Below are 121,896 nucleotides of genomic sequence, written 5' to 3'. Positions count from 1 at the left end.
ATAATATTGCAAAAGAAGAAGATAGTGTGTATTTTTTTTAAGTTTATCTACTTATTTTGAGAGAGGAAGAGAGAGTGAGTGCGGCAGGGGTTGGGGGACAGAGAGAGAGGGAGAATCCCAAGCAGAGAGAGAATCCCAAGCAGGCTCCGGCACAGTCAGTGCAGGGCCCGACGCAGGGCTCAATCTCATGTACCATGAGATCATGACTTGAGCCAAAATCAAGAGTCAGATGCTCAACTGACTGAGCCACCCAGGCACCCCGACAATGTGTACTTTTAAAAACTCCAAGTTCAGCACACAAGATCAGCTATGTTCACTGTCTGGCCCATAGAAAGGCACCCTCAGTTTAGCTTGTGTGTTTCCCCTGAGTCCTCCTTTGGAAGTAGGCAGTGCCTGCTTCTCTGCCCCCAGGTCCACCCACAAGGGCGCTGGTGCACAAGGGCAGACCCCCCACAGGCAACAGCAGGGGTGCCCTCAGGTTAAGCAAGCCAACCACCACAAAGCCTTGCTAAACAGTGAGAAATCCTGTGACAGGGCCTCCAGTTTTGCTGTGAGCCAGCTCCTGTGTGAGGTGGCCCATCTCCTTGGTTTCCCGCTGAAGCTGAAGGAGACAACCCAGGGGAAGGTCCCTATTCAGGCAGCCCCTCTGCTGGGGCAGGCAGCAGGGTGCATGGTGCCCTCACATGGGACATTCAGCTACAGCCCTCTTGTGGGGGAACAAGCTGTCCCAGCCACACACTCTGCCTTTCACCAATGCCCACCAAAGCCAGTAGCAGCCCCCAGTCATGATGATCACCAAAATACCCCCCATTTCCAGTATGCTCCACACTGCACTGTCAAATACAGCAGCCACTGGCCACGTGTGGCTACTATAAACATGACTGGATTTATATAATTATATATGAATTGAAATACATTATGAAGTAATATATTTTACATATTACTTAGGTCCTATGTGTAAATCATAATATCATAAATAATGAATTAAAATTAAAAAGTTCAGTTCTTCAGTCTCATGAGCAACCTTCCAGGCACTCAGAGCTACATGTGCTTAGTGGCTACGAACCTGGACAGCACAGGTCCAGAGCATTTCTGCAATGACAGCAAAAGGTCTACAGGACAGCAGGTGTCTACAGGCTCTGCTGCCCCCCCCCCCCCTGCCAGCCATCAGGATGCACAGGAGTCATCTGATCGGTAAGTCCTTTGCCGCCCCTCCTGGGGAAGGTGAGCAGGGTCAGGCGATCTGGAGGTGATGGTGCAGCCCGGTGACCCTGTGGAGCCCTCTATGCAATGCAGTCTTCTGTGTCGCAAAGCGTGATGCTTACCCAACTCAAGATTAACAAGAAAATCCAACAAAACCAGGGCAGAGTGTTGGGGGCCAAGAAGGAGGGATGCAAAGAAATAAGACTTGAGAAGATCACAAGTATGTAAGCAGTTAGGTATTGCTTTTAGTAAATGAAAAAGGAAACTCCTCAAGGCCTTGGAGGTGTCACAGGCAGCGCACAGGAGACCACTGTGCTGTGTGGATCATGAAGGGGTGACCCAGAGGCAAGGGGCCTCAGGAAGGGAGAGGGTCAGCCCAGGGGCAGGGCCTGCATTAGCAAAGCCAGAGGAGTCACCCAGCTGCTGGGGCCCAATGGCCCCAGAAAGAGCCCCTCAGAGCAGGGTGAGAGCTGCTGGGGTCTAAAGGGGCAGGCCTAGAATGCCAGATAGGGAATCTGAAATTCAATTTTTAGAAGCAGAGGGGCTATTGAAGAATGTTAGGCACAAGAAGAAATGAGTAGAAGGGCCTCTGGGTGGCTCAGTCGGTTAACTGTTGGACGTTGGCTCAGGTCATGATCTCAGAGTTAGTGAGTTCGAGCCCCACATCAGGCCCTGTGTTCACAGCTCAGAGCCTGGAGCCTGCTTCGGATTCTGTGTCTCCCTCTCTTTCCCTTCCCTTGCTCATGCTCTGCCTCTCTCTCTCTCTCTCTCTCTCTCTCAAAAATAAACATAAAAAAATTTAAAAAGATGGGAAGCCTGGATGGCTCAGTTAGTTAAGCATCCGACTTCGGCTCAGGTCATGATCTCGCGATTCGTGGGTTTGAGCCCCATGTCAGGCTCTGTGCTGATAGTTCAGAGCCTGGAGCCTGCTTTAGATTCTGTGTCTCCCTCTCTCTCTGTCCCTCCCCTGCTTACACTCTGTCTCTTTCTCAAAATTAAAGTAAAAACATAAAAAAAATTAAAAAGAAAAGAAATGAGTAGACTTCAGTTTTGCACAGAGAAGGTGGGTGCCAGCACATCGCTGTGCTGAAGGAAGAGTGAACTGGGCATTTCAGGGGGAGGCCTGGGCGGGTGCAGGAGGACATTACTGAGCAGGAATGGGCCACTGCAGACAGGGAAGGAAGGGAGATGCCACTCTGGAAACACCGCAAAGGAGCGTGGGTAACACCTGGAACTGCCTGGCTCTAGGGATGTCTCCCTTGAGGTAGAGATTGGATCTGGGGAGTGGGTTCTGCTTCCTTAGGTCAAGTTGAAAATCCTCAGTAAAATAAAAGGCTTGCTTCAGCCCCCTCTCCCCTCTGGGTCATGGGAGCTGGGATCCAACTACAGTGGGAAGGGAAGAGCAGCCATCAAAAGAGACTGCTGGACACCCCCATCTCCAATGCTGTGAATTTTACTGTACTTGGCAACAGAAATGTCTGGTGACCTTGTTATGAACGATTTTGCTGACATAGTGGGATGAAGAGGGTTCAAGGAAGAACAGGGCTAAGTGGAGATGTGGGGTTGACAGATTCTTTAAATAAATTTTGCTGCAGTAGCTGGAGGGCAGGTGGTATCCAGGGATGGTTTCATTATGTCCTTCTATCAGTGCAGGAACCAAACCTGAACATATTGTCAGCTTTCATGCAATTCGATCCTAAGGAAGATCGCCTTGTGCATTAGGAAACCAGAACTTACAGCCCTGCTCTACCACCAACTTTTGGCTGGGGGGGGGGGGGGGGGTTGGGGGGGTAGGCAGGTTATTTAACTTCCTGGTATTCCAGTTTCCCCTAATCTGAGTAAACTGTCTTCTGCATCTCATAGCTGCATAAATGATTAGGAAGAAGTCATTTGTGGACCACTATTCTTTCTGTCTCTATCAATCTGACCACTTCATAGAAGTGGAATATTACAGTACTGGCCACTTTGTGACTGGCCTATTTCACCTAGCACAATTTTCTCAAGGTTCATCCATGTAATAGTATGTGTTAGAATTTCTTTCCTTTTAAACATTGAATAGTATTTCATTGTCTGTATACACTACATTTTGCTTATCCACTCATCTTGGATGGACACTAGGTTGCTATTGTTAATAATGCTACTATTAACACGGATGTACAAGTATCTCAAGACCCTGCTTTCAATTCTTTTGGGTATATACCCAGAAGTAGAATATTGGATCACATAGTAAGTCTATTTTTAATTTTTTGAGGAAGCACCATACTGTTTTCCATAGCAGCCATACCACCTTCTATTCCTACCAACAGTGCATGTTACAATTGCTCACATCCTGGCCAACATTTGTTATTTTCGGTGTGTTTTTTAAATGTTTATTTATTTATTTTGAGAGAGTGTGTGTGCATCCACAAGTGGGAGAAGGGCAGAGAGAGAATGTCAAGCAGGCTCCTCCACACTCATCTAGACCTGACATGGGGCTCTATCTTATAACCATGAGATCATGACCTGAGACGATCTTATAATCATGAGATCATGACCTGAGCTGAAATCAAGAGTTGAACACTCAACTGACTGAGCCACTCAGGTGCCCCAGTGTTTTGTTTTTATTTCATAGTAGCCATCCTAATGGTTTTGCTCATGGTTAGTGATCCAAGATGATCACCATTATTACCAAGTGCAGAAGAATTTCAATCTAAAATGAAACCAGAGGACAGGAAATGGACGTGCTCTCAGGAAAACAAAACTTAAGAACTGAAAAGCTGATTTCCTCTAAATCCTCAGTTTACAGAAGACAGAAATTTATCTCCTGACCAAGGAACATCCATCAAGGCTCTCTCCCCATCTGGGAACCAATGAAATTACCATCTGGACTCTGGCTGGATTCCCCCATCTTTGCACTCCTTGCCCATAAATACAGCCCACCACACCCCAAATACTTAGTGGGAGTCACCTGTAGCTTGCTAAAGTCTGCATTCCCCAAACTGTAATTCCTCTGCTTTTCCCAAATAAATTCAATTCTGATAATTCAAGCTTGCCTCAGTTTACCGCTTTAGGTTGAGGTAACAAATCATAATGTATGTTGAGAAAGAATAATGTATATCAGGATGCAATCAGACAGAAAATATTAAAGAGAATTTAATGGGGACAATGGTTACACAAGTAACAGAAAGGCTGAGAAGCCAGAGATGACACAAGCAGAAAGCCATGAACACCTGCCTCTTCCTAGGGTAGAGGAGGAAAGAGCATTACCTGTCCATTAGCTAGCGTCATGTTCTGTCACCGTGGGGAAGCTAGTACCAAGGTGATGAGGGGAGCTGTAGTGCAGCCAAAAGAAAATACCCCGGCTTCTCTGCATCAGTGCCTCTGAAGCCAGGTGACAGAGGATTACTGGAAACAGCTATAGAGGTAGGCACTGCCTCTCATCCCCGGTACAAAGCAGTGTAGGTACGAATGGTCTTCTGGGACAAGCAAGCCAAAGACCTACCTGCCCAACAACAGACTGCTGTACAACTTACCGGTACTGTCCTTTACATTACAAAAGGACTTCCATATCATCATATTTAAGTTTGCAGGAGCTATTTATGAAGTCTAGCAAAATAGGTGTTTCAGTCGATGGCTTCAGGCCAGATCCCTCTCAAGCACCTTTACTACACCAGAATTGACAGCTTTGTGCATTTGCAGCAGCCTTTCAAGTCCTAGAAAAAGGGAGACAAAAGAGACCCTGTGCTTGAGTTGCTGGCACAGTCTTAAACAAATAAACTTTCACAACTGGGAAAGGTGAGAATGTCAGCCAGCCGTAGGCAGTTGCAGGTGTGGCTAGATCTGAACGTCCAGGGGCAGGAATTAGCCAGGTGGAAACAAGAGAGCACAGAAACCATGGAGGAGACCTGCTGGGTGTGACCTTTGTGAGTAACCCCAGACAGGCTCTGAGGAAGAGCAGGATCCCTGGGAGCCACCTCAGAACAGATCTAGGAATTGACTGAAGTATGGGCAAGCTTATCACTGATCTGCCCATAAATCAGGAGACCGGGACCCAAAGACGCCAGGAGCACAAAAAGGTGAACCAAAAATATAAGGCAGGGGCACCAACAAGTCTTGCACATAGGTCTTGAAGGAGTCAAGAAGCCTCTGATGAAATGGGGAACAGAAGATAAGCAAGTAGGTGGGGGGGGGGGGGGGGGGGGGGGTAACTCTTCATTTATCAATTCCGGAAGCCTTTCCAAAGAAACCACCTAAGTCTTGAGCTCTAAGCTTTCTTAAAAATTAATTTATGAAGAACTGCAGATTAGCATACAGTGTTAAGTAATACGGAGATTCTCCCAATGGCAACATCTTGCAAAACTACAGCACGCTACTGATACCCATAAGCTCAAGATACAGAACTGTTCCATCGCCACCCCAAGGGTCCCTCGTGTATCCTTTTATAGCCACAACCCACCCCGCCCCACAACTAACTTTTAATGACAGTACATAATCCAGACAGTAACAGCTCCCACCTGGAACAGTTAGCCTGGGCCGCTGCTAACCCAGACAGAAGTCTGCAGAGGGGCGACCCCGCCCCTTTCACGCAAGCTGCAGGCCCCGCCCCCCCGCCGGGGCCGACCAACAGCCATCTGGAGACGAGCCGCTTCCGTCAGCGACCGAGAAAAACCGGAAGTCGGCGCCAGTCTTCCCCTCTCGCGGCCGCTCCGGCCAAAATGGCGGACCTCCACCGCCAGCTGCAGGAGTACTTGGCACAGGGGAAAGCCGGCGGGCTGGCGGCCGCGGAGCCGCTGCTCGCTGCGGAAAAGGCGGAGGAGCCCGCGGCGGGGGGCGGGCCGGCGGGGGCGTGGCTGGGCCGCGCGGGTCTACGCTGGACGTGGGCGCGGAGCCCCGCGGAGCCAACGGCGGCAGTGACCTCAGCGTGCTTTCCCAGCGTGACGCGCGCGCAGCGGCTGGTGGCGAGCGGCGTGTGCCTGCTGCTGGCCGCGCTCTGCTTCGGCCTGGCCGCGCTCTACGCGCCCGTGCTGCTGCTGCGCGCCCGCAAGTTCGCACTGCTCTGGTCCCTGGGCTCTGCGCTGGCGCTAGCTGGCGGCACGCTATTGCGGGGCGGCGCGGCGTGCGGGCGCCTGCTGCGCGGCGAGGAGACGCCGTCGCGGCCAGCGCTGCTCTATGTGGCCGCACTGGGCGCCACGCTGTACGCGGCGCTCGGGCTGCGCAGTACGTTGTTCACGGCGCTAGGCGCCTGCGTGCAGGTGGCCGCTCTGCTGTCCGTGCTATTCGGTCTCTTGCCCCGGGGTGCGGTCACCGCGCTGCGGCTAGCGCTCGGGCGCCTGGGCCCGGGAGCCGGCCTCGCCAAGGCGCTGCCGGTGTGAGAAGCCCCGGGGCCCGTGCTGTCGAGCAAGGACGGACGGAGGTCCTGTACGGAGGCGACGCGGAGCCCGGCCCCGCGACGCGCCGTCGGAAGACCACCGGGAGCCGGTCCCTGGCGCGGCGCGGACGGAGCCAAGGACTGCGCCCGCCGTCTTCCAGATCGCGCTGGGTAGAGGCTGCTCCGTTGTTGTGCCACCGAACCTGTCACCTTTGAGCAGCTGTTCTAAAACTGAGACTTGAGCCGCCTCGGAAGCTCTTCGGTTTCAGCGTCTTCCGCCTTACTGTTGCATGTGCTATGAAATCGGGATGTTGTGGTTGACTTGGTGAGAGTACTGCTGTGAAACACTCACGGTAAATTGCTTTTGCGTTAACCGTGGTCTTAGATTGAGCGCAGTAAAAAATGAATGGCTCTTCAGTTTTAATTAGCTGCCCTTGTGACTTTTCTCAGACTTCTACCTTTTGTCGTTTCAGAAATCCAGTGGTAGATTGTAGTAGCTTAGCTACAATACCCTTTTCTTTGGCTCTCGAAAATTTATTCTTCCTCATTCAATGAGTGGATTCTTAAGGGTATCAAATTAAACACTAAATTTAGCCACCAGGTTTTTATTTAAGTACTTTAGTTAAGACCGTTTACCTCGGTTTTTCTTTCTTTTTTTTTTAGTGAAATTGTAAATATGGTGCCTTATAAAATTGAAGGAAAATTGGTTTTGTATTAGACATGAAAGCGATGGACCAAAAAGTAAATGCCCCAAGCATGACCTGTCGATGATGCTATGAGAGGTCCCTGGGCAGAACTGGGTTGGGGACTCCTGCCAGACAAGAGACTTCTACATGCAAAGTTCTGTATTTGACGGAAATCGTGGATTTCTACAAGTCCTAATTTATCATTCCTAGTTTTACTACCTGCTTTTTAAAGTGCAATTTATATTTTGTAGGCTGATTCTAATGCAGTGTAAGATGCTTTTCATATCTGACACGTTGCCTCTTAGGTTCAGCATTTACTCTTGTCTTTGACTTCATTGCATACCCTAATGTATTGCCAAAAAGTTCGGACTCAGTATTCTGATGAGTCCAGAAAACATGTTTTGTTAGTAGCTCTATATTAACTAGAAAGTAAATGTACTTAGGATTTTCAAATTCTTTATCAGTGGGTCTCAGTTCACATCAAAATTACTTGAAGAACCAGATCAATTCAGCCAGAATCTGGAGAGGGGCGGCGGGGAACCCAGGCCTCAGTAATTTTTTTAGAGCTCTCCAGATGATTCCCTGTTCAGCTAAGGTGGAGAACTACTTTTCTGTGCACTGGATTGCACAGTTTGAAAATAATTATTTTCTGGGGCTGGATTCCACTTTGCCTAAACAGGTGTGTCAGGCAGCAATAGAGCATTGCCTCCTTTTGCTCAATATTTATATTCCTAGATCCTGATCAGTGTCCTAATCCCTGCCCCAACTTCATGGGGGCTCCGCACCCCAGTATTCTCTAAGAATTACTGCCTTGTTCCCCTTTCAGTAAACAGGGCTACTTACCTACCTCAAGAGGAACAAACAAGAGGGTGTTTGTAGTAAAAGCACGTTTTTAGAGGGACTTTTTTTTGTAATTGGAAAAAACTTGTGCCATTGGCTGCTCCTTCTATCCCCTAGTTAAATCTCTGTCCTAGTTCTCAATTTCTCTAGAATTTGCACAGCTGAAGATCTGACAATGTTTAGCCCATTTTTATGTTGATGCTGTTATGGTTTTTTTTAATTGTTTTCCCAGCATTTTCTCAAGAATTCAAACACCGAAAATGTAGCGTTTATAAAATTCAAAGCACAATACCTTGTATGTACTTGGTGGTAATGTTCTAAAAGTTCCTAAGTATTCAGTAAATTACAGTGTAAAGATTGCAGTTTTTTTTAAAGGAATTCTTTCTCAAAATGTGATGTGGTTATGTTTGCTGAGGTACTGTATTGTTTAAAGCTGAAGCCTAAAATGTTATGATGGTAAAGATCTTAGCACATGAATCTCAGAAAAAGCCTCTCAATATGGGTTTGGTCCCTGGATCCCATTTTAGCTTATCAGAATTTGATTACAACTTCTTAAGCTGTGCCAGTGGAGGACAAATAAAGAACGTCCCACGAACTTGAAGCATTCTGGAGCCTCCTAATCGTGTGTTCACACTGACATGCTGGTAAACGTCCTTATTTTACACAACAAAGTGAAAATTATTCACTTGTAGTCTCTAGGTTCTAGCACCCTGAAGAGCAGTGTGTGTGCAGAAATAACTTACCTTTTGCCATGTTTTACATTGACAGGGAACCAATTAAGAGGGTTTTGTTATATGTCCACCTGTGCCAGCATCCCTGTCTAGGCAAACGCTGAGACTCCCAGCACCAATGAACTGGCCAGGTCAGCTGGTCTCCAGTACCAAATTGAAGCTGGCAAAGTAATAAGATGTTAGGGCGGCCACGGGAATATCCTTTGAGTAATAGTTTTCTTATAAAAACAAAGTGTGTGTAGAGAAAATATGGGGTTATCAAAACTGAACTTTTGCTTCCAATCCAAACCGGGCCAAATGTTAACATTTTTTTAAAACTAAAGGAGTTTGTTGGGGATGAGAACTTCCTGGCTTTAAGCTAGAACTATTCCCTGCCTTAAATACTGGTAGGAGAGAAAGTTTTGCAAAATTGTTTAGGAGATATTTGGTCTATTCCTTAAACAATTTGTGACATGATGTACAGTAATCAGAAGGGTACATGTAGTTAATTTCTGGCTTACATCAGGTTCCTCTCATCAGGAACAAGAGAATTCAAGTCTAAGTGTGATTACCAGGAGATGCACCCAAGGGCAAACCCCTACTTGCACCGCCAGAAGATTTTTTTTTCTTTGGAGTAGAATTTTCCACCTGCCAGAGCTGGTGGGTAGCTAAGGCTTTGGATCCACATCAGACTGTGTTATAGTTTCAAAGTATTTCTCACTCTTACAAAAATAAGTGTGACAGAATAGGTAGAGGAGGATTTAAGACAAAGTTCACAGATAAAGTTAACTTCGACGGCTTAGAGGTACCCATCAAGTGTGCTCACAGATACAAGCTGTAACTATACACCCCTCAGCAGCCTGGGTGCGGTGGGAACGAAGGGTTCCTTAAGGCAAGCATTTCACAACTAGTTTTCTGTTATTTCTTGCATAAATCACATTCTGTATTCATACAAAAACAACTTAATGTTTTTCTCTGACAAACTGTACATATAGAAACATTTCCAATTGGACATGAACTTAAATTTGTGGAGGCTCCATGTCGCGTGACACCTAAAAAAAAAAAAAAAAAAAAAAAAGATTCCAGCTTTTCTCTTCACAAAACAGTGGGAGTCAGGGCAGTGAGGGTGGACAGGACAGAACGAGGCCGGCCACTCTGGGTCGCCAGCAGCAGTCTTCATCTCAACCTCATTAGGGGCTCCTGGGCTTCAGCTGCCCCAGAAAAAGTTCAGGGCTACATGGTGCAGGCTTCCTTTTGTTTCTCTTGGTAAGTCCACAAGAAGTTCTTAAATACTGTCCAGAGAGGCCTTGGGATACTCAGCCCCAACTTCTACCGACCCCTTCCACCACCCCTTGAAGCTCCTCGCCGTGGCGGGCCAGAGTTCATGTTACTCCCTCTACCCCAGTTACTGCTGCTACGGCCCCCTCTGGAAGGAGTACCGCTGCCCGGAGGGCCCCCAAAAGGTTCATCTCTGTGGTAGCCGTCGTGGTGATCCCCATCCAAGGAGCTGGAGCGCCCAGATTTTGGCACTCTCTGGGAAGGTCCTGGGCCCCCTCGGCCTGAAACAAAACAAATTGATTTCACATGTTACTTTTTTATATCAGAGACTGTTAATCTAAGTCCTGGTGCAAACCCTTAATGGTGATAGTGGAAGGAACACTCTGGGTCTTTAAAACAGAGTTCTGAGGACATGAGCAGTGGCACTTGGAGGGTTATAAGTCGTGCCTCCACCCTCTGGTCACCACTGTCGCAATCCCACCCAACTTGGGGCTGTGTTCCTCAGCAACCACGCATGCTCCCCGAGGCTGTGTGATGGACAGGACAGGAAACCCAAGGTAAACACGGAGCACCTCTGGGAGCCACAGACCACGCTGGGCCACGTCTCTAGCAAGTGTATCTTCACTCTCTTGTGCCACCAGGGGTTATTCTGTTCTGGGGAGACTTGAAAGGCAACTAAGAACTTTGGAAGCAACTAAGAAATACAAACTGTTGATGTTAATTACAATGTGTTATCATTATCCCACAGCTGTGGCATTTTTGCTTTCTTTTAAATAGTAAAAGTATTTCTTTAAAAATAAGCAATTTAAAAAAGGAAAAAAAAACTCAGCTTTCGGAATTATTTCTCCCAGGGATAGGTTTTTTTTGTTTAAATTTTTTTCAATGTTTATTTTTGAGAGACAGAGCATGAGTGGGGGAGGGGCAGAGAGAGGGAGACACAAAATCCCAAGCAGGCTCCAGGCTCTGAGCTGTCAGCACAGAGCCTGACACAAGGCTTGAACCACAAACCCTGAGATCATGACCTGAGCCAAAGTAAGACACTTAACCAACTGAGCCACTCAGGCGCCCCCTCTCCCAGGGATAGTTTTATCTGTTCCAGACTTGGACACAAAAACCTTTTAGGTATATTAAAATTCTGACTTAAAAAATTTTTTTTCTCATGAGCTGAATTTGGTCATATATCCCATAATGTACTATCGGAAAACAACTGCCAACTTTATTTTGTCTTAATGTTTTTTTAATTTTTAATGTTTTTTTTGTTTTGTTTTTGAGAGAGAGAGAGAGAGAGAGTACAAGCAGGAGAGAGGCAGAAAGGGAGACAGAAACCAAAGCAGACTCCAGGCTCTGATCTGTCAGCACAGAGCCCAATGTGGGGCTTAACCATGAACTGTGAGATCATGATCTGAGCTGAAGTCAGACGCTTAACCAACCAAGCCACCCAGGCAACTCTTTTTTGTCTCAAAATTTTGAATGGAATGTGAACAAGGAGGTTAGGAAAGCTAGCCAAAGGGGAAATGTTGGCTTCTTTTCCTACAAAGTGTAGCCCAGACCCACCTGAAGGTGACTGGGCAGAGAAGATGTCGTTAGGAAGTCATTTCCACACTAGCCCTGTGGCCTTGGCTCGGGACCCACAGGTGTCCTAAGTGCCCGTACTGACCAGCAAAAAAATGTGTGCTTAGGTAGGGAGACCTACCAGTGACATGAAGTAGCTTCTGAGGGTTTTGCTTTGAGAAGAACCACCAAAAACAAAAAGCACAACTTTGTAATGAAGAAACTGTAAATATGAGGCAGGTTAACTGGGCTTACTTTCTAGCAGCCTCCAAACTACCACATATGCAGTGGCCCAGCCTAATCTGAGACCACATGGTGGCTACTGTTCCTGGCTAAAAGTGCTACGTCCAAAATAAAGTTCCCAAGTTTCACGCTGTAGAAGCAATCTACTGCCCCTGAAAACACCTTTCTGGACCATATTCCTCAAAGTCTTTGTGACTCTGAGCATCAGCAGTTCCTTCCAGACCCGGAAAACACAGAAGCTGGGAGAAGACCATTGTTCCTGCCACCAAGGAAAGCCTGGAGGGCCGGGAGCAGCCAGAAGCAGACAACACATGTGCCAACGAGAGCACGAGACACCCTGCTCTGGGGTACCCTAATGAACAGCAGGAGTGGAAGCCTGAAGGAACCAGGGAGGGGACTCTCAGAAGCAAGTGAAGGAGGCTAATGCAGAGGATGAGCCTGCCATCACAGAGTGAGGGCTCAGACTGCCCAGTCACCTTCAGGTGGCCCCAACAAGCTATATCTGTAGCATATTTGGGGACATTTGCCTTTACACAGCCCAAGAATTCAAGGGGAGAATGGAGGAAGGACCCTGGGTATCCTGCCCAGAACGGATAGAACAGGAACACGGGGATGGGGCTGGCCTGTGGCCCCGCAGCCTTCTTGACAGAGCTCCCACCACTGTTGATCACTGGCCTCCACTGACCTTTGCCTCCTCGATCCTCAGATGGACCCCCCGGGGCTTCCATTTCTCTGTGCTCCGAGGTCCCCGGCCCGTCGTGCCAGGGGCGCTTTCGGGGTGGCAGGGATGCCATGTCCATGCCCTGCAGAGAAGAGGAACGTTCTCTGCTAGCTGGGGAATGACCGTCGTGAGGGGGATGATCAGGGCGCGGAGCATCACGGAAATGTTCATGACCTGGCCCTGAAACGGGAGACACAAGGCTAAGCATCTGACAATCTTCTAGTGTGACCGAAAGCAGGTGGAAATCATACTATTTAGTACCAACTTGAGAACCAATGTTCATTCATGCAAGAAAGGTATGCTGAACACCCACCTAGGCCACATCACGAGTACATAAAAAAAGGTCAAGATCAGAAATCAACGTACCTCTTAAAATAAGAGACAGGCAGCGTCCAGAAAAGTGGTTCTCAGACTTTTTAGTCTCAGGATGTCTTTACACTCTTAAAAATTACTGAGATTTAATTTATGAGACTTATATTTCATAAAATTTGCCATACTAGCAATTAAAGCTGAGAAAACTTTAATGCATTTAACTATATTTTCTGAAAACAAAGCCACTTCGTGGAAAGAATGGTAATGTTTTCTATTTAGACAAACCCCTCTGACATCAGGCTCAGAAGAAGAAAGGTGGATTCTCCCAGCCGTTTCTGCACTCAATCTACTGCAATAAAATGCTGCTGCCTCAAGGATCTGAAGACAATCCATCTTCCCATGGAGATGTGAGTTAGAAAAGAGAGGACCTGGGGGCACCTGGTGGACTCAGTTGGTTAAGCGTCCGACTCTTGGTTTTGGCTCGGGTCATGATCTCATGGTTTGTGAGTCTGAGCCCCGCATCTGGCTCTGTACTGACAGTGAGGAGCCTGCTTGGGATCCTCTGTCTCCCTCTCTCTCTGCCCCTCCCCCCACTTGGTCTCTATCTCTCTCTCTCTCTCTCAAAATAAATAAACAGTAAAGAAAATGGACCTGGTGGGCCCCCAGAAGTCCCCAGACCGCACTCTATGAGCGGCTGGGCTCGGATCACCAGAACCCACAGCAGCTCTCCTTCCTTACCTGGCTCTCTATTTCCATCCCAGGAGTCTGGTTTCCGTCCTCCTTCAAAGCGAGGGAACTCATCAGGAGTGGGGAGCAAACCCTTCCTTCCTCCTACACATGGGAACAACACAACACCACACTCACAGACCATTTCAGGTGTGTCCCTAGCAGCAAACTCTCCAGCCCATCCTTGCCAAGCCCAGCATCCTCAGCACACACTCACCTCGCGGGGTACCCCGACCTCGACCTCGGAGATCTCTTCCTCGGGCCGATTCATCAGAAGGATCAAAATTCTCCTCTGGACCAAAGTCTTCAGGACCAGGAAAGCCATCCCTACCTCGGGGCGGGGCACGGCCTTCATGTCTTGGGGGTGCTCCTCTTCTAAAGCTGTCAGGGAAAAGCAGCAAAATATCCGCCTGATGAAACCCCTCACAGCTCTTGAGTTCACGTTTCAAAGAAACATAATGGTGTAAGAAAGTATGATATTAACGTTAAATGGGAGGAAAACAAAATAAAATTATGTATTTTTTTTTTAAGTACAGATTTTATAGTCCCAATATTAAAGGCAAAAACAGGAAGGAAAATGTAGGGTTATGTTCATTTTCTCCGAAAGCTTTTAGGAGTAACGAAAGCAGTGAATACGTTTTAAGTGCTAATAATCATGCTTTCACTTTCAGATTTCATTTCATCCTCAGCACCCCATTATTAATTCCATTCTACCCATGAGTACACTGAGGCACAGAGAGGTAATGTCATTTATTTATGACACACAGTAAGTGTTGGGATTTGAACTCAGCCAGTCTTGACTCCAGCCCATGCTCTTTTACCACTGCCTTCCCAGTATTTTTCATGATCATTTACAATCAGAAAAGGGAGGGTACAGATTTATGACTGCCAACTGTACCAGACTCATTTGGGAACATCTGCTCTCCCGTCTGCCCTAGCCCACCGCTTCTATGCAGGGCTGGCCATGAACTTCACCCACAGCTCCACTCCACAGCTGACTGCTGTACAGGCAGGCACTTGGCAGCCCCCACACTGGCTAGCTGGCAGCCTAGAGCCCTGGCTGGCGGACAGGTTCAGTGTCCCTCAGGATTCTGGACCGGAGGCCAAGTTGGCCAAGAGTACTGCCAAAGCACAGCCATTACAAGAAGAGTGTCTGAGCCAGAGAAGGCCTGTGGGGAAGCAGAAAAGGGGCCTACAAGCAGAAATGGGGCATGAGCACGTGGAGAGAGGCCTTGGGGTTGGAGAATGGGTCAGGAGGAGTGAGGGCACAGGGCCAGTCTGCGCGAGCAGCCAGGCCTTTCACTTTTCTTGAGTCTCCATTCAGTTATCTTTTACTCCAAGGTTTCACTTTGCAAAATTCCAAACCAAGAACACAGTTAAAAGAACAGAACAAATACCCAAGTGTCCTTCACCTAGACTGATCAGTTCTCTTCATTTTGTTTTTTTAGATTCATCAGTTCTTAGGACACTGCCATGTGTACTTTATCTTCTCTCTCCATCTACTTACAAATCCACTTTCTAAGCCATTTCAAAATCAGTTGCCAACAACATGACCCTCATCCCTAACACCTCAGTATGTTTCTTCTAAGTACAAGGACTTTCTCCTACAGAACAATACCATTATCACTTGAATAACATGGAATATTCTTTAATACAGTCCAATTCAAATTTCTCCCATTGTCCTCAAAATGTCCTTTATAGTTGTTTTAAAATATAGATTTCAATCCTGATCACATACTGTTATTTAGTGGCCCTGTCTCTGGTCTACTTTATCTAGGATCTTCCTATATTTGATCTTTCATGATCCCAGCATTTTTTAAGATTACATCCAGATAAAACGAGGCATGTGGGTGGCTCAACTGGTTGAGCATCCGACTCTTGATTTCACCTCAAGTCATGATCTCACCGTTCATGAGATCCAGCCCCATGTCAGGCTCTGCACTGAGCATGGAGCTTGCTTAGGATTCTCTCTCTGTCTCTCTCTCAAAAATTAATAAATATTTTTAAGAAAAGATTCTCTCTCTTTCCCTCTGCCTCTCTTGACTCACACACATGCACTCTCTAAATTAAATTTTAAAATTAAAAAAAAAATCCATCTAGGTATTTTATAGAATGTACCACAATTTAAATTTATCTATTTCCTCATGACTAGACTCAAGTTAAACCTTTTTGGCAAAACTGCTTATACCGTCTCAGTGATGCCGGGTTGTCTGCCTGTTTTTGAGGTAAAAGTGGTGTGCTGAACCAAATTTCACTGTTGCAAATGTACACTTTCTTTCCTTCACAATTAAAGAATCTGTGGAGTGATCTATACAGGGTTTTAGTGTAAAAAGAACTTTCCCTTTTCCACTCCAGCTATCTTTTTTAAGAACTGTCTTGGTCCTGTGGACCTTGACGACTCATGCTCCTGTAAGCAAAGAGGGTGTGCCCGGGACACTGGCTGAAATAACAACTAAACGTAAAGGTGGAATTGGCCAAAAGGAGATGAGTGGAGCAGGAAAAGTACAGCAGAGGGCGCTGTCTCCCTGGGACAGAGTCAGGGAGAATCCCCACGCCCCCAAACACCACAGGACTGGCCAGGCAACCATTACAAGGCTGCCCTAGTTACGACAAGAGAATCTAATGTGCCCTCATTAGAAAGTAGCTCCTATCAAGGACTTAACGTGTCCTCCGTAAAACTTGTACGTTGAAGCCCAAATCCCCAATGGGATGATATTAGGAAACAGGCCTATGAGGGGTAATTAAGATTAGGGGAGGTCATGGGCATGGGGGCTTTGTGATGGATCAGTGCCCTGGTAAGAAGGACACCAGCAAGGGCTTGCTCACTGTCTCTCTACTGTGCAAGGACACAGGGAGAAGGTGGCTGGCTGCCTGCAAGCCAGGGAGATAAGTCTCACCAAAAACCCACCCTGCTGGACCTGGACCTGTGACTTCAAGCCTCCAGAACTGTGAGAAAATAGACTCATGTTATTTAAACTTCCCCAGTCCTTGGTATCTTGTTATGGCAGTATGAGCTGATGAGTACATCCCCGAATGAACTGACCCTTCTCAAATACCTCTCCCCATTTGACAGATTCACTAATTCAACAGTTACTGAGCACCCATGCTGTGTCACCATTACTGCTCTGGGTCCTGAGGCCACAGAGGTACAGAAACAAAGCCCCTGCCCTGGGGAAGCGGTCATGTTCCTGGGAGATACACATAATAAGAAATAAACACATTGCTTAATGTCAAGCAGTGCTAAGTGCTATGAAGAAACAGGAAGCAGGGTGAAAGAACTGGGGTGAGAGGAGGAGGGCTCTGACTGCAGTGAGCCACAAACATCTGCAGGACTGTGCTCCAGGCAGAGAAAACAGCACACACAACAGGAGCAGGAGCACCTCTGGCGTATTTGAAGAGTGATGTTAAGAGCACTAGGCTGTGGGTCTGTCGTTAACAGATGAAATACAATACAAACTGAGGCACAGTAAAATCTGAAACTGAACAAGGTGCAGAGATTCAGGAAATTGGTGAAGGTTATGCTGATGCCAAAGCCACTGGAGATGCGGCTCCTGCAGACACACAGAGCCATTTCAAAGATCCTTGAACACCACTGGTATACCTCGGATACCATTAAGACAGGCCCTCAAGAAAACTAGGAGCCCTTACGTCTTTTTAAAGAACTCCCCTCTGATGGCTGCTCCCTCACACCCCTTGGCCATCTTATCAACCATTCTTGTCTAACACATCCCGTGAGGAGGAGGGAATGCCAACCCTTGACTCTATCCTCTACTAGCAATGGTCCAAATGTGACAGGAAACACTGCGGCAGGGATGGACGGCAGGAGTGGCACACAGCACCAGCACCGCAGTCTGCCAGCCTGGCCTGAAGCCGCTGGGACACTTCCGCCTGTCCGACGCGTCCACCTGTCCTAAAGTCAAACTGCTGATTCTCAGCATGGCCCCTCATCTGGACACTGCTGACAAGAACACCGATCTCACAATTCAGTGGCACACAGAAATGCTCAATTATCATCACCCCTGATTATTCTCTGTCTCATCTGCGATTCACTAATTCTTGTTTTTGCTCCTTATTTCTTTATACCTTTTTTACCCCAGGCAAGCGGAGTGCTCAAGCCTGACCTTGCCCTAAGTCAACAGCAGAATAATTTTTCAGCTTGATTCCATGGTGTTAAGCTCTTTAGGCAATTACACAAAAACAATCTCATAATTCCTTTACTCTCCACCTGGATTATCTGTATCATACTGCATCATTCTAAGAGAAGCTGGTGCCTTCTAATCAGGCCCCAGAAACTTGATACTATCCTGATGCTCACATCTCTTTAAAAGAACCAAAAAGTAAGCAAAAACAAAAAGATTCCTAAATTGCAAAGGTAAAAAAGAAGCACAAAAAGGTTAAAAAGCATAATTACTTGCTTCAAGTCTAAACGCAAAACCTAAAGAGGGTAGAACTAGCAATCAGTCCAGTGCCCCCTGCCCAGTGAAAGAGGAAAGAGACTTCTGGGGAGAGAACAGGGCCACAGCTCCAGGGAAGAGCTAGCAGACAAAGCGTCCGTCCCACCTTTCTTCTCTGCGCCCTCGAAAACGTGGGTCCTCAGGATCCCGGGGGAATCGTTCATCTCCAGGTCTGCGGCCTTCCCAAGCCCCCGGAAGGCCCCGAGCTGCGCCCCGGCCATCCCCCTCGCTGAATTCCCTGTGATCAGGCGGAAACGGAGGCCCGGGGCCCCCACGCCTCCACTTCTCTTCTTGTGGTAAAGGTCCTCCTCGCCCCTCAAATTCACGTAATCGGTGGCCAAAGCGTTTGTCCGGGTGGAAGTCATCTGGTCTGCTGAAGTCGTCAGGGAAGTCGGGGTGAGGGCCACGCCTATCAGGGGGACCCCTGCAGTCCTGGCCGCCCCGGAAAGGCCCCCTCTCAGGCCCGTGCTCAGGGCCGCTGCTCTGCTCATGCCGCCTCTCTGACATGGGGCCCATGTGGTGGTTTGGAGGGCCGCGTGAGTCACCTAAAGGAAACAAAGCTGATTTTTACCTTGTCTTCCAGGAATCCTGCCAACACAGGTCTGATTTTCAGCATCTTAAACTCTCAGAAAGCATTCTGGCATTTAGAATGTTTTCCCTCCTTAGCTCTCAGCACACTCAGGAGACAAATCCCTCAGGCATCATCTAATGGAAGAATGCAGGTTTTGGGGTGCAGATTTCAACCTCATCACTCACTAGCTAAGCAACTCCACCTAGGGCAAATTATTAATCTCAAATGAGATTAGCAACTACTTGGCTGCTGTGAGGATTAATTCAAAAAACATGAGTCTCCCAGGCATAAGGACGAGCACACCTTCCTGTCCCCATTCCTTCAGTGACTTCCTTAGGCCTCCTTCCTCCAGGGAGGAGACGGCAGAGAACACCCATGCAGCAGGCCAGAAAGCCAAGCACAGGGAGGCCACCTCTGCACCTGAAAAGGCCCTCAAAGCCCAGGGTGCTGTACCTCCACTTCCTCCACCCCTGAGGTCGCCCTTTTATCCTCCACTTCATTTAATTGATTCGTTAACTCACACTTTGATTCTTTTTTTTTTTTTTTTTTTGACAGGGAATACTTTATTCAAGCCCATCAGAGAAATGGACAGCTTGGGTCAGTAACAAAGCACACTTTGACTCTTAACAAAATCCTCTGAAAAGCACATGGAACCACAGGCCTCCCTAATAACTGCCTGGTGACCAAACAGCCTTGCTATGCTTCAGTTTGGGGGTTTATACAAACACATTTTCCTGCCCCTTCGCATGAATGATATATATCCCTCATCTGTAAGAATTATCACCATTCTTTGCAGACAGCGTTTGGAAACCCACTAGAGATTTTTTGAAAATACTTTAATGTATGTAATATATTCAACATCCTGAATAAAAATGGAAACAGGCCAATTAAACTTGTGATGGTTACCTTAGCTCACTTCTTAACCTTGGAGGGATTTGTTCTCCTGGCTACTGAACTACTGCAGCCATCGTAAATGGGTACCTATTTTCTGTCAGGGTACAATTCAAACCAAGCATTTTTAAAGGTAGGTAGCAAAGGGTCCCTCTTGTTCCAAAACAACTAGGTTTTTAGGATGGACTTCCTCCGAATGCCTCCTCCTGCCCCGCTCGCGCCTTTCCCCGCTTCTCCCTGGCAATAAAGATGAACACCCTCTCCTCGAGCCACAGCCAGCCAGCTTTTTCCCCTCCCATGCCCTTCCTCATCCCTTTTGTTCCTTTCTCTTGGCCATTTCAATCCCGCCTCACCATTCAACATGAATAAAAAACTTGTAAATATCAATATAAAAAAACACCACTAGAAGGGTTCTCTCTGCTCCTAAGCTCTTCCTGCCTCCCGCTCTTTACTTCAGTAAACCAGTCCTCTCCATGCTGAGGAAAGCACCTTCTAAGTTGCCTCTTTGTTCAGTCAGTTTGCAAATCCCAGGGCCCTTTCCTTCTATAAAGTGGCCCCCCCACTTCTCAGTGGGTTCCTACAGCTAATGGCTTCTTCTCTGACTTTAAGTTGCTTGAACTTGGTGTGATCTCAGACACAGCAGACTTTGACCTGAGGAAGCTGAACACATTCCATTTGGACTTACCTATGAATAATAATCCTCCCATTACCTCTATCTGTTTAAAAGTACCCTGGCTCCTCCAAGGAAAGAAACCCACCACTACAAATTAGAAGGGGTGTGGCCACCGGTGGTGGGGCGGCGGCGTTGGTTAATCCAGTAGGGGATGGCAGGGCCACTTTCTCGGCTCTCCCTTCTCCCTTTGGTCCCTGGGAGGAGAAAGAGAGGAGGAAGAGAGAGAGAGAGAGAGAGGTAAAGAGAAAAGGGGAAGAGCAAGGAGGAGAGGGAAATAGGTGGAGACAGACACAAGGTAGGGGAGAGGAAGAGAGGCAGGCTCTCAGTTCGTTGATAGCTGTACCTTGTGGGTAACAGACTCTTCTTTTCTCAGGGTCCCCAAATTCCAAAGATGGGTTCCTGCTTTCTCTGTTTCCCTGTCGGCCACCACTTCCATGCAATGAGACTACCATAAAGATTCTCCTAATCTCTTTACTGCTACCTTTCCTAGGACGTGCTGCTTCTCCCAAAGTCCTAGTGCTGCAAAATGCTGATGGTAATTTGATAAAGTGAGGGCAAGAAATGTAACATGTCCCACAGAATGCTGTGGGCTCCGCTCATTAAAAATTACAGGGACTGAAGTTCATTGAAGTGCAGCCTCCACAGTGCTCCTAGGTTTCGGGCCTGTGTCCTCCCTGTGAGAAGCACACTGACTCCAACACCTGCACCTCCAACCTGCCCTCCATCCACACCCCTCATAGTCCTGCCCTTGCCCTCTGCAGCCAGCAGCCTGCGGCCCCCTCGGTCCCGCTCCAGCCCTTCTCGTGTGACAGTACAACATGTGAACAAGACTAGGGGCTGCCTCTGTGCTCTCCTTCAACTCCTGCAATGAACTCAACTTCCAAACAGCCTTACATCTTGATACTGACAGTTCTCATCTCTGTGCTTTCCATAAGATCAAGAACCCGATGCATCAGTACATTGCTTTCTTCTTTTTCTTAGTGAATCATGCAGAACAATATAAGCAGCTAAAGCATTCAATATGTGGCACAACTCGGGGGCAGAAGAGGGTGATATGAAAAACACTACTAAAACCTCTGCATTCATGATCTCATCAAAACCTGTAAGTGGAAGCAGCTGAGCTCTCCAGGATGCTAAAGACATGCATGTGCACTCAGTGAGCACAGGAGTCGCTCCCGCTCCCAAGACAGGCACGCAGCCGACTGTCCGAGGCACAGGCCCTTCTCCCAGGGGTCATCCCAGCAGTCTCACTGCCAGCTGCCACCTCCTCAGGGCGGCATTTCCAGCTAACCAAAGCAAGTCTAAGAAAACACCGTTAACAAAGCCTTTACCTGAAATGACTGTGGTCCTAGTTTTCCTATAGGTTCAAGTGCCCATTCTATCAGTTACTTACCAATAAACTATTTACTGTGAGATTTACCCAGAGGTAGTAGAATGCAATCCCTTATTCAGCCAAGCAGATATTTACCTTTGTTAGGGCCAGGTCCTTGTCCAGGGTTAAGAGGGGGGATGCGACCTTGTGCTCCCTGCTGCCCTAGGCCTGGTATCAGGGGTGGGGGGCCTGCGTTCTGTCCTTCCTGAAAAGATGTTTTTAAAGCGGGGGTGTGAAATCATAGGCTTGTGCTTCATGAATAGCAATTTCATCATAATGTGACAAGATTAAAACACTAGGTTGCCCCAAAGCCTCCAGCAGTAAATATACAGCTAGTGACATTATAGTAAAATGGTCCTTAGATTGGGAGAAGGAGACACTTCTCTTACCATAATAAAATGAAACACTTACATTTTAAACCTGATGACAGGTTTCATGTAAAGCTAGATCTTTACCTGTAATGCCAAGTAAGAACCACAATGGAAAGTCAGAAATCATACATAACACTCTGCATAAAGGAGGAACTTCCAGCCAAAGTGAAGATCTGGAAATCTGCCGGGACAGGTAAACTCTGCTCTCACACTCAAGACTCCCTTCCAGCTACAGAGAATAATCAGTCCTCTCAAGAGGCTAGGGCTGGGTTTGAAGAGGCAGAAGAAAGGAGTTCGTCCACACCAGCTTTCTCCCACCACCTCCTTCCCTCCCTCTTTCTTGACCTCCTCATTTCCCATCCTCAGCACCTACTTCTCATTCCCAGCTGAGTCACCTGGGACCCTACCAGACTCCTTAGGTTCTTGCAGACACAAACCTGCTGCTCTGATCCTCTGTCCCTGCGCTCGGGAACCCCAGAGTTCACTCCAGCGTGTCCCCAAGACTCTGTATTTTTACCCAGCCACGCCTAAATTCTGAGTCTCCACACTGTCCAATGACCTTGGATCAGGTCTCTTAACAAATTCCTTTATATAAAAAATGCATTTGGTGGCTGGACCTACTATGAAAACAGTAGTTGCACATTCCAAACCAGCTCCATGAAAGAGCAGCCATGACAGGACATGCGGCATGCGGCTACAAGGCCACCATTAACTCAACACCAGTAATTTCCATCCTTTGTTTCCTCTCCCCCTGACCCAAGGACTGCTCTTATCAACATCTCTCAAGCTGTTACTTTAGCACCAGAAAGCAATTTCACTAAATTAAACCAACTGACACAATGGGTTTAAATAGTTGGCTTCATCAAAGTGAAGAAAGTCAAATTTCAGCATATAAAAAATATGAGCAAAGATGTTCATCAGGCAACTCTTGAGATTTGAAATGTCCTATAATGTATCAAACCTTCACACTCATTCTGTAGGTCAACTAATGAGTCTTTAGAACCATTACGCCTTTCATGTATAAAATCTGTCACTACTTGATACAATAAAAACTCTTACTGAACTGTCCCAGAAACTCAGGCCTATCCTCTTGAATCTGACATGTTTATAATTTCAGTCATAATGTGGTAGCTAAAGTTCATCACTGTTTTTGTCCTTCAAATGAAAGCAGTTAATTCATTACCATAAGGTTAGGTAACTGATACTGTAAACACACACAAATGCTCTGTGTGTTAATAAAATCTATAAGACTTCCAGTTTTAGGGCAGTTAAGGACGATCAACCTAGATTTATTCCACTCATCTAAAAGATGCCCAACAGATTCTGGAAAGAAACTCAACTACCATCGGGTTCTTTGCTGCTGTGACACCTCTAAATCCTGGGAGATCTACAGAAGGGTAACGTGTAACCTTATTTAGCTAACTATTTTAATTCAGTAGACCCTACGGTCATCTTCATGTGACAGATTCTCAGGTGTCTGAAAAAGCAAAACGGGCCGTGTTCTGCACATGCAGCATCAGCAGCACATCCTCTCCAAGTGGATCGAGTGCCTCTCAGTGAAGACCCAGGGGGTCAACATTAGCTCACTCACTCACTCACTTTTGGTCCAAAACTGACTTCAGGGACACAAACCCAGTTGTTCACACCCAAACAATGCTTCCACACTATGAAACGGAGAAAAATATAAAAACCACAGAGCCACACTGTCAAATCCATTCATGCTCATGCAGTCTTTCTCGAAGTCCCCCATGAACCCTGAGCCCTCCTCTCAAAGCACAAGCCCAGCCAAGGGGTAATAAAACTTGGCAAACAAAACAGAATCATCAAAAAAAGGGCCCAGAAAATGTCTACAGAAATATTCCCTCCAGTAAATTGACATGTGAGCTAAAACCCTGAACAGAATTTTGTCCAAAGGGTCATCATTTGAGAATGCACAATTCTGGGCTCAGAGGTCTCTAAAAGCATTCATTGAAATGAAAATAGTGAGATCAGAGTCTGCTGTAAACTTGTGAGTTACATACTCCATCCTATCTTCAAGAGTAGAGCCGGCAGGCAAACCAGCCTGTGAAACACCAGGCTACAACATGAAGAGCCCAGAAAGGGGAGGCCTGACAGGCTCAAAGCCATCCATGCCTCTTCCTCAGGGTCACAGCTCTTTTAGCCCCGGGGACAATTAGGAACTGTACTAAACTAAGAGTTGATCTTTTCTGGAATAACTGCTATTGAAAAGATTCATATTACATTATGTATAATGGTCCATTTAATTATTCTCATTTGCTTCTTCAGCCATGATGCTACTCTCAAGCCACCATCACTACTTGAGAGTCCCTGATACGAGCTGTGATGGCTTCCCATAGCATCTGGAAGGGCCACTTCTGTGCAGGGCATATTTTCCCAATGTGTAATGCCTAGAAGTTAGAAATAAATAATACCTGATTGAAGGGGGCCCGAGGCCCATCACCTAGCAGAGCTGTTTTCTGCTGCTGGAATGGTATTGGCCCTTGAGACGGATGTGGCCCTCTTGCCGGGTTCTGCTGTCCCTGAGGTCCAGGGGGCCCTTGCATGCCACCCTGGGGTGGAGGCCCCAAAGAGCCCTGGGGCGGCCCCTGCTGACCTTGTGAGCCTGGAGGCCCCCGCAATTCCTGGGGAGGGCCTAGCATGGACCCTTGGGCTGGAGGCCCCTGCATGCCTCGTATCTCCTGAGGGCCGTGTCCCAGCAGTCCACTTGGAGGGTGAGGTCCTCTCATCTCTTGAGGTGGGTGGCCCATCATCATCCCTTGGGGAGCAGGACCCTGGTTCTCTCGGGGGCCTGGAGGACCCTGCATTCCTCTTGGATTCAATCCCATCAGAGGTCCCTGAGACACAGGACCTTGGATCCCTTGAGACCCTGGCCCACCTTGGATCCCATGAGGGTGAGGAGGTCCTTGCATTCCTCTGGGACCAGGTGGTCCCTGCATACCTTGAGTACCAGGAGGCCCCTGAGGGCCCAAGTGACCCTGGGGACCAGGTGGGCCTTGGGGGCCTATGTGACCTTGTGGGCCAGGTGGACCCTGAGGTCCCATATGACCTTGAGGACCAGAATTACCCTGTGGTCCAGGTGGTCCTTGAGGTCCCAAAGGGCCATGAGGTCCAGGATGCCTTTGCATTCCTTGGGGCCCATGCATGTCCTGAGGCCTCGGCAACCCCTGGGGTGGGCCCTGGGGCCCTTGTGGTCCCATGAATCCTTGTGGCCCCCCACCTCCCTGATGCAGTGGAGGACCTTGTGGTCCCATTTGTCCCTGGGGTCCAGGGGGTCTAAACTGTCCCTGTGGCCCCGGAGGCCCCATTTGAGCCATGTTCATTGGCATCTGCTGAGATGGATGGGGTTGTTGAAAACCTTGAGGAATCTGAGACATTGGACCTTGTCCTGGAAAGGGCTGGGGTCCGAGGAGAGGAGTGCCAGATGAAGGAGGCGGCTGAATTTGCTCAGCCTGTTTCTGTGCAAGTCTTTCAATTTTAAGTTGCTGGAAAGAAAAAAAGAAAAAACACACTGATAAATATGACGCAGCCCTCAACGATGACAATATTGCTATCACTTACTTCACTGGGAGAGCCTCAATACAAACATAAGGCATCAACCTCCCAACACTCCACAATAACTACAATCCATACAACATTCAGGTATTCTGGGAGCATGTAAGCACCTTCTTTTGAAATACTGGGAAACAACAGTCAGAATAATTTACTAGTTCTTTATCATTCTTGCTAACTTTCAAAGGTTAAAAAAAAAAAAGGAGCAAATCACCTGCTCTAGAGCTGACAGAGAAAGAAAAATTATTTTATCTGTGGGTAAATAAATGAATTCAAGTTAAAACTATGCTGGCTTTATCTTTTCTATTAAAAAGGTACGTTTAACTTAGTTCGACTCACTGCTTGACTGATCTGGTTTCAAAGTCTAAGAAACAGAATTCTTTCACAAACTAGCTTCCTAATGTAGCAATAAGAAATGGTGGTGCTGGGTGGGGGGATGGGCAAAATAGGGGAAGAGGTTTAAGAGGTACAAACCTCCAGTTAATAAAATAATTAAGTCACAGGGACAAAATGTACAGCATTGAGAATATAGTCACTAATACTGTAATAATGTTGCATGGTGACAGATGATACACTTATCATGCTGTGCACAGCATAAGGTATAGAACTGTTGAATCACTATGTTGTACACCTGAAACTGTGACATTGTATGTAAACTATGCTTCAATTAGAAAATGAGAAAAACAGAAAGAAATGGTGGCGTTCGTCAGATCCATCTGAGAGTCCCTTCCCCTCTCCTTAACAGCATGTCAATAAATGTCTTTTAAGAAAGATCTACTTTCTTAGATCATCTTGAACCCTCTGCTAAAGAGCATCACACACCTCCAGAAGCTGTGGGTTAGTATACTGTAACGTGGCCATTTCTTGTTCAATTTCCGCTTGTGTTTTCTTCTTCTCTTCCAATTTAATGTCCTCTTTTCTGTCATTCAGTACCTCATTTGGGGCAGGAATTGGAACTTTATTTTGCATCCACGCCTTGGGAAAGAAGAGAATATTAAAATATACCCTAAGTGTGTATATTATAATGAGAGAAGGTGAAAACCATTCTGTAAGGTCATTGGCTCATTCCAACCTGCTGAAAAGAAGCCAGTTCACCTGGTACACTGCCTTTATTTCTAATGCTCCTTCTTAGTGACACAAGAATGGAGTTAGGCAAGCACATTGCCAGGTAGAAATTACTAACTTAATAAAAACTATAAGATCTTATGTGTTATTAAGAATGAAAAGCCTGCCCACATCTTCAAAAGGGCACATGCACTTTGTGTTGCAGAGACAAATAAAGTAGAAGACAGACAGACAACGCAGAGGAGAGTCAACATACTCTCTGTTCCATGCTTCTCTCTTCTCTTTCCTCTGATGACTTGGACAGTAAGTAAGACATAGGTGAGAATCAAAGAGCTACAAGAGTCATGACGAACTCCACACGAATGCAGAGCAGCAGATGGGAACTCTGTCTAAGAATACTCCAAAGAAGTCTGTAGTGCAGAAATACCTTCCACGGATGAAAACATGCAAGAAAGTCTCAGCAGGCAGAACCTCCTGGTGGAGGAGGGGGCTGCTGGTAGTTACTCACCTGCTGGAACTGAGCAGGAATAGGTTTTGCATATGGAACTTTCTTCTGAGGAACTTTTTTCTGATCCTTTTGCATCACCTCCTCCATTCCCCAGTCCAAACCTGGAATTGTCATCTCAATTTCATTTGACTCATCTTTCCCTATAACCATAAAAAGAAGCAGTTAGCCAAGGAAATAAGAGAAGGTGGCTACTTCATCAGTGAACACATTTTTAGAAGAGACTTTAAATAATATGTAATAGATAATTAGATGACTTTTATCAACATGTCTCAACATAAATCATTTGGGCACTTTCAAAATAATTCAGTATCATGAAGGTAAGAAACAGGTCTCCAGGGGTGCCTGGGTGGCTCAGTCAGTTAAGGGTCCAAACTCTCGGTTTCAGCTCAGGTCATGATCTCACAGTTTGTGAGTTGGAGCTCCACACTGGGCTTTGGGCTGCCAGCTCAGAGCCAGCTTGGAATCCTCTCCCTCTCTCAGACCCTCCCCTGCCTGTGCATGCTCTCTCTGTCTCTCAAAACAAATAAATAAATATAAAAAAAGAAGAAAATAGAAGAGATCTCCAAAAATTTTATAAAAATAAAACATACAGGTACAATGTCTCTTACCCATCTGCTCCTGTTCCATAGCCAGTTTTAGTTGTTCTGGTATTCCCATTCCTGGAATTACTGCCAGGCTATTAGGTTCAAGGTCATCTACAAATAGAAATACATCTATTGTCAATAGAGATTTTATAAACATAGTAGTCCAATAAAATGAACACTTTATAAAAATGAATTATCACTCACTAAACTGTAAAACTGAAATTAGTTTTATATAATCTTATCCATACCTAATAACACTTTTATAAAAGAATATCAGATTTCAAAGAACAATAAATGTGCAAGGGTCTCACCATATTCTACTCCATCTTCAGACATTCCAGGCAATAGGTTGAGATTATATCGATCTCGCATTTTATCACCTGGTCGGTTTCGGGTCCAAAATTTGCTGTCAAAACAAAACCATTTGGAGGGGCGAGGTGGGGAGCACAGTTTTGGTGTATTTCTGGGCACTTACAAATACCAAGCAGGGTAAACGCAATAAAGTTTTACAACACCTTTCTTCTAAAAATTTAAAATGTTGAATGATTTTTTTTTATAAGAAGGCAGAACAAAATTTGAATAACAAAGTCATACTCCATACTCTATCTCCTTATTATTATATACATATTTATAAATCACTATAAAAATGTTGAACTACAGGGGCGCCTGGGTGGCTCAGTCAGCTGAATATCTGACTTCGGCTCAGGTCACAGGTCATGGGTTCGAGCCCCATGTCGGGCTCTGTGCTAACAGCTCAGAGCCTGGAGCCTGCTTCAGATTCTGTGTCTCCCTCTCTCTCTGCCCCTCCCCCTCTCATGCTCTATCTCTCTCTCTCAAAAATAAATAAAGATTAAAAAAAATTCATAAAGGGGTGTCTGGGTGGCTCAGTCTGACTTCAGCTCTCAAGTCATAATCTCACAGTTTGTGGGTTCGAGCCCTGCGTTGGGCTCTGTGCTGACAGCTCAGAGCCTGGAAGCCTGCTTTGGATTCTCTGTCTCCTTCTCTGTCTATCCTTCCCCCTCTCATTCTCTCTCTCTCTCTCTCTCAAAATTAAATTTTAAAAAATGTATAAAAAAGAGGTTGGACCACAAATTAATACATCAATAAAAATAAACATATATCTTCTCTGCAGCTCTATAAACACAGTAATTCCTTGTTATTTTTGATATAAAGCTTACCTAGTATGGTCATTTGAACCTGAGCAGAGAATATGTCCAAGAGGATGCCAAGCCAGACTCCAGATCATTCCTTCATGGGCCATCTCCATCCCACCCACTTCCTTCTCTACCCTGTAATAGCACCACAGAAAGAAGTCTTTTCAATAAAATCACGCATGCACACACACACACACACACACACACACACACACACGCACACACACACAGACATTTTATTTTACTGTAACACAAAGCTACCAAAGCCTTTTACTTTGAATCTGGTCAGTTCCACATATTTCAGGGGTACTGATTTGTCACCAGTAATATAATCTTTGATTCAAAGAGCACTTCAGAGGGAAAAATGCTTCAAGAATGATTTCACCAATAAGAAACAAAGAAATCTGTTTTATTCTCCTTTAAAGGTTTCCACATCCAAAATGAAGGTGCTAAGTTTTCTATTCCAGGCTGGGTTTACAGAATTGAAAACTGCAGGAAGACTCTGATACAGGACATAGGAATACTCAGAAAAAAACACAAAATACCATGTTCTATACATTTGGGAGCTCTCTTCATAAAATATACAACTGTTTTACATGGTAAGTATTACATACCCCACATGCCAGAATAACAAAGAGCCATCGGACCCGCCACTGGCAAACAGTCCTTCGTGAACAGGATGCCAGGCCACAGCTGTAAAACAAACGTGGGGGAAGGCAAAGTCGTCAGCATCTCAGCATACTAGTGGTGACAGAATGAGAAGCATGCCACAGCCACCAACCTGTGGCTTCTTTCTTGTGACCTCGGAAGACTTGAAGCTCTTCCTTCAGGTTTCGGATATCAAAAAGTTTGCAGAGGTGGTCACGTGATGCGGTGAGCAGCCAATTGCCATTGAGATTTAATTTCACTTCCATTACTGTGTTTTTATGGGCGTGACTAGAAACAAAGTACCAAGGAAATAATCTGTCAGAATTCAAAACAAGTATGAATCCATACAATGGCCATTTTGCCTCAAGACGGCAAGAGGTCTGTAAAGCATGTAACAGCACAAGACCACAGTTAAAGTACACTTGAAAGAAATAGGTCAATGACAGAAATAACATCCATTATCTAAGCATAGTTTTCATTAACCAACTAAAATAGCAACAGAACTTCAACTGTACAGGGAAGCTGATCTGTGAAGCAGGGAAGCACCTGAACATGTAAATTAATATTCAATAAAGCTCATTAACTTTTCAAAGTTCAGTGAAGCGCCTCTCATTAAGACAAAGCATAAAAAAGGGGCACAGGCTAGTTTGAGGGTTAATTTGAACTAAAAACACCGCAACAAGTCGAGGCCTGTAAGGAGCACCGCTCACGTTTCCCTCCAGCGGCTGCAGCCACTGCAGTCTGCAGCAAAGCAGCCTTGCTCCAACCCCTCACTCTGGATTTGCCTCCCTTCCCAGTCACAAGGACCAGGATCCAGCTGTTTCGTCAAAAACATGTTAGTAACATAGCCATTTAAATAGGAATGTCAACAGATAATTCAAAGACAAAACTTTATTATGAGGCTGCATCAGAAGTAAGCACCTCAGACAAAAAATGAGAATGGATTCAAAACTGGAGGGGAAACTTCCCTCTAAACAGATGTGGTGAGATGGAGAGGGCTGGGGCAGATGTGGCAAGATGGACAGATACGGTGAGATGGGACAGATGTGGTGAGATGGAGAGGGCTGGGGCAGATGTGGCGAGATGGACAGGTATGGTGAGATGGGACAGATGTGGTGAGATGGAGAGGGCTGGGGCAGATGTGGCGAGATGGACAGATATGGTGAGATGGGACAGATGTGGTGAGATGGCGAGGGCTGGGGCAGATGTGGCGAGATGGACAGATGTGGCGAGATGGAGAGGGCTGGGGCAGATGTGGTGAGATGGACAGATACGGCGAGATGGAGAGGGCTGGGGCAGATGTGGTGAGATGGACAGATGTGGCAAGATGGAGAGGGCTGGGGCAGATGTGGCAAGATGGACAGATGTGGCAAGATGGAGAGGGCTGGGGCAGATGTGGCAAGATGGACAGATGTGGCGAGATGGAGAGGGCTGGGCAGATGTGGCGAGGTGGGCAGATGTGGTGAGATGGAGAGGGCTGGGACAGATGTGGCGAGACAGATGTGGCGAGATGGAGAAGGCTGCAGCAGATGTGGTGAGATGGACAGATGTGGCAAGATGGAGAGGGCTGGGGCAGATGTGGCGAGAAGGTGAGGGCTGGGGCAGATGTGGCGAGATGGACAGATATGGTGACATGGGACAGATGTGGCGAGATGGAGAGGGCTGGGGCAGATGTGGCGAGATGGAAAGGGCTGGGACAGCTGTGGCGAGATGGGCAGATGTGGCGAGATGGAGAGGCCTGGGGTATGTCTAGTAAGTGGCACAACATCAGCTCCATATGGTACCAAACGGTACATCATGAGACATGGCAACCTAGGGTAGCGAGAACCACCTCCTCCTCCCCACCCCCACCCCCAGGATCTCCAAATTACATTTAGATACATACAGCAGAACAGAAACCATACTTAATTAATAAGAAGACTCTAGGTACGAATCCATCTGTTGTCTACCCTAGATTTTCAAGACTACATGGTGGGAAAGAAGGCTCAAAGTTAAGGAATACAGGCAGCCTTGTGCCCCTTTGTTTAGGGACCAAGGTAGGGTTCCTATCACTTACAGTGTTGCAAGACTCTGCCCCGTCTTGGGATCCCAGAACTTGATTGGTTGTTGACTATCTTTACTTCCTGAAACAACTAACCCTTTTGTTGGATGCCAGTCTACACATTTCACATCTGCACCATGCCCTGTGGGAAACAAATTAAGATAAAACCTAATCAGTCACACATTTAAAGCAGAACTCCACTGAATTTAAACCAGAGTAGACAAAACTATTATAAGTTTTGATCCTAGTACTGTCTTATTAATCTTTTTGAAAAGACTCTTTGGTCTTTCGAGTTTTGGATACAGCAACCTCTTTCAAGGCCACGATGCACAGGAACTATTCCTCTTCTCCTACAACTAAGCTCATCTTCTTGCCTACCTGCTGGAGGGCCAGTCAAAGCATTTTGGAAGCTGCATCACCCAAGCCCCATATTTAAAACTTTTTATGTTTTTGCAGGACGATCATAATCATTGGGCACGATCCTTGCCGTCCACTCCAGGTTTTCCCACTTCACAATGATCCTTATAGATCAAAAGTCCTAAATTCAGATTCACACACCAGCATTTTCTAGATGTGTCAGTAGGAAAAGTATTCCACTTATTGAAATGAATTGATGAATTTGATTAAATCAAAATGAGAAAAACAATCCCTGCGTCATTCACACACATGCCAGCTACTCTGTTTAGTGCTTACTACAAGCATCACCTCTTGAAATCCTCACAAAATCCTGAGAAAGATATGATCATTACATCTTTTTTATAAGGGAAGTAAAGAAACAGAAGGACTGGAGGGGTTAACTAAGATGTCCTAGTTTCCAAAGCTAGTCAACGAGAACAGGAGCTGGAATGTGAACCTGGTCTACAGGATTCCAGAAATAGTTCTCTCAACCACAGTGCTAGAGCATGAGGTCACTTCATAAGTGGAACACATTAACTGATACTAAAACTCACTAAAGTCAAAATCACAATTTACAGAACTCAAAGAAACTAGTTATGGCTTTTAAAAAGTCAGTGCTATCCAGAAAAAGCCTCAGGAGCAGTTTATACAGCACTACAAAGCAGGTGAAAAGGGAGGTAGAGAGTATTTCAAACAGCTCCCTCTCTAATCAAGACCAAATCCAGCTTCTATGAAGTTTGAGGTGGGAAGGAGAAAGGACATGGGAGAATATCAAGGGAGGGAGGTAGGGAAGAAGGAAGAGATGGTTCCAGAGGCACTAGAAAGTAAATTTGCACCAATTAAGGTGAGTGATTTGGGGCACCCAGGTGGCTCAGTTGGTTGAGCGTCCCACTCTTGATTTTGGCTCAGGTCATGATCTTGCAGTTTGTGAGATGGAGCCCTCTGTTGGGCTTGCGCTGACGGTGCAGAGACCACTTAGGATCCTCTCTGCCCCTCCCCTGCTCGTGCTCTCTCTCTCAAAAGTAAATGAAGGAGGAGGAGAAGGAGAAGGAGAAGGAGGAGGAGCAGAAGGAGAAGGAGGAGGAGAAGAAGAAGGAGGAGGAGAAGAAGGAGAAGGAGAAGGAGAAGGAGAAGGAGAAGGAGAAGGAGAAGGAGGAGGAGGAGGAGGAGGAGGAGGAGGAAGAAGAAGGAGGAGGAGGAGAAAAGAAGGATTTGCATCTCAAATAAGCAGGAACTTTAAAAACAAGACCCCATGCTGGCAAGCATGTAAGAAGATGCCAACTGCCTGGGCAACAGTTTAACAATGTGTACTGAAGCCTGAAAAATGTGTGTATCCTACAACCCAATGACCTCATGTCTCAGAATTTATCCTGAGGAAATAATGTATGTACAGAAAGATTTATTTACAAGAATGTTAACTGATAGTTTATTCTGAAATGCCCTCCAGAAACATATTGCAAAATATATTTCAGTATGGCATATGGGCTCAATGGAATATGATGCACCTGTTATAAATGATAATATAGTAATTTAACGATGTAATTACAATGTTCATGATACAATCTCAAAAATACCAGTGTGTGCAGTATTCCTAATGCCACGAATGTAAAAGATAAATTAAGACCATGAGTGTATGCAAACCTACCTAGAGAAAAAATGCAAGAAGTCTAGACACCAAACTGTTACCAGAAATATTATTAAGATGAGTAGAGGTATTAAAGTGATTCTTATTCCTGTGTGTTTTGTTTTTATATTTTCTTTTTGTAATGTTTTGTGCTGTATATATATAGTGAACATATATAATTTTATATATGGGACCCGAAGGTGGAAAAGGGGAAACTTTATTGTTGTTTTGATTTTATTAAGAAAAAGAACTGAGGATGATAAAATTGAATAGAAATACACTTCAGTCCCCCAGCCCCTTGTTTGACTTAAGAAAGTTTAATGTCATTAACAACTAAGATATGGCCAGGAAGTTAAAAAAACTTTATGGGCCACTATCACCCAAAATCAAGTATTATGTATAGATACGTGTGTATTTTAGCCAAATTTGGAAAATACGTTAGAAAACACTTTTAAAATACGATGCACTGTGCAAAAAAAAGTTCATACTCTAAGCAGCCCCCTCTAACCTCGCCTTTTCTGGGATACTTTTGATATTGCCTCCACTTTATATGTTTAGTCTATATAGAATATGTTTAAAGAAGTATATGCAAAAAAAAAAAAAAAAAGAAAAGAAAACCCTATCAGTTCATAAAAAAGAAACAACAAAATATATTTTAGCTGCTTTGATTTTGTTTTCTGAAGTTTTCTACAATGTATTTAAGTAGAATCCAAGCCAAGTGAGGAATCCCATCTATCCTTTTCTGCTAAATAAATTTACCCATATCCAGAAAAATCACTAATAAAAATCCAAGTGATTGGAACTGATTCTTAGATATTATTTTATTGGTCATTGTTCTTAATAATAAAAATACTACTATTAGCAAGCATATACACTTCTTATATGTATGGTATTATTCTTTTTTTTTTTTTTTTTTTAAGAGAGTAAGAGCATGGGGGTGGGGGGGGGGTGGTGGTGGACAGAGAGAGACAGAGAGAGACAGTGTCTTAAGCAAGCTCCACGCTCAGCACGGAACCTAATGAGGGGCTTGGTCCTAAAACCCTGGAATTGTGATCTGAGCAAAAAACAAGAGTCAGACGCCTGGCTGAGCCACCCAGGCACATCTGTATGGCACTATTAGTTATTCTAAGCAAAGCATGTATACTAATACTTTACATATGAAAATTACAAATAGGTTGAACAACTTGCCCATGATCACACAGCTGATATATGGCAGAGCAGACATCTTGAATGCAGGGAGCTGGCCCCTAAGCCATAGCTCTTAAATGCCTATTGCCCCATTAGATGTGGAAAGGTTCATCTAAGAGTTACAGGAGGAAAAGAAAACATGTCCCTTTCTATTGGCTTCTATATGCACAAAGACTCACTGAAAGATAGCAGACAGGGAACAGATGGAAAGGCAAGTATCCAAGTCTTTACATTATTTTATTTTTAACTATATGCACATGTCATCTATTTTTTTATTAAACACAAATAAAAGTTACCTAAGAAAATATGTACAAAATAATATGTGCACCATGCTAATAACATTTGTAGCTTAAAAAGACACACACAGAGAGCACACACAAACATTTGCTCAAAAATGTACAAAATGTGTCTGAAAGAAAACACAAGAATCTCATCACATTAATTGCCTCCAAGAGAGGGAACTGAGTAAGGAGACTTCACTGTATATTGTTTGGTACTTTTTAAATACTGAAACACATGAATCATCTATTGAGAAAAAAATCAACTAAAATTTTTAATTTACTAAATAGCAGTAGACTGATTACCTCTGGAAAGTGGATACGAAATGGTTACAAGTAGCATGTATCATTGTTACAATTTTTTCAAATGAAAAGGAGGAAAAATAAATAGCTTAACCCTGGCGCAGAAGCACACTGATCTGCAACCGCTTCCTTCTTCAGTAAAAAAATGTTACTGAATTTCCAATGAAGTGACAAAAATGCTTTCAAATGATAAAATTGTACCCCCTCATGTCAGTGTTGACACAATTAGATCCAGAACAAGGAGACTAATAGAAATTTATCCTAAGAAAATAATCTAAAGGTTTTTTTTAACTTTTATATTTAAGAGATGGCATTTGAAACCTTGTTGAAAGTAGTGAAAATGTGTGAACAAATTTTAAAAGTGGGATAATTAAGCGAACTGTGTCATGGCCAAAAAAAAAGAACATACAACTATTAAAATAAGGATTCTAGGAACAAAGGAAAATGCTCATGAAATAAAGTGAATTTTAAACTAGCAACAAAATAACATATGTATAAATGGTGCATATACCACAGGGGTGATTATGAAAATGTTCATGTGTAAGTACAGAAATATGAATAAGCAGCAAATGAAAACTATATTGAGATCACAGAAGCAAAGGTGAAGTGTTCATATTTTCTCTGTTACAGTGTGGTTTTAACCATAAATCACATAGGTTAGATTTTTGTGTGTGGGTAACTTTCTGATGTTTTTAAAATGAGAAAAAAAAAACCCACCACTGAATGCAAGTTACTTTGCTAGGCAATATTTTTTCTATCAGAGTAACAAAAATTAAATTTGGTGACCCCAGCAATAAGAGAATAATAGGCACCGTCATCCATTACTGGTCAGAAAGTAAACTGGTACAATTTTGTGAGAGGCCATTTGGTCAAATCTATCAAAATGTTATAGCCTTGAGAATGCAAGCTGGTACAGCCACTCTGGAAAACAGTATGGAACTGTTTCAAAAAACTAAAAATAGAATTACCCTATGACCCAGCAATTGCACTACTAGGCATTTATCCAAGGGATACAGGTGTGCTGTTTTAAAGGGACACATGCACCCCAATGTTTACAGCAGCACTATCAACAATAGCCAAAGCATGCAAAGAGCCCAAATGTCCATTGATTGATGAATGGATAAAGAAAATGTGGTATATATATACAATGGAATATTACTCGTCAATCAAAAAGAATGAAATCTTGCCATTTGCAACTACATGCTTGGAACTATTATGCTAAGTGAAATTAGTCAGAAAAAGACAAAAATCATATGACTTCACTCATATGAGGACTTTAAGAGACAAAACAGATGAACATAAGGGAAGGGAAACAAAAATAATATAAAAGCATGGAGGGGCATAAAACATTAAGAGACTCTTAAATACAGAGAATAAACAGAGGGTTGCTGGAGGGGTTGTGGTGGGGGAGGAGGATGAGCTAAATGGGTAAGGGGCACTAAGGAATCTACTTCCGAAATCATTGTTGCACTATATGTTAATCTGGATATAAATTTAAAAAAATAAAAAATTTAATTTAAAAAAATGTTATAGCCTTAATTCTCCTAGAAATTTACCTGTGTCTGTAGTTGTAAAATCACACCAAAATTTTACAAACATATTTATTGTTCCTTGTTTGATTCGCAAGACTGGAAACAACCCAAACATCAATCAATGAGGGGTTACTTAGGAAAATTAAGGTAAATCCATGTAACTGAAAACAGTACAGCTGTTAAACTGAGGCAAGATGAGGGAACTTTTTGGGGGTGAAGGAAATGTTCTGTATCTTGATTATGGTGGTGGTTACAACAATGAAGCAAAGGAAAGGAACATTTTGAAGGGACTGAAATGTTACATATCTTCATTATGGTATATGTCAAAATTCATAGAACTGAATACCTAGCAAGGGTGAATGTTACCATGTGTAATTTAGACCTCAATAAGCCTGACTTTTAAAAAAATATAAGCAGAAAAGCAAGGTGTAATTTCATCCAATTTGTACAAAAGAAAACGTAGCTGATAATAGTTTTTTAGGGAAAAGAAATGCTATGGGAATAAGTAGGCATTTACTCTTGTACTGCCTGACGTTTTTAACATGTTCTTTTATTACTTTACTTAATGGCAACTGCCTTTGGTCTCCTTCTATTCAAATCTTAAGAAATGACTGATACTAATTAGTGCCTTTGTCTGTCAATACAGAACTAACCAGTGCTTGCAGTCCCAGGAAGATGTGCTTCAGAACCTCAGTGGGGATGCACTTTTTCGGATAGCTCTCAGACTCAGTATGAATGAATTAAGTTGTATATTTCAGGTTTTGTGAGCTGGGTGCTATATATAGAAGCTTAATTTTATATAAATTATTCTCTCACAGAAAAATGATTGAAGCCCAAACACACAGCTTACCAACTGTAACCATTAAACCAAAAGAATGTCTCTAGACTAATTTTTATCATTTGAAAGGTCCAGAATTTCAGGATAGAACCATTCAAAATTCTTTGTGATCCCCAAATATGGAAACTTCAAGAACGTAATTAGTATTTGCAATGCTGAAGCAATTAACACAGATGGAATTGAAAATTTATTCAAGTGATAACCGTTTTTACGACCCAGTGACCTAGATATTTTAGAGCTAACATCTTGCTAATGGCTCAAGACCTAGGACTAAAAACTTCTTGCCAATGGAAGACCAAGCAATTTTTGAAGTGGCCCTTAATTGTAACTTTTCAGAATCAAGCCTGAAAATATGAAGATAAAATTCAACATCAAACCCACTCCAGGTACTACAAAGCCTAACACAGGGCAAGGTGTAGCCTTGCAGGGATCTGACAGGAGTCTACAGGTAGACTGTGGTAAACACATATAGTCTTCCATAGGAGAAGAGCTTTAAAGAGCCAGCAACATAGATGCATGGTTACCAAGTAAAGATTCCAGGATCCCTGGGAAAGGTCACAGTACCTCTACCCACACTTGCCTGCAATTAGAAAGGGAGGATAGGCTAGAAGAAAGATTAATATTCAAAGTTGGAGCTGCAATTGCTAAATTCTAAAACTAAGAGATTCCAGTTGCAAATCATTACATAAAGAACAAGACTGTCATAATAAATCTATGTGTGGAATCCCTTAAATACTTACAGATACTTAAGAATTTAACCTGCACTGTCCAATACAGTAAAACTTATCAGCCACACGTGGCTACTTAAATTTGTGTTAATCAAAGTCAAAATTTAGGTTCTTCAGTCACACTAGTGACTTTTCAAGTGCTTGACAGCCACATGGAACTATTGGCTAGCATACTGGACAATACAGACATGGAATAGTTCCATCATCACAAAAATTCCTATTGGACAACACAGGTATAGACTGTAATTAGCCATTTTAAAGAAAGTTCTTCCTTAAGTTCCCATAATGGTATCATTTTTATTCACTGTTACATAATGAACAACAAAAGAAGTATCTTCAATTGATACTAGAGCCAGGGAAGACCTGCAAAGTTATCCAGTGCTGAAATTGTTACATTAAGATAAAGCTGAGGCCTAAAAGGGGTAAGCCAGTGCCCAGAGGTGGCCTGGATTTCCTTACCATCCCTATCTTCCCTTCACCTTACTATATAGAACATCCAAATGAAGTGGCAAAATACAGCTGACCCTTGAACAGGGGATTGAACTGCACAGGTCCACTTACATGCACATGTTTTTTTGATAAATACAGCACTGTACTGTAAATGTATTTTCTATTCCTTATGATTTTCTTGGTAACATTTTTTTCCTCTAGCTTACTTTATTCTAAGAATACAACAGGGGCGCCTGGGTGGCGCAGTCGGTTAAGCGTCCGACTTCAGCCAGGTCACGATCTCGTGGTCCGTGAGTTCGAGCCCCACGTCAGCCTCTGGGCTGATGGCTCAGAGCCTGGAGCCTGTTTCCAATTCTGTGTCTCCCTCTCTCTCTGCCCCTCCCCTGTTCATGCTCTGTCTCTCTCTGTCCCAAAAATAAATAAAAACGTTGAAAAAAAATTTTTTTAAATACATATGATACATATGACGTACAAAATATGTATTTATCAACTGTTTATGTTATCAGTAAGGCTTTCCCATCGACAGTAGGTTATGAGCAGCTAAATTATTTTTAGGGAATCAAAAGTTACACATGGAGTTTGCAGCGGAGGGATCCAGGTCCCTAACCCCTGCATTGGACAAGGGTCAAAAAGGTTCCTCTTGTTTCACCATCAGTCACATGTAACTGAGGAGACTGCAGTAGACCAACTTCTGTACACCTTTCCATGTCTCAGAATGACAGAAGAACAGAATCGAAGGGTAAAATTTAAAAATAAATACATAAATGAGAATTGCTTCTTTTAACTACCTGAGAAGTAATCAGATGGATTCTGGAGACCAGGGAGTCTTATTAAGAATAAAGGGATGTGGGGGACAGGGGGAAGAAAAGAAAAAGAAAGGAACGTGGCAACCATGACCTAACTCCACCCAAAGAAATTATAAACTAACTTAACAATACTAGGTTACCTTTAGAGATTAAGCTTTGGGAGGAACGAATTCTGCATCATTTCTTAGCTAGCTAACACTCTCTTCCAGTCCTAGCTAAATGAACAGTGACAGAATTAGCATCTTTTAGGAGATAGCTTCTTTGTGGATGAACTGGAGTCTGACACACCACACTTGTTTAACTTACTTCTTCAAAATAATTATTTGCAAAAAATAGCCATAAGTTGTACACCAGAATTTATGCCAAATAGGAAGAAAACAACAATTTTACTTATTACACGTGATCATTCCTTCACACGCTCATTTGTGTGCTTTCCCTTGCTCATTAATTCAAAATAAGTGTGCACAATAGCAACATTTATTGGGCTCCTACTTTGGATGCTCAATCTCTAAAATATGTATGTGATCACCAAACAAAATGAGGACTGAACACTGGGGAAATATTTGTAGAATCATATAATCCAGGTACAGTAACTTTCAACAAAGTTAATACTTAGAATAAAATGCCGAATAAAGACTGAAATCAAGCTAACAAAAACTAATGGTTCTTAAGAGACTTTTCTCCACAAATGAAAACAGAAAAATCTCTTTTAAAAAAAAAAGTTATATAACTTGCCTAAAATAGCAAGATGCAGAATGCAAAACAATTTTTCCTAATTTGATGTGTTTTTCTTAGGACAGATCCTAGAAATAAAATGCAGAGACTTCTTAATAAAACCTAAAACTCTAAGAATAACAGGACAGATGGTTTAGTCATTAGATATTTGAAGAACAGTCCCAGATGTACTTTTGTAGAAAGTGGAGGCTTTTCTGTTTATTTCCTATCTCAGAACCATAACATGTAGTTCAGTGACAGAAGCCAGTAGGGGAATGAGGTCTGTTTGTGGACTCTTCCTTTAGAAGAGGAGGTTCCCTGGCTTCTGTGATATTGTATGTAAACTGTGTGCCTCTGTGTATTCAAGAACCTCATCTCTCCTCCACAGCCTCACCAGATCCTAAGGCATCTGTCATCCCACACAGGTAAATAGTCCTGCCTTAAGACAATGCATATGACCCCAAGGCTCGGTGAACAGTCTGAAAACCAGTATTTTTATTTGAAGGTCAAATATAGTGTCCATTTTCCCATTTTATTTTTCCTGGATCAGGCCAGTATATGAACAAATCTTAAGAAAAATTTCTTTTACACATAACTTACAAAAAGCACCAAGATTTTCTAATACAGGAAGAAAAAAAGCAAACAAAGAATTCAAGTACCATCTCATACATTAACAGTTGAAGAACTGTTATTCAAGAAAATGTGTCAAACAATAACAACAAACTCCATCTACTTCCAGCCACAGGAACATAAATGTGACAGATCAGTTTAAAGCAAAGGGTATTTGTTGCCAAGGTCCACAGCCAGACATTTTAGTATTCATTAGATTAGCGAACTCCATTAAAAAATTAAACATCATAAATAACTTGTACGCTGGCCAATAAATAGGCAATTTATTAACATTTTACCTCCCTTTTTTTGCAAAATGATTTTAAAGCCAATCCAACTGTCAATGTCAACTGAAAGTGATACTATTAGTATTTCCGTCATCTAAATCTAGAAAGTGACATTAGTAAAAACTGATAGAATTAAATGGAAAGTCAATCATGGAAACATTATACCTCTAGGCAGTGTTTTCAAGGAGTATGCTCCAAGCAACAACAGAGCGCAAAATCTTGGATGAAGGGGTTCTGTGGTCAAAGAGGCAGGCAATGTTGAATTTTAAAAATTAAGTTTTTTTTGGGGCGCCTGGGTGGCGCAGTCGGTTAAGCGTCCGACTTCAACCAGGTCACGATCTCGTGGTCCGTGAGTTCGAGCCCCGCGTCAGGCTCTGGGCTGATGGCTCAGAGCCTGGAGCCTGTTTCCGATTCTGTGTCTCCCTCTCTCTCTGCCCCTCCCCCATTCATGCTCTGTCTCTCTCTGTCCCAAAAATAAATAAACGTTGAAAAAAAATTAAAAAAAAAAAAAAAATTAAGTTTTTTTTTTTCCATGTCTGAGAGTTGCTTTCAATATAGATTACAAATCTGCAGGTGAGAATCTGACCATGGGTTTTTTTCTTTCCCCCCTCAAACCACTCACGAGTCTCCCAGAAGATGAATGTGGGAAATTATGAAATGCTAGCTTATTATATTGTGTGCAGTGATGAACTCAAATTCAGGACCGCAGACACCTCTGAGGGAAGAGGGGAAGGGCACTGGGGAAGGGCGTGTAAAGGGATTTTCACCACGTCTGTAATGTGCTCTTCTTTTAAAAAATTCAGAAATAAGCATGGCAATATGGAAGGATTTGACACAGCTGAGTGTTAACACAAAAGTGTTTATCAGGTTGTAAAAAACTGAAATGTATGGTGTCAGAAGAGTATCCAGTATACAGGCATAAAAATTCAAATGAAACAAGGGGGTAAGATACATCATAAATTTGCCAATCTCCTACTTAAGTCACACATTTAATTTGCATATGCAAGTAAAATGGTTTCTATTTATCTGTACCATGTATTTACATGAAGACTGACCTAAAAGAAATTGTCAGGTAGGTTAAAAACTGAAATTAAGCATACATGTCATAAGATTAATGCCAGGTAGCTACTTTTGGCATTAAAGTGAAATGTTTTATGAATATATGACATATAAATAATTTCTGAGCCCAATAAAAACATATACAGGTGTAAGTTTGCTAAAACTTACATGTCAGACTGCTACTGAACTTACACAATAATGTGGGGGAAGGGTGTAACAGAGGAAAAGCACAGCTTCCCTGAGTCAATTTAAAAGACTGTATTTAGAAAAATCTTGTGGATTATGTAAGGGAGAAAACAATTAAGAGATGATTGATACAACAGGAAACTCTACACTTTCCCCCCAAAACACTGCCTGATAGTGTAAAGAATGAGTGTCAACACTCTATATTCTTCAGTTCAAAAAGCAGGAACATTGCATCATGTTTTCTGCCAACCAGCAAACTCTTTGTTAGTTTTTCTTCTTTTAAAATATTCAAAAAAAATAAACTTACAAGGCTATTTTGGACAATATTCATCAAAGAAGCCTAAAGGGAAAGAATGCAACCAAATATTCTTTCAATCTCATTGCTATTTTACTGTCCCAAATATTAACAACCAGTATCACAAAGCACAGGAGCCATTAGTCTGAGATGGGAGCTACCTGGTGTCCCATACACATGGCAGAAACCAGCTACAAAGTCCTTTATAAGAAAGTGTGCACTGGTGTGTGTGTGTGTGTGTGTGTGTGTGTGTGTGTGTAAGATCAGAAGTTCTCTAGCAAACATTTCTGCACACATTCATAATTCAGTATTAATATACAGGTGATGTAATAGTCTTAAAGAATCACAAAAAGAAGCATATAGTCACCACTTGAAAAACTAGAAAAGAAAGTATAAAAACCAAAAAAAAAAAAAAAATCTTGGAAAGAATGATGGGAAGGCCTGGCAATACCAAGACTCCCAAGACTCCCAGAAAGAGTAGCACCTATGGTGTACCACATTAACAACAGAGTCATGAGCACCAGTAGACAGACACCTTGGCCAAAAGTGAAAAGAAGCCATGCCTGAAACCCCTAATAAAGAAGAAAAGGCAGAATCACAAAAGGAAAACAAGAGTAATTTTAAATTATACTTTAAGGCATTTTTTGGGAAAGCTTTCCTTCTGAAAAAAAATTTAAAAAGTAAACTGATTCATCACCCTCATTGGCCAGATTAAGGTCACTGTTTTTTAAAGTTGGAGGTTTAGGTACACAAAAGCTTAAATAAGGAATCCCGACCAAACTAGAAGTAATTAATTAACCCCATGATAATCATAGTTATGCCCAACATCAACTGTACTGTGAATCTCTTGAGTTTTGCCAGTATCTACTTGTGTATATTTGCACATTTTTGGCTCCCTATACACCCTTTTCATCTACCACTAAGGAAGGTAACAATGGCAAACTTAAAAGAAATTTACCTGTATCAGAACAAGGTTACACAAACCCCTAAGTAACTGCTGGAGGCAGGTGTCTACCACATGATTCCCAGCCGACTGTAATTTCAAGCTATTATTACTAAGAACTTTTTCTATAAATACGTAATCCAAGATGGCATCAACACTCCAACTGGTTCTTGACTATTATCTCCCTTTCTGTTTCAAAGCAGAAATAAGAAAACAAAACCTCAGCTGGGAGCTGGTGATATTACTTAGCTTCCATCATAGTATAAGCAATCAAATAAATATGAGTCCACAATGACATAAATAACTGAATAAACAAATAAGAGTGGGGAGAAGAGATGAATCTCTTGTGCATGAAAATTCCACATAACTTATGTAGTTACTGGACCCTCAAGGACATGAAGTGGAACTTCCCACACCTTAACTGTGGGCTGTGCTTCATGACTCTGCCTTCCAAAGAGCATAGCAGGGGAAGGCAGAGAAAGAGTAGCCTTACACTGGACAATTCTGACAAACACTGCCTCAACCTCGTGATCAAGGTCATCAGGTCATGTTGTTAGTGTACATCCTTGCTCTGAGGTAATGAAAAGGGCACTTGACCTCTGTGATGTTCCCCTCGAATCCCATAAAACCACAACCAATCATGAGAAAAATATCAGATAAATCCCAACTGAGGGACATTCTACAAAGTACCATAAAATTTTCTCCTAAGTCATGATCTCATGGTTCACGGGATTGAGCCCTGCATCACGCTCTGCACTAACAGTGCAGAACCTGCTTGAGTTTCTCTCTCATCTCTCTCTGCCCCTCCTCTCTCTCAAAATAAATAAACATTAAAAAAATTTGTTTTTAAAGACAGAGTAAAACTTCTCATCAAAACACTAGCTCCAAGAAGACTGGAACAAGATCTTGACAATGCTAAAGTTGGGGGTGCGGGGGTGGAGGGAGACTCTGAATCTAGAATTCACTACCCAGTCAATGCCTCTTTTAAAGGTAAACATGAAATGAAGACATACAATAATTTTTTTTAATTTCTCCCACAGATCTAAGAAAAAAATATTTACCATTCTAGAAATGTGGAAACCAAGTAATAAATACTTAGTAGGAAATGTGAAAATCCAAACCGCTTTAAGTTAAACTTAATATATTATAAAGAATACCAGCATTTCCTTGAGGTGATTAAAATCTGCCATCTTCTTGTATTTTACTGAATGAATAATGAAAAGCTGAGAGAGCAAAAAATACATCCATGCACATTGTATAAAAAATCAAAATTGTTTTCTTAGGGAAGAGATCAATGGTTAATTCTGCCCTCCTCTCTGAGCAGCATCAACACAGAATCACAAAAATTCTCATTTCCACATGGTCTACTAGACTTCCCTCCATAGGAAGAAAAGATGAAATTAGCTTTGTCCAGTAGGAGCACAGGTACAGTGCCAAAACAGTATTATTTGAAAGCAAAGAAAGGATATATTAAATACACTTTAATTCATATTGGTACATTGTTTAGTGCTCATACATTATACAGCAGTTACTGGTAAAAAATATGGAGTAGGGACACCTGGGTGGCTCAGTCAGTGGAGCATCCGACTCTTGATTTTGGCTCAGGTCATGATCTCCCACTTCGTGGGATCGAGCCCTACCTCTGCACTGACAGCACAGAGCCTGCCTAGGATTACCACTCTCTCTCTCTGTCCCTCTCTTAAAATAAATAAACATTTTTTTAAAAACCTGCAGTAAACCTGACCTGTTCAAACATCAGATGTCACCAGTTACAGCCTTGTGTAATTTACTTAACCCTTGCTAAGCCTTAATATTTTTAAGTGTTAATACTCAATTATTGGGTTGTTTCAGGAATTAAATGAGAGCTATATAAATAACTTATCATCATGCCTGGCACACATTTTGAACAGTCAACAAATGCTCTTATTTTGATTCAATCTCTGCCCTGAAAAATTCCACCATGAGGACAGATATTTCCAGAGTCAGTTATCCAGCAAGAGCTCTTCCTACTATGAACAGAATACAGGAAAGCAGAAAATGGCTCGATTTAAAACTACTTCCACAAAGTAAGACTTAAGATTTAGCTAAATTTCAGTTTTCAAATGACCTCTGAGAAAAGAACATTGAGCTCCAATGACCAACATCCAAACCAAGTTTTAGACTTGATCTCATGCCGTGTCTCTCTCAGAACTGGAAAATCGAAAACGGGGGCCGTCATTGCCTGAATGACTTTGACTATGTTCTAAGTAACTAAGAAAGACAGATAATACTTTTGCTATAACTACGGATTCCACTAGACTAAGATAATGCAGTCTCCAACACAGAGACTTACTTTTATACGTATGGAGGAGATGTTTGACGATTCTCTGCAGTTTCTCTTTTTTAAAGAATATTAACTCCTATCTAGGGAGAAAGAAACCTACAGGAAAAATACCAGGTTTAACTCAAGTGTCTTTCAGTCATTTTACTCGATCACTTACCTCTAAATCCCCCACTGCCATGTATTATCTTAAGCTTCAAATACATGATTAAAATTTTAAATACATACTATTTTTTAAGATATAGAGAAATGATGTAAGTAGGAAAAAATGCCAGGAGGGAAGTAATGGAAATTGCTTTATTTCTATTTATTTTATTTCTAAAGGTCACTGAATGTGAAAAAGAAATTATGTCTTAAAATAAATCATGATTTTAGTACTAAATGAAATGGTATATACAAGCCCCTCCTTTACTTTCAAAGGTTTACAGTGGAGGCACTTATTTCCCAAGACCACTAATTTTATTAAAATTTCAAAAAACTTCAAGCCAAGTGTGAGCATTCTCAAAAAATAAGTGGGCTTATTACTGAAGAATAAACCAGAGCAGAAACAAACCAAACCCTAAATACACAGCAGACTGTTAGAGGCCTTTAAGAGACTTGGGGGCACCTGGCTGTCTCAGCTGGAAGAGCATGTGACTCTTGATCTTGGAGTCGTGAGTTGAAGCCCCACACTGGGTGTAGAGATTACTAAAAAATAAACAATAAAAGACTCTAGGCTCCAAGACAGTTCAATGACAAAGGCTGTGATGTTGTAGTGAGGATAATTACAGAAGCTTCCATAAAGTGACTTGTCCAGGCCCCTGGTGACCTCTCATTTATACAGAACAGTCACCTTCAGTTAAAGTCAGACAACAGCTTTCTAAACAAAGCAGAAGTTAAGTCTTGGGAGAAACCCAAGAACAGGATTTAAGACTGGAGGAGAAAGCAGCACATAGCTTGAGGCAATGCCGCACTATGACCCCGAAGCAAGGACAGAAGGGAAGGAAGAGGAAGAGTGAATGGGGAAAGAGGAGACAAGAGAGGGAAGGAGGATGAGGAGGAGGGAGAAAGGAGAAGAGGCATTCTATCTGAGAGTGAAGTCAACCAAGCATTTCACCTCGTATCACAATCCACTTAACCGTGGCTTGTGGCAGACGCTGCTCACTCCATGCCTGTCCTTCCCACCATCACCACCCCCACCCCCACCATGCACACACAGTCAACAGTGAGAGCTGGCATCCAGGGGAGGAGACTCTGGGGTAAGTGGACTTATTTAATGGTAAAAGAAACGAAAGACAGCTACTTATGCTAACCAATACACATCTTCATTCAAATATTTAACCAACCAAGGATCACTGAACATCTGAGAAAAGTCAAACAGGAAGAAAGAGAAAGACCAGGAAAAAAGAAAGATTAAGTTACCCCAGGGAAAACAAACAGGAACAAGACCAAGGCAAACCAAACCAAATAAGCTGATTGCTATGCTAAAAACTTAAAGGGGTATATTCATTTAAAACAAACAAAAAAAGCAGGTCACTATGAAAAACAAAAATACCAGGGAACCACTAGGAGCTTGGAAATTACACACAGTGGTAAAATTAAAATTTCATCAGAAGGGCTACAGAACAGACTGGGCATGACTAAAGATAATATTCTGGAAGATAAAAACAGAAGAAATCTCCCAATTCTTAAGAGGAAAGGAGAGAAACAAAATATGAAAGGAACAGTTAATACAAGGCAGATAGCTCCAAGAGCCCCAACATTAATATATTAAAAGTTCTACAAGAGATAACAGAAAATGATAATCAAAGAAAGAAGAAAAACTCTTTGAAAGAAAGATTTGAAATTGTAGATCAAAGTGAGCCAAAAAAGATAAAAGTTTAAAATGCTAGGGGCTGGGGCACCTAAGTGGCTCAGTCGGTTAAACGACCAACTCTTGATTTTGGCTCAAGTCATGACCTCACAGTGCATTGAGTTCAAGTCCCAGTTGGGCTTTGAGCTGACAGCTTGGAGCCTGCTTGAGATTCTCTCTATCCGCCCCCCCCCCTCTCTCTCTCTCTCTCTCTCTCTCTGCCCCTCCTCTCTCTTTCCTCTCTCTCTCTTAAAAATAAACACTTTTTAAAATTTTTAAATAAAATAAAATATATGGGGAGCCTGAGTGGCTCAGTCAGTTAAGCATCCATCTCTTGATTCTGGCTCAGGTAATGATCTCAGGATCATGAGTAAAAGCCCCACAGTGGACTCCATGCTGAGTGTGAAGCCTGCTTAAGAGTCTCTCTCTCCTTCTACCATTCAAGCTTTCTAAAAAAATAAATAAAAAATAAAATACTTAGTGTGGGTACAGTAAGAAAAGAAGTTGACAGAGAAAGAGCAATCATTTCAAGAACATTCAGAAAGGAAATCTAGGTTATATGCATAATAATGAGAATCAGAATAACATCTGAAATTGATAGATAATAGAGGCCTTCAAAATTCTGAGGTGTATTCTAGAAGCAAGAATTCACAACCCAAACTATGAGTCAAATATGATGGCAAATTATACACCTCTCCAGGCACTAAGAATTTTGAAATTTATCTCCCAAACACTGTCTCCAGAAAAAAAAAATTTTTTTTTCTGATGTAATGTCAATTAAACTGAGAAAAAATGAGTGGACTTAACAAAGGAAGCCAAAGAAATCCCAGTATGACTGCAGTCACTGGCCCAGAAGACAGTTCAAATCAAAGCAGGAAGTCAGAGAGCCGGCTAAAGAATGTCTTCAAAAATAAAAACAGGCAGCTTTCTGCCTCCAGGTCCTGTCCCCATGCTTTAATAAAATCACTTTTTTTTTTGCACTAAAACAAACAAATAAACAAACCAAAATTCATGTACTGTCACTGCAAAACTAAAAGAATTTTTAAATGCTTTTGGTGACATTACAAACAAAAAAACGAGGAAGTAGTTAGAAATTGCAAGAAAAACTAACGCAAACTAAAATCCTTGGCAGTGTCTAAAAGTAAAGGGAGGAGAGAAAGTAGAAAGACACCGAGGGGCATGTGTTTCCTCATGTAACATAAGGTGAGTGAGTCAAAGGAGGTTGCTTAAAGTTGGTGGCCCGAAAAACTAATGAACTAATAAGCACATAGAAAGCTATCAGAAACCATCAAAACAACTACAATTTGTAATGATAAAACCCAGGAGGCAGAAGGCAGTTGGTGGTGTAAGTACATGAAACTCTTCATCTTTCATGACAGGAAGTAAAGAGACACCATATCAGACAGATATACCAAGAAATATATTATTTTAAATTCTGATGGTAACCACAGGAATAAAAACAAATTAGCTTAAAATTTTTATCTCTGGGGGGCGCCTGGGTGGCGCAGTCGGTTAAGCGTCCGACTTCAGCCAGGTCACGATCTCGCGGTCCGTGAGTTCGAGCCCCGCGTCGGGCTCTGGGCTGATGGCTCAGAGCCTGGAGCCTGTTTCCGATTCTGTGTCTCCCTCTCTCTCTGCCCCTCGCCCGTTCATGCTCTGTCTCTCTCTGTCCCAAAAATAAATAAAAACGTTGAAAAAAAATTAAAAAAAAAAAATTTTTATCTCTGGGGAGTTGTAATGGATTGGCAGACTTTTATGTTTCAAATTCCATCCTGCTATGATGTTGGAGAAAAGGCTTTACCATGTGAGCAGATTGTAACTTTAAAAAATAAGATTGCATTCTTAAATGGTGGGAAAATCCTAAAATGTTAACCCTGTCATCTTTAGTTTTTGGCTAGACCACAATAACATTCTTAAACTTTATCATTAAGGACTCCAGGACTGTGAGGACAACTAAGAAGTATCTCCCAAAAGCTTAAATGTTCATAGTCTTTGATCCATCAGGTTCACGGTTAGCTGTCTATCCTAAAGGAAAACTTACATGAGTGGGAACAAATAAAAAGGTACAAGAAAGCTTAGTGTACAACTCTAAACCTCTTGCAAATCCTAAACGTCTGTCAATGAGAATGGTTATGTAAGTTATGGTAGATACATGCTATGGAATGTTATAGTTACCTAAAAAGACTGAGGTAGTAATGACACGGAAACATGACCGTGATATATTGTAGTGGGAGAAAAGCAAACAGCAGAAGAATATATATGTGGTATAATACCATTTCATGTAGTTTTTTTAATGTATACCTTTTTGTATATGAGTAAGAACTGTGGAAACATACACACCAAACTATTAACAGAATAGTGATGAACTCTGGACATGAGACTGAAAAAGGGGAGAGACAAAGTTTTCACTTCTAATTGTGTGAACTTTTTATGAATGTTTATTACCTTTGTAAAGGCAGAAAACCTCAAGAAGATAACTTCCACATTAATCCCACCCAGTTCTTTCCTTACCTTTCCACCCCTCCACTCCCCCAACACTGTTGCACCACAGATCTCAGCCTTCCATCTGGCACATGGTGGGGATGTGTGAATCCAGACCTTACAATACTCTCCGAATCTTACTTCCGTGCGATACACAGAAAATACTTGCTGCCATGCGTGACTGATGAAAACAATGCATCTTAATGTTGCATTTAGTCTTCGGCTTGGTTGGCTGCGCTATGGCATTGCTAATAAAGCCAAAGTTACAAGTGATATCCCCACATCAGCCAAAACTGTTATGCAGTCTGCTTTCATACTCATCGGTCATCTTCCTGGTGACAGTACAAGGTGTGGAAAGAGCAAAGTAAATCCATTTTAACTAGTGGGAACAAACGGACAGTGGGCTTCAGTCTCATGGTTGTATTCTGAAGAACACACATGTACATTTGTGTGACCAGTTTACACATTTCTTTGCCAGTCAACTGTACACAGTCACTGAGTTGTGTCATGGTGCCCAGAGAGCGCTGGTCAGCTGAGTATCTGCAGCAACACTGCCTGCCTGTGCTCTGTGGGAATAGTGTGATGCTGGGGTATGTGGGACCACGAAGTTCTCAGTTTCTGTTCTTTAATTCCCGTCTTCAGTCATCACAGTGAACAAAAAAATCAAAGTAATATGACAGAGTGAAGGCTACACAACCTTCACTGTGCTTGAAGTATCATTTTTCTTTCATTACTCATTTTTAGAGAAGGCAACAGTAAGAGGAGAAAATCAAGACTGACGGATAATAGAATATATGTGGACTTACAAAGGGAACACAGTGCTAGTTATATAAATATCTCTAACGATGGAGTATTGGATTCTGATCTAAACTTAAAATGTCTATTAAAGGGGCGCCTGGGTGGCTCAGTTAGTTGAGCATCCGATGTCGGCTCAGGTCATATCTCAGGGCTCATGGGTTTGAGCCCCGTGTCGGGCTCTGTGCGGACAGCTCAGAGCCTGGGGCCTGCTTTGGATTCTGTGTCTCCCTCTCTCTCTCTACCCTCCTCCGCTCATGCTCTGTCTCTCTCTGTCTCAAAAATAAAAAAAATTAGAAAAAAAATTTTTTTTCAATGTCTATTAAAAATGCCCAAATAAACAACTCACACAACAAAAACGTATCATGCTTTTGGCCCTTATATTTTTTTCAGGATACTGTAAACCTAGTAAAAAGTAGCAACGGAAAAGGGGCACCTGGGTGGCTCAGTCGGTTATACATCTGACTTCAGCTCAGGTCATGATTTCACAGTTTGTGAGCTGGAGCCCTGTATCGGGCTCTCCGCTCTCAGCGCAGAGCCCACTTTAGATCCTCTGTCTCCCTTTCTCTCTGCCTCTCCCCTGCTCATGCCCTCTCTCTCAAAAAAAAAAAAAAAATTTTTTTTTAAGTAGCAATGAAAAGAAAATTCTGCTACAAATCTGTAAGACAACTCAGTATATCTTATGTTCACCAACTATCAACTGACCTAACTAGAACTCAAAAAGAAAAAAGCTAGGAGTTATCAAGAAGACTCCAATCATTATCTGTTCAAAAAGCAAACAGGCAAGCAACAGACCAAAGGAAAAGCACAGAATCTGGGGGACAGTGCCTGGGGAATAATGGAAGTACACTACCGCCTTAAGGGAATATGGTGGTTCTGAGATGACAGTGGAAGTAAAGTATGAGGACTTACATAAATAAAGTTTTAAAAAATAAGTCATAGTTCCATTTCAATGTTATTTATTTAAATGTGGCTTACAATACAATTAATTTGATTGATGACACTTCTAATCCTAAGAACCCTTACTGAAAATAGGATAACCACATATAATATCCCATCCCAAATCCCAACTCTTGATCTAGTCATCTCCTTTTAAATAAATCCTTCATAATGTCTTTCCTAATGAGCTCTAAAATCCTCTTAAATCAAATTCACTGAAATATGTGACTTTCTTTACACCATCTTTCTTTGCACATAAGTGATGTAAGCAACACACATTTACTGCATGCCTGCCATGTGAGAAGGGGATCTTCTGTGTGCTTCTCCGACTCTCACAACCACCCTGTGAGGTAGGTATCATTAGCCCCATGTGACAGAGGAGGAAACACAAACTCAGGTGGACTTGCCCAGTGGCAGAGCTGGGACTCAAAGCCAGAACTACGGACTCTCAGATGACTTATGACTGCCCCCAGGGAAAAACTATACTGTACCTAGAATTCTGGCGCAGCTGGAGAATAGGCTCGATAATTTTAAGTTCCTTTTTCCTCATCACTTAAGCATTGTAAACAGCAATTACACTATGTTCTCCTACCATTAAGTTATTTTTTTAATTTGGAGGGTATCTTTTATTTATTCGTTTATTTTTTAAGTTATCTCTACACCCAGCATGGGACTCAAATTCGTGACCCCAAGATCAAAAGTCGCATGCTCTACTGACTGAGCCTGCCAGGCACCCCTCTTATCATTAAGTTTTGAATGTTAACAATGCACAAAATAAAATTTACCCCTCCCATTTTACAGGGAAAAAATAACATACTACAAATAGACTTACAGTCATCATTAATTAGGAAAAGACATAGCAAACTGTACTATTATTCCACATCAATCCATCTGGTAGATGGATACTTACAAAGACATAAATGTAAATCCACTGGTTGTAATAAATCATAGAAGAGTAAATCCTGTGGGGATCATTAAAGTGGGTTGCTGCCCAGACAGATTTAGTTTCAAAACACAAAACCTGATCCAGAAACTTTAACCAAGAGAATGTACCACAAACCTACATGCCTAAATTATATGAAGACATGTCCTGGCATCAACACATAATTTAGACACTGATAAAAATGGTTATGTAATAGTTCCCTGCTAATCTTAAAATTGTGGTAACTCTAGGATCCCTTTTCCTATGCAAAAATACGTACTGTAGTTGGCAAATAAAATCTAAATGATAGTTCATTTTAGGGTATTTAAAACTTAAAACACACACATTTTTCTGCGTGGAATGGTCTTTAGGTCTGAAACGTTATCGCCCTTAGTTGGGTCCAAAGCAACCACATTCTAATGCTACTACTGCTCTATCAAAAGCACCAAGATGTAAAAAGTTTTGCAATCTAAATACTTTCTTAAAGGTTTCTGAGAATCTCATGAATATTCAAAGCTATCATAAAGCTATGAAGAGTTCAATGACCGAACATTATATTCTTTGTTGCCACAGGAAAATTCCACAGACCAACAACAGATCTAGTAGTACTGCAGGAGGAAGACTGGTTTGCCTAGAAGGTATCTTGCCTGATGGAACTACACACTTTGCATTCTCCCTTCTTGTGACACTACCCAAATGTGCTACTCAGCTAAGTCTTAACTACTAACCTAACTTTTCTAGTTCTAACACTTACTCATTTTTATTTTTACCAGTTTTTATTTTTTTCAGTATTAAGGAGAATACCCTCAACTTGTTATTCAAGATGAAGATATATAGAGAAGCAACTGATACATATTGCAGTTTACTAGGACACAAAATTTTGTCCTCAAGACCTCCAATTTAGAAGTATCTCTGGACCTGCCTGAGCCAATGCTCCAGAAACATGTGATTTTTAAAAATTACTACTTTTAAAGCTACAAAAACTATAAAACTACTTTATTAATCATACATATATTCTTCTGTATACTGTAATAAAATCATGCAGTGCTTAGTCTAGAATATATGTGAAATTAAGAGACTATTAAAAGTGATGACTGTAAAGCAAAAATCAGCTACCACTAGTATTGCTCATGAAGACAGGAATGGCTATTTGACCCCTTCTTCCATACCCAGGGTCTGGCACTTAGTAAGCAGCAATTATTTGAATAAATGAATAGATATAAATTTCCCTTTCGTGCTCTTTGATGAACATGACTAAGATGGACAATGGAGCTATGAAAACATGATCCTTTTTTCTTTTTTTACCTTAAGTCAATCTGACAGTTCATAAGGAATTTTTACAATTATTATAATTTTTTGTTTGTTTGGAGAGAGAGAGAGAGAGAGAGAGAGAGAGAGAGAGAGAGAGAGTGTGTGTGTGTGTGTGTGTGTGTGTGTGTGTGTGAGGGGGAGAGGGACAGACAGAGAGATAAAGAAAATTCCAAGCATGATCCACACTCAGCACAAAGCCCGACACGGGGCTTGATCCCACAACCCTGGGATCACAACCCGAGCCGAAATCAAAAGTCAGACACTCAACTAATTGAGCCACCCAGGAACCCCAATTATTATAATTTTTACTTGTAAAGTATCTGACAGAGTTCTTAAATCTTTAAAATCCCTTTGGTATTTACTGCTTTATATTAACATAGATAATATAGAAAATGAATGACTGACCCTTCCCAGATGGAAATAAACCACCCCTGAAGCACTACAAACCAATCCCTGGATACCAAATTTAGTGGGGTAAACCCTGGGATCCCCCAGAGAGATTAATGCAGAAAAACTCACACATCTCATTTCTTTTATTAAAAAGAACATGTTTGTATTTTATCCACTGCTTCTAGCCAGCTGAAAACTGATGTGCTTCCCAACTGTTTTTGTTTTATAAAAACATAACTATTGGTACCACTGCAGCTTGTTCCAATGACATGCCCAATATCATGGCTACTGAATCCTGACCTCCCCCCACCCCAAGCTGGTTTCTACAGAGTGAGAAGCCAGTTTGGATTTAAATGTTTTTAAGTTTAAAAAAAAAAAAAAAAAAAAAGCAGTCTCTGACCCCTGAGAAATAATCTAATACTCACAGCTAAGCCGCAATGTTATTACAAACTGATTTGACATTTACCATTTTGCTCTCCTGATCTCTCCAGACATCTCTGTCATTCTGAGACCATAATCAAGTCAGATCAAAAAAAGGTCACCGTTCAACCCACAAAATATAAAATGTTTCTTATGCTAAATGAGTGACAGCCCTCCCTCCCCCAAATTACCCAAAGCCCAGATCCTATAATACAATCTTTGTAACACCCTCTCACTGAGACACCCCATAGTTCTCTATGGTCTGTATTCTTTGCTGCAGAGAGTATTAAATCCAACTTGCTCAATTACAAGTGTTCCTGGAGGTCTCTGAATGAAGGTTATTGACGTCTGTAAATACTAATGGTGGAATGAAAATAGACTACATGTTCTAGGGTTACAAAACGGTTCCAAAATATGGCTTATTAGTACACATCTCACAATTCACAGAGAGGGCAGCTTTGGATAACTTTGGTATAACACTTCTTCCATTTTGCTTTTAATGTCAAGACCATGCTAACATGTGTTGAAAGTTCAGATAAAATAAAAAGCATTAATGACAATCGTAATGAAAATTGTTAAGGCATGTAGGAAAAGCCCAGCTAGCAATGTTCATTAGGAGAATGAGCAGGGGCGCCTGGGTGGCTCAGTTGGTTAAGTGTCCGACTCCAGCTCAGGTCATGATCTCGTGGTTTGTGAGTTCGAGCCCCATGTCGGGCTCTGTTCTGACAGCTCAGAGTCTGGAGCCTGCTTTGGATTCTGTGTCTCATTCTCTCTCTGCCCCTCCCCTGCTCACACTCTGTCACTCTCAAAATAAATAAACATTAAAAAGTTTAAAAAAAAAAAAAAAAAGAATGAGCAGGCATTCGCCAGGAACCATGTCAATCGGGGACATGCTCACATATCTGGGCTATATCCAGATGCAGAAGTGTTTTAAAACAAGGACTCCAGTAAGATACCCAACAATAATAAAGCCAAAGGTGTAAGGAAAAGAAAAGGTGGCAGAGGGTAACTTTTTCTTTAAATAGTGTTCACCATAACTACTGGAAAATCCGGGTAACAGGCTGTGAGAGGAAAAGGAAAGCAAAATTTTTATATGTGCTCTTCACTGAAAGACTTTCTCAATGTGCAAAATCTCCCACTTTGCAGCTAAATGTTATTTTTGTAAGTATAAATCACACCACACAGAGGTATAAAAACCAAGAATACCAACTTAGAAAAAAAACAAGTCCTTACAACACAAATAAATCTACTGAAGACACTAAAAAACTAGAAATCCTGAAGAACCTGAGGGGAATAATAATTTTTTTTAAAACCCTCTCTGCCCCAAAAATAAGGCAGAAAACACCTTTTAAGTGTCAATTGTATAATCAGATTTTTACAAACCTATGAAAATAAAGCTCCCATTACCTACCTACCTTTTAGATAAAACTGAAAGATTTTCATGTCTAGGAGGTGGGGACATGGGTTGTGTGTGTGTGTATACACACACACATACACACACACACACACACACACACACACACACACACACACACACACACACACACACCACTTCCCCAAGTGCCTACTGTGTCCTTCCTGGACTTGGAAGACTAAGTGTGGATCATCACATAAAAGTCACTGTCTTCAAAGGCACATCATTTCTTAGCAACCTGCACTGTATGGGAATTTTGGTTCAGAGAAAAAAATACATTCATCACCACTACCCTCTCATCTGTGTAGCACATAAAGTGTTATATATATTACAATCTGATTTCCGTTAGGCATTACCACTTACTTTTTATGGATCATGAAAACCTTGTTACAAGTAGAAGGAGCAATGATTTAAACTCCTCTTCTGATGCCATTATGTAGTTCAAAACTATGATTTAAGGGGCACCTGGGTGGCTCAGTCAGTGAAGCATCCAACTTCGGCTTAGGTCATGATCTTGCAGTTCGTGAGTTTGAGCCCCGCACTGGGCTCTGTGCTGACGGCTCAGAGCCTGGAGCCTGCTTCAGATTCTGTGTCTCCCTCTCCCTCTCTGCCCCTCCCCCACTTGCACTTTGTCTCTCTCTCTCAGATAAATATTTTTTAAAAAAACCAGAAACCAAAAACTATGATTTCGGAGTGCCTGGGTGGCTCAGTCGGTTGGGTGTCCGACTTCCGCTCAGGTCATGATCTTGCAGTCTGTGAGTTCAAGCCCCATGTCGGAGACTGGAGCTCTTCAGATTCTGTCTTCATCTCTCTCTGCCCCTCCCCTGCTCTCACTGTGTGTGTCTCTCTCTCAAGAATAAAATAAAAACATTAAAAAACCCTATGATTTCAATATAAAAATGAGAACCAATTTTTTAAAAACTATTTAAAAGCTTGTTCAAAGGTAATACGTATTATATGAAGTAATGCCTGTGTAACTTACAGTAGGAAAAGAGAGTTTGTGGTCTCCAAGTCCATGTGGTGAAGGAGGTATTAGGTATTTTGGAGAATAATGGGCTAAATATTCTAAGTTACATTTTATAGTATGTTTATATCCTTTCATCTGTATTTGTATTAGAGTATTAGAGATAATCCAATTAAGAAGGCTGACTTTTCCACTAACTCCCAACCTCCTCTGTAAACCTCTTCTACAATTTTTCTATGAAAAGGAGAATTACGACCCAGTGAATTTTAGCACATTTAATTCAAGTGTCATTCTACAATAACAATGAAAAAAGACACCAAACTGTTGACTACTCTCTCTTTACAATGTAATCCTAATAGTGCCAAGTTTTATCCTTTATGATGATCACAGACCTTGGTGTGCCTCCTCCAGGACTAAAACTCTCCTCTTTCAAATACCTTTCATTTCATAAGCATCAATATCTAATATCCAATTCCTAAATCAGAACTGTCACCACCTGATTTCCCCAGTGTGGGAGGGCAGCAGTGTTTTTTTTCCCTTAAAAAAAAAAAAGGCCAAATATTAAAAAAAAACCCTAAATTTCAGTTAATTCAAAGAGTTAAAGTATTTTACAGTAATTGACTTAATAATTTCTCTTCTAGAATTTAATAAACCAAATAAAATGCCTAGCAAATCACTTGAACATTTTTTTTTTTTTTTAAAGAGAGAGAGAGAGAGCATAAGCAGGGGAAGGGGAGAGAGAGAGAGACACAGAATCCAAAGCAGGCTCCAGGCCGTGAGCTGTCAGCACAGAGCCCAACGCGGAGCTCAACTCTAGAAGTGCGACATCATGACCTGAGCCAAAGTCAAGACACTTAACCAAGTGAGTCACCCAGGTTGGGTGAGCCCGAATTTTTGCTTAAATAAGCATTTTATTTTTACCAAGAAGATCCTTGGTAATTTACATTTGCATGACACATTAAAACAATAAATCTGTAAAGCAATAATACACTTTTAAAAGATGTATGAAAGTTTCCATAAATTTCTAGAAAATGATGAAACATGTAAACTATTAATAACCAAACTTCCACAGTATTTAACATTCAGGGCCTACAGAAATAACATTAAAACTGGGCACTGTATTGTATGACCTCAAAAAAGCAGATTTAAGTTTGGGAATTACTAAACTTACAGTGTTCTTTAATGCCTAGTATCCCCTTTAATACCATTCTATTTGCTCTTAGAATCACTTTATCAGTAGGGCCAATATCTGCTACACCTGAGATAAGGATTTAGCCTCCCACCCTCCAACAAACTCCACCAAAGACTTTTGGGGTAGAACAGGTGACATCCCAGCTAGTCTGATGGGATGGAGTAGAGGCTGATCAGAAGGCCCCAAAAAATGACATTAGGTTTCTGTATTTAAGTCCCGTCTACTAGGACAGAAAATACATAGAATTAGCTTCCCCAAGACCCCTAACTTACCACTGACCACCTTACTCATCGAAGAGGATAAAAAGAAATGATATTCTACCACAGTTAGCACTAGCTCATCCAACTTCATTACTAAATGGAGTTAGAAATTACTGTGATTAAATTTGGTCAATAGGAAAAAACCTGTTCCTCCCCCCAGAGAACAATAAATGCTGTCCCAGTGAAACAGTCTAGACACCAGTGACCAGTCTGTAGAGGTGTGATGAGTTGTGACAACTTGATTTTCAGTGTATTCAGCATTCACATTCACCATGGTGCTTCCCCAATTCACAAAACGTATTTGAAGAAATGAAGAACTAGGGAAATGTTGGAAATGCTGCTTAAGGATGAGGCCATGCCTTCAGAATTTTTATTGACCAGAGTTGGCAATCATTAAATATTTGATTCATCTAACAATTAAAATAGAATCTTTAGGGGCGCCTGGGTGGCTCAGTCGGTTGGGCATCTGACTCCAGCTCAGGTCATGGTCTCACAGTCCGGTCCATGGGTTCAAGCCCCGCATCAGGCTCTGGGCTGATAGCCCAGAGCCTGGAGCCTGCTTTGGATTCTGTGTCTCCCTCTCTCTGCCCCTGCCCCCCGCTCACACTCTTTCTCAAAAATAAATATTTTTTTTAAATAGTGAAATAAAATAGAATCTTTAAATGCTTCCATATGAGATCTTGTTTAAAAAGGCCAATTCTGGGGCGCCTGGGTGGCGCAGTCGGTTAAGCGTCCGACTTCAGCCAGGTCACGATCTCACGGTCCGTGAGTTCGAGCCCCGCATCAGGCTCTGGGCTGATGGCTCAGAGCCTGGAGCCTGTTTCCGATTCTGTGTCTCCCTCTCTCTCTGCCCCTCCCCCGTTCATGCTCTGTCTCTCTCTGTCCCAAAAATAAATAAACGTTGAAAAAAAAATTTTTTTTTAATAAAATAAAAAATAAAAAGGCCAATTCTGAGTGTGGAATTTTTTTATACCTGAAAACATTGGAAAATCATGACATTTAAGCAAGTGGCCACAGTGCTAACCCCAGCAGAACGTACACTAAAGAAGTGGTCCTATTTATGAACCACTCGTAAACAGGAACCTTTACAACTGCAATAACTAATGGCAGTGGCTGAAAAAATTTACATGAGAAACGTAAAATATACTTCTGAAATAACCATTTTTATCCTTAAGTAGGCAGAGAAATGGAAGCAGGCTCTGAAATTAGTTTTGGAAATGAGGTAATAACTGACATTGATCAAACGTTCTTTATGGCACTACATGCTTCTCATGAATTAACCTATTTTATTCTCATAACTACTCAGGAAGGTCAGTACTACTATTAATCCCCATTACACAGAAGAAAACACAGATACAGGAATGTGACTTGTCCCAATGTCTCATGGCTGGTAAGGAATAAACTGTGACTAACATCCAGGTTCCAGAGCCTGTGATGATAATACACAATACTATCTCTTTATATAATAACTTTTGTTGTGTTGCTTTTAGCATCAGGAAACTAGTAAATGAAGCTAATCAGAGAAATAATAAAACACTGTTTTCAAAAGAACACAGAGGCAGGGCTCCTGGCTGGCTCAGGTGATTCAGCATGTGACTCTTGATCTTGGGATCATGAGTATGAGCCTCACTTTGGGACTAGAGTTTACCTAAAAAACTAAAATTAAAAATAAATAAATAAACCCTTAATGTTTATTTAAAAAAAAAAAAAAAGAGGGGCACCTGGGTGGCTCAGTCGGTTGAGCGTCCAACTTTGGCTCAGGTCATGATCTCACCGTTTGTGGATTCAAGCCCCACATCATGCTCTGTGCAGACAGCTCAGAGCCTGCAGCCTGCTTCAGATTCTCACTCTCTGCACCCCCCAACTTGTGCTCTGTCTCTTTCTCTCAAAAATAAATGCTAAAAAATTAAAACAAAAAAACAAACAAACAACAACAACAACAAAACAACAACAACAGGGGTGCCTGGGTGGCTCAGTCAATTAAGCATCCAACTCTTGACCTCATCTCAGGTCGTTATTTCATGGTTCACAAGTTCAAATCCTGCATGTGCACTGTCAGTGCAGAGCCTGCTGGGGATTCTCTCTCACCCCCTTGATGTCTGCCCCTGCCCCATGCACATGCACTCTCTCTCAAAGTAAACAAATTGAAAAATAAAAGAAAGAACACAAAGGCAAATCAAGGAAATTAATACAACTCTACAAAAAGGAAAGGGAGATGATAGAAAGAAACCACAAAATGACCCCAAAAAACCCCTTGAAAAACAGTAGAAAAAAAGGGAAAGTAATTTAAAGAAAATATATTTGAAGGTCTAACCTACCTAACAAAAGGCTTGGGTGGAGTAAAAGGCATGAAGGAATCTTTAGAGTGCTGAAAACATTCTTTATCTTCACTGATAATGACCACTACACATAAAACTTTTTTATAAAGGCACCACCAGTGCACACTCTTGAGAAGAAAAATCTATTTTACATAAAGTGTTCATTACAGGGTATTACTGCCTCCACCAAAAACCAGTGGTTTGGAATAAGTTATGCTAAAACAATCCTTTTTTTAATTTTCTTTTCAGAATTACTGAAGGAGTGTCAATGAAATTATAGTCAAATAATAGGCAATCTTTTGAACTAGTCTGTGGATCATGGCAGAAGATCATGGCTTTATAGCCACATGACTGAAAGGTCATTTCCAACGTTAGTTTCCACTAGATGTTTTGTTACCTGTGATGCAAGTCTGCAGAGAGGGCTGCAAGGTTCTTTACTTGGCCTCTGTCCCGTTTAACATCTTTTTTTAATAATCTAGATGGCCAGCTTTGCAAATTTACAGGTGATCCAAAGCTGGCAGTTCTCTAGGTGTTAGGATTCAAGAAGATACTGTGATGTTAAATTTAATGACTTAATACATAAAATGTTAACTGAAGATAAATATAAGGCCCAGTATTAAGGTTTTCAACCTCAATTCTGGCTTATAAGTTTATATAAGAACAAATGTAGAGGCACTGGGTAGCTGACTCTAGATCTCAGCTCAGGCTCTGTGCTGATAGTGCAGAGCCTGCTTGGGACTCCCCAGCTCCCTCTCTCTCCCCAAAAATAAATAAACTTTAAAAAATGTGCAGGTTTAGATGATTAGTGTGAATTCGTATGGTGTCCTGCCTTCCCCCATTTAGCAAAAATGGGTGTTCAGAATGGTGAAGCTTAATTCTGGACTAGAGATGCTCAAAATGGCAGCCGGTCCAGAAATCATGAGAAAGAGTAAAGGGATTAAGTATTCAACTTGGGTAAGAGAGACTTAAATGCCATTTTCAAATATTTAAAGCATTATGTTTGAAAGTCGGGTTGGATTTATTATATACAGATCTAGAATTCAGGGGGTGGGGAGGATATATCATATATGGGTTTAATGATGGAAACTTTTTCCTATAGAAAGATGAGAGGGCTGCCGTGTGAGCCTTTAAACGTTCCCTGGCCCAAACTGGGAGGTCTGCTTGCTGGCCCCCTGTGGTGGCTGTGCCTTCCTGGTATTCCCTAGGGACCAATACAGTATTTAAAGATATCAGCAAATTGAAGCAGATACAATTCACTGGGCTAATCATCCAAGTAAAATGTGATATGCCAAAAGAATGCTAATAATGGTAAAGTTTGCTCTTTGAGAGCAAAGAGAGTTACAGCAAAATACCTTCAAAGGGAAAAAAACAGAGGATTCAGCAGATTGGCTTTGAAAAACTTATTAGTGCATGTTGGGGAAACTAAGACTAGTTTATGAAATAATCCATAAAAAAGGGTAAACGGGGTGGGGGGGTGGATGGGATAGGACTTAGAAATACCATTTCTTGATTTCAACAGAAATTCTTAATCTGGTCTCTCTATAACTAAAGAGACCACAGCATTGTAGGTGCTTCTTATAGATTCCAGACATAGGACATAAATCAAACTTTAAAATGGTTTTCTGACACATCATTAAAATATAAAGGGAAAAAGTAACTATTAAACAGTATTGGGATGCCTGGGTGCCTCAGTCGGTTGAGCTCTCGATTTCAGCTCAAGTCAAGATCCCAGGGTCGTGGGATCGAGCCCCATGTCGGGCTGTATTGAGCACAGAACCTGCTTAAGATTGTCTCTCTCCCTTTGCCCCTCTCCCCTGCTTCCACTTGCTCACTCTCTCTCTAAATTAAAAACAAAAAAACATAAAAAACACAATATTTGTTTTGGTACTTAACCTCCCTCGTTGACAATTATTTTTAATGTATCATACTTTAATCATTTAAGGATCTACCCACTAAAACTGAAAAAGCCAAAAGTATATTACCTATTTATCTAATTTCATCAGCTCTTTGCAATGCTCTGAATTTTAACTTTAAAAACTACCAGAGAGGGGAGCTTGGGTGGCTCGTCCGACACTAGCTCAGGTCATGATCTCACGGTCTGTGAGTTCCGGCCCCACATCGGGCTCTGTGCTGTCAGTTCAGAGCCTGGAGCCTGCTTGGGATTCTGTGTCTCCCTCTATCTCTGCCCCTCCCCACTCACGCTCTGTCTCTATCAAAAAATGAATAAACATTAAAAAAAAAAAAAAAACTACCAAAGATAGGGGCACCTGGGTGATTCTTCGTTTCGGCTCAGGTCATGATCTCAAAGGTCATAAGCTTGAGCACAGCGTTGGGCTCTGTGCTGACAGCACAGACCCTGCTTGGGATTTCTCTCACCCTCTCTCTGCCCACCCCCCACCTCAAAATATGAATAATAATTTAAAACTATAACCAAGAGCTGGATGCTTAACTAAGCCATCCAGGAACCCCTAAAGAAATTTTTTTTTAACTACGAAAGATCTAATTAGCTGGGAAGCTCTAACAATATAACCAGGTAACTAATTCATCACCAAATGGTGATGGCTTACCTGGGTGGCTTTAGTTAGTTGAGTGTCCGACTTCGGCTCAGGTCACGATCTCACCATTCATGAGTTCAAGCCCTGCATCAGGCTCTGTGCTGGCAGCTGAGAGCCTAGAGCCTGCTTGGATTCCGTATCTCCCTCTCTCTCTCTCCCCTTCTCTGTTCACACTCTGTCTCTCTCTCAGAAGTAAGTAAATAAATAAATAAATAGCTGAAGCGATTATAAAATAATTAATGCAAAGATGCACACTCTTTCTGGGAATTGACTGCCTAAATTATTTTTTTTTTTTTAATGTTTATTTTTGAGAGAGACAGAGCACGAGCAGGGAAGGCAGAGAGGTAGACACAGAGTCGGAAGCAGGCTTCAGGCTCTGAGCTGTCAGCACAGAGCCGCATGCAGGGCTCAAACTCACGAACTCTCTAGATCATGACTTGAGCCAAAGTCAGACGCTTAAATGACTGAGCCACCCAGGTGCCCCTCAACTGCCTAAACTATTAATTATTGTGATTTGTTGCTGTCAAGAAACCAGAATCTTTTATATAGAAGTGTCTGGAAATTGCTAGACTCTTAATTAAAACACTGTTGTTGGCAACAGCATGCAACTCTGGCTTCCCAAGAAAGCCACAGATCTATTTTCAACAAGTTTTTTGTCATATTATGTGCAACATTTGAAATTAAGTACAGAGACAGAAAGAATAAAGCCCAATATAAAAATCTGAAAACAATTCCTGTAAAAATGTGAATGTACCATATAAAATCAATATTTCAGGGGCACCTGAGTGACTCGGTCGGTTAAGCATCCAACTCGATTTCAGCTCAGGTCATGATCTCCCAGTTCACAGGTTTGAGCCCCTCATCAGGCTCTATGCTAACACTGCAATGGGAATTCTCTCTCTCTTTCTCTCTGCCCCTCCCCCTGCTCTCGCTCTCTCCCCCTCAAAATATACATTTTTTAAATAAACAAATAAACAAACAAAATGGGTATTTCAGAGCCCTACTAATTTCTCCAAATAATATGCTTTGGAAATCTTGTTAAGACTTATTAAATCTTTTTCCCACTCATTCTCAGATGACTCTTTACATAGAAGAACCTACCATAATCCAGTCCTTACAGGAGAGAAGGAAAAAAGCCTTAGAATAAACTTCCTCAAAATAAGGAAACACCAAGAAAATCAGTGTCCATAAGTAAAATTGGTTTACATGGTTATTTGGATGATTAAGTAAGATGTCCTTGAAGAGCTTTAATATTAAAATATGCTATGTTAGTGGAAGGAGTTATTCTGATAACAGTCTTTTTTGCTTTGCCTTTTTTTTTTTTTTTTTTAATAGGATCTTTTAAAGGAAACTGGGTGTTTCTGGCTTTTGTCGGGGGGAGAACAGAGGATCTTGAGGAATGTTTTGTAAAACATTATAGAAATAAAGTAGGTCTCTTAATCATAAACTATGTGGTTTGCCAATTTTACTTTAATAAGTAAAATTATTTCCAGTAAAGCATCAAAGATTTTTGGAATACTCAGACTTCGTAAACATGTCTTCACAAATTTCAAAACACACTGCTGAACCAAAAGATCTTTGCAGAGGGATTGATCTCATTTATTAAAGACCACAGTCAATGCAATAAGGAAGGCATACACAGGGATTTATCAAAAGTACTAATAATATTCTTCTTAAGTTGTGTGTACTCAGGGGTTCATTTCCTCTCCATGAGTGCTAGATCTGAAAACTAAAAACAGACCTTACCCCCGAATAAGTCTCACGATAACTCATGTCCATGTCCTTATTATATAAACCAGCATATATCTTATAACCCATTCAGTTTAAACTATTCATTATAGTTTAATTTTTCTGTTGTTAAATATATCATACATTGAAAACCTAGAATATGGAGAGTTTTAAAGAATAGTAAAATGACCTTGAGTACTTAAATTACTTCCCTCTAACTACACTCCTCCTCTTCCTCCCCACCCCCAAAAGAAACTCTACAATTCTGTCATCACAGCTTAGGAAGACATCGTTACATCCATGTTGATATCAATTTTAAAACAGGAAAGAGGCAGTTTAACATAGAGGTTGAGTATCAACTCTGGACCAGAAACCCTGGGTCCAAATCTTAGTCCCACCTCTTATAAGCTACCTGACCTTAAGACAGGTTTACTTAATCTTTCCATACCTTGGTTATTCGTTTGAAGTGTGGAACAAACAGTATTCAGCTCACAGGGTTACCAGAGATTAAACAAAGTTCTTAGAACATGCCCAATACATAGTTAAGTGTAATATGTCAGCTATAGTTAAAACTAAGAAGGTAAAACAAAAACTAAAGCATGCTAAAACTTGTAACCTGGGTTCTTTTTTAAGAGTATTATGCTTCTAAAATTCGTTTCAGTGTTCTTATTGATTCCATGCTTTTACCCCTTCTCATGTGCATTCTAACTCTACACTTCTAACACTATCATGACCTCTGATAAAACTGGTAAAACTACACTTCTAACTCTATCTTGACTCTTCTTCCATATTCTCCACCATCTTAAGTATGTGAAAATACCTTATCTTCCCTACTAAACTTTTTTTTTTAATGTTTATTTTGAGAGAGAGGGAGAGAGCACCCACGCTGACAGCGTGGAGCCCGACGCAGGGCTCAATCCCCACAAACCATGAGATCACGACCTGAGTCAAATCAATTAGCTGAATGAGCCACCCAGGCACCCCCACTACTAAACTTTAAGAAGGAGAGGGGTCATACCTTTTAAAAAGATTCTTCTACTAATGGTAGAAGCATATGCTCATTAATTTTAATGGCTCTGTTTCACTTGGAGTCAAATGGAGAAGTATCAGTAAACCAGAGACTCATTTAGTCTCATGTACTCCTGGTGCTTAAAGGTTCTTTTAATCCCAGCCCATATACTGAGTGCTCCAAAGAAAAGAATAGGGGCACCTGGGCAGCTCAGGCAGTTAAGTGTCTGACTCTTGGTTTCGGCTCAGGTCATAAGCTCATGGTTGTGAGATAGAGACCTGCGTCGGGCTCCGCACTGGGCATGGAGCCTGCTCAAAATTCTCCCTCACCCTGTCCTCCTCTCCCACTTGTGCATGCTTGCTCTCTCAAAAACAAAACAAAACAAAAGAAGAATAACTGTGTATAAATTATGCTGACTTGCATGTGCTTTAGTAATGACTGGTATATGACACTTCTCAATTTTGCAGTATATTCAATTTCATACCTATGGACCAATCACCATCATCTTTTGAGGAGCAAATCTCCTAATGATAGGTCTGTGTTCGTTTTAACCTTAAAAATCTGATTGCTTTCTCTTGTGTAACTTCTTCCTTTTCCAAGAAGCATGAGAACGATCTCAGAAAGGACACTTAAAGGTAACCATAAATCCTGCGGTCAGTAGTATGGTATCATGGCTTCTGCCATGCGTAAGGATCCTGTATTCTTACAGCTGATGGTCTATGTTAAGAAGACATGATAACAGTCTTCAAATAAAGGGCTGCCATGAAGAAGACAGTATAGTATAGACTAATTTTTTTGTTATCCAGAGGCAGGACAAGTCATACAGAAGCAGATTTCTGATATAATGAATGAACCTTCTGAAAACTAGAGCTATCCAAAATTGGAAAAGAGAATCATCTGAGGTAGTGAATACTAGAATGCTAAAAATGTTTATGAGTAGAAGACTGGTTTTTAGGAATGATGTAGAAAAGGTTAAGTATTTGATAGAGTTGAACTACATGATCATAAACACCCCCTTCAATTAAAATGCTCTTATATTTTCCTTATAGTTAAACCCAAGTTGCAGTCTAATGTACAACACTAACATGATGCAGGAGTATGCTTACCTGCCCAGTGTTTAAGAGTCTGTGTGGGTTACAGGAACAGCAACCCTTCACAGAGGCCAACTGGCATTTTAGATGTTGGAAGATCCTATCCTTATTTGACTCTGTGATCCAATTTTCTATGTATAAAAGCTAAATTAAATTCACTTCAAATTTTATATGAAGAATTTCACAGCAGCCCTGAGACAACTGGAATCCCATCACCCTGGGGATCCTCAACCCACAAGCAAAGAACAGGAAAATCATAACACCAGTTTTACTGTTTTATAATCACTGCTAAATTTCAGAAAATTTAGAAAAACAGGGAATGACAGAAAATGGATACTTGGAACCTAATAACTTATCTACTATGCCAGACCTGCCTGCTACTAGAACTACTACTTGGAGATACAATTAACTTGGTTTAATAGATTTATATTGGTCCCATATACTCATGGAGGTACTAAGAAAAAATATTTTTAAAAGGAAGCAAAAATCATGAATAAGCTAGAACACATATCATAAAAGTACATAGAAGTTCATTATACTTTTGTATGTTTGAAATTTCCGTAGCAAAATTTAAAATATTTAAATTTAAAATTAAAAGAGCTCCCACATAAAGAAGAAAATTCTACTCTCAATTAATATAGACAGGATGCTGGTATATTTTTTAAGCTACAGGACCAGATAATAACTCAGCATCCATTTACTGTTATCCAAATTCACCTCAATTCAAATCTGAAAATATTTAACTGCTAGAATATCTCACATACATTCTACATCCCAGACGAAAAGTTTTTTTAAGTACTATTTAGAAACAGCTGCATCACCAAATTGGGTAACATTTCATTGGAACATGAAACTGAAAAATGTTATCATATGTCAGGTTTTCTTTTTTAATCCAAGATACATAGTGATTTTAAATCAGACTTCACAATTATTGTGGTCCTCCCTAGTCCTCTGTAAAAATAATTGTTTTGATACTTTAGAATATTGCTTTTAGTAACTACAATTATTGTTTCCTTTTTATTTCTTAGGATTTTCAAAGCCCAGAAAAAGTTGTCCATCTTATTTCTGTTTAACAGCGAAGACTTCTATCAAGAGTGAGGAAAGATGCAACATTATCACAGCATTAGGCAAGGAGTCAAGTGATAAGATTCTAGTCCTAGATCTGAACTTATTTCAGATGACCCTGAACATGTCATTTACTCCTGCTGGGTTATGATGCTCACCCATAAAATAACTCCAGCTAAATAACTCCAAAGACTCCATCTAGTTCTGAAATTACACAATATTATAGCCGTCATAGTGAGTACACTCTTTAATACATACTATATCCTTATACTAGCTATCACCATACAGTAAGTACTGTGGATGAACACACACAAAATGTGCAAAGCCAGGAATGTTTAAACAAATATGATTTCAAAAACTACTGGCTTGAAATATGGGTTAAATATCAAGGGCATTTATTTTCTTATCTAGAAAGCATGAACACTGAAGGCTTTATAAAGTTCTGGAACATTGTTAAAAGCTTATAATTTAATCAAGACTTGAAAGGAAAGGAAAATTGCTGAACAGTAAGTTCTTGACACCGCATGTCTATGGTACTCATGTGTCTACCCTGCATTTATGTGTCAGAGGAAGATGTTACTTTTATGCTATACTGAAATCAAGAGATTGAAGTAAAATGTTTGTTAAATCAGTACAAATTCAAATTAAGCACTTGAGAAAACTACCTTCCTAGTTAACAATAAACCAATGAGATTACATGTTTTTATTAAATGTAAATGTTTTTGCCTCAATGTTTGCATTACATATATAAAACACAGTTAATTCCCTAACACCCACTGATTTCACATAAATGGTACTGATACATTGTTAGCATTTTCAGAGCCTTACTTTAAAACTAACTAATCCAAGGTAAAACTATGGATTTCTTTTGTAGAAGGGAGTAATTCATAAACGTTAGTTTCTAATTATGAAATCAATAAAAGTAAACAAGAAATCCCTCCAAAATTTAATAACAAGTGGGCCATGTAATGTATAAATGTGATATACTTTAAAAAAATACATTTTTTTAAACACCTGCTTGCAGAAACAACAATAATGAGAAGTACAGCTATTGATACTTCAGGTAATCATTGTAATAGGACTACCAGGAGAATGTGAGCCATGTAAATAAAAAATATAGTGTCATTATGTTGGAGAAAGCTACCTGGGCTACAAGACAAGAAAAGGAATATAGCCCTAACAGATAAATACAGATAAGCAAGTAATTGGGGAGGGGGGTGGAATGACAGAAGGGGAACAGTTGTATTTAATTTATAGCTCAAAGAATTCAAAGATTTTAGTAGTAATAAAAATCTACAAAATGACTGTGAACCAGAAAGAGAGTTCAGGCTTCTTTAAAGAGGCTGGCAGAGACGGTGTATATGTAAAAAAACTGAATGGAGATGTAAGCTGGTATTGTGGTATTGTGATGATTTAACCACAAATGCCTTCCCTATTTAAATATTCCAATCAGGACTGTTAGTACACGTACCTCGGAGAATTCTTTCCTCATGGCAACGAAGAAAGTCCCAGATTCTAACAGTGCCGTCATCAGAGCATGTAGCAAATTTATTATCCGTGGGTGAGAAACTGTTACATGAAGACACACAGCAGGGGAAAGAAGTCAGCATTTAACAGATTATCTGTGCTTCTCAGACAGGGAAAAATAAAAACACTGTGCTGCGTTATAAACAGGAGAGGGAAGTATTCCAAGAGTGAAGAAGCCCTTAAAGAGAATGTTGTCAGCTAACAAAAGCATCTCATCAAACGAAGAATTTAACACAGCAGTTGTGTCTTAGTTTTCAATCATTGATATTCAGAGACCTTTACCAGTGTATTATTAGCACTGATGCTTCCCACACTCCCCACAGTAGAATATTTCCTGTCATACCAACAGAAAACGTGAAGCTCATTTAAGTGTAGAAACTAAATGAAATCTGTTTTTGCAATATTCCTACCAGCACGCTGTTAATCACATTAGGAATACCGCTCCAAAAATTAGCATCAGCTTCTTCTGCCTGGGACACTTCATGACATGATGAGCTGAAAATTTTGGACAGGCTCTTTAAAACTCGTGGCTAAACATCACTACATACAATGTTTCTCGTTTATTTGCAAGGTCTGTGGAAAACTTTCACACCTTCTCCCTGGCAAGCTATTCCATGAATGTTGCTCCTTTTAGGGAAAACTTTAACACAGGGACCTTCAGACTGTGTTTGAAGCCAAAGGTAATCTCCTGCAAAGGATTTTGCCATCTTTACCTCCTTGCCATGAAAGACCATCACGTTTCTCATCTACCTCTAAGAACTTCCTTGAACTTTTGGGTCCTGTGACTAACAAAGAACCAACTGTGAAAACTCAATGTATGGGCAGGACACTACAGCACAGTCTTTGCAGAAGCATGTCAGTCCAACAATTTTTGTTAAGGCTCTGAACGTAGAAACAAGTGACTGCAGCGGATGATGTTTCTATAAAGATGTCAACCTCCTCCCACACATGGGCGGTACGACCGTAAAGAATGCTGCTTAGCTTTATTCTGAGGCTGCAGCAATTCGTCAGGCTTGTTTTTGAAACTTTGTTTTCCGGTTTTACTATGCATATCTCATTGATATGTAAAAATATACAACTCACTGAAAATACTTTAAACTCCACTTATTATTATACATTTGCATAACTGATGTTCTCAACAGTGAATCAGAAGAAAAAGTCCTAGAGTCCTCTTGACAATGGTCTGCTTACAGTTTCAAAGCTTGAAGAACCCATTCATTACTCCATTAACGTTTGCCACATCCAGGGTCACTTGTGAGTTTTTAGTCCTACTACACTTTCCTTTTGAAGTCGTGGCATAACCAAGCCAACCAGGTCTTCACTTAAGCCTTTTTTTCTTGTATTTTGTGTGAACTCTGAAGGTGTTTTCTGTAGGCTTTAGATTTTATTCAGTTGTATAATTAAAGACTGAATTCTTTATTTGGAATGAAAGATTCTTATCTTACACAGTAGGTAATAAAAAGGAATAACGTATACACATTATTAACCATAAATGAAAAGAGAAAACCAGTGCAAAATGCGGCAGACAATACATCTCTAACATATTGCAAAGGCTGATACCGGGACAACACTACTTCAGAAAAGTGCCAGCAAAATGGTGAATGTGTGAAAACAAAGAAAAATATTGTGTTTATAGGGTGCAGAAAGTATCCCAGAATCTGACAGAGCCCATGCATCTCTGCACCCAGAATACACTTAGAGAATAATTTAACCATGACAATAGGGACTACAGAAAATGGTATATTGTGTATAAACCTGGCCTCTCTAATCGCCTCCTTATGTGCCTGGAACATCTTGACGTTGTTCATGTTCGACTGCCAATATTTCACATATCCTCCATGGTCTGCTGTCAACATCCACATGTCATTATGTGACCAAGTCATGGCCCTCACTGGGCTATCATGAGCCTGTGAAAACATAAAACAGTTTAAACATTATATAAAAGAATATATGACAGAAGGCTTTACAGGAGCAGACATCAACTCACAACAATTACTTGTCCAATTTCAAGTTTAAAACGCCAACAAAGTAACTGTATCTCCAGTTCGTTACAGGACCACAGGAGGATGCTACAGTCTGATGATTACTGTTACCTGTAATATTGTTTCAAAATTGAAGGTGAGTCCATTCCACAAAGTGAACTCTCCACTAGAAGCTCCAGTGACCAAACGTCTTCCTTCTGGAGTCCACTAGGAAAGAAAAAGAAGACAGGTTATCCAAGGTCACAATTCCTCAATCTTAGTTAATTTTTAAAGCACTTAGAAAGGATTTATAAAATATCCAATAATCACCATTAAATAGACAATACTTTCACTGAATCGTAGTTCAGATTTATAAGTACTTTGCCAGAAAAAAAAACAAAAACAAAAACATGTTAACACAGTGCAGGGAAAGCTCTAGCACTTTAGCCCATAAACTAAATAATGGTAAATATATTGTAAGTATCCGGTTAAGTTACATATACCTACATACATTAAAGAACCTTTAAAAACAAAATTTGCAAAGACCACATTTTTCTAGGATACAAGGCAAGCTAACAAATAAAATGGTCAGTCACCAAAAAAAAAAAAAAAGAATTACATCTGCTAGTGGACCAATTCAAGCAGAAAAGTTAGTGGTGTTTTATGAAAAAAGCTAATTTAAGGACATCAAAGCTATCAAACTTTTCCTGGCAACTAAATGTACTTTAAAAAGCTCTCCTCTGTTCACAGTATCAAGCAGTCTTATACTAATCTACTTTCCAAAACATGTAATACAACACTCACGACTAACACTACAGCAATATTTTAATGCCATTATTTGTATACTGAAGGAAATCTGTGACATATGCTTATCAATTCAAAACACAACATTTTTTTCTCAACTTTTTATTTTCAAGTTTCCATGACAGATTACACACTAATTTTCCTTAGACAATGTAAATACATGAAATGAAAATACAACAACTGCATTTTCCAAACTAAAAATTGTAACACATACTTGAAAACTGAAGTGTGCTTATCAGAATAGCAGGATGAGATACTATTTGGGGGGTGCCTGGGTGGCTCAGTCAGTTAAGTGTTGACTCTTGGTTTCGGCTCAGGTCAACAATTTCACAGTTTGTGAGTTCAAACCCCACATAGGGCTCCCCACTGACAGCTCAGAACCTGCTTGGGATTCTTTCTCTCTCCTTCTCTCTCTACCCCTCTCCTGCTTGCGCGCTCTCTCAAAATAAACAAAAATTTTTAAAAATAAGGGGCGCCTGGGTGGCCCAGTTGGTTGAGTGTCTGACTCTTAGTTTCGGCTCAGATCATGATCTCACTGTTTCCAAGTTCAAGCCCCACGTTGGCTTCTGTGCTGACAGCACAGAGCCTGCTTGGGATTCTCTCTCCTCCCACCCTCTCTGTCCTTCCCCGACTTGCATGTGCACTCTCTCTCAAATAGGTAAAAAATAAATAAATAAATAAATAAATAAATAAATAAATAAATAAATAAATAAATAAAAAAGACTACTTGGTAAACCTGGTTTTTTACTGCTTACCTGCACATCACGACTTTGACTATTATGAATAAAATCTTCCTACTTTCCTAGTTCCTGTTATCTGCTATGGACTGTAACCAAGTAAATACTACAGGCAACCAACTATAGGCACAGAACCCTGTTTTTATGTCTTAATTTCTTATAATTTGGACTCTGCCTCCACTATGTGCAAGTGTCTCCTAAGATCTTACAGTTTGATCACCATATAAGAAATTTATCTAATGAACTGCAACAAATAAAGTTTTACCCTTCTGTACTGTGATGCAAAACGCTCAGATTTTATTCATTTCAAAAGATGTTCTGGGGCGGCTGGATGGCTCCATCAGTTAAGTGTCTGACTTTGGCTCAGGGTCATGATCTCACAGTTTGTGATTTCGAGCCCTGCATCGGGGTCTGTGCTGACAGGTCAGAGCCTGCAGCCTGCTTTGGATTCTGTGTGTCCCTCCCTTTCTGCCCCTCCCCTGCTCATGGGGTGTGTGTGTGTGTGTGTGTGTCTGAAAAAAACTAAATATACATTAAGAAAAAGAATGTTAAGGGGCGCCTGGGTGGCTCAGTCAGTTAAGCGTCCGACTTCGGCTCAGGTCATGATCTTGCGGTTCATGAGTTCAAGCCCCGCGTCAGCCTCTGGGCTGATGGCTCAGAGCCTGGAGCCTGTTTCAGATTCTGTGTCTCCCTCTCTCTCTGACCCTCCCCCATTCATGCTCTGTCTCTGTGTCAAAAATAAATAAAGGTTAAAAAAAAATTTTTTTTTTTTTAAAAAAAAGAAAAAGAATGTTAAAAGAAAAGGAAAAAAAAAAGATGTTCTCAGGGTGCCTGGGTGGCTCAGTCGGTTAGGCATCCAATGTCAGCTCAGGTCATGATCTCGCGGTTCCATGAGTTCAAGCCCCAAGCGGGGCTCTGTGCTGACAGCTCAGCGCCTGGAGCCTCATTCAGATTCTGTGTCTCCCTCTCTCTCTGCCCCTCCCCTGCTCATGTTCTCTCTCAAAAATAAATAAAAATGTTTTAAAAAGTTTAAAAAAAAAAAAGATGTTCTCTATTATGCTAAGAAGATATTAAAGTCAGCTGCACACCGGGGCACCTGGGTGGCTCAGTCGGTTAAGAAACTGACTTGATTTCGGCTCAGGTCACCATCTCACAGTTTCAAAGCTGTGAGAGTCTATGTGCACAGAGCAGAGCCTGCTTTGAATCCTGTCTCCCTCTCTCTGCCCCCACTAAACCCCACCTCTGTCTCTCAAAAATAAATAAATAGGGGTGCCTGGGTGGCTCAGTCGGTTGGGCGTCTGACTTCGGCTCAGGTCATGATCTCGCGGTCCGTGGGTTCAAGCCCCGCGTCGGGCTCTGTGCTGACAGCTCAGAGCCTGGAGCCTGTTTCAGATTCTGTGTCTCCCTCTTTCTCTGACCCTCCCCTGTTCATGCTGTCTCAAAAATAAATAAATGTTAAAATAAATAAATAAATGAATGAATGAATGAATGTTAAAAATAAAATTAGCTCTTACCAAATTTCCTGACAAACAAAATTATATAACATACTGGTTGGCTCTACCAACAAAATAGCCATTAAAATAAGTTTCTCAACTGATGTTTTCTACTGCTTTAAGCCTCTGAAGCAAACAGGAGACAGAAGACTGACTGTAGCATCTCCCCCAGCCCCTGAGTTCTGCCTGCTGTCTGCCATACCTAGTATCAGAGAACTTGCTTATTATGCTCATTTGCCACAATGTTTGCTATAACTCTCTTTTCTCTGTCCCATTTTTTTCTTCCCCAATTCTTATTTGCTCAACTCTATCAGCTATCTTACATTTCTGGACTTGATGTACTGCTAACCAACAAGTACATTCTTACTTAGCAAATCACAAAGAAAATGATTATACTATCACAAATGGTAATATTAACTGAATGCCTGAGAGACAAAGATGGGAAGACTTTTTATTCCAAACCTCTTCAAATTCTCAAGTTTTGAACCATGTCAATCCACTATTTATTTAAAAATATACATTTTTTAATTTCAAAATATACATTTTTTAATTTCATGCAAATGTATGGAGTACCTACTATGTACCTTAATGGAGCTAATATTTATGGTTGACCATTGGTCTTTAGCTCTTCTCAGGTGTTTTCCTTACTAGTGACACCTAACAGTCTTCATTAACCCTGAGATGCACTTTCTAAACAGCAGCAAAAACATCCCTATTCAAGAGCAAGTCCGAGACCTGCTGCAATATAGATCCATAGCCTGCGCAGAGAATTCTATGGAAATTGTAACATGAAGAACAATCCAAGAGCAGTATCTTACTCAATGTGGCTATAGTAGGTAAGTGACTGGGTATTTCAAAAGATTTATTAGCAACACACCAATGTTCATACCAGATATATATTTAAAATAATTTAATTTTCTCTGTCCTGTTAAGCATATGTACAGATTAACTCAGGATTAACTTTTCCAAAAAACATCCAAAAGAATACTTACCCTAACAACAAATACGGGACACTTTACTTTATTTGTTGATGTTCGAACAAATTTTGTTGTTACTGCATTCATAGGATTATTCAACATCCCTATAGGTGGGACCAGCTACAAAAAGAGAAAATTGGGTTTTAAAGAGCTCCTGATTATGCACAGAGCATAAACCAGGGACAGAGCAAGGTAATTATTTCAACATGTAAAGACAAATTCAAGACTATATAGGACTTTCAAAAAACTATTATTATAGATAATAATCAGTCAGTATTAATTAAATTTAAAAAACTGAGACACAGGACAGTTAAATGCCCATTATTAATAAAAAAACAAAAAAATCAAGTACCAGATTTCACCAATTACCTCTCAAGGTCAACATAATAAAAACATGTTTCACAATAAGCCAAATTTAAAATTAGCTTTCGTATTCCACAGACTTTGAGGTAGTGGTCTTTTGTTAGACATGGCTTTAAGCCCCAAATAAAAAGTTCACCCACCATTAGAGTACAAGAAAAATTTTAATTGAGATAAAAACCAATGGAGTACATACATGTTATATTATCTCTTTAGGAATCTTTTGTTTTAATTATAAATTCGTAAAAAGAAAATTCCATGTTGCATTTGAGGTCACATAGTTTTAGGTTCAAATGTCCAAGCAAAGAGGTTTTATTAAACTAGTGTGACACATCTTAATACTCACATCATTATAATAACCTGCGTCAGGCTGAACTGCCCGCATGTCTCTCTGGTCTCTTTGCCATATTCTATTCTGTTTGAAATAAACAAATTAATTAATTAACATATGGCGCATTATACTCAGTTTCAAACTAAAGTAAGCATTAACAGAATGTAAGCTGCTATCAAATGGGGAGAAAATAGGATTAAAACCTTTTCACAGGTTCTAACACAAAGATAACAGTGGGTATCTTAAAGAGATCTTATCCTAGGGGTGCCTGAGTGGTTCAGTGGGTTAAGCACCAGAATCTTGATTTCCGCTCAGGTCATGACCTCTGTTGGTGAGGTTAAGCTACACCTTGGACTCTGCACTGACAACACAGAGCCTGCTTAGGATTTTCTCTCTCCCCCTCTCTCTGCACTTCTGCCACTCATGTGCCCACAGCACTCCTTCTCTCTCTCAAAATAAACACAGAAAGAAATTTTTTTTCTATGTTTGTTTATTTTTGTGTGTGTGAGAGAAAGAACGAGCATGAATGGGGAAAGGGCAGAGAGAGAGGGAGAGAGAAATCCCAAGCAGACCCTGAGCTCCCAGCACAGAGCCTGACGTAGGGCTCAAACCCACAACGTGTGAAATCATGACTTGAGCCAAAACCAAGAGTCGGACGCTTAACCGAGCAACCCAGGTGCCCCAGAAAATTTTTTTTTAAAAATCAGGGGCACCTGGGTGGCTCAGTCAGTTGTGTCTGACTTTAGCTCAGGTAACGACCTCACGGTTGGTGAGTTTGAGCCCCGTGTTGGGCACTGTGCTGACAGCTCAGAGCCTGCTTCAGATTCATATTCATTCTCTCTCTCTCTCTCTCTCTCTCCCTCCCTCCCTCCCTCCCTCCCTCCCTCCCTCTCTCTCTCACCCCGACCCTCCCCCCGACTCATATTCTGTCTCTCCCCTTCTCTCAAAAATAAAGACATTTAAAAAAAATTAAAAATTAAAAGAGAGAGAGCTCTTACCCTACTTACATTACTTAGAATCTCCCTCCTCTCTTTACTACTCCTCATCCCCAACCAATCATCCAAAATACTGCTGACCATTCTCACCATACTTTAATAAAAGGAAAAAGAATAAGGGATAGATAGGCAGATGTCTTCAGTTTCTTCAAAATCCTCAGCACAAAACAATTTCTGGTATCCTGCCCTTGGTTGTCTTAAGACATCTCAAGCTCTCTTACACTAGTTCTGCAACTGAATAACCTGGAAAAACCTAAATCTGTCTTCACCTCTGAATGAATCTTTTTCTCATGTCTGCAACATACTAATTATATCCAATATGCCAACAGGTCTTCAACAGGTCTCAGGTAAGAAAAAGCAAACATTTTCTTCATTGGAGGCCAGAGAAGACCAAAACCTGATCAAAGTAATAGGGTTAGTAATCAAAAGCGAGTCACAGAGGCTAATTCCTTGGTGAAGACAAGTAAATAAAGAACTCAAAGGGAGAAAGATCAGACAGAGGTTTCTGCAGACCCCTACCCTGCCTGTGAGTGCCACCCACCAGCAGGGCCTGAAGAGTCCCTGTGCCTTGTGCCAGAGCCTCAGACACGCAGAACCGCTATTCTGAACGTGTGTTCTCACAGGAATATCCTCATATTGGTAGTGTCAACATTTCATATGTACGTGGGTTTAACAAGTGTCTTAAGGCTGGCCTAGGGATTAAAGTACCACTTTCTAAGATTTGCTATGAACTTTAGAACAAGGCCTATTGCTAAATTAGAGTTTAAGTTTCACAATTTTTGAGAAGACTCACACATGCAAAGACTCAAAATGTACTGGTGACCAGCTGCACTCTGGAACTGCACTCCATCCCATTAATCCAAGGACACAGCCATGCTTATAACCCTGTATTTTAAAAACTTTCTTTTTTTAAAAAAAGACAAAGTTTGATCATCAGAAGCACATAACTTACCTCCAAATACTTAATTACAGATGGATTATAGTCTATGGTTTTTCGGTTTACTGCTTTTCTCATCCGTTTTCCATCAAAAGTAAGCTGTTGCATTGCTTGCTGCTGTGCAAAATCAGGTCGCTTATAAAAGAGTTGTCGAGGTGCTTGGTGTTGGAACCTTGGCATATGGAAAAAACGAGGAGGAGAACCAATTTCTGTAGCCATGGTGAAGTTTTCGTTCTAGGACACTAGGGTAGGGAAAAAGTACTTTCACTACAAACATCAGCACTAAGCACTGCTTGAAAATATTTTTAAATGAGTTACTTTTTACACTTCTCTTCCTTTTTCAAATAAGTATCATTTCTAGCTTTTAGTCAACCTATTTACAAAATGAACTATTGGATTTAATGGCAGAGACCAGTTACATATTTTAAAAAGGTCAATTCAGGGGCGCCTGGGTGGCGCAGTCGGTTAGGCGTCCGACTTCAGCCAGGTCACGATCTCGCGGTCCGGGAGTTCGAGCCCCGCGTCAGGCTCTGGGCTGATGGCTCAGAGCCTGGAGCCTGTTTCCGATTCTGTGTCTCCCTCTCTCTCTGCCCCTCCCCCGTTCATGCTCTGTCTCTCTCTGTCCCAAAAATAAATAAACGTTGAAAAAAAAAAATTTTTTTAATTAAAAAAAAAAAAAAAGGTCAATTCACAGAATAAGTGCTAATAAGCATTTATTATAAAATTCAGGCTGACGGAAGGAAAAAACCACAGTTTATAACAGCGTGGGGTGTGTGTGCTGAGTATTGTGCATGTGTGAGGTAGGGGGTAGGGAAGAACCACTGAGAACTGTTCACATTGTTAAAATGAAGTTTTCGGGAGGCGTCTGGGCAGCTCAGTCAGTTCAGAGTCTGACTTTGGCTCAGGTCATGACCTCACAGTTTGTGGGTTTGAGCCCCACATCAGTCTCTGTGCTGACAGTGCAGATTCTCTGCCTCTCTCTCTCTGCCCCTCCCCAACTTGTGTTCTCTCTCAAAAAATATATAATATTTTTAAAAATGTGTGTGTGTGTGTGTGTGTATATGTGTGTGTGTGTGTATATATATATTATATATATATATATAATATATATATGAAGTTTTCAGGGCACTAGGGTGGCTCAAGTGGCTAAGCATCTGACTTCATCTCAGGTCATGATCTCACAGTTCGTGGGTTCGAGCCCCATGTTGAGCTCTCTGCTGTCAGCACAGAGCCAGCTTCAGATTCTCTGTCTGCCTCCCTTTCAGCCCCTCCCCTGCTCACACACTCTTTTCCATTAGAAAAAAAAAATTTTTTGTTTAATGTTTATGGGGGCGCCTGGGTGGCTCAGTCGGTTGAGCATCCGACTTCGCCTCAGGTCATGATCTCACAGTCTGTGAGTTTGAGCCCCACGTCGGGATCTGTGCTGACAGCTCAGAGCCTGGCTTCGGATTCTGTGTCTCCCCCTCTCTCTGCTCCTCCCCAGCTCATACTCTCTGTCTCAAAAATAAATAAAAACACTAAAAAAAATTTAATGTTTATGTATTTTTGAGAAAGGAAGAGAGACAGAGTGCAAGCAGGGGAGGGGCAGAGAGAGAAGTAGACACAGAGTCAGAAGGAGGCTCTAGGCTCTGAGCTGTCAGCAGAGCACCTGACTCAGGGCTTGAACTCAGGAGCCACGAGATCATAACCTGAGCCAAAGTCAGACACTTAAGTGACTCACCCAGGTGCCCCCCAAAATAAACATTTTTTTAAATAAATAAAAATATTAAGCTTATCATAAGACCCCATTTTATTTATTCAAGAATAACTAAAAAAATTTTTAAATCTGGGGGGCATCTGGATGGCTCAGTTAGCTGAGTGACTGACACCTGATTTCGGCTCAGGTCATGATCCTGAAGTTCATGAAATCGAGCCCCACATCAGACTCTGTGCTGACAGCACAGAGTCTGCTTGGGATTCACTCTCCCTCTCTCTCTGCCCCTCCCTGACTTGTGGGCTCTCACTCTTTCTCAAAATAAATAAACATTTAAAAAATTTGTAAAAAAAAAAATTTTCTTTTTCTTTCTAATTTTTAATCTTTTTTGTCCTTTCAAATTTCCTAGGAATAGTGTAAAAAGAGCAATAAACTATCCTATTTCGTATGAATGTTGAAAGTATGTATATCTAATTTCAGGATCAAAACAACTACCACAGAAACGTATTTCTCAGCATTGTATATTTACATATTCATACAAGCAACACTAACATCTGAACAGAAAAAATATTCTCTTGATTTCGACTCAGGTCTTGACATCAGGTTCATCAGATGGCATCCCACATTGGGGCTCCGTGCTGAGCAGGGAGCCTGCTTAGGATTCTCTCTCTCTCGCTCCCTCTGCCCCTCTCCCCTGCTTGTGCTCTCTCTAAAAAAAATAATAAATTGTTTTAAAAAGCTCAAAAATAAATAAAAATCAAATGAACATCTTTAGGGGTGTCTGGCTGGCTCAGTCAGTAGAGCCTTCAACTCTTGATCTCAAGATCATGAGTTCAAGCCCCAATCTAGGCATGGAACCTACCTAAAATAAATTTTTAAAAACAAATAAACAAACAAACATTTTTAGGGGCTACACTTCAAGGAACTATATATCACCAAATGGAGAAAATGAAAATAAGAGCTTTATCCTTCATAATTACTGTGATTTCTACTTACTCTATTATTCACTTAAGCTACATTAACAGAACAACTTAAACTACACTCAGGTTTGTCCCCAAAGCATGTTCATCTATCTAGTGTGGAGGGAAGGTGGGACAAGAAAGATAAACTAAGGTACAGAGAGGACAAGTAATTTGGATATGATTATTAAACACTACATACTAACAAGAAAACCAAACGGCTAAGGAAAAAAAATCCACATGAAACAATGAACTCATCATGTCTTTATTGTACGCACAAGCCTTCAATGTTTCAAGCAATAAGCAAAATTTCATCAAGTGCCTACTTTATATTATACCCTGCACCACATATAGCATATCATTCTGATTTACTGAGTATCACTTCTAAGTTCAGAGAACAGATTTCAGACCTTGTGGTGGTTGGACCCATCTCTATTTTTGGCAAATACAAAGACTCCTGAGTTCACAAGAGTTTGCAGCATATTCTTAGCCTTCAAGCTTTCAACTACTCCCCCAAAATAAGCAAACCACTCAACTTCTCTGCCTATGTTTTCTCAACCTGGACAAGGAAGTTATTAATGTACCTAACTTCCAAGATTCTTTTTGCTCAAAGATACTATTTTAAATGAAATCTACTATTCTGTTAGCCAACACAGTGACTAGTCTGTTGAACAAAGTGGAATATCCAGACTTAGTTCTCCACTGTTTGTGCACACAAGTCTATACCAGCATTATAATTATGGTTCTTGTCGCAACTGACACAAAGTAACAGGTTTTGTAAGCTTCATCATGTGGCAATTATACCAAAATTATACCTGAAGATAGAAAAGTGAATAGAAAAAAACCGTAAGTGCTTTCCTTCAATAACAGTCATTACAAATTTCACATTGTAGAACTGTGCTAAACAAAAACTCATTTTATTGAACCTAAGCCTCCAAATAAAGTAACAAAAACTGTACATGAATGCTAACAAAGCCTCAAAAATTATGAAACGAATAGTACAATGAAGAGAAAGAACAGGAAGGTATTCATTAGTAAGGGTAAGACTTAAGTTGGAAATTAGATAGGAAAATTAATATAGGGTAATGAGCAGGCACTACCAAATGTACTGAGGCAGTTCCCAGCCATGAATACACACACATTTAGAAATTGCTGAAACAGTTGAAAAATCCCCATGGCAAAGGGAAGCATAATGAGAAATTCAATTCATTTCAAGAATTTATCAGTGAGCACTAACTACCTGACAGGCTCAAAAGACACACACACACACACACACACACACACACACACACTGCTATCAAAAGACTGACAGTTTGTAAGTAGGTATTGTGCCTGACTACAGTAGCTATGGCAGAATTTGGTCCAATTATCAAATCAAGTAATTCTTACCATGTCAACCAGTAATCAGAGCTTCTGATCACAAAAAAAAGCTTGTTTTCCCAAACTGAGATGAAATAGTTCTAACCAAGAGCAAATTATCTATGCATTAAAGAGCTAGGATAGCAAGTACAATAAGTATGGAACTTCTAAAAATAATAAAAGGTTTTAAGATCCCCACATGATTAACACAAACCTGGACTCCACTGTCAGAACCTTAGCCTGGAAACCTCTATTTTAAGATTATTGATCTCCAGGGGCACCTGGGTGGCTCAGCTTGTTAAGCGTCTGACTCTTGATTTCAACTCAGGACATGATCTCGCAGTTTTGTGATTTTGAGCCCTATGTCAGGCTTTGTGCTGACCATGTAAGCATGCTTAGAATTCCTCTTTCTCTAACCCACTCATGCTCTCTCAAAATAAATAAATTAACTTAAAAAAAAATTTTAAGACTATCGATAGCCAAACCAGTAAATATGTCCTGGGATGAACAGTCTACCCTAAATGAGATCTGATACCTACAAAGTCCCAGAACTTTGAGGGGACCTACATGAGTGGTAAACAAGGCCAGTAACAAAAGCATCATCATGATGCCTTTTTCTTCACTGCCCAATCTTTAATAAATGTGAATCCCCAACAAATTAGGAGAAATTATAATGAGACCATTCAGTTTTTTAAAGAATAAACAAGACAGCTGTTTATATAAGTAGTTTTTAAAAGTTCACATGATTCTGTATCTTGACTGTGGTAGCAGATACACGAACCTATCCAAAAGGTTATATCTGATTGTACAGTATCATTTATGTGACATTCTTGAAATAACAAAATAACAAAAATGGAGAACAGGAGTTAGGGATAGGGAAGGGGTGTGATTATAAAAGGGGAACTACTGTGGTGATGAACTGTTAAGGATCTTGACTGTGGTGGTAAATACACAAATATATACATATAATGAAATTACAGAAAATTACTCACACGAGCACCAGTAAAACTCAAGAAATTTGTATAAGATCTATAGATTAAAATCAGTATTAATCTCATCTTGTGATATTGTGCTATCATTTCCAAGCTGTTACCCCTGGGAGAAACTAGACAAAGTACATGAGACCATTAGGTTTTTTTTTTTTAATTTTTTTAAATTTACTTTTTAAGACAGAGAGAGAGACAGAGCATGAATGGGGATGGGGCAGAGAAGAGAGGGAGACACAGAATCTGAAGCAAGCTCCAGGCTGCGAGCTGTCAGCACAGAGCCCAACACAGGGCTCAAACTCACAAACTGTGAGATCATGACCTGAGGCAAAGTTGGATGCTTAACCAACTGAGCCAGTCAGTCAAGCACCCCATTCGGTATTTTTCTTCCAAATGCACTAAACATATAATCATCTCAATAAAAATTGATTAAAAATGTTAACATGAGGGGCACCTGGCTGGCCCAATCCATAAAGTATCTGACTTCAGCTCAGGTCACAATCTTGCAGTTTGTGGGTTTGAGTCCCACACTGGGATCTGCACTGTCAGCTTAGAGCCTGTTTCGGATTCTCAGCCTCCCTCTCTCTCTGCCCCTCCCCCATTCGGGTATTCTTTCCACCACCACCACCCCCCCCCCCTTTCTCTCTCTCTCTCTCTCTCTCTCTCTCTATCGGGGGCCTGGGTGGCCTGGGTGGCTCAGTCGGTTAAGTGTCAGACTTCCCCTCAGGTCATGATCTCACAGTTCAGGAGTTTCAAGCCCTCCATCAGGCTCTGCACTCACAGGGACAGCCGGCTTTGGAGTCTCTCTCTCTGCCCCTCCCCAGTTTGCGCTTTCTCTCAAAATAAACTTAAAAAATAATTAAAAAAATAAAGATTCTATCTCTACCCCTCTGCCCCTCTCCCCTGCTCACTTGTTCGCTCTCTGGGGGGGAAAAAAAAGTAAAGAAAAAAAAAGAGCATTTTAAGACTACCATAAATTTGTTGATAACTAAATTGGACATTAAAAAGCAAATTTTTTGAAATGTTTATTTTTGAGAGAGAGAATATATTAGTGGGGAGGAGCAGAGAGAGAGGGAGCCAGAGGTTCCAAAGCAGGCCCTGCACTGACAACAGCAAGCCCAATCTGGGGCTCGAACTCCCAAACCATGAGATCATGACCTGAGCTGAAGTCAGACATTCAACCAACAGAGCCACCCAGGCACCCCTAAAAATCAATTTTATTTAACTCTCAGTGTAGGAGTTTTCCAACTTTTATAGCTTTCAGCCACAGTTTCAACTGCAGAACTCTTCATAACCTGGGGTAAGGAGCTTGCACTGCATACTTAGCTGTGAAGTTACTGAAACATTTTAGTGGATACTGAACTTGACCAATTTAACATGTTACTTAATACTATACTTGGGCTTTTAGATTGTTTTCTGTGCCATTTCAAGAGCTTTTACATATAATCCACACATGAACATAATTCTGGCTGTCGACTTAATTAGAAAATAATTCAATATTCCACAAGTGTGATTCTGGGATAAAGAAATCTGTACTATCAATTGTTTCAATGGAGATAAACTCAGTGTGGTTTTTCCCCTTGTCATTAGCATACAAAACAAGAGAGCTTTTCCATTTTTATGTGTTTTTTTAAACTGGATTATGTATTAACTTACCAACTATTTAAGCCAATAAAAACTGAACAAACGAAGTCTCACTGGATTACTGAATTCATCTTTGCAAAAGTAAAAATGATGCAACATTTTCTAGATAAAGTAATCTCCTAAACTAGGAATAAGGAATTCAAAGATTCAAGTATGAGCCAAACCAGCAGTTCCCAAAGCCAGGCTTTAAGGCTCTCATCTTCATTCTGATTTAACTGTATGGGATATAAACCAAGCAGCAGAGATTTTTTTTTAATGTTTATTTATTTTGAGGGAGAGAGAGCAGGGAAGAGAAAGAGATAGAGGAGAGAGTCAATCCCAAGCAGGCTCCACACTGTCAGCACAGAGCCCGACGAAAGGTTCAATGAGAAAAACCACGAGATCATGACCTGAGCCAGAATCAATAATCAGGCGCTTAACCAACAGAGCCATCCAGGCACTCCGTGAGCAGCAGCGCTTTTTAAAGCGTGAATCATCAAACAACCACAACCAAGATGCAGAACCCTCTGTTATCAATCTCCTATCACTACCCCTAATCCCTGGCAACAACTGATGTTTCCCATTACCGTAATTTTTCTCTTTTGTTGAATGTCATATAAATAAAATCACATACTGTGTACCCTTTGGAGTCTGGCATTTTTCACATAGCTTAACACTTTTGATATTCACCAATGTTGTAGCAAGTACCAATAATTCCATTTTTTTAAGTTTTATTTATTTACTGAGAGAGAAAGAGAGAGAAAGCAAGCAAGGGGAGAGGCAGAGAGTGGGAGAGAGAATCCCAAACAGACTCCACACTATCAGTACAGAGCACGACACGGGGCTCAATCCCATAAACCATGAGATCGTGACCTAAGGCTGAAATCAAGAGTCAGATGCTTAACCGACTAAGTCACCCAGGTGCCCCCCACCAATAATTCCTTTTTTATTATGTGGATATACCACATTTTGTTTATCCATTCTCCAATTCAGGAGAATGCCTGTAGCACTTAACAATTTGAACAAAATTGCTACTGACATTCACATGTAGTTTTTGTGTGAACTGTTAAGTCTTCATTTTTCCTGAGTAAATATCTAGGATTGAAACTACAATGGTGGAGGGCGCCTGGGTGGCTCAGTTGGTTTAGCGTCCGACTTCAGCTCAGGTCATGATCTTGTGGTTTCATGAGTTTGAGCCCCATATCAGGCTCTGTTTGCTGTAAGCACAGGACCCACTTCAGATCCTCTGTTCCCCTCTCTCTTTCTGCCCCTCCCTCACTAGTGCTCTCTCTCAAAAATAAACATTAAAAAAAATTTTTTTAATTAAAAAACAAAACTACAGGGTCATGGAAGTTTTTGTTTAACTTTATGGGAAGCTTTCAAAAGATTTACCAAAGTGGCTGTACCATTTTGCATTCCCACAGCAATGTATTGTATGTGGGAATGTATGTGTTCCAGTTGCTCTACATCCTCACTAATAATTAATATTGTCAGCTAGGGAGAGAAGGATTGTTTATTTTCTTAGTCACCCTAACAAGCGTACAGTCACATCTCACTGTGGCTGTAATTTGCATTTCCCTGATGACTAATGATGCAGAGAATCTTTCAAGTCCTTACTTGCTCCCCATACATCATGTCCAGTCAAGTTTCAGGTTCAAATCTTTTGCTCATTCTTTAATTCGGTTTTTTTCTTATTATAGAGTTTCAGAATTATTTCTGTACTCTACATATAAAATCTTTGTCAGATATGTGATCTGCAAATATCTTCTCTCAGTCTGCCACTTCTTTTCACTCTCTTCAGAGTATCTTTCAAAAAATGGAAGTTTTTATCTTTTTTTAAGTTTATTGGGGGGAGGGAGGGAGAGGGAGAGGGAGAGGGAGAGGGAGGGAGGGAGGGAGGGAGGGAGGGAGGGAGGGAGGGAGAGAGAATGAATGAATATCCCAAACAGGCTCTGCACTAGCAGTGAGGGGCTCGAACTCATGAACCATGAGATCATGACCTGAGTTGAAATCAAGAATCACACCACAAAGATTAATATGTGGTGTCGTTAATGTTAACAACATCCAATTTATCAATTTATGTTATGCTTTTGGTCATATGTAAGAAATTTCATCTAAGCCAAGGTTACAAAGATTTCTCTCCTTTGTTCTCTTCTGCCAATTGTATTATTTTACATTTTACATTTAGATCTCTGATCTATTTGAGTTCATTGCCACATTAGGTATAAGAGATAGTTTAAAATTCTTTTTTCTCACATGCTGTCCAATTGTTCTGACTCCATTATGTGGAAAAAAGGCTATCTTTACTGAATTGCCTTTACACCTTTATCGAAATCAACAGACTGCATTTTTTCTATGGGTCTACCTCAATACCCTGATCACTGTAACTTCACAGAAGGTCTTGAAATCAGCTACATTTCAGATCAAATCCTCCAACTATGTTGTTCTTTATCAAATGGTCTAGCAATCTGTGTTCTTCTGCCATTTTATAATTTTTAAAAGCAGTTTATCATTATCTACAAAAAAAAGTGTTAGTGATTTTGATCTGGGTGCACCAGGCTGAGGAGAAATTACATTTTAACAATACTGAGTCTTCAAACCACAAACAGTAATTCTCTACAAATATTTAGGCCTTCTTTGATTTGCTGCATCAGTGTTTCGTAGTTCTAGACACACAGATCCTGTATACACTTTGTCAGATTTACACCTATTTTTGGTGCCACTTAAGTAGTACTGTTTTTTACTTATTTCCATTCCTGGTTGTTCATTGCTAGTATAAACAAATACAATTAATTCTTATACATTGTCCGTATATTCTGCAACCTTGCTAAATTCACATGTTGGTCCTAGAATCTCTTTTGTAGATTCCTTGGAGTATTCTACATAGACAATCATATCATCTGCAAATACGGGCAATTTATTTCTTCCTTTCTGTTCTAAAAACTTTCTTTTTTTGCCTTATCACACTTCTCCATCTTAAAGGAGAAAACATTGTCTTCACTAGTAAGCATTATGGCATTAGCTACATACTTTTGTAGATGCCCTTCATCACATAAAAGAAAAACTCAATTCCTAGAATTTCTAGTTTGTAAGAATTTTTATCAAGTATGAAAAATTTTGTCAAATGCTTCTTCTCAATGTACACAGATGATCATATGGCTTTTCTTAGTCTTAATACAGTAAATAAGCCTCAACAACTGTTAAATGTGGAACACACTTGCATTCCCAAGATAAATCCCACTGGTCATGATGTATCATCCTTTTAATATATTGGTGGAATTTAACTCACATCTTGTCGTGACTTTTGCATCTATGCTCATGAAGAATATTAACATAGTTTTCTTTTCTTGTAACATCTTTATCTGGTTTTATTATCAAGCCTCATATAATGAATTGGGAAGTATTCCTTCTAACATTTCCTGGGAGACACTGTGCAGATTTGGTATCTTTTCCTCTTACATGTTTGGTAGAATTCACCTGCGAAACCATCTGGATGGACTTCAAGTTTCCTCTACTGGAAGGTTTTAAACTATGAATTCAGTTTCTTTAAAAGAAGACTATTCTAGGGCACCTGGGTGGCTCAGTTGGTTAAGCATCCAAATCTGATCTCAGTTGAGGTCTTGATCTCAGGGACATGAGTTCATGCCCCGTGTAGGTCCCCATATTGGTCACGAAGCCTACTTAAAAAAAAAAAAAAAAAAAAAAAAAAAGATGAAGACTATTCCAGTTATCTATTCCTTCTGAGTGAGTTTTGGTAGTTTGTTCTTTGAAGGAATTGAGCAGTTTCACTCAAGCTGTCACATTTTGGGCATAGAGTTGTTCATGGTATTCTTATTATTGCTTTAATGTCTATAAGATCTGTAGTGATAGCTCCTCTTTCATTCCTGATATTGTTAACTTGGTCTCCTCCCTCACTATCCATGCTCTGCTTCTATTAAACAGTCTGTCATTCTTTCAAGTAAAACACCAGGTTCTGTAAAAAGTGAATATTAATATTACTATGAATATTACATAATTTCCTCAGGGAACTATTGTACTTCTGTAAATAGCAAAAGTGCTTTATCCACACTTCCCATTTCATCACACACTATCCATTAGTCTGCTTGGCTTGCCATAACAAACTAGTACCGACTGAGAGGCTGAAACAAAAATTTATTTTCTCACAGTTCTGGAAGCTGAAAATCTGAGATCAGGGTGCCAACACAGTCAGGCTCTTGGTTTGCAGACAGCCACCTTCTTGCTATGTCCTCACATGGCAGAAAGAGACAGCAAGTACTCTGTGTCTCTTCTTATAGGGACCCATCAGGAAGCCCCTACCTTCATTCCCTCATTTAAACCTAATTATCTCCCAAAGGCCAGATTTCCAAATCCCATCACATTGGGGGTTAGGGCCTCAACATATAAATTTTACAGAGACGTGATTCAATCCACAGAACGCTCTATTTAAAAAAACATATATTCAAGGTGGGTCGGAGGATGGGTGATACAGGTAATGGGGATTAAGGAGTACACTTGTCATAATGCACACTGGATGATGTATGGAATAGGTGAATCACTACAATGTACATCTGAAACGAATATAACACTGTGTGTTAACTATACTGGAATTAAAATAACTTGAGGGGGAAGGAAGCCTGGGTGGCTCAGTTGGTTAAGCATCCAGCTTAGGCTCAGGTCATGATCTCACAGCTTGTGAGTTGGAGACCCACATCAGGCTCTCTGCTGTCAGTGTGGAGCCCATTTTGGATAAATAAAAAATAAGGGTCGCCTGGGTGGCGCAGTCGGTTGGGCGTCCGACTTCAGCCAGGTCACGATCTCGCGGTCCGGGAGTTCGAGCCCCGCGTCAGGCTCTGGGCTGATGGCTCAGAGCCTTGAGCCTGTTTCCGATTCTGTGTCTCCCTCTCTCTCTGCCCCTCCCCCATTCATGCTCTGTCTCTCTCTGTCCCAAAAAAAATAAATAAACGTTGAAAAATAAAATAAAATAAAATAAAAATAAAAGTAAAAAGAATTATAATAATAATAAAAACAAATTGGGGCACTTGGGTGGTTCAGTCGGTTAAGGATCTGACTCTTGATTTCAGCTCAGGTCACAATCTCACGGGTTTGTGAGTTTGAGCCCCACATCAGCCTCCATGCTGGCCATGCGGACCCTGCTTGGGATTCTCTCTCCCCCTCTCTTTCTGCCCCTCCCCTGGGCTTACACGCTTTCTCTTTCTCAAAATAAATAAATAAATTTTAAAATAAAATAAATTAGAGGCGCCTGGGTGACCCAGTTGGTTAAGCATCAGACTTCAGCTCAGGTCATGATCTTACAGTTCGTGGGTTTGGGCACTGCAATGCACTCTGTGCTGACAGCTCAGAGCCTGGAGCCTGCTTCAAATTCTGTGCCTCCCACTCTCTCTGCCCCTCCCCCATTGGTGCTCGCTCAAAAATAAGCAAACATTTAAAAAATTAATTAAATAAAATAAATTAAAAACGCAAAACCAAAGTGGCGCCTGGGTGGCTCAGTCAGATAAGTATCCAACTCTTGATTTCGGCTCAGGTCATGACCTAACAATTAGTGAGTTCGAGCCCCAAGTCGGGCTCTGCACTGACAGTGTGGAACCTGCTTGGGATTCTCTGTCTCCCTCCTTCTCTGTCTCTCTCTCTCCCAGAAATAAACCAAAAAAAAAAAAAAAAAAAAAAAAAAAAAATATATATATATATATATATATATATATATATTCTCAAGGGTTGATATTTAATTAAATTATTTTTAATGTTTTACCAATAACATTCTCAGGTGAAATTGACTTTTTTTTTCTTTCCAACTACCAGTGTAAGGTGGTAGTAAACATAAAATGACTATTAGTAGAAATTTGATACCACTGCCTTGAACCATGCTAAGGAGCCAAGAGTTTTATCCATTACTGCTTTCACACCATACATACAAATGTCAACATAGTAAAAAGGCCTAATAATATCTTAGTATTATGAAAGTAGTTCTGACCTTAATTTGAAAACTCGCCACTGCCATACAGAATTAAATTCAAATAACTAGCACAGAAGAACTTATTACAAACTATGAAGTACATTATTAATTTAAGATATTATTACAAATTATTCACAAGAAACATAACCAATAAAACCTGACCAATTCCTAAGCTTTCCAAATTTATTTATGAAAATGATAAAGCTATGCTTTCAACTTGATGAATATACACCTTAGAAAGAAATGGGAAATTCCACAGAATCTAAAAAGAACAAATAAATAAAACTATCTTGGTTGGAATGAAACAAACAAACAAAGCAGGCCAGTGGTATGCTATAAACACTCTCAAATTTGTTTATGCTTGTATCACTTATAAAAAGATATGCCAGAGGCGCCGGGGTGGCTCAGTCGGTTAAGCATCCGACTTCAGCTCAGGTCACGATCTCGCGGTCCGTGAGTTCAAGCCCCGCGTCGGGCTCTGGGCTGATGGCTCAGAGCCTGGAGCCTGCTTCTGATTCTGTGTCTCCCTCTTTCTCTGCCCTCCCCCATTCATGCTCTGTCTCTGTCTCAAAAATAAATAAACATTAAAAAAAAAATTTTTTTTAAAAAGATATGCCAGAAACACTATCAGTTATGGCTTCTGGGGAAGGGAATTAGATGACTTAATGTAAGGAGGAGAAGAAACTTACTCAACACCTTTTGAATTGTAGGTGTTCAAATTCTATTGGAACCATCTATTATATGTGTTACCGCCCAAAATAAATGAGATTTGTTTCATAGGTAGTATTTAATGTTCCGGTATATTAAAAACTCAATGTAAAACACTGTAAAATTTCACCGTCTCACTCAACTTAAAAAACAGAAGCCAGAATTCAGTTTTGTTTTTAAGAATATATTTTTCCAGGGTACCTGGGTGGCTCAGTTGTTAAATATCTGACTTCACCTCAGGTCATGATCTCATGGTTTGTGAGTTCGAGTCCCACATCAGGGGAGCTCGAGCCCCACTTCGGGTGAGCCTGTGCCCCGCTTCAGGTGAGCATGAGCCCCAGATCCGGTGAGCTCAAGCCCCGCTTCAGGTAAAACACAAGGCCCACTTCAAATAATCCCCGCTTCTCTCTCTCTCCCTTCCTCCCTCTCTCTCCTCTGTCCCTCCTGTGATTCTCTCTCTCTGTCCCTTGCTCACTTGTACCCTCTCTCCGTCTACAAGAACATATTTTTCCATTTCAGTATATAGTATATGCATTATCATTCTAAAGCAGTAAGGGTCCTAGTTGATCTCCTTTAATGAGTAGATAGTATCCATTTATAAATGACAAAAATACAAGTTTAATTGAATATTCTATTTGGGATTAAGTTTTCAACCAAAAACTTGGATAGTTTTTAGCTGGAAGCTCTGTAAGGCTGAAAAACATGCTTACATGCTTGACATCTATGTGATAGGTCTCTCCAAATTGAGAATTCAATTCAATACAGTTATTTCTGGAGAACTGACAGTTTCACTAGTACATTATTTCAAACACACAGACAAATAAGGCACAAGTCTAACAACTATTTTCTTTGGAATACCATTTTTAATACTTTTAACCAAAATTAATTTTAAATGGAAAATATGACTGTCAAAAAAACTGTCCTTTCACATGTGCTTACACAATACTGGAAGAGAAAAGGAAGACTTATTCCAGATTATGTGACTGTTTATCTGTTTAGATAAACTAACCTTGGGGGCACCTAGGTGGTTCAGTCAGTTAAGCACCTGACTTCAGTTCAGGTCATGATCTCGAGGTTCATGGGTTCGAGCCCCATATCAGGCTCTCTGCTGACAGTTCAGAGCCTGGAGCCTGTTTTGGATTCTCTGCCTCCCTCCCTCTCTGTCCCTTCCCCACTCACACACACGCTATCTCTTTCAAAAATAAATAAACATTAAAAAAAATTTTTTTTAATGTAACTAACCTTGATGGAACCCTGATTTAAAAAAAGAAAATGTTAAACAAGTATCAGTGAGGATGTGGAGAAAAGGGATACCTTGTACATTGCTGGTGGGAATATAAATTGGTATAGCTACTACAGAAAACAGGATAAAGGTTCCTCAAAACATTAAAAATAGAACTACCCCAGGATCAAGGAATTCTACTTCTGGGTAATTATCCACAGAAAATAAAACTACTAATTTAATAAGATATATGCACCCCATGTTTATAACCTAAGTGTCCATCAACAAATGAAAGGATAAAGAAAATCTGTGTGTGTGTGTGTGTGTGTGTGTGTGTGTGTGTATGCAACACAATATTTGGCCATAAAAAAGAATGGAGTTTCAACATAAAAAAGAATTGCCAGTTTCAACAACATGGATGGACCTTGAGGAAACTATGCTAAGTAAAATAAGTCAGAAAAAGACAAATACTGTATAGGTGAAACTTACATGTGGAATCTAAAAACAAAACAAACAAACAAAGGCCAAGTTCATACATTTAAGAAAACAGATTAGGGGCGCCTGGGTGGTGCAGTCGGTTAAGCGTCCGACTTCAGCCAGGTCACGATCTCGCGGTCGGCGAGTTCAAGCCCCGCGTCAGGCTCTGGGCTGATGGCTCAGAGCCTGGAGCCTGTTTCCGATTCTGTGTCTCCCTCTCTCTCTGCCCCTCCCCCGTTCATGCTCTGTCTCTCTCTGTCCCAAAAATAAATAAACGTTGAAAAAAAAATTAAAAAAAAAAAAAAAGAAAGAAAGAAAACAGATTAACAGACTGGTGGTGGCCAGAGGCAGGGGATGAAGGTGGGAGACATGGGTGAAGCGGATCAAAAGGCACACCACTTCTAGTTATAAAATAAATCGTCATGGGGATATAACGGACACTTGTTAATGGACACTAACAATACTGTATTGCATATTTGAAAGCTGCTAAAACAGATCTTAAAAGTTCTCATCACAAGAAAAAAAAATTTGTAACTATGTGAGGTGATGGCTATTACTAAATTTGTGGTGATCATTTTTCAATATATGCAAATACTGAATTACGTTGTACACATGAAACTAATATAATGTTGTATGTCAAGTATACCAGAATTTTAAAAATATAGTGCAAAAAAAGTTATACAAAATAATTTATTGAATTTATATATAGTTCAATTAGGTAACCTGGGTAAATAAAATTAGGTAAATAGAATTTGTCTGTCACATTAGATAAACAATACATATTAATTAATATTAGGTAATTATTGCTAATTTTCTTTTCTTACTGCTATATGGTTAAGAAAATCTCTTTATTACTGCTGATGATGAACACGGAGGTTTTTAGAAGTCTGCATCTTTCAGAGCTTATAAAAAACCTAAATGAACAAATTAATCCCTCTCTAACAACTATTAGAAGTCACTTGAAGATCCTGTTCCATCTCAATATCACATTATTATGGACACTGATGATCCCATTATATATGCTGAGTCAAATCTGTATTGTCTATTACATAATTTGCATATTTTTAAGCCTTGGTCCACTGTGAAAACAACACATGGTAATAACAGATTATCTGTTATAAGAGGAGAAAATAGGGGCATCTGGATGGCTTAGTCAGTTAAGCATCTGATGTCAGCTCAGGTCATGATCTCACAGTTTGTGGGTTTGAACCCCACATCAAGCTCTCTGCTGTCAGCACAAAGCCCACTTTGGATCTCCTGCCTCCCTCTCTCTCTGCCCTCCACCCCCCCTCCCCAAAACAAATAAACACTTAAAACAAAAGAGGAGAAAATAAAGTAGAAAATAAATATACCACCATTTGCCATTAATCATGTGTGCAATTGTGGATTATGTACATTTTTATTCTTTTTTCACATTAATAATTACAATTTAAGAGTTTTCCATATTACAAAACTCTTTGTAAATGTTTTTAACAACTTCCTAAATGTTCCACTAAGAATATGATTTACTTAGGGGCGCCTGGGTGGCGCAGTCGGTTAAGCTTCCGACTTCAGCCAGGTCACGATCTCGTGGTCCGTGAGTTCGAGTCCCGCGTCGGGCTCTGGGCTGATGGCTCAGAGCCTGGAGCTGTTTCCGATTCTGTGTCTCCCTCTCTCTCTGCCCCTCCCCTGTTCATGCTCTGTCTCTCTCTGTCCCAAAAATAAATAAACGTTGAAAAAAAAAAAAATTAAAAAAAAAAAAAAAAAAAAGAATATGATTTACTTAAATGTCTCAATGTAAAGGAAATGGAAAGGAAAGGAAATGAGCCTCCACCATCTCTTCTTTAATAAGATCTCAATTCACAGACAATGTCCTCTATGCTGTATTTGCCGATGGAAGTGGACAACAATTATCTTGGGTTTGTTTGGTGATTATAATTTCAGGTCTGTCACTCTTGTGACACTGGTGGACATTCAAAGGAAGAGAGAAAATACATATAATCATCTCAACTAATTTTTACTTCTAACAGGTAAACGTTAAGTAGCAGTGCAAGGGTGATCTCTGTTTACTGTACCGTGACATGCAAAAGGCTCTCCTAATAATCCACATTCAAACTGAAGAGGAAAACTGAAATCTCTAATGAAGCTGTATGTATTTATGAGTATCAATGAATAAAAACTGCTTGGATGGTTTACCTTTAAAAAATCTCATTGCTGGATTTTTTAAAAGTATTTTTAAATTTTTTTTAAATATTTATCTTTGAGAGAGAGGGAAAGACACAGTGCGAGTGGGTGAGGGGCAGAGAGAGAGGGAGACAGAAAATCTGAAGCAGGCTCCAGGCTCTGAGCTGTCAGCACAGAGCCCAATGCAGGCTCGAGCTCACAAGCTGTGAGATCATGACCTGAGCCAAAGTCAGGTGCTTAGGTAACTGACCCACCCAGGTGCCCCTGGTATTTTTATACAGAAGCACACATAAGATTATGTTTCAGCTGGTCTTATGCAAATGTCATAAGAGGCTCACAAGAATCTAACCCTGTATTTCCCCTAGGAACAACCATGTAGTATTTGCTAATTCAGTGTCATAACAATATCACAAAATATTATTGCCATGAATAACAGGAATCAACTAGAGCTGGGAATACTTACTATTCACAGGGCAAAAATAATAGAATTGGATGGGAAAGACAGTACAAGAATGTTCTCATTCTCTTTTTAATCTCTTCCAACTATAAGAGCCCCTTACTCAAGTCAGTCTTAGAAGCAAGTTCAAGATATACAAGAAAACTGTACCACTCTAGAATACTATTCACAACTCCTCCACAGAACACCTAAGTCTTGGGGGGAGAGGAGTACAAAGCATTTGAATAAAAAGTATAAGGAACTAGGAAAGCTAACTAAGACTCTATTTGAGGCTCTGATAACTTCCCTGTCAATGCTGGGGAACTTTTTGACACTGTGATTTCTTTTTTAAAGTTTTTTTGGGTGGCTCCTGGGTGGCTCAGTCAGTTGGGCATCCGACTTTGGCTCAGGTCATCTCACAGCTTATTGGTTCGAGCCCCACGTCGGGCTCTGTGCTGAAAGCTCAGAACCTGGAATCTGCTTCTGATTCTGTATCTCCGTCTCTCTCTGCCCTTCCCCCGGCTCGCATTCTCTCTCAAAAATAAAAACATTAAAAAAACATTTTTTTAATAAAGTTTTTTTTGGAGGGAGGGGGGCAAACAGAGAGAGGAGAAAATCCTAAGCAGGCTCAGCACTGTCAATGCAGAGCCCGATGCGGGGCTCAATCTCACAAACTGCAAGATCAAGACCTGAGCTGAAATCAAGAGTCAGACATTCAACTGACTGAACCACCCAGTCACCCCAATATTTTGATTTCTAAAATGAAGGAATAAAATTAAGGACCACTAATATCACTCAATACTTAAAATTTGTAAAGCACAGAATGATTATGAATTATAATCCTGTATTTGATATTCAAGAAAACTTTTGCTATTTTTAAACCAGGTTACAACTGGCTGTGATTTCCAAAAGTACCTTTGTATATTTACAAATTTCAGAAAACCATTCTATGATTTAATAGAGATGAACAGAGGCAAACAAAAAATGTCTTACAAAAAATTTTGTCTTGCAAAAAAATCTTTCAGTCAAGTTCACAGGCATAAGCACCAGAGAGGGAAAAAAAAAAGACTATTACTTCAACCTATCTGTAACATGAAATTTTATATAACCATTTAAAATCTTGAAATATTTTAAACAAATTGCACATGATCTAATGTTAAGTGGAAAAATCAGATTGTGAATAATTACAATTACTTTAAAAGAACCATACACTTTTGTGCAAAAGCCAAAAAATAGGTGCTCACTTCAGCAGCACATATACTAAAACTGGAACAATACAGAGAAGATTAGCATGGTCCCTGCACAAGAATGACACACAAATCCGTGAAACGTTCTGTATTTAAAAAAGGGGGGGGGGGGGGCAGAAAAATGGGAAGGAACACATAAGAAAGGCAACAAAGCATGGGAGTTATGGTAAAATTTTGCTGTCTTCTTTATACCTTCAGTTTTTCTACGCTGTCCACAACAGATGTGGATTACTTTTACAAGAAGGTAGGAATGGTGTTTTCTTTTTAAAATGCTTTTCTGGGGGCACCTGGGTGGCTCAGTCATTTGGGTGCCCAACTCTTGATTTCACCTTGGGTCATGATCTCACAGTTTGTGGGGTCCAACCCTGCATAGTACAGAGCCTGCTTGGGACTCACTCCCTCTCCCCTGACCATGTTCTCTCTCAAGTGAACAACAACAACAACAACAAAACTCTTCAAAAAAATAAAAATGCTTCTCTAATATCTCTAACTTTGCCAAATACTCCCACAACCACTGTTAACTACAACCAAACCACTGTTAGTTAATATATTCCTATCTGATGCTCTCAATTCTTTTTGTTAATTTATTCTTACCTATTATGCTCAATTTATTCAGCAGTCTTTGAACTCCCAAAATATACTATACATAATCCTAGAAAGCATACATCACATTGGTAAACACACACACACACACACACACACACACACACACATTATCTTTCTACCTAAACTTCAAATTCCTTGTAAGCAAGGACGGCATTGGGTTTTAAGTTTTTTTTTTTTTAAGTTTATTGATTTACTTTGAAAGAGAGCATGGGGAAGGGGTAGAGAAAGAGGTGAGAAAGAAATTCCAAGCAGACTCTGCACTGCCAACAAAGCCCAATGCAGGGCTTGATCTCACAAACCTGAGAGATCATGACCTGAGCTGAAACCAAAAGTCAGACACTTAACCAACTGAGCCATCCAAGCGTCCCAAGGACTGAATGTTTCTTTTTTTTTTTAATGTTTATTTCTTTTTGAGAGACACACACACACACAGAATGTGCGGGGGCGGGGGGAACAAAGAATTCAAAGCAGGCTCCAGGTGCGGAGCTATCAGCACAGAGCCAGATACGGGGCTTGAACTCACAAGCTGTAATGTGACCTGAGCTGAAGTCGGAAGCTTGACTGACTGAGCCACCCAAGTACCCCGGACTGAATGTTTATAATCTCTGTATTTCCAATGCCTTGCATACAGCCTGGCACATATAAAAATTGTCATATATATATATACATATATATATATGTATATATATATATATACACGTATATACATATATGTATATATATGTATATACGTGTATATATATATGTGTGTGTATATATATATGTATATATGTATATATAGGTTAAAATATATACTTAACAGGGGCGCCTGGGTGGCTCAGTCGGTTAAGCATCCGACTTCGGCTCAGGTCATGATCTCGCAGTTCCCGCGTCGGGCTCTGTGCTGACAGCTCGGAGCCTGGAGCCTGTTTCAGATTCTGTGTCTCCCTCTCTCTCTCTGACCCTCCCCCGTTCATGCTGTCTCTCTCTGTCTCAAAAATAAATAAACGTTAAAAAAAAATTAAAATATATATATATATATACTAACAGAAAATCACCATTGGAACACCCAATAATACTTGCTGCAGACAGGATCCACCAATGGATTAAGAAAATTCGTAGGCAGAAGTTTGAGAACAGTATATTTTACATAATTCCAAAGTATCTACTCCAAGATACTTACTAATTACAAATGAAAAAACAGTAACTATGCAGTAGTGCGTCTGGGTGGCTCAGTCCGTTAAGCATCCGACTCTGGACTTTGGCTCAGGTCATGCATCTGACCCTGCATCAGGCTCTGCCCTGACAGTGTAGAGCCTGCTTGGGATTGTCTCTCTCTCTCTCTGCGCCCCTCCCTGGTGCTCACTCACTCTCTCTCCCCCTCTCAAAATAAATAAACTTTAAAATAAATAAAATAAAGGGGCGCCTGGGTGGCTCAGTCGGTTGAGCAACCGACTTTGGCTCAGGTCATGATCTCACAGTTCATGAGTTCAAGCCCCGCACTGGGGCTCAGAGCCTGGAGCCTGCTTCTGATTCTGTGTCTCCCTCTCTCTCTGCCCCTCCCCCACTCATGCTCTGTCTCAGAAATAAACATTAAAAAAATTTTTTTTAATAAATAAATAAATAAATAAATAAATAAATAAATAAATAAATAAAAATAAAAAGGATGACTGCTCTAAATAAACAAGACATACAGGGCCTGGAGCCTGCTTCAGATTCTGTGTATGTGTGTGTCTCTCTCTCTACCCCTCCCCCACTCTCACTCTGTGTCTCTCAAAAAGAAACAAACATCAAAAAAAAATTTTTAAATAAACAAGACTTAGGAGCCAACCAAATCAAACATATAAACCTTGATTAGGTCCTGGTGTTTGAAAAAAACAGCTATCAAAGACCAGCTGAATGTAGAACAGATATTACATAATAATAGGGAACTATGACTAATTTTCTTAGATACGATACTGCATGTTACTACTGCATGCTGAAGCAATATGTGTCATGTCTGCAATTACTCTCATATGGTTCAAAAACATGTATGTATGTATGTATGTATGTATGTATGTATGTAGAGACAGAATGTTATGGATTAAATTACATTCCCCCTCAACATCCTTAAATTGAAGCCCTAACCCTTAGTACCTTACTGGGTACTAGGGTCATTGCAGATGTCATTAGTTAGTATGAAGTCATATGGACTGGGATGAGCCTGTAATTCAACGTGATTGGTGTCCTGATAAAAAGGGGAAATTCTGGACTTCTAGCCTCCAGAACTGTGAGAGGATAAATGCCTTTTGTTTGAAAAAAAAAGGGGCATGGGGATTTGGACACACGTAAAGATTGGAGTTATGTCAGCACAAGCTAAAGAACTACCAGAAACTAGGAGAGAAACCTGGAACAGATCCTTCCCTAACATCTTCAGAGGGAACAAGGCCCCACTGATACTTGATCCCAGACACCTAGTCTTCCGAAATGTAAGACAATAGGGGCACCTGGATGGCTCAGTCCGTTAAGCATCCAACTTCAGCTTAGGTAGATCTCACGGCTTATGAGTTCAAGCCCCCATCAGACTCTCTACTGTCAGTGCACAGCCCGCTTCAGATCGTCTGTCTCCCTCTCTCTATGCCCCTCCCACACTCACATTCTCTCCTCAAAAAAACCTCTTCGACCTCAGCTGCAGCAATTTCTTACTTGACACATCCCCAAAGCCAAGGGAATTAAAAGCAAAAATGAACTATTGGGACCTCATGAAGATAAAAAGCTTCTGCACAGCAAAGGAAACAACAAAACTAAAAGGCAACCAACGGAATGGGAAAGATATTTGCAAATGACATATCAGACAAAGGGCTAGTATCCAAAATCTATAAAGAACTCACCAAACTCAACACCCAAAAAATAAATAATCCAGTGAAGAAATGGGCAGAAAACATGAATAGACACTTATCTAAAGAAGACATCCAGATGACTAGGGGCGCCTGGGTGGCGCAGTCGGTTAAGCGTCCAACATCAGCCAGGTCACGATCTCGCGGCCCGTGAGTTCGAGCCCCGCGTCAGGCTCTGGGCTGATGGCTCAGAGACTGGAGCCTGTTTCCAATTCTGTGTCTCCCTCTCTCTGCCCCTCTCCCGTTCATGCTCTGTCTCTCTCTGTCCCAAAAATAAAATAAATGTTGGAAAAAAAAAAGAAGACATCCAGATGACTAACAGGCACATGAAAAGATGCTCAATGTCACTCCCCATCAAGGAAATACAAATCAAAACCACACTCAGATATCACCTCACGCCAGTCAGAGTGGCTAAAATGAACAAATCAGGAGACTATAGATGCTGGCGAGGATGTGGAGAAACGGGAACCCTCTTGCACTGTTGGTGGGAATGCAAACTGGTGCAGCCACTCTGGAAAACAGTGTGGAGGTTCCTCAAAAAATTAAAAATAGACCTACCCTATGACCCAGCAATAGCACTGTTAGGAATTTACTCAAGGAATACAGGAGTGCTGATGCATAGGGGCACTTATACCCCAATGTTTATAGCAGCACTCTCAACAATAGCCAAATTATGGAAAGAGCCTAAATGTCCATCAACTGATGAATGGATAAAGAAATTGTGGTTTATATACACAATGGAGTACTATGTGGCAATGAGAAAGAATGAAATATGGCCTTTTGTAGCAACATGGATGGAACTGAAGAGTGTTATGCTAAGTGAAATAAGTCATACAGAGAAAGAGAGATACCATATGTTTTCACTCTTATGTGGATCCTGAGAAACTTAACAAAAGTCCATGGGGGAGGGGAAGAAAAATTAAAAAAAAAAGAGGTTAGAGAGGGAGAGAGCCAAAGCATAAGAGACTCTTAAAAACTGAGAATAGGGGCGCCTGGGTGGCTCAGTCGGTTAAGCAGCCGACTTCGGCTCAGGTCATGATCTCGCGGTCCGTGAGTTCGAGCCCCACATCAGGCTCTGTGCTGACAGCTCAGAGCCTGGAGCCTGTTTCAGATTCTGTGTCTCCCTCTCTCTGACCCTCCCCCGTTCATGCTCTCTCTCTCTGTCTCAAAAATAAATAAACATTAAAAAAATAAAATTTGAAAAAAAAACTGAGAACAAACTGAGGGTTAACAGGGGTGAGAGGGAGGGGAGAGTGGGTGATGCGTATTGAGGAGGGCACCTTTTGGGATGAGCACTGGGTGTTGTATGGAAACCAATTTGACAATAAATTTCATATTAAAAAAATAAAAAAGAAAAAAAATGTTTAGTGGGAGGGGGGATAGGCTAGATGGGTAGGGGCACTAAGGAATCTATTCCTGAAATCATTGTTGCACTATATGCTAATCTGGATGTAAGTTTTAAAAAATAAATAAATAAATAAATAAATAAATAAATAAATAAATAAATAGAAAACAAACAAACAAAAAATGTTCAGAGGGGCACTTGGGTGGCACAGTTTGATGGGCGTCTGACTCTTCATCTCAGCTCAGGTCATGATATCATGGTTCATGGGTTCAAGCCCCACATCAGGCTGTGCACTGTTGGTGTGAAGCCTGCTTGGAATTATCTCTCCTTCTCTCTGACCCTCCCCTGCTTGTGATATCTCTCTCAAGTAAATAAACTTAAAAAATAAAATAAAAAACAAATAAATGTTTAGAACTGTAAAACAATAAGTGACTATTGTTTTTTTTTTTTAACATTTATTTATTTTTGAGACAGAGAGAGACAGAGCATGAACAGGGGAGGGGCAGAGAGAGAGGGAGACACAGAATCCGAAACAGGCTCCAGGCTCTGAGCTGTCAGCACAGAGCCTGACGCGGGGCTCGAACCCACAGACCGTGAGATCACGACCTGAGCCGAAGTCAGACGCCCAACCGACCAAGCCACCCAGGCGCTCCAATAAGTGACTATTGTTTAAGCAACCCAGTTGTGTTATGGCCGCCTAGCAAGCTAATAGAAAAAGAAACTACACCAAAATTGTAATAAATGTTGAATCTAGGGGGCAAGTATATGGTATTAACTACTTTCAACTTTTCTGCATATCTAAAATGTTTAGTACCTCAGGTAATACCTTAAAATGTGTGAATATTCTGTTCTCTAATAATCAACCATTTAGTAGCCATTGATGATACTTAGCTGAATAAAAGGAGCTTTGTTTATCGATATATCCATAAAATAGCTTGCTGGGATTTTGACTTGGATCACACTGAATCTACAGATCAAATTCAAAAGAACTGACAGCTTGAACAATATTGAATCTTCTTGTCCATGCAATATGGAATATTTTTCCATTTATTTAAGTATTATTTGATTTCTTTCAAAGAGTTTACAGCTTTCCTCATGCAGATTTTGTACATTTTTTTAAGATTAATATCTAAGGGATTTGGGGGGGGGGTGCTAATATAGATAGCACTGCTTTATTTCCAGATTCCAACTGTTCGTTGCTGGTATATAAGAAAGCAATTGGCTTCTGTATATTCATCTTGTATTTTGAAACCTCGTTATAATCAATTAGTTACAAAAGATACTTTGTTAACTCTTGAAATTTTCTACATAGACAATCACATCTGTGAACAAAGACAATTTTATTTTTTTCAAAGAGCTTAGTTTATTTTTTTCTAACTTTATTTATTTTGGGGGCGGGGGGGGGGAGCACGCACGAGGCATACGGATGCATGGGGCAGGGAGAGAGACAGAATCCCAAGCAGGCTCTGCAATGTCAGCACGGAGCCCAACCTATGGCTCGAATCCACAAACTGTGAGATCATGGCCTCAGTCAAAACTCAGAGTCAGACACTCAACCAACTGAGCCAGGTGCCCCGAACAAAGACCATTTTAATTCTTCCTTACCAATCTGTATACCTTTTATTTCCTTTTCTTGTTTTACTGCATTCTCTAGGACTTCCAAGACAATGTTGAAAAGGAGTGGGGAGCAGGGACATCCTTGCCTTGTTCCAGATCTTAGCCTTTAATTTCTCACACTATTAAAGTATGATGTTAGCCATGGGGGTTTTAGAGATGTGCCATATCAACTTGGGAGAGACCCCCTCTATGTTTGGTTTGCTGAACATTTTTATCATGAATAGATACTGAATTCTGTCAAATGCTTTTTTGCATGTATTAATATAAAGCATGATTTATTAATCTATTAATATAATATGAATTTTCTTCATACAATCATATGATGTGATAAAGTACATCATTTCATTTTTGGATGCTAAACCAGGCTTACATACCTGAAATAAATCCCACTTGGTCATAATGTGTGTAATTCTTTTTATTTACCGTAAGATTCATTCAATTTGCTAATATTCTGTTGAGGATTTCTGCTTTTATGTTCATGAGAGATACTGATCTGTAGTTTTCCTCCTGTATGGTCTTTATGGTTTTGGTATTAGGGTAATGCTGGCTTCATAGGATGAATTAGGAAGTATTCCCTATTTTCTGGAAGTATTCCTTCTATTTTCTGAAAGAGACTATAGAGAATTGGTAGAATTTCTTTCTGAAATGTTTGGTAATGACATTATGCTAAGTGAAATAAGCTAGCCACAAAAGGATATAGTATAATGTCTCTTATATGAGGTTTCTAGAGTAGTCAGATTCATAGAGATAAAGTAGATTGGTGGTTGTCACGGACTAAGGGAGGGAAGAATGGGAAGTTTGTTTTTAATGCGTACAGAGTTTCAGTTAGGGAAGTTGAAAGGGTTCTGGAAACAGATGGTTGTACAATATTGCTAATGTATTTAATGTCCCACAAGTGTGTATTTAAAAAGGTTAACTACCACTGGGAGAAAAGAATGAAGTTAAATTGTCAATTCTACACTAAGCATGTTTTAACCAAAACAAACAAACAAACAAACAAACAAACAAAGCTAGACATGGAACCTAGCAGGTATTCAATAACTATGTAATGAACTAGTGGCTTTAATAAATGTGTACTAAAGGATTAATTTTTAAATGCTATGAGAGGGAATACTATGGGAAGAAACAAGAATTAATGAGCACGGAAGCACAGATGTAAAACAAGTTTCAAGTGAATTCATTTATGCAGTGATAGGAGCACCTGGGTGGCTCAGTTGGTTGAACTATTGTTTTCAGCACAGGTCATGATCCCATGGTCATGCTCAGGTCATACTCTGCACCGAGTGTGGAGCCCACTTAAGATTTTCTTTTTCTTTCTCTTTCTCTCTCTCTCGTTCTTGCTCTCGCTCTCTCTTCTCTCTCAGGGCACCTGGGTGGCACAGTCGGTTAAGCAGTCAACTTTGGTTCAGGTCACGATCTCGAGGTTCATGGGTTCGAGCCCCGCATCAGGCTCTGTGCTGACAGCTCAGCCCCTCCCCCACTTGTGCTCTGTCTCTCTCTCTCTCTCTCTCTCTCTCTCTCTCTCTCTCTCTCAAAAAATGAATAAACATTAAAAACATTTTTTAAAAAAAGATTCTCTCTCTCTCTCCCTCCGCTCCTCTCTCCAACTCATGCTCTCTCTTAATGAAAATTTTAAAAATTATGCAGTGATTAAAAAAAGGAATATACCAACTGGACAACAGGCAGAGTGAAATAGCAAAAAGAATAAAAGGCCTCTGTTCTAATGGAGACACAATTGACATATAACACCGGATTGGTTTTAGGTGCACTTAAGTTTTTAAAACTGGTTCATGGACAGGGTAGGTGTTAAGAGTGAGCAGCAGAGGAAGTTCATATATTGGAGCTGAATTCTGAAATTCCTGTTATGTCAACCTACACATGCTGAAGACATGCTAAATCTATCAAATAATGCAGGAAGCCTTAACTGGGGTCTATGGATACATAAATGGGCAAAAGGAGTTCAGTGACCCCCTCACCTCACAGCTGCAGGAATTCTAATATGAATATTTACATATTTGTCTGGGAAAAGAGTAAACAACTTTCATCAGACACCTCACGGGGTTCAAAAAAGTATAAAACTACTATTGTGGACAATGATGAGTCATCCAAGAAATGTGAATGATAAAATTTGAATTTTAGAAAGATAAATTATCCTATGCAATTTTAAAGGAGGAATAAGAGGCAAGAAAAGAATTTACTCAACTATAATAATCAAGGAAGATGTACATATCTTTTTACCAAAATCTCACTAAATTTTTTAGTCTTCACAAATTTTTTTTAAATCTATGGTTTTTGCCTATACAGAACAAGATTCTAATGGACTGCCCTTGGGATCTACTTTAAATAATGTATTCAATGAGCTGCATAACATTTTACTATGCAAAAATTATCCCAGAAGAATGATCAAAAGGGGCAAATTAGTGATTTTATTTTATTTTGAGAAAAACAGAAAGAGTGAGCAGAGGAGGGGCAGACAGAGTGGGGGAGAGAGAATCCCAAGCAGGCTCTGTGCTGTCAAGGGCTCTATCTGTGGGTTTGAACTCAAGAACTATGAGATCATGACTTGAGCTGAAACCAAGAGCCAGATGCTCAACCAACCGAGCCACCCAGGAGCTCCCAAATTGGTGATTTTAAATTCCCTTCAATACTCATGCTGAAGAATGACTCATCACTTACTGAAAAGCAACATCACTCAAAAAAGCAAAAATCAGGGGTGCCTGCTGGTTCAGCAGGTAGAACATGTGACTCTTGATCTCAAGGTTGTGAATTCAAGCCCCACATTAGGTGTAGAGATTACTTCAAGTAAAATCTTTATTTAAAAAAAAAAAAAAAGCAAAATACCAGGGCACCTGGGTGGCTCAGTTGGTTAAGCGACCGACTTCAGCTCAGGTCATGATCTCATGCTCCATGAGCTCGAGCCCCACGTCGGGCTCTGTGCTGACAGCTCAGAGCCTGGAGCCTTCTTCAGATTCTGTGTCTCCCTCTCTCTGCCCCTCCCCCACTCATTCTCTCTCTCTCTCTCTCTCTCTCTCTCTCTCTCTCTCTCTCAAAACAAACATTAAAAATTAAAAAAAAAAAAAGCAAAATCCATAATACATGTGTTGATGTGAGAGAAACAACTATACTCAGACACTAATGGGGTACATACTTTGACCAAGCAATCCCATGTCCATGAATTCACCCCTACATAGGCAGAGCACTTTTTGCAATAACAAAGACTGGAAACCACCTATGTCTGTTAAACAGAGGACTAGTCAAAGTAAACCATGAAATATACATATTACGAAAACTACCATGAAGGAGGTAATTCTATTTAGGATCTCCAAGATAAACTGTTAAGTGAAAAAAAGGGAAGTACAAACCAACATATAGAATGTTACTGTGTGTGTGAAAAGCAATAGAAAAAGGAACACATACACATCTATAGTGCATAAATTTGCTACATATACCTCACATTACTTTGGAAGATTTCACAACAAACTGATAAAGATAGCTACTGCATAGAAGAAAGAAGATAGTTGCAAGAAGACAGATCACTGCACATCCTCTTGTACTTTTCAGTTTCTTAACACATGTATATAGCACATAAATGAATGAATAAATACACAAAAATGAAATAACTTATAAAAGTAATGCTACCAACTGTAGTGTTAGTGTTATGAACATGGCCAGACACAAAACTGGAAATGTCTACTCTGGGCACAAAAGCGACATAAAAAATATAACTGGAAATGAGCATTGGGGTAGAAAATGTAGGTGAAGGGGGCCTGGGTGGCTCGGGTGGCTCGGGTGGCTCAGGTGGCTCAGTTGGTTGAGCGTCCAACTCTTGATTTTGACTCAGGTCATGATCTCACAGTTCATGAGTTTGAGCCCCCCCACATCAGGCTCTGCACTGGGGGTGTGGAAGCCTGCTTGGGATTCTGTCTCCCTCCTGCCCTCCCTCTCTCTCTGTGCCTCCCCAGCTCTCTCTCTCAAAATAAATAAACTTAAAAAGAGAGAGAAAATGTGGATGAAAAAGACTCTTATTAATAATACCAACTACAATTTGAGTATATGAAACATAGGGAGGCATGGGGCTACATTTGGGATGTGAGGGTGGGTGGCTCTGTGTGTTTCTGTGTGTATAAAATCTACTAAGAAATATTTTCCCAAATGCAGATTTAAAGACTGAAAATCATCACATTACTAAAATAAAAATACACCAAAGTCCTCACCAGTAACCAATTCTGAACAAAGCTATTTGTGACAACTTAAGGACCACAAACAATGTGACCACTTAAATCCTGATGGAAGATTTTCCTATTTTAGACTCTTTTAGGTATGTAATTTGTCATTTTAGCTCTCTCCCAAAGACAATGAACCAAACAGCCCTTCCAAGTTATACTATGAAATGCTCTGGGTTTTTTTGTAAAGGTGGAATGAAGAACACTAAACTGGTATTCAGGTGACCTGAATTCTGCCACCGTGTGCCTACAAACAAATTTAATCTCTTCAATCCTGTTTCTTTATCTTCAAATTAAAAAGTCTAGATTTGGGGCGCCTGGGTGGCTCAGTCGGTTAAGCGGCCGACTTCGGCTCAGGTCATGATCTCGCGGTCTGTGAGTTCGAGCCCCGCGTCGGGCTCTGTGCTGACAGCTCAGAGCCTGGAGCCTGTTTCAGATTCTGTGTCTCCCTCTCCTTGACCCTCCCCCGTTCATGCTCTGTCTCTCTCTGTCTCAAAAATAAATAAACGTTAAAAAAAAAAAAATTAAAAAAAATAAAATAAAATAAAAAAATAAAAAGTCTAGATTTGATGACCTTCAAAAGTAAAACAATTCTATAATTTCAAGATTACACAGGGAGCAGGTAAGAATTTTCCTAAATTTCGTTCAGCTCATTTTTAATCTAGCTTAACAACTGAAGGTAAAAGCACTTAACAGAATACCCAAAATCATTCCCAAAGCAACAATCCCTAAAGACATGGTCCTGAATATTTCAAATTTGTCAACAGCAAGATAAACTGACATGCTCAAGGCTTTGAATGTTTCTTGATTTTGGACAAGTTCTCGGTTTCTAGTTCTTACCCATATTGGCCTAAAAGCCTAACAAGTTCCTCAGTATTTGGCATTTACGGTGTCTTTAATTACCCTATGACACACACTATCTCAATTTGTATTTCCCTCCAACCCAGTCTGGACCTCAAAAATATAGTGGTTATTAAGGACACAGTAAACTGAGAGTTAATCAAATATTAAAAGTGAAATTAGGGGCACCTGGGTGCCTCAGAGTGTTGAGCGTCCAACTCTTGATTTTGGCTCAGGTTATGATCTCATGATTTTTGAGTTTAAGCCCTGTGTTGGGCTCACGCTGCCAGTGCAGAGCCTGCTCAGAATTCTCTCTCCTCTCTCGCTGCCCCTTCTCCCGCTCGCATGTGCACACACACACTATCTCTCTTTCCGAATAAACTTAAAGAAATTTTTTTAATAATAAAAATGAAGTTAAAAAAATTTCACTAATGGAGCACCTGGCTGGCTCAGTCAGTAAAGCATGAAACTCTTAATCTCAGGGTTGAGTTTGAGCCCCATGTTGGGGGTAGAGATTACTTAAAAATAAAAGCTTTAAGAAAATAAAAATAATAAATAAATAAATTTCACCAATGAAATATATATCCTTCCTTACCCTTTACAAAATAAAGGTTAAGTACAGTTATGTAAAACTGCTTTTATTAGAGCCAAAACTGAAGCTTATAGATTTCTAACCACAAAGTAAAGCTCTACAAGTTTCTAACCAAAAAGTCAAAGTCCTACTCATATTTACCCTATGGACAACACACATTCTTGGTGGGGTAAATCAAATGCTTGACCAATTGCTAACTGCATCAAACACAGCAAATATATAATATATTCATGACTATGAGACAAAGCCTTCTTAAGATATAATACCAAAAGCACAATCAACAGAAGAAAAAATAAATTGGACATCATCAAAATTACTTTTGTGCTTCAATAATACCATCAAGAAAGTGAAAAGACAATCCATAAAATGAGAGAAAATTTCTGCAAATCATGTATCTGATAATGGACTTGCAGCATTTACAATATATTCAGTAATAATAAAAAACAAATAACCTATTATTTTAAATGGGCAAAGTATCTGAAAAGAGACTTCTCTAAGATATATAAATGGCCAATAAGCACATGAAAAGATGTTCACCATTATTAGTCATTAGGAAAATGCAAATCAAAGCCATGAGATAACACTGCACATCCATTAGGGTAGCTATGATCTAAAAGAAGGCAAATAACACGTGGTGGTGAGGATAAGGAGAAATTCTAACCCTCATATGCTGCTGATAAGAATATGAAATAGTACAGTCTTTTGAGAAAACAGATTTGGAATCTCCTTAAATCCCAAATACAGAATTACCATAACAACCAGCAATTCCATTCCTAGGTATAATGCCAAGAGAACCGAAAGCATTATGTCTACACAAAAACTTGTATGCTATTATTCATGACTATTATTCATAACATTATTCACTATTTTTCGTAATAACTTGAAAGTGATAACAACCCAAACATTTTACTTACTAGATTACTGGTTAGTCAGATGGAAGAGACATACAGGGCAAGGTATGTGGGAAAAGGGTTAGAGCATCCACATCCACTGACCCACCAAGCTACCCAAATCTCTACACAATCACCAAATTGGAAGCTTTCTGAACCTCATCCTTTTGGCCTTTTATGGAGGCTTCTTTACCTAGGCATGGTTCACTAAATCACTGGCCACTGGCAACTAATCCTACCTCCAACCTCTCTCTCTGAGGTTGAGAAGGTGAGACTGAAAATCCAACCATCTAATCACTTTGTTGGTTTCCCTGGCAACCAGCCCCTATCCCACAGCTTTCCAAAAGTCAGCTCCTTAACATAAATAGTGTGGTTCAAAGAGGTTTGTTTTGAATGTCAAGACACACATCACTCTAATCACTTAGGAAATTCCAAGAGTTTTAGGAGCTCTGTGCTAAAAACTGGACAAAGATCAAATATGTATTTCTTATTATAAATCACATTATCATGGGGTGGGTGTGGGGCAAGAGGGAAGCTCTGAATTGATATGGAATGATTTCTTGAATATATTGTTAGGTGGAAAAAGAACAAGGATCACACACAGAAATGGGAAACATCAAACTTTCCAACTTTTGCACAGCAAAGAACACAATTAAGAGAGAAAAGGCAACCTACAGAATGGGAGAAAATACCCACAAATCACATGCCTGATAAGGGGTTAGTATCCAGAAGAGGTAAAGAACTCCTACAACTCAACAACAACAAAAACTCAAATAATACAATTAAAATTGGGGCAAAGGATTTGAATAGACATTTCTCCAAAGCTGATATACAAATTGCCAACAAGCATATGAAAAGATGCTCAACATCACTAATCATGAGAGAAATGCAAATTAAAACCACAATGAAATATCACCTCACACCTAACAGAATGGCTACTATCAAAGAAACAGAAAAGAAGTGTTGATGGGGATGTGGAGAAATTGGAACTCTTTTGTACTATTAGCAGGAATATAAAATATAAAATGGTATGATCGCTATGGAAAACGGGATGGAAGTTGCTCAAAAAATGAAAAATAGGGGCGCCTGGGTGGCTCAGTCAGTTAAGCATCTGACTTCAGCTCAGGTCATGATCTCACAGTTCATGGGTCTGAGCCCCGCGTTGGGCTCTGCAATGACAGCTCAGAGCCTGGAGCCTGTTTCCGATTCTGTGTCTATCTCTGCCCCTCTCCAGCTCATGCCCTCTCTGTCTCTCAAAAATAAATAAACGTTTTAAAAAAAATTTTTTAATGAAAAATAGACTACCATATGATCCAGCAATCCCACTTCTGGGTATACATTCATAAGAATTGAGGGGCGCCTGGGTGGCTCAGTCGGTTAAGCGGCTGACTTCGGCTCAGGTCATGATTTCGCGGTCCATGAGTTCGAGCCCCGCGTCGGGCTCTGTGCTGACGGCTCAGAGCCTAGAGCCTGTTTCAGATTCTGTGTCTCCCTCTCTCTTACCCTCCCCCGTTCATGCTCTGTCTCTCTCTGTCTCAAAAATAAACGTTAAAACAAAAAAAAATTTAAAAAGAATTGAAAACAGGATCATGAAGAGATATTTGGACACCTCCATGCTCACAGCAGCACTATTCACAATAACCAGAAAGTCAATGAGCCATGGATGAATGGATAAATATAATGTGGTATACACATACAATGGAATATTGTTAAGCTGTAAAAAAGGAAGGAAATCTTGCCACATTCTACAACATGGATGAGCCTTGTAGACATTATGGTTAAGTTGAATAAGCCAGCCACAAAAATAATGCATGATTTCAACCATATGAGGTATCTAAAATAGTCAAACTCCTAGAAACACAAAGTAGAATAGCCACAGGCTGGAGGAGGGGGAAATGGGGAGTTGTTCCATGGGTACAGAGTTCCAGTTTTATAAGATGAAGAAAGTTCTCAGATCTGTGGCACAACAATGTGAATATACTTAACGCTACTGAACTGTACGCTTAAAAATGGTTAAGATGGTAAATTTTTTCATCACAATTATAAAAAGGTCACAAGTTTTTACAGAAAAGAAAAATAAGAATACACACATACATACATTGGGTGAGTGAGAATTGTAGTGGAGAGCCTAGAGACAGAACCAAGACTGAAGTAATTCTTTCAGTATAGTCTTAAATTGTAAACCATGTACATATTTGATATATTACAAAATTAAATCGATTGGGTGCTGGGTGGCTCAGTCGGTTAAGCATCCAACTTCAGCTCAGGTCATGATCTCACAGTTCGTGAGTTCGAGCCCCACAGCAGGCTCTCTATCAGCACAGAGCCTGCTTCAGATCATCTGTCCCCCTCTCTCTCTGCCCCTCCTCCCCTGCTAAATCTCTCCCTCCCTCTCTCTCTCTCAAAAGTAAACAAACATTAAAAACAAAAACAAAAAACAAGAGGGGCTCTGGGTGGCTCAATCGGTTAAGCATCCAATTTCATCTCAGGTCATGATCTCACAGTTGGTGAGTTCCAGCCCCACATCAGGCTCTGTGCTGACAGAGCCTGGAGCCTGCTTCAGAGCCTCTATCTCCCTCTCTCTCTGCCCCTCCCCTGCTCTTGTTCTCTCGCTCGCTTTCTCACTTGTTCTGTCTCAAAAATAAAAACATCAAAAAAAAAAAGAGAGAGAAAAAACAATATAGGGGTGCCTGGCTGGCTCAGTCAGTGGAGCATGTGACTCTTGATCTCGGGGTTGTAAGCTCGGGCCCCACATGGGGGGTAGAGATTACTTAAAAATAAAATCTTTAAATGGGGTGCCTGGGTGACTCAGTCGGTTAAGCAGCCGACTTCGGCTCAGGTCATGATCTCACAGTCCGTGAGTTCGAGCCCCGCGTCGGGCTCTGTGCTGACAGCTCAGAGCCTGGAGCCTGCTTCAGATTCTGTGTCTCCTTCTCTCTCTGACCCTCCCTCGTTCATGCTCTGTCTCTCTCTGTCTCAGAAATAAATAAACATTAAAAAAAAATTTTTTTAATTAAAAAAATAAAATCTTTAAAGGGGTGCCTGGGTGACTCAGTTAAACATCCAACTTTAGCTCATGTCATGATCTCACAGTTCCTGAGTTCTAGCCCAGCATCTGGCTCTGTGCTGTCAGTGCAGAGCCTGCTTAGGATTCTCTCTCTTCCTCTCTCTCTCTCTGACCCTCCCCTGCTCATTGTCTCTTTCCCTCCCTCTCTCTCTCTCTCTCTCCCTCCAAATAAATAAATTTTAAAAATTTTAAAAATCTATAAAAAATAAAAATTAAAAAAATAATCAATGCCAAAGACTTAATGCTAATTGCCTCAGGCACAATAATGGTATTGTGTTTTTAGTACTGCCTTAGATGGAGTCAGGCTTGAAATAAAAATGCTTAAAGTGTAGAAGAATGACACTATTTTTAAAAGATGCATCCTGGGGCATCTGGATGGCTCAGTTAGTGAAGCATCCAACTCTTGATCTCAGCTCAGGTAATGATCTCATGGTTCATGAGTTCAAGTCCCATGTCAGGTTCTGCACTGACAGTGCTGAGCCTGCTTGGGATTCTCTCTCTCCCTCTCCCTCTACCCCTCCCTCTCTCTGCTCTGCAATCCCCCCTTCCCCATGCACATGCATGCTCTCTCTCTCTCTCTCTCAAAATAAATAAACTTTAAAAAAAAAAAAAAGAGGCATCCTGAGGTGTTTAGGGGACAAATAGCATGGCATATGCAATTTAATTTCAATTGGTTGTTGAGAGGGAACGTAGATAGCTAAAGCAAAATGGTTAAGTGTTAGTAACAGGTAAATCTAAATGGAAGGTAATAGATATTCATTCTTTCTACTTTTCTGGATGTTTGCAATTTCTCATAACATAAAAAGAAAGTTACCAGAATATCCCACATCCAAAAAAGGAAAAATGGCTCTTAAAAGTATCTTCCTAAGTGGGACAGTGAATAGAGCAGGAGCCTATAACAAACTCAGCCTCAAGCACAATTTTACATTTATCATCCCACCCAAGGACCTACTCAAAATGGGTAAGGCATAGTGCCAGGTACTAAAGGACACAAAGTAACAGAAGGCAGTCACACAGACCCTAGGCTAACTGGAGAGAGGAATTATAAATAAATAAAAAGGAGAGCCTGGGTAGCTGATTGGGGTTAAGTGTCAGGCTTCAGTTCAGGTCATGATTTCACGGTTCATGGGTTCGAGCCCCACATCAGGCTCTGTGCTGACAGCTCAGAGCCTGCAGCCTGCTTTGGATTCTGTGTCTCTCTAGCTCTGTGCCCCTCCCCCACTCACGCTCTGTCTGTCTCTCTCAAAAACAAATAAACATTTAAAATGTTTTTAATAAATAAATACATGAAAAGTTTCTGAAGACCTTATTAATGGGATGAGATTTAGCTGGATTTTGAGGAATGGACAGGTTATGAATAGTCTAGAGGAGGAAGACAGGCAAAAAGTTAAAGCCAAGGAGTAGAAATAAACCAGATCTGTGTGAAATGAATCCCAGTAGAATCATAAGAATAGTTTTTGTGGAAAATTCACTCACTTCTATAAAACAATTTTTAGAATGCCATGGTTTTATGAATACAAAAATGTAAGGCAATGAAGGATCTGCCTTCAAAGATCTCACAAAGTAGTGGAGAAGATACACAATCAAAATACATTAAACAGAGATATGTACCAAATGCTTTAATAACACAGGGAAAGAAATAGTTTACAAGAGAATGAGACTGTCAAGTCTTTAATAAAGATATCTGAGTTAATCTTTAAGAACTGAAAAGTGGAAGGGAGGCAAAATAGGTAAAGGGGAAAAAGTACAAACTTCCAGTTATAAAATAAGTCATGGGGATGTAATGTACAACATGGCGATTATATTTAATAATACTATAGTGCATATACGTAGATCCTAAAAGTTATCACAAGAAAAAAAATGTGTAACTTTCTATGGTGACAGATGTTAACTAGACTTATTGAGGTGGTCATTTTGCAATAGATATAAATACTAAATCATTATGTTGTACACCTGAAACTAATATCGTGTTACATGTCAATTATACCTCAAAAAAAATAAATAAATAAATAAAAACACCCTACAAATGACTTAGCCAACTAAATTCAAGTAACAGAAAGAAAAATGCCAAAATTTATTGAATGCTTACTACATTATCATTTTCTTTCACCTTTGAGATAACTATTATAATAATTAACACTTTCATATGTAAGGAAACTGATGTTCAGAGTTTCATTACCTGACCCAATATTTCAAAAAAAGCTAGTTAGGGGCGCCTGGGTGGCGCAGTCGGTTGAGCGTCTGACTTCAGCCAGGTCACAATCTTGCGGTCCGTGAGTTCGAGCCCCGCGTCAGGCTCTGGGCTGATGGCTCAGAGCCTGGAGCCTGTTTCCGATTCTGTGTCTCCCTCTCTCTCTGCCCCTCCCCCGTTCATGTTCTGTCTCTCTCTGTCCCAAAAATAAATAAACGTTGAAAAAAAAAATTTTTTTTAATAAATAAATAAATAAAAAATAAAAAAAAGCTAGTTAGTGGTAAGCCTGGCATTCAAACCTAGGTCTTTCTGATGCCGGAAGTCAAGCCCTTTCCAACACTACCCAGCTCTGAGAATTTATAAGCATTCAAATTATGAATATACGATACAATACAAACATTATGAAGTCAGTCAATTTTCACGAGAAAATACTACATAAAACAATCAAGGACCAGAAATAGAGAAGTGTAATTTGGGGAATATTTTCCAACATACTTAAGAGCTTCCATGTCTAGGACTAATGTAAATCTTTCGCAATGGGGACACAAATGTTACCAGCCACAGTGTGTGTTCAAGGAGGAAAGTTTTTAAACTATGTCACTGTCAAAGACAAAAGATAAAATATCTTGAAGCATTAAAACTATGGTCAGGAGACCTACTTGTCACAACACATTACACAGCAACAGAGAAACTTTCACCATTCGACAAAAAAAAAAAAAAAAAAAAGAAGAGAAGAAAAGAAAAGAAAAGAAAAGAAAAGAGAAGAAAAGAAAGAAGAAAAGAAAAACAGATATAACCTCTCTTACAAGCAAAAATTTCAACACAAAATCTTGGAATGTTCTGGAATCTTAAAAGAACAAATCTGCAGTGTTTAAGCAAGTTGTAAGTTTATGGTATTTAATTAAATATTCTTTGATAATAAAGATTTCTAATCTGCAGACTACAAATAATACCACTTTATCTAAAAACAGTACTAAGACCCCTAATTTTTTGCTAAGCAACTTCAAAAGGATTACATATATATTCATAAGTGAGACTTTCACTAATATTTCTGTCAATATATCTGTTGTAGTTTGGGGTTTTTTTTTAATTTTTATTTTTTAATAAAAAGCCCAACACTGGGTTTGAACTCACGACCCTGAGATCAAGAATCAGATGCTTAACCGACACACAAGCAACAGATTTGTTGTAGTTTTAAAGCTTTGCTATAACCTTACTTTCCTACTCTGAAATATGAAAGAGTTTGGAATTTGGCAATAAATAACAAGTTTTTCCCAAAGCAATGTGAAATATGGACGTATTACTTAGCAAAGAGAACTGAAAAAATACATTAAGTGGTTAGCAAAAGTATAATTAAAGCCTTAGATCAAGACAAATTTGTGATGGCAAAATCTGACCTTTAGTACTTTTCACCAAAGTATGTAAGTTAAGCCATCAACATCATAGATAAGAATTTATTTGTAACTACATCATGGTGATAAGGTCAACTTTCTATCAATATTCTTACCACGAGTACAAGAAGAGAAAACTTTTCCCTAAAGTTCAATGAAACGGGCTAAAGAGTAACTGCAAGCCTCTGCCAAAAAAAAAAAAAAAAAAAAAAAAAAAAAAATCGTTCCAGTTATTTTATCTTCCAAGCAAGGAGACCAATTAAAAACTGCAAAAGTATCTATGGCGATTAAAGATGGGTGTCAAATGCAATTAAGATTAGGAAAAGAAAAAGCCACCATGAGAACAATTAACATGTTTCCTTTTAACTAACAGTCTCTAAAAGTTTTGTTTTAAATAGATCTACCATTGCATCACGTTCACAGGCAAAAATACTGCATACACTCTATCTCCAGAGTGTACTTAGAAGTCAACTCAGTGCTCCCAAAAGGTATTTCTTTTAACACCGGCTTTTTTTGTTCATACTCTAATGTCTTCCAAAGTTCCTAAACAGTTAAGATAATGTCATCTGTGCAGAAATTACTTAAAAACATTCTTGACAAGTTTTCTACAAATAACAAGTACTTTTCTGATCTGATTTAAACAGATCCAATTACGGAATTCCCTGTCGACCCACCTTCCTCTTACAACGGAAGGGTCACTAACCACAAGGGTTACAAGAGAGTATTAGTATTTCTTTAAGAGAAAAAAAAAAAAGCTAAAATCCTAAATACGTAGTTGTCAGGAAGCAACTTAAAACCGGAGATAAAGAGGGAGTTACTGTAGGCACACTTGCAACTAGCATGATCGAAAGCAAGCAAAATAGGAATGTAACTATTCCAAAGGAGAAGGGTTTTTGCCCGTCAAGCTGTGGACCTATTACAAACACCAATTTCAAGACACGATAATATCGAGGCTAAACCTGCTGCTGTTTCACAGGCTTCCCATTAACTTCCCGCGACCCTTGAACCAAAAGCCGCACTCCATTCAACTCTCGGCTCAGCCCCTTCCACTCCCGCCCCAAATCTACGTTTAACGCGCTTCCCTTCTCCAAACTTCACGTCTTATCCGTGGCCTACCCTACCTACGTCTTCTCGTCGCCAGTCAGGGGCCTTACTTCCACCATGCCCTCCTTTTCTGGTCTACCTCAAGCCTCCAGCTCCCTCCCCTAAAAGTCGACCCAGCCTCAAAGGGCCCTCCCGACGACGATGCTCCCAGTTCTCCCAACCTGTCCCCAGGCGCCCCTCTAGGCCCCCAAAGCACGCAACGGCCGAGCTTGAAAATGGCGGAAAGTGCCATCGTCTGCAGCAAGCGAGCAGTCCCGTGCCGCCGCCGCACTCACCCTCCGGCGCTGAGCAAAGCTCCTAATGAATGGCGAGCGAAGAGTTCGTCTCCACCGCCGGGAAGGTCTCTCGCATCTAGCCTCTTCCCTCCTCCCCTCTCAATCCCTCTCCTCCAAAGGAGCAGCCGCCATCTTCCCCTACGAGCCACCGAGCGCACGCCCTGGCGTCACCACGCACCGTCGGACGTTACTACGTCACTCGCGCCTGGGGCGCCTAGCTCGGTCGGCCTCCATCTGCGCAGGTGCGTAGGTGAGGGGTGGGACCTGGCCGAATTCCCCTTGCGGCTTGCCTGAGGGCTTCCTTTGTTCCCGCTGAGCGGAAGTCAGCGCTGCCAACGGAGGCGCGGCGAAGGTGTTAAGCGGTGCTGACTTTCTTCGCGCTGTGAGCTAAACTTAATGCCCTCAAGAACACCCAGTTTTTCAGGGTTTGAATAAGAAATTTGTTAGGGGGCGGAGTGGCAGTTCCAGCGTGGGGCCTAGAGTGAAACTGTGGGCAAGGCACTTGGCCATGCTAAGTCTATTTATCCGTGAAATTGGAGTTCCTGCCTGCTAGTATTTTGAGCATTTAAATGAAAGCACTTAGCTTAGTCAAGCGTGCAGCTGGAGTTTATATCACCCCAGTGCAAGTCGGGCCTCTTAGTGTGACTCCCTTCCTGAGAGACCAAGTTATAAAAGCTGAACCATGTGGTACGACCACTTCGAAAAACATTTAACAGTGTCTTTTGGAGCTAAGTTTATACTCACTCGGCGTGCGACCCAGCAATTGGAATGAGGGCATACATCTAATAGAGGCTTGTACAGAAGTGTGCATAGCAGCTTTGATCAGAATAATCGATCCATCCAATGTCCATCAGTGCTGCTGCATGTAAATGAACCGTAGTGTGGTTATAGAGTGAACTACATGAAATAAGTACTGATAAACACAACTTGGATGAATGTCACAGATGCCGTTAAATCAGGGGCAAAAGAGGACGGGGATGATTCCATTTATATGAGGTTCACAATACAAATTCCAAACAAATGGTCTTCTAACTTTTGGGAAATAATACGACAATGTGAATAAAAAATTTTTTAAATATTGGGCAACTGGCTGGCTCAGTTGTTAAAGCATACAATTCAATCTCAGGGTCGTGAGTTAGAGCCCCATACTGGACAGAGACATTACTTAAAAAAATAAAGGGGCATCTGGGTGGCTCAGTTAAGCATCCAACTCTTGATTTTGGCTCAGGTCATGATTTCACGGTTCATTAGTTCAAGCTCCACATCAGGCTCCATGCTGACAATGTGGATCTCTGGCTTGGGATTCTCTCTCTCTCCCTCTTTCTCTCTTTCTCTCTCCCCCTCCCTCCCTCCTTCAAAGTAAGTAAATAAATAAAAATAAATAAATATGGGGCACCTGGGTGGCTCAGTCAGTTAGGCATCCAGCTTCAGCTCAGGTCATGATCTCGCAGTTTGTGAGTTTGAGCCTCATATCAGGCTCTGTGCTGACAGCTCAGAGCCTGGAGCCTGCTTCAGATTCTGTGTCTGCCTCTCTCTCTGCCCCTCCTTTGCTCGCTCTCTCAAAAATAAATAAACATTTAAAAATTTTAATAGATAACAAGGTTTCAAAATGAAAGACTTTTATAGGCAGATGGGATTGGGAACAAGGAAATTAGACAAAAAAGTGGATTAGTTATGGCAAAGTCACTTTGCTTTAGAGGATGGCAAAGGTCTATCAGGCAAATTACCTAACTAGTGCTGATAGATGATTCCTGAATGACTGCTTGAAGATCCCACTTCTGGGGGTGAACCAAAACTATACTTACATCTTGTTTTGCTGATGTGGGGCTAAATTTAAGTGACTCCATTTTATGGTGGTCTTGTTTTTTAACACTAGGATATATGAGGGTGTATATCCCCTTAGAGGATATGGTAGAGGTGGAAATGAGAGGAGCAGGGATGATGGCTGGTGTGAAGGAACTCATAATTCAGTCAATAAACCACTATTTAAGCCATAAACAGTACTGCCCTGCATTTCCTCTAACTTCCAAGCACAGAATGAACCAGATCTCAAAGAGTTCCTTGCAGTACAAGAGACAGACAATTCCAGTTCCATGTCGTTAGTGTAGGATAGGATAGCAGGAACACTGAAGGACAGTCCAGTCAGGATGGAATGCAGGATTCTCAGAAGCTGAAGTTGGATAATGGAGTCAGGAGAGTGACCTTAAGGCATCCACCCTTAAGTAGAATTCTAAAGGTAGAAAAGAAAAATGACAAGAAAGTGGTCTGTTCCTAGATATTACAGCTCCAAGTGGTAGGGAAGGCATTCAAGCATATTAAAGTATCCTGATCCTTGAAGAGTCTTAAGATGCGCTGCATTAGAGGATCAATCTAATCATAAGTAAAAGCTATTCATACCTCTAATCTTGTGAGTCATGCCAGGAAAATGGTTTTGTTTTAATATTTTTTTAATTTTTTTTTCAACGTTTTTTATTTATTTTTGGGACAGAGAGAGACGGAGCATGAACGGGGGAGGGGCAGAGAGAGAGGGAGACACAGAATCGGAAACAGGCTCCAGGCTCTGAGCCATCAGCCCAGAGCCCGACGCAGGGCTCGAACTCACGGACCGCGAGATCGTGACCTGGCTGAAGTCTGACGCTTAACCGACTGCGCCACCCAGGCGCCCCTTAATATTTTATTTTTAAGCAATTTCTACATCCAACATGTGGCCCAAACTTACAACCCTGAGATCAAGAGTCGCACATTCTACCAACTGAGCCAGCTAGGTGCCCTAGGAAATTTGTTGTTATTGTTTTTAAGTTTATTTATTTATTTATTTTGAGAGAGAGAGTGCAAGCAGAGTCACGGCAGAGAGACACAGAGAATCCCAAGCAGGCTCCACACCATCAGTGCAAAGCCCAATGCAGGGCTTGAACTCACAAACCATGAGATTATGACCTGAGCTGAAAGCTCAATGATGCTCAACCAACTGAGCCAGCCAGGTGCCCATGTTTTTTAAATTGACTAGGAGATAACACCACAAGTATACAAACAGTCATATTCTATAGAATTCTATACAAGTGATCTATCTCCAAGAAAAGTTATTAAAGAATAGAGGCATCAAGGTGCATGGCTGGCTCAGTCCATAAAACAGGAGTCTTGGTCTTGGGATGGTGAATTCAAGCCCCACATGGG

At 40.7% G+C, this 121,896-nt stretch overlaps 2 protein-coding genes and 1 non-coding gene across 10 annotated transcripts; 2 read left to right on the top strand and 1 right to left on the bottom strand.

The window, feature by feature from the left end:
• The first annotated feature begins 5,841 nt into the window (after positions 1-5,841).
• Positions 5,842-8,544, top strand: SFT2D3 (SFT2 domain containing 3). The gene has a single exon (XM_043576455.1). The coding sequence runs from the start codon at positions 5,898-5,900 to the stop codon at positions 6,552-6,554; it is 657 nt and encodes a 218-aa protein (XP_043432390.1). The 5' UTR covers positions 5,842-5,897; the 3' UTR covers positions 6,555-8,544.
• Positions 8,545-9,685: 1,141 nt separating this feature from the next.
• On the bottom strand, positions 9,686-118,891 carry WDR33 (WD repeat domain 33). Of its 8 annotated transcripts, XM_043576446.1 has the most exons (22): positions 118,723-118,891; positions 78,898-79,124; positions 76,966-77,034; positions 76,275-76,379; positions 72,381-72,476; positions 72,043-72,194; positions 70,232-70,329; positions 31,535-31,661; positions 29,612-29,766; positions 29,445-29,523; positions 28,855-28,965; positions 27,988-28,082; positions 27,701-27,787; positions 27,093-27,232; positions 26,342-26,494; positions 24,382-25,452; positions 21,675-21,783; positions 18,178-18,616; positions 13,835-13,998; positions 13,630-13,722; positions 12,544-12,759; positions 9,686-10,345 (listed from the first exon to the last, which is right to left on the bottom strand). In XM_043576446.1, the coding sequence occupies exons 2-22, from the start codon at positions 79,099-79,101 to the stop codon at positions 10,116-10,118; spliced, it is 3,993 nt and encodes a 1,330-aa protein (XP_043432381.1). In that variant the 5' UTR covers positions 79,102-79,124; positions 118,723-118,891; the 3' UTR covers positions 9,686-10,115. The 8 variants fall into 8 exon arrangements, with proteins under 8 accessions (XP_043432381.1, XP_043432383.1, XP_043432385.1 ...); XM_043576448.1 differs by lacking the exon at positions 12,544-12,759; XM_043576450.1 differs by lacking the exon at positions 18,178-18,616.
• On the top strand, positions 97,716-97,822 carry LOC122482227. The gene has a single exon (XR_006297033.1). It is a non-coding gene; the product is annotated as a U6 spliceosomal RNA (small nuclear RNA).
• Positions 118,892-121,896: the final 3,005 nt, after the last annotated feature.

The sequence above is a fragment of the Prionailurus bengalensis genome, chromosome C1 (assembly GCF_016509475.1).
Source record: "Prionailurus bengalensis isolate Pbe53 chromosome C1, Fcat_Pben_1.1_paternal_pri, whole genome shotgun sequence".
NCBI lineage: Eukaryota > Metazoa > Chordata > Mammalia > Carnivora > Felidae > Prionailurus > Prionailurus bengalensis.
Note: the sequence above shows the minus strand (reverse complement) of the source record. Positions and strands in the feature narration are given on the sequence as shown.

Excerpts from the sequence above, each read along its gene's own strand:
- WDR33 (XM_043576446.1), bottom strand. The coding sequence starts at position 79,101 with ATGGCTACAGAAATTGGTTCTCCTCCTCGTTTTTTCCATATGCCAAGG. Across the intron at positions 29,524-29,611 it reads TCACAAGAAAGAAGCCACAG|CTGTGGCCTGGCATCCTGTT; the intron begins GTTGGTGGCTGT and ends TTTGTTTTACAG. Across the intron at positions 26,495-27,092 it reads TTCCTGCTCAGTTCCAGCAG|GCGTGGATGCAAAATAAAGT; the intron begins GTGAGTAACTAC and ends TTCTTTCCCAAG.
- SFT2D3 (XM_043576455.1), top strand. The coding sequence starts at position 5,898 with ATGGCGGACCTCCACCGCCAGCTGCAGGAGTACTTGGCACAGGGGAAA.